The sequence below is a fragment of the Colias croceus genome, chromosome Z, assembly GCF_905220415.1.
Source record: "Colias croceus chromosome Z, ilColCroc2.1".
Taxonomy (NCBI): Eukaryota; Metazoa; Arthropoda; class Insecta; order Lepidoptera; family Pieridae; genus Colias; species Colias croceus.
In genome coordinates, this window is record NC_059568.1 from 8,082,967 (window position 1) to 8,227,145 (window position 144,179).

At 33.9% G+C, this 144,179-nt stretch overlaps 7 protein-coding genes across 9 annotated transcripts; 3 read left to right on the forward strand and 4 right to left on the reverse strand.

The window, feature by feature from the left end:
* Positions 1-3,353: 3,353 nt before the first annotated feature.
* LOC123705266 (protein apterous-like) lies at positions 3,354-59,142 on the reverse strand. 2 transcript variants are annotated; one of them, XM_045653975.1, is made up of 6 exons: positions 59,003-59,142; positions 52,639-52,961; positions 22,143-22,316; positions 20,929-21,185; positions 11,488-11,690; positions 3,354-5,102 (listed from the first exon to the last, which is right to left on the reverse strand). In XM_045653975.1, the coding sequence occupies exons 1-6, from the start codon at positions 59,036-59,038 to the stop codon at positions 4,896-4,898; spliced, it is 1,200 nt and encodes a 399-aa protein (XP_045509931.1). In that variant the 5' UTR covers positions 59,039-59,142; the 3' UTR covers positions 3,354-4,895. The 2 variants fall into 2 exon arrangements, with proteins under 2 accessions (XP_045509931.1, XP_045509932.1); XM_045653976.1 differs by lacking the exon at positions 11,488-11,690.
* Positions 59,143-59,753: 611 nt separating this feature from the next.
* Positions 59,754-63,771, reverse strand: LOC123705366 (probable NADH dehydrogenase [ubiquinone] 1 alpha subcomplex subunit 12). The gene is made up of 4 exons (XM_045654109.1): positions 63,589-63,771; positions 62,614-62,739; positions 60,469-60,661; positions 59,754-59,804 (listed from the first exon to the last, which is right to left on the reverse strand). Exons 1-4 carry the CDS (start codon positions 63,700-63,702, stop codon positions 59,761-59,763), a joined length of 477 nt encoding a protein of 158 aa, XP_045510065.1. The 5' UTR covers positions 63,703-63,771; the 3' UTR covers positions 59,754-59,760.
* Positions 63,772-68,378: 4,607 nt separating this feature from the next.
* LOC123705333 (inositol polyphosphate-4-phosphatase type I A) lies at positions 68,379-82,982 on the reverse strand. The gene is made up of 19 exons (XM_045654072.1): positions 82,597-82,982; positions 82,367-82,522; positions 82,089-82,280; positions 81,124-81,275; positions 80,839-81,000; positions 80,275-80,630; positions 79,994-80,184; positions 79,606-79,762; positions 79,236-79,429; positions 79,044-79,159; positions 78,535-78,972; positions 75,781-75,940; positions 74,765-74,949; positions 73,434-73,645; positions 72,629-72,725; positions 71,537-71,723; positions 71,097-71,219; positions 70,507-70,642; positions 68,379-69,854 (listed from the first exon to the last, which is right to left on the reverse strand). The coding sequence occupies exons 1-19, from the start codon at positions 82,712-82,714 to the stop codon at positions 69,722-69,724; spliced, it is 3,465 nt and encodes a 1,154-aa protein (XP_045510028.1). The 5' UTR covers positions 82,715-82,982; the 3' UTR covers positions 68,379-69,721.
* A 734-nt stretch (positions 82,983-83,716) lies between these two features.
* LOC123705248 (importin-7) lies at positions 83,717-93,792 on the forward strand. Of its 2 annotated transcripts, none has more exons than XM_045653949.1 (14): positions 83,717-83,863; positions 84,753-85,304; positions 85,375-85,559; positions 85,639-85,812; positions 85,891-86,036; positions 86,127-86,930; positions 87,021-87,244; positions 88,902-89,078; positions 89,234-89,370; positions 89,484-89,686; positions 90,083-90,228; positions 90,582-90,693; positions 91,466-91,609; positions 92,168-93,792. In XM_045653949.1, the coding sequence occupies exons 1-14, from the start codon at positions 83,780-83,782 to the stop codon at positions 92,221-92,223; spliced, it is 3,144 nt and encodes a 1,047-aa protein (XP_045509905.1). In that variant the 5' UTR covers positions 83,717-83,779; the 3' UTR covers positions 92,224-93,792. The 2 variants fall into 2 exon arrangements, with proteins under 2 accessions (XP_045509905.1, XP_045509906.1); XM_045653950.1 differs by having other exon boundaries at positions 90,083-90,222.
* Positions 93,793-106,349: 12,557 nt separating this feature from the next.
* Positions 106,350-107,995, reverse strand: LOC123705384. The gene is made up of 2 exons (XM_045654131.1): positions 107,677-107,995; positions 106,350-107,566 (listed from the first exon to the last, which is right to left on the reverse strand). Exon 2 carries the CDS (start codon positions 107,546-107,548, stop codon positions 107,039-107,041), a length of 510 nt encoding a protein of 169 aa, XP_045510087.1. The 5' UTR covers positions 107,549-107,566; positions 107,677-107,995; the 3' UTR covers positions 106,350-107,038.
* A 1,694-nt stretch (positions 107,996-109,689) lies between these two features.
* LOC123705127 (serine/threonine-protein kinase prp4) lies at positions 109,690-122,969 on the forward strand. Its single transcript, XM_045653764.1, has 10 exons — positions 109,690-109,910; positions 112,799-112,833; positions 116,101-117,199; positions 117,460-117,600; positions 117,688-117,957; positions 118,986-119,074; positions 119,165-119,311; positions 119,427-119,695; positions 119,822-120,198; positions 120,441-122,969. The coding sequence occupies exons 2-10, from the start codon at positions 112,823-112,825 to the stop codon at positions 120,645-120,647; spliced, it is 2,610 nt and encodes an 869-aa protein (XP_045509720.1). The 5' UTR covers positions 109,690-109,910; positions 112,799-112,822; the 3' UTR covers positions 120,648-122,969.
* A 9,220-nt stretch (positions 122,970-132,189) lies between these two features.
* LOC123704919 (succinate dehydrogenase assembly factor 3, mitochondrial) lies at positions 132,190-133,303 on the forward strand. Its single transcript, XM_045653411.1, has 2 exons — positions 132,190-132,628; positions 132,701-133,303. Exons 1-2 carry the CDS (start codon positions 132,452-132,454, stop codon positions 132,899-132,901), a joined length of 378 nt encoding a protein of 125 aa, XP_045509367.1. The 5' UTR covers positions 132,190-132,451; the 3' UTR covers positions 132,902-133,303.
* Positions 133,304-144,179: the final 10,876 nt, after the last annotated feature.

The window sequence follows — 144,179 nt, forward strand, 5'->3', positions numbered from 1 at the left end:
ATAATTACGGCCACATAAAAAGGACACCGAAACCCGTCGTTACGGTTTCGTCTCAAAGTAAATCAATGTCTCATCCATTTTGTTCTGTATGACACATCATAATAATAAACATTTTGAATATCGTTATTCAAATGTGATTGAATTGTTTTATAAACGTTATAACGCAATTTAAGAAATGCATTTTTTAATATTTGTATTTTTTTATTTATTTTGCATGTGGTGTCTTTAAGCTGTTTATGTTATGGTATTTTGTGATATTTTTTCTGTACCTATGTTTAGGTTGATGTAAATAACTGTGGGCCTCAATTTAATAATTGTTCTGGGCGGTTTTCAGTATTAAAGTTCAACGTCAATCTTATCGTCAATTAAATATGTATAATAATACATCACTCACAGGTACATAGTATAAAACAAAGTCGCTTTCTCTGTCCCTATGTCCCTTTGTATGCTTAAATCTTTAAATCTACTCAACGGATTTTGATGCGGTTTTTTTTAATAGATAGATGAGTGATACAAGGGGAAGGTTTTAGTATATAATTTATTAGGTTTTAGACAAAGCGGGCGAAGCTGCGAGCGGTAAGCTAGTATTATACCTATATGAAAAAACTATTTCCTACGGCACCCAATACCATGTCATATAATATGTAACCTCATACCTTTTTAAATAAGTAGACTATATATAATTCTGGAAACTTCAAGATGACTCAGTGTACAATTTCTTTTTTATACCTATACGAATGATCGGAAATTGCAATCATCGATGAAATTTGGAATGTCGGAGTGACACTTGAGATGTTCTTTCGAAGAAATTATTATAGTACTTAGGTATTTTAGTTTCTACCAATTACTTTTAAAATTTCAATATGAGCCAAATGATTATTTGTGTAATTTAGTGTAATTTAGTATGTTATTATAAAATAAAGTGATTACTTTATTTTATAATAACATACTAAATTATATCTTTGTATCAAATTTGAAGTAAATCCATGCAGTACCTACCTACTTTTTTCAGTTTATCACGGACATAGATACATGATACCTACAGACAAACAGACAAAAATTCTAAAAACTGTATTAATTGCTTCGGTATCTGTGTAGATCACGCCCCAAGTACCTACCTATTTTGACTTTCCAACAATTTATTATGTATGCATATTATATATTATATGTATAGATATTGCAGTAACTGTATTAAATTGGCACTTAAAAAATGAAATGAGATTGTCACAGTCACAGATAAAGCAAATCCTGATCTCTTCCTGAAATTATAATTGCGTATTTCAGATTAAATATTCCTTTTTACTAATGAATTTAATCCTATCAGAGGCAAAGAAGATATTATGTGTACTAGGAAGTTACAAGTAGATTAATGAACAAACGAAAATTCTTCTGAGGATATAAATTTTCACATGAGATTTTTCAATTTAACTGTTTGTTGGAGGTAGGTACTTCCAAATTTAGGCTTTTAATGAGAGAAGGAGAGGATATTGATCTAGGATTCAATTTCAACTACTCCTAAATGTATTAAATAGATTATTTAAATAATTAATGAATTTAAATGAAATTAAAAAAAAGTCTATTGGTATTTATTTCACAAGTTAGGTAACTACTGAATTATTTTTATAATTTAAATCTTAAATTATTCTTTAATACTCATATTTGCAATGAATCACTATAATAAATACCTCGTACTCAATATGGCCTATTAAAAATTCGATCAAAACCCTTAAATCGATTCCGAGAATTATTTATGTCAATAAAACAAAAGCTCGCAAAACTCGGCAAAGTTGTCGTCCCGTTATGTGACTCGGTGCGTCTATCTCTTTCACTGCCGCAGTGTCTGCAGGATGGCATCTCTTTCATCCTTGAATGGTGAATACCACATTACGAAGAGGTCGATACCAGTTTTGGTACACAACAAAGACTTACCTCTGGATCCGAATTCGCAAAGATGGAGTCACCGCTTAAGGACTTATGTAGTCTGTACATGGATACGGAAAGGTACCTACATATTATTACATAATGACGCATCGTCATCGTATAATGTACATCTGTGAAAAGGATATCTTATTTCCAGCAATTACTTTTCTATTTTTAATCTCAATGTGGCGAAAATATATTTCTAAATAAAAATAGCTCATGATGAGAGTAAAAATAGCCACAACAAATGAAATATAATTATTAACCTCGTGACGTCGATCATACTAATAAGTATTTAGAACGGTATCACAACAGTTCACAGTTGTAGTTGAAAAGAATTTGTGGAAAATTTCAAAAGATCTTCGCAAAAAGTTACTTCTATCTAGGTACATTCTTTTAAACTTTTTACAGCGCAACTTGTACAGTTTTATTTGCACATTTTGGTGTAATTAAAATACATCGAGTTTTTATACCTTTGGAATAGCGTCATTACGTGTTTTCCTATTTTGTGACCGTTTAATTAATGATCATATTAATGGCATATTTTGTAGGTATTTGTATGTGTAACAAGATTCCCCGTACTTGTTAAGTCTATAATAACAGAATACCTTATAGGTTTTTTGACGCCATCGAAGGTTGTGTTTTTAATTTTAGTATCCACATATCTATTCAGAAAAGGTATTTCTTTAGTATCATAAACAGAATCTGTTCCGGGAACTAATTATCCAATTACTTTGATTATGATCCTAATATTGAAAGATTCGTCACGAAAGCAGAATAAATAAATGGGTTCAAATATACGTATTATTAGTGGCAAGAGCTGACCAAAAGGTAAAAATTAGGTATTTACAGTCACGCGAAGGTCAAACGAAACATCGGTAGGTGTAAGGTAATGTTGATCTGCTGTATATCGATAATGTGGGGAATTTTGGTAAATGGAATCCATCGGGACCACCCAAAGAAGCAGCTGCCCCGCTCTTATTTATTGTTTTAATTAAAACAACATAACTCAGGCTGGTCCGCCGTACGCGCCTATGTGACAGCTCGTAATTCTAAAGTTTAGCTTCTGAATCCGATCCTTATTAAATGAGAACTCCATCATGATAGTGATCAAGGTCAGGGAACCTATGTGTCAGCGACGGCCGATTGAGAGCTTTACATTCTTCCGGTCTATACCTACCAGCTACCTGCTATAAGTCACCGTTTATTAATTAAATGTTTGAATGAACAATTCAGTTATAGGATACACGTTGTTTGAATGAACAATTCAGTTATACCTAGGATTCACGTTTTTTGGTAAATCTACTCTGTCTATAGCTTTTCTTTGGATTCATTATTTCATTACATGAAGTATTATGATATGAACAGTTACTGAGGAGACCGTGTAGTGGTTGATAATGTGCTTTAAAGGTTCTATGAAATAAAACATGATAAAAAATGTAATAGTTTTTATTTAACAGATCATTATAATTTTAGTGACATGAGGAAGTTATCCGAAATGGAAACAACTGCGCGCGTCGGTCGACCGCGCCACCTGTCTATGCCTATTCGTTATTTAGTGTAACCGTTATTCTAAATTCTACAGAATGAATGAGAAGTATCGCTTACATATGTGGCTAACACATTTTATTTTTGCAAGTTATTCACTTTAAGATTACATTATAAATTTATACAAAAAAGGAACTACCAGTGCGTGTACTTATCTGGCATAACTTTCTACTTACAAATCTAAAACTATACGATCATTACTCTTTACATCCGTTCTACGTCTTTTTCAATATGTATAATATTACCGACACGCTTGTACGCTATTTGTGAACACTCACACCCGCGCAAACGCAATCATATTGGAATTATTGTCAATAATTTTGCATGTGTGCGGGCGTCAGGTTACATCGTTTACTCTTGCAGATTTCACAGTACGCGGGATCTCATAGAATATCGTTCAATGTTATTGTCGAGACTATACTAATATAGTCGATTTATTGCGTGTAAGTGAGCGGCCATAGCCAATGTAATTTCTTAATACTATGTCATATCACTAAAATATTTATATTATGGAAATTTTTGCATATACCTACATCTTACACTAAATTTACGCTTTCAATTAAATTATAAATTAATTCAATAAATAAATAGTATATATTAAAAACCGCTTCGGTCGTCGAACTTTACATAATATCTTGTTATTAAATCACTGACCACAATCTTAATGTTTCATATAACATTTTTTACCAAGAACAATACACATTCATCTTGCTATATTTTACAATTTGACATACATTATTTTTATTCGCAGTTCAAATAAAGCACAGTGAGGAATATCTAAATTTATAAAATAATAATTTAGATACATAATTATTAAAAAATTGCCAGGGTAATTTGTCGCCATCATCACAAATCAACAAATTAATTAACATCTTCAAATATATTTTTTTTGTCAAAACATTTCTTCCTTAAGGAAATTAAATTTAAGTGATTATAATATCGATTTACGAGATGATCATGTTCTACTCGTTGCCATAATGCTACATGAGTTCAATAAATAAGACAACAGAACATAATATTTACCCAGATACAAAATGGACGGATGTGCGAAACTAATGAGATTTTTGCCGAAACATACATACGGTTGATCTAAGGAACCAAAATAAAACTCTTAATCCAAGAGAGTGCAATCATTGTTTTTCACCAAATTTCAAATATCAAAAGTTCAGATGGCATCATCATTGATATAAATATACAACCTTTTTCACAATCAATGTAATCCACCGCACTACATAACTCACAGGACCTATGCTAATTTAACGACGACGAATTTCAGTCAGTTTCACGTAAACTACAGTCGATGTAAACAGTCTCATAACGTTGCGTTAGAATGTTTCACTAGCTTCTGTACAGTTTGGTAAGAGCGCGTATCTTGGAAACACATTTTCTAACTAGTTTGATGGCGCTCATAAGGCGCAGAACTGGGGCTACGGGCAGTCCATCGAGTTGGGGCTCGGCGGGCCGCCCATGACGCTGTAGGGCGGGCTGTGCGGCGGCAGCGACTGGATGGAGCCCATGGGCCCGTGGTACATGTCCATCTCGAGCGACGCGTCCGGCGAGCACTTGTCCGCCATCTTGTTCTCCTGCTTCGTCACCATGCGCCGCCACTTGGCGCGCGCGTTCTGGAACCAGACCTGCCGACAAAAAAAGGAGCGTTAATACCGGTAAAAACACCGCTATCGAAATTCGCCAGCAGAATGTAAAACCGTGGCACGGTTTTACATTCCCGTGCTACAAAAGGTAAACGTCGCATTGCGAAATGAGAAAAAATTCACTACTGAATTTAATGCGTCCATATAGCGTCTTCCATAATAAGCCGACGATTTCGGCGTAATGGCCTTCCGACTAGCGCGGCCTGGATGCGGAAGCCAGTTTCTTTTTTACGAATCTTAATTCCATTTTGTAAGACACGTTAAAGCGTGCTGGAGATATTCGACAATTGTCGTTTGCATTCCGAATGCAGATTTTATCTCTCATTAGCGAGGTTAATCTGTTGAGCGCTTGAGTGGTCCGCTTGGCGCGAAGGTCGCTGTCGCCACTCGCCTGCGTCGCCTGCTCCTTACCCCAGCTTGTAATAAGGCTCCCGTACATCTTTTTGCTAATTATTTCTTCTTCCATTTCTTGTATCTGCGCAAAGAACATGCGTCATGTATATGTACATATTATATGTATTTTAATTTTAACGAATAATTATGTTTCCAAAATATATTAAAAATAAAATACACATGCTGTTTTTCTTAAAAATTTGCTAATTTTCTTAAATAGGTAATACATTTTTATTCCTTTTGGCGCGTTATTTGAACGTGGAACGCTTCCAGAACGCGCGAATTCATGACCAATGGCGCGCAACTTTATCGATGCCCCGCCTCTCATGTCATGGCCGCTGCGAATGCCTAATGCCAAATTTAGATGATCATTCAATTACTCCTAGAAAATAAAACATGAGTCACACAAATATTTACACTAACAAATTAGCATTATTGTTAGCGGTGTGATCTTAAACAGTATTCATATTTACGCAACATATTATTTTACGTTAATTAGTACAGAAGGTACGGAAAAGCTGTCAGCCGCGTCAAAAAATAATCGTCAAAATGTGAGTCGATAGCAAATGAGAAATGGGCGAAAAGCGCAGGAGACGACGGGCGGGATTGATGATCCTACGTCCACACGTTGTCTCATGTCTGAGATAAGGGTCGCACGGTGGTCTACAAAATATTCGTGTTATGAATGACGTGACTTTATTTTTACTAACTTCCATTCATCGTTACAGTGGAGACTAAAATGCCCGACCTTTCTGAATGAAATTACAACCATAGAATACGTATCTATTAACTCCTCTTGAAGTTGATATTTTTGTACCTACTATCGAGTTAATTCGTTGCGTTTAAAAATAGAAAATTTTATCCTGTTTATAAATATATTCATAACTTTTCAATAGAGAATTACGCATCGGTGCAAATTAGGTAGTTTAAAAAACTCATAAGACTCTTATACTCATGAAATTATTATATTCTAAATGATCCTTGTTAAGTGTACAAAGTTTTAACCTGTCCGTGTAAAGTGGGTCAAAATCGAGTCAAAATGCGCGAGTTAAATACAAACATACCTACATGGAGTCAATAAAAGCGAATTAAAAAAAAAAACAAATTGATAGATACTGATAATATAAAACATTTTACAATTTAGAATATTAACTTCATTTTAGTCAAGTGTCATAAAATAATGAGCGTGCCGCCTACCCCTCGTTATTCTGACAGCGCTATCAATTACACGAATAAATCGAACAATGAGAAAAATCATGTAGGTAACGAAAAATGTTTTCTATTGTAAATTCTGGAGGAATATTGGAGATATCGTTCGCGAACAATAATAGCTGCAAGCGACAAGCGCTCGGCGTGTTGCGATATTTCATCAAATGAGAAGCCGAGCTTTATTATCCTTGCAATACTTTGTTCCATTCTGAAGCTGAGGCTGTAGTTGAATAACGTGACATATCATTTTAATGATATCTTGTAATGAGGCTACATTTTATTGTATTCAATTTTATGAATTCGAAATAACTCTTCCCATGCCATAGTCGATATCGATGTCGACAATTTTAGGATAATATATTATTTATATCGAAAAGTCAGCCAAATAGAAAGTACATATAGCGTTATTGTATTAATTATTCAACAAATAGTTTTCGTAAATATCTTGTAGCCCGATCACTATTCTTGCCAGTCGCTCGCTGGCAGACCCGTCGCGTCCCATCACACGATATCATTTATTATGCCGTGACGTTGTTACAAATGATATTTGAAAATAACTTTTCTTCACAAACTGTACGTCTCAATTTGCTCTAATATTGTAGTTGCTATAAAAAGTAGCGCATGTCAAGAGTACCTAATTTTTCAGACAATTCATGTGATTTGTATCACTTTGTATGGAGAGCCATATTTTATTGAATATTTTATCACACTAACTTTGATTGCTTTATTTCTTATAATCTAATAATAGCGTTGTTACATAATGGTAATGTACATATGCTAATGTCGTATACTCAAAAACGCCTGAGATAAACAATAGAGCAACGAAAATGAAGACTAAAAATCAAGTTAACTTTCAAACAATTCCTTAGTTATTACCTAAGGTTAATTACATTTATATTATGTTGATAACGTACCTAGGTATATGAACAATGGTAAATGTCAATTATTTGAAGGCCAGTGCATCTTTTTAATAACAACTTTTACCCGACCTTCTCAACAATATTTAAATTTACCTTATTTACCTATCTTCATTTTTACTGTAGGTACCCAATAAAATAAACAAGTTTTACGATTTGATGTGTCTAAAGCTAAGCGTCACGTCCCGTAACTAAAAGTAAAAGTCCCATACGTAATAAACTTCAATAAACAACTGAACAAAAACGTGATCAAAGACATTCAAACATTCCATATATGTGTAAATAAAACTGAAGAGATGTGATTAATAGTACCCACGTTTTCCTTATATAAATAATATTTGAATAAATTAGGAGGTAGACGCGCCACGTCCGCTCGGCGCGAGGACGCGCGACTAAATGACAAATGGTCGTCTTTTGAAATCGCGGCGGAAATTATCTGCCCAACCGAGCGTCTCAGGGCGATGCGTTCGTACTAATTACTAGAGCGTTTGATTGTGATCTCAATTCGTCACACTCAGATTTGACTCTTAATTTGTCGTCTTAAGGACACGATTTAATTGACTACACCCGTTTATTATTAACTCAAAATGTACTTAGAAAGTAAAATTATATGCGACCAAATGTCGAGGTGTGACCATCCGCTTCTAATTGCTGGGGTTGTGACGCCTTCTGAATCTTCAAGTTTATTTGTGTCGCCTTTTAAGAATAGTCGGTGTTTAAGCTAAACATATCTTTAAGTATATTTTTTAGACAGATAAGGGAATATTTCTTGTACATTAATTAAAATTCTTCTTTCCTTTTCAATACGAATAACAGAGGCATTGGTCTTTGAAAAAAAAAGTTACTTAAAATACTGAAACGACAACTTTTTTGAAACTTTAGTGTTGAACTTAAGAATAATTTAAAAACTGGTCATTCCTTAATCATTGTTTCAATATATGGAAATGTCAATAAAATTGATAGTTCGATTAAAAAACCCAGTAGCAATTACCGAGTACGCGTGGCTCGATGGCGCGGCGAGGTTGAACAAGAAAAGGCACTTTTTCAATCAACTAATTACGCAGCGCTTCTTGAACCCGGTTCATTTTTCAGTGAGAAAAAAAAAATACAAACGAAGCGAGTGACAAATCACGCAATTGCGAGAGCAACGGGAGAAATATGGCTCGGTTTGTTCTAAATGCGCCCGCGACGATGTTCGCTGACGCCGCGCGTAAGCGGGAGGCGGCGACCCAACATTATTATATTACGCGGACTCTCTGCACCTGTTTCATTGTTATTTATTCACATTATATTTATAATTACATTGACTGTCTGATATGCTGCTCTATGTCTATGGAGTTCTAGATTAGTAGAGCTTTGACGTATAACATAATGCTAAATTAAAAATGCAAAAGTTATTTCCTATCATAAAGTTTATCCATCAGAAAAGAGCAACAAACCTTTATCCTTTAATATCCTAGTACTAAAACAGGCTTAGTGCCGCAGCTTTGGGTACTAAATATTTCTAAGCGCAATTAGTATGCTCATAAATAGCGCTAGGTGAGAGATGTATCATCAGTCTCGTATTTATGCGAAACTCGAGCTTTTAAAATAACGTGCGCAGTTTTATTAACAGAAAATTTAAATAAGAATTTATTACGCTATTCATCTATTGCGAGTCAGTTCGAAATCTGCATTTACACGCGTCATATTTAATTTCCTATAAGAATTCTTATTGGAAATTATTAGTACTAGTTTACACTTTTTCTTCTCGTATTATAATAATTTTAATTGGTATTTATTCTAATTATACACAGTTTATAAAATTTACTTTGTTTTTTTCTCAACTACCCTCTGACAAGATTCCCTTTAAATATAAATAACCGGTATTTTCCGTTTTTAAAGTTAAGTTGACTCTACCAACTAATAAATAAAAAATATATAAGTAATCATTTATATGAAAGCAATAAGTCCAGACTGAGAGGTATCCAAGTTATAATTTCAAAAAGCAATATCTCTTTATATAATCTGAACTTTCGCTATTTGTAAAAAAACTCATCCGACGAGATGTCCTTTACGGGAGCGTTTATCCCAAAGTCAATGCGCGCAAAACGAAAAAATACTTATCTTAGCAGAATGGCGAGCGCAAATCGTGCGCTTTTTTTTCAGAAAAAAAATCTCGATCAATATTCGGAGGTCTTAGGGAGAGGGGTCCTTTGCCTTCGTATAATTGGTTGAGGGAAAATTTATGCGGCGCGCGCTATCTACATTCGGGCCCGCTCGGCTCGGCTCGGCCGACGATAAATACTGAGCCGCAAAGCCTACCGTTCGTGAGCATGTCCCCGGTTGATCCTTGCTCGCTTGGAACACGCGTGACAAAGGCCACCGATACAATTAACAGTTTTTCAGGCAAATCTACAACTTTCCTCGTTATCTCGATTCGTGTCCGAGCAATAAATTAATTAAAACATAAACGTTTGGTCTTCCACGAACATAAATTTTTAATCATAAATACTGAGAATTAACGACTGAACAGCAATTTATTTGAAGTGAGCTTTTAAATAAAACCAGCAGCTGCTAACAAACTTGAATTCTATTAAGCGGAAATTAGATGTGATTTAGTTTATTGGTAAACATAATTTTATTGCACCTGTATTCGATGACTTTACTTGCTTGTTGAAAATTTTAAAGATTTTAGAAAGGACCTTTATCTTGTATGCGTATAACAAGAGAACAGTGTTCCAATATAATTCTTTCGTAATGTACAAAAAAACGTTGTAATTACGAAAACAAAGGAGAACTCTTTGAAGAGGCCGTGCGAGATCCACATTAAAGGGCCGCTGCTTCAAATAAATTAAAAGCAATATAGAGCTCTAAAAGGTAAAGATACACCGAAGTGTGTTCAAGTTATTAGTACCTACGCGCTCCTTCCAACAGCGGGCAGATGTGCCAAGTGAAACCGTTGCCTTTGAAGCCGCTTCAAATGTATGACCCGTGTGTTCATGAGCAAATATTGACGTCATCAATCATTCGTATTCACAGATCTTCTGTTAATCCATCTCGTATACTTACTCTTTTCATCAACGGCAACCCAATCAAAACTTCTTTATTCCGTGTAGGCATACTATTAGGTACCTTTCCTATACCTTATATTTTCATAAATCCTACAATAAATAAACTAGTAGGGCGACATTCGTTAAACATTGATTACTTACCTCTTGCGCACTTGCCTAGAAAATATATGGCTATAAGAAAAAATCTTAATCAGAAAACGAAAAAATTAACACATGGTGCGAGTGACCCAAAGTGTCGGATAGAAGCGCAGATAACGCGGCTGCAGGGCACAGACCACAGTAAGTTGAAAGAGGAATAAGTATAAAAATAATTAAAACTTAACTGTTCGAGCCGATAACCTTGTGAGTACCCCACCTTCGTTTATCAAGATACGTGACACAATTCCACATACCGTCTCGACAATTTTGATGCCAGTAATCCGATCCCATTAACATATTCACCGTACACCATGTTTCTAAAGCTTGAACACAAAAAGTAGAATCTTAGTCTAATAAGATTATGAATTAGTATGGAAGTGGCGTTCGCATTGCATTAAATAATGATAGCGCGGTTCAACAAAGCCGTACAGGGATCGATACATTCAATTCGCAAGACTTATAGATAGCACTAACCAATCATAAATATTAGCAGTTATGTTTTAACACTGTCTTATGTTTTAGCAATATAACCTCTGCACGATATGAACTTGCATTTATTATTGATGTCATAGAGATACACATAGACATAGATTGGTGTGAAGAGATTGCTGATGCTAGAACATACGACAAAATAAATGCAGAAACTCGAATAATTACCTGCAGCACTCTTTTTGGCAGGCCGGTTTTCTGGCTGAGTTGCTTCAAGTCCTTCGCGTCTGGATTGTGGTTGATGGCAAAGTAGGACTTCATCGTTCTCAGTTGGTGGTGCTTGAAGCTGGTGCGCATGCGCTTCGTGCGCGAGGTCGCCCCCAGGGCACCCCCTCCCCGGAAACCCATCTCCAGGTAATCAGCGTTCAGATCTGGTATGAGAAGAGAATAGTCATGCTGCTAAATGATAAACATAACATCACATAAATGAAACATAGAATATACACACTATTTTAGGCACTTAAATCTAGACGTGTTTTATGGCATGTTTTTATAGTTATTATGAGTCATATATTTCTATAAATTATTATTAAAATTTATGCATATAAATAAAGCAATATAAGGTCAAGAAGTTGATATAAATAATGTTGAGATATACGACATAAGTAATTCGCGATGCAAATTCGCAATGATTTACAGTAAGATTATTACACTATTAACATTAATGTAGACATCATTGCAGACCATTGAATAGAATATGTTAATTTTTCTACACTTGTTCTTACCAGTATAAATATAAGAGTTTAAAAAAAGTAAGTTTCAAATTCACATCGATTTCAAAGTGGAACGTTAACAGTGCCGCTACTGCTAATGAGTAAGTTAAATAAAATCTTATTTTTTTGCCTTGAAGTGATTCGTCGTGTTTTTGGGTCGTAAATCGATTGAAACACGCAGCCAATTCATTGTTTTCATTTACAATTTCTCAGCTTCGCCGTGACGTATCCGTGACGGGAAAAGCACGCTGCCACATCGCGTCGCACGTTTAACGACCAATAAAAAGTGTTGCCAATAAATATTCCGAAACCGCGAGCATACCGCACGGGACATAGAAATGCAATGAGTATCATTGCATTGACATCTTTCTAAACCTCCATCGCCATAACGCTGCCCTATAAACGCGAAGCGAAACTGTTTTAATGAACTAAATTTAAACCGGCCGCGATAAGAGCGTATTCCGCAGCACAGTTAGAAAAGATCTAATGAATTCAAATCTCGTAGTGAGATACCAAATAAAACAAATAGAGATGAATGTAGGGTCACGATTACGTTAAAATAAATAGTAAAATTAGCAACGACGCCTCCGGTTCCGAGGTCTGAGCGCGAACAATTAGCGACGTAGGTAATTATGCAGGGATTCGTTGGAGCATTTTACTCAAGAGCTAATGGCGACCGATTCGCGTTAAATGGAACGCTTTAGACGTGCCGCTTGCGGTTACGCATACAATTGTTTTATGTTTACTTTCCGAATCGACGCACAAGGAAGTCGACATTCTCCCTAGGACTTTATATTTGTAATGCTATCGCTAAATGGCATCATATCGCATACAGAGATGATAAAAATGTTATATTTAAAGGATTTGTAAAGGTTAAATAATTATTAATTATAGATACCTTCTCTATCTCAGTAACGTATCTCTATCAAAGTTCACTGTTTACCTGGTAAAACGTACTAAAGAAGACATTAAAGATAAGAATGAGATATATAGAGTAAGATAGCGAAATGAGTACGAAGTTTTATGTACAAATTTACAAGATGATAACGTTCGTGCAAAAAAATGAGTTCAAAGTAATAAAGGTGATCCCACACCGATCGAAGTGCAGATGGGCCGCGCTGACGTAACGTTTGTATTTGCTCGACATGATTTACGCACCCACTGTCAGCGATAAAACCAGCCACCAAATTACCTAGATACATGGCTGCGTATGAAATGACCTTAATCATACGGACTTTAGAAAAGGCCAGGTGACCACAACAGTTCAATTAAAACTGGCCGAGGAAGACTCGCCCCGAGCGCTCGTGCATCGCCGCGGTGATACGGTCTCTCGGTGAGCAGAAAGGATTTGCATACAAGAGAATTTCCATGTTTTACTCGGAATACCTAGAAGTTGCTGAACCGAAAACTTCCCACTCATTATTATTAAAGATATAGCGGTTTGGAATATTTATAACGTGATGCGGCGTTTTTACACTGAAATGTGTGTATATTAATGGATTACCAATGTTAACATTTTTTTAGGGTCACGTCAAGACAGGGACATGGCAGACGTTGGACATCCTTCCTTTTTCTGTCCGAAACGGAATTTTAGCAAAAAAGATAAAAATCAAATCTCAAACGATGCACATTTGGTGATGGTTAAGCTTTTATCAACAAATAGAATCAGTACAGAAACGTTGCTTCCGATAAAAGAAGACATTATTAATAGATTGAGACACAAAACGTACCCTTGTAAAGGTAAGGCGTAAGGAAGGTAAAAAATTAACAAAAAAACAACGTTGGTTGTAAAAGATCACTGTGATCTCATAAATCGTACGCACCATTCATGTTTAAGGCCGGCAAAAAAATGGAGATTTCCTACACGATAGAGCCTCGTCCGGTGGCCACTAAATTCTTTTGGCACATAAAAAATAGGAAAATTAGACTATAATAATTTTAATTACATAATTATAATTCACTATTACATTATTTCTTAGTTTGATTCGTGCATAATGGTATTTTAATAGCGCTACAACGAAAAGTCTTAAAAAATATAGATATCTTTAATAGCTGTATAAGCTTTTGATAACCAAAATTTATAAATGTGAGATTTACGTAAATGGTAGCATATGTCGTTTCAGCAAGCAGCAGGGGGCGCTACCGGGGCGTCTAACTTATACCACGTACTACCTATACGCGGCGAACCAGCCAAGCGCCGCTCATATTTCATTTGTTATTACTACTTAAAACTGTGGAGTTATACTGCGATTGATATCAAAAGGAACATCAAAAACGGTGTATAATATTTTTCCAGTTTAGTGATGCCCATAGTATTCGAATTAATGTAACCGGCTCTCTGGTCGTAGACTTCTCTATTTTATAATCGTCTGATTGATGGCTGTGATTGAAATTGTTTACGACACTGAACCTATATCACTGATAAAATATCCAACATCAAAATAGGTATTTCATATTCCACGAATAGCGGTATAATAAACACATGAGTGATAAAATTAACAAAGGTTTACACAATACTTATGTTAACTATTGAAAGATGAAAGTGAGATTACATTTTATAGCTCATAGCTGTAGCAGCATTAAAAGACGATAAAACATTTAGCAATTTTATCGATAACAAATCACTACATCACTATTTTTATGACACCCCGCGTTTTTACCAGAACCTTTAATAGGCACACTGATATTAATGTACATTTTTATTTGGTGACATAAAATATGTAAGTTATAGTAATTGTTCGCTTAAATATTGTAATTGAATATTTATAAAGCTACTTTTATCATTTCCATAAAAATATGATTTAATTATAACATTAAAATGCGGTGTCGGTCGAGGAAAAGTCCGTTCATAAGGTCGTGTATTCCTATTAATAAAAATAACATCCTGATTTTAATGCCATAAACAAAATGTCGTTATTCTTAATTCGAGAAGGGTTTGAGTAATAAATAAGGCTTCAATATAAAGCTATTGGGTCGGTGTGCCACTGATACAGATGTCTTGTGAGAGATAGCGGCGTTTACTAAACGAAGTAACATGGATATCACATTAGCCGACTGACGGGTAGTGAGACCATAAGTGAAGGTATATTGTGAACCATTTTGTAGCTGTTTTTAAAACCGACGTAATGTTTTTAGGTAGCGGTGTATAACGACGCATCACCAGCGTTCAACATATTCATTTAAAAACTGATATATACTTGTGAAATAAACAACATTTAATTGTGATAAAATGCATCGCAACACGAAAACTTTTTCTGTATCCGCTTTATTAATACAAAATTTTACTCAAACTCTTTATGTATGCCACAGTTATAAATAAACAAAATGCTTCGTTTAACTTTCGTGACATCGTTATCTTTTATCAAGACAAAAACGAAGAGAAAAGATATAAAAGTATCCAAACAGCTTTTTGTTTCAGCAAAAATAAAGTGTTCTTTTTTTAAAACCCACTACCGTCGGCCATGGAACGCGAGCGTCGTATCTGTGTGATCGTTGGACGCTACTCGAAGTGTCCAAAGCCGAAAAGAAATTATAAAAAAATAAACTGGGTACATATTTTGGCAGGGAATAAATCACATTGGCTGTAGATTCGAGACGCAACCGAACTAAATTTATGGCGGTGCCGTAAGCAGGACGACTGGTAGAAAACTACTAAAAACAAAATAAAAACGAAAAGGTGATACCACGTGACCCCCGAAGCAGATGCGACAACTTCATTACGACATATAATTTACTTCGCTCCCGTTATTGAAGTAGGAATTGTTTTTTTTTTCCTTGTCCGCCCGTTATTAGGTAATTTATGGCCATACGCATCGAAATGTTGGGCCACGCTGACGGCTTCTTATTGATAGTGAATGGAAAATATAGGTGTAATCGTGACCGTAGCTTACCATTCATTGAAAATTAATGCTTTTGATTTGATTTGTAAGAAAATGTTTATGATATCAATTATAGCAATTTGAAAAAGCTAGTTAGTGGCAGAAATATGGGTATTTTAATTAAAAAAAATTATGTTGAACATATTTTATATAAATGAAAATCAATTTTATACTTTTTATTTTGAAGTGAAATTAGTAGGTATTGTTTATTTGTTTGTAAAGTTTACTTTTTATTTTTCGTTGAATTCATTAGGTAAGTGTACACTGTACACAATATATGTACTAAAAACACGGTAACACAGCTAATTAATGAAGAATTGATGAAATAATATCATGTTTATACAGATTTTATTATAGAATATATAAAAGAGAGAGATAATAAAGCATACGGAGAAAGACACATACCTAGAGACTAAAAACTGAATGAAATAAACTTCTAAGCTATCCAAAGCACCAACCGCTAGATCTAATCACGCAAATACATCATCAAAAATTGGAGCTTCACGTCAGACATATTCAATAATGTTTAGATAAAATAGATTATTTAGTGGAGTGGGTGCGGCTGGCACGCCCATCTGACGCCCTCGTCACGCGCGTAATGCGTGTGCACAACTTCATTGATCATTGAACAAATTGTATTCTATTACTAGCTGCGCTCCGCGGTTTCACCCGCGTGCCTCCGCTCCTGTTGGTTAGCATAATCTATATCTACTAATATTATAAAGCTGAAGAGTTTGTTTGTTTGTTTGAACGCGCTAATCTCGGGGACTACCTACTGGTCCGATAAGAAAAATTATTTCGATGTTAGATAGCCCATTCATCGAGGAAGGCTTTATTAGGCTATCATCACGCTAAGACCAATAGAACCGGAGTACTGCGGGTAAAACCGCGGAGCACATAGCCTTCCTCGACAAATAGACTACCTAACACGGAATAGTAACCGTAAAGATTTTTTCAAATCGTACTAGGTTCCTGAGATTAGGGCGTACAAACAAACTCTCCATCTTTATAATATTAGTATATAGACTGCGGGTTACACTTGTAGATAAGACTGCGGTCCAATGGAACCGAACTTTTTGACCTATGACTTTAGAACAATTTTAAGTAATTTAGTGTCAAGGGCATAATTAATTTTAGAATTTTAGATTATTAGTAGTTTTTTGGGTAATATTCTTTTTTATACTGTGATTTAACACGTACTAAGGAATTCACTTAAAAATGTTCAAATTCAAATCAATCAAACAGTTTAAAAATGGACGCCGACGACCACTAAAACAATTGATGTTGCGGAAACTATATTTTACTAATCAAAATCTATTAACTCCGTATTACTAAAACTTCCTAAAACAGCAATACTAGTTATATATTTTTGTTTATAAATAGCATTATGATAACTCATAAGTTATCATTATTTTTATACATAACCGAGTTTTAGTGTATACTATCTATCTACACGTGTCTAATGGAAACAAATACAAGATTATTATTCTATCTTATCATATTCAATAATAATTCTATTTGGAATTTCAATTCACGAGCGTTCATGTTTTATTTTTAGCTAGAATAATTTTATATGCGTATACGGTCAAAGACATTACCATATTACATATTGTATGTTGTATAATTATACCACGCTATTATAGACTGTAGGTACTTATAGGTAATATAGGTACATATATATTTAAAATAACAACATACTGGAACAATACAAAAACTCACAAATTTAAAGGCAAATATCGCAAATACTTTGAATTAGCGTAAAGAGGCATATTACAATAAAGAGAAATAATTTTAAGGCGTGCCGAATGGTAAAAAGTACAATTTTAGACTTAATTTAAGTGCTCCTTACTTGGGAAGTTGCGGCCGTGGCGGGGGAGTCCAGAACATTGCGCCTTTCACTGGTTATGCAACCAGACGTTCCCTTATAATTGATATGGCGGCCATGAGGGGACAGAAAAAGCTTTACCGGATTCGCAAAAATGGCCACCCCAGCAAAAACCAACCTGACCAAATTCGTGACTTGCGCCGCTTACGTGAAACATCTCGCCACGACGAGTGTCGCGTAAAATAATTAGTACCTATAGTCAACATAGCGATACGTGTACCTAATACCTTCATTTAAATTATTTCACCTTATCACCTATTAGCATCTGCATGATCATATAGCATTATTGCTACTTCACTACATAGTATAAAACAAAGTCGCTTTCTCTGTCCCTATGTTCCTATTTCCCTTTGTATACTTAAATCTTTAAAACTACGCAACGGATTTTGATGCGGTTTTTTTTAACCCATTGAGCCCCGAGCGGCCCGATCGGGCCACGACACAATAGATTTTCTATTGTGTCTATGATTCCGGGGGCTGGGTTATTAGATAGAAGGATTCAAGAGGAAGGTTTTAGTATATAATTTATTAGGTTTTAGACAAAGCGGGCGAAGCCGCGGGCGGTAAGCTAGTAATCGATAAAATCAAGCACTTACACAATTTAACTATTAGGTAGGTAAGTATGTGACAGTAAACTCGAGATTAGCAAGATAGGTAACTAATGATTAATATTCAAACATTAATCTATATTCGTATTTGGATATTTAAATTCATATTTGGAATTTTATAATTTTATAAATAGGTTTTTTGGTATTTGGGCAAGAGAAATGATGGATCGAAAAATACATTTTCCAATCTTTTTTTTGAAAATCTATCTAATAATGAATGTCTCTATGCTCATTGCTCACCGCATAATACATTAAGATTCAGAAAACATCGTGCATAAATTCTCTTGTAATTCAGTGGGATAATCATCTGTATAGCCGCCACTATCTCATTAATCAGGAAGATAATTGCATCATGTACATGTACCTACTCACTGCAGATTACCTGAGGTGTATTTAATTAAATGACGTGGCATGATCCATTATTCAGTTTTCGGTAGCGATTATTATTATCTTCATATCGTTATGAAATATACCCATAGTTCATTAAAGTCCTCGTTAATTCATCGTCTATACAAGGGCGGACAAAAAATTGTCCCGCCCCATCCGGAGTAAGATTAATGCGTGTTCATGAAACTAGAATCGAACCTCATATTTTGGTTTCGAATTGCTTAGGGTGTAATTCTAGATGGTAACTTACAGTTTTATCAATTTATTTTCAAACGTTTTCTCTATAAGTACCCTTTATAAAGAAGCGCATATATGGTGTTACTTGCAATGCTTACATTATCGTTAGAAAATTAAACTATTTTATAAAGTTTCCTATACCCAAAAATAACATGATAGAGCATAGCATAAATATTTTAGCTTATTTGTAAAATGCTAATATCTATATTATCTGTTAAATAATAAAATAAAAATTGAAAATAGCTACAGAATTAGGTACTCAAGAAAATATTCTATTCCGATTTGTGCTCCTTGCCGTTAAACAATGTTACGTATGAATTTAATCGTTAAAAACAAAACAATTCCTAAATAAATCATCGTATATTCCTGCAAATCACAAAAAACAATGATGTTTTGTGCAAATTAAATTAGAATAACTACCAATAGGTATGTGGCTAATTTAGTAAACATTTAGGCATTCCAATAAAAACAGGTAGCATATTACACTAGTAAGAATAATTAATGCTTCAGTGTCTACACTAAAGACTCTGTTTGTATAAAATACAGTTCATAAAAATACAGCTTTTATTTTTTTCATAGATATCAAGTAGCAGACAGTATAGCAGTAGTTAATTGCGCAAGTGTCGGCCCCTTTATACCTCTCGATGCATGTGTTAAAATTAATTATGTACTTTTTAATTCCAGTATGTTCTAGATAATGTCAGGCTCTAATACAACATGTTATTAAAATTTAATTATAAACATACACGATTGATAGCTCTAATTGAGCTTACTTTTATCAATGTAGAGCTTTAGCATGGTTGTAGAAAATATAACATCGGACAATTGAAGGATTTTTTAGAAAATTTAAGATTTTTTGTTTTTATATTAAAGTATTAAAAGTTCGTTTCGTGTAATATTTAGCACGTGGCTCTGAGGAGCAAATACGTCCGCTAGGCCAAGACGTTCGGTTCATTGAAATGTACAGAGTATGATGAACTTTGGATTGCGTCCGACACGCGAATGCTTCAGGCAACACGTGAAACAACCTGTTCGGGCTATTTCAAATATCCAGAATGGTGCTCTTACTGTAACTACAAATAGACCTACCTGTACTTTTTATTTAAAAAAAACACTCGATACAAGCCAACCGTGCATAAAATTCTCGCAAGACAATCACTTGGAAAATAAATGCGTCAAGAAGTATGTTCGCAACTCATTCAACCATTAACAGAAAAAATAAATGTTTCTGTAATTTTTATTAGACTTTGTGTCTACTCAGATACTTTATTAGATGCGATCGACATATTGGAGTAACATGCGGCATGAATTATATCGATAGCTGGTTTTCCGCTGACCGCTATTTTATTTCTATTTGGCGTTTGGTCGGAATATTATGTTTGCAAGCACATGGATACCTTAAATAATCTTAGTTTTTTATCGGTCACCGTCGACACGCAACGCACTAATTTCAAAATTAAGAAAGAATTCTCGTCAAGGCACACGGTGCACGAAGTCGCCCGCACCAGTCCAGATAAACGGACTGGTTTCGATATCTCGAAAAAAAGCGAAATGTTCTCCTTTTATAAAATACTCACACGGGATGTTGCCTCCGATAATCTTCCGAGGTAAGTGCAGTTTTGACTTTAATGTGTTAATAAAATTGTAACCGTTTTGTCGGAGAGAAGGGCCTGCGTTCGTATTAATAACAATTTAGAAGTACGCAATTGCAGATCGCTCTGTCGCGTTCCAATATCGAGCGACGTCCTGCCCTCGTGCGGCTTTAACAAGGTGTCAAATGTTCCTTTTAGTGCGTAATAAAGACAAATAAGGAGCTAAATGATTGTTTAATGTGAAGTAACAAAATAAGATCAAACGATTAACATTTCGCTTCTGCGTAATCGCACATAATATTAACTCACCGAGATTCGCCGTCATTAAGTCTTGGTCTTTCGGTTTCTTTTTTCTAGGTCGTCCTTTCTGTCGAGGAGGTGGTGCCGCCGCTCCGTTGAAGAAGGATCCTTTAGGAACATCGGGTTCGACCCGCGCGAAGTCGGGCGAGGGGTAAGGGGGGTAGTGCGGCCCCGGCGGGGGCCCGGCGTAGGGCCCCGGACACATTTGCGGCGGCCCTGGCATGGGCATGTGAGGCCCATAGTCCGGCATGGTTTCATAATGTAGCCTGTAAAATATCGTTCTTATTTTTACCCTTAATTCTTTTATCACGGCGCTCGTGACGTACTCGCTACAACGAAACGTTATTGCGTCACGCTAGATAAATTTAAATGATTATGATAAGGTGCTTTAATCCAGTTAGATACTCATTAAATTAAATAAAATAAAACTTGATGAATTTATTTTAATCAATTTGATATAAATAGACAAATTTTATTATATGTAATAAAAGTATTCTATTTTGATAAAATATATCACTGTAGTAATAAAAAGAAAAGAATAAAAAGAAGATTGTAATAAACTGCTCTCGGAGTTTCTCATCTTTTAAAAGTAATAGCCAACATTCATTGTGACATGATCGTGCCGGGAACATACAGAAAACGAACTACAGTCTACAACGGTACAATAGCATTAAAATTAAACTGAGGTTGTAATTAGTTTACCTTGTAATTTTGATTTACTTAAAAAAAGGTAAACCCTTGATTTTTACATAGGTATATACGATGTATATACGATATAGGTATATACGATATACGATGCGATCCAACTAAAAAATAGGACCGATTCAGCTACATTTTGTGACGTAAAGGTCTTTGTCGTTTCTATTTTTCGATCGGTTAGTATATTCATTCAATCCTGCCCGGGTCACTCACTTCCGTGCAGACATTTCTATACTGTACGTTTACAGTGAATAGAATATTTGCACTCTTAAAAGGCAAAGAACATTCGAAAAAGCCTCTTGTGGGTTAACTTAGTCGCACGAATATGAGTGACCTGCATAATATTATAGGCCCTCTACACAACGGGCAGTGTTGGCCCAATATAATATGATCGTCGATATTTGCCGCCATTACGGCGATTATGAATAAACTCCAATTCCGGCCAATCAAAATTTAGGTCACTATCGTGATTGCTTCAATGCTGCCCATTGTGAAGTGCCCATTACAATCATAACATTGCTTACCTGCAGTATACATTAGAATCCCTGATGCCGAACGTGTCGCCCTTCGTCAGCCTTGTACTGCAAAGAGCACAAGAGAAGCAGTGGACGTGGAAGACGAGGTCCCGCGCTCGCATCACTAGCTCCGAAGCGGATATTGGCGTGTTGCATCGCGCACACCGTTTTGAACCATATAGCCTAGGGAATAAGAGTTTATTTTGAATCTTCCATGTTATCATAGCATTTTGAGGGGATATTGCATGGATATTGGCATCGCGCACACAGTGTTGAAGCTTATATCGTACAGAATAAGATTTTGTTCTAAATCTTGTATGTTCGCATAGCTTTTGGGTCACAGCTTTACTAGTATGATCCCATTATTAATGTCTAATGTCTATGCTATTTCCTAGAATATTCTATCGCTGTGCTAAGTTTCTTCCACATCCAATCAGTTGTTCTGGCCTAAGTGAGAAACAAACAACTAGGTATCTAAACTTTACAATATTCCTATAATAATTTTATGTTATGTTCATATTCTTTGATAATTTCTAATATATCTACTTCAAATTTTTGAAACAGAAGACTGAAAATTCATGTTGTGGGAGTGATATTAAGTAATTTTAATAATTATTATTTTTATTGTCTATCATCATCACTACATAATATTAAACAAAGTCGCTTTCTCTGTCCTCTCTGTATGTCTTTGTAGTTTGTACCTATGCTTAAATCTTTAAAACTACGCAACGGATTTTGATGCGGTTTTTTTAATAGATAGCGTGATTAAAGAGGAAGGTTTTAGTATGTAATTTATTAGGTTTTAGACAAAACGGGCGAAGGGGTAAGCTAGTCTATTTATAAAATGTAATATTTATTCCAAAGGGGCCGTCGACCGGGCTCAGTGGCGTGCATTGGAAGAGGCCTAGTCCAGCAGTGGACGAACAAAGGCTGGTACCTACTGGTGATGATGAATATTATCCAGTGAAGCTGAAATACCACTTTCAAATAAGTTCAATAATTGTCCTTTCCGTCCTTTCGATAAAAAGCCAAAATGTCAAAGCTTTCCAATTAAACATATAATTCAAAAATAAATAAATGCACCTACTTAAATTTATCAAAGTAACATTCGTCATTTCGCGTGTGGAAAATCTAATTTAAAATTTAAAAAATATACCGTTGAAATAATTTCACACCTGCCGTACTAATAAGACGTTGTATTAAGTAACAAATATGCACCTCTAGAAAGGCACTCAACAAATTCTATTTAGATAATTAAAACCGGTATGTGACCGAGATTGAAGATAGGGCGTTCGACTCCCGAGTGAGACATCCCGGTGTGGTCCCATTTCCACGACTCGCCCGTATCGCGATCAAGCAACGCTGAATTATTCTCTAAATTATAAATAAAATGGTACCATCGGTATGTCTCCTATACGGAACCTTACAGAATTACTTTTAATTACCGAGAGATCGACTCCTCAACACAATTCCAATGCCGTTAACTATTGACAATCTAAACATTGCCACTGATAATACAAAAACAATCAGCTAATTACAGAACTCGTACGGACCACGTTTCCAGTTTAAAATTCGAATAACGGCATTTTCATATCATACAAGCAACATACAAGTAAATGTTTTTGTTTAAAATGAAACAATTGTTTATTTTATCATTAATACGACAGTTCTCACACCTAATATATTTTTTTAATTAATATTATAAAGCACCTGGCTATATTTTCTACGTAGCGTGACGGGAAAGTTCACCGAAATGCTAAAATATGTGCTAACATGCAATTGTTCATACTATTTATTGTTTTATATGTCGTGGACATTAAATTTTTAAAAGATAACTGTTAGCTGCAATTCTTTATCATTTCCAATATATTTATAGGTCTTTCAATAGACAATTATTTACTAAAACAGAAAACATTATTACAATGATAAAAATGGAATCAAAATAGGTACAGTTAATTCATGGTTACCATAAATAATGTGTTATTATAGTTTAATGAACTATTTTTTAATTTAAAGTGAAGAATCCAAGGTAACATTTTATCTTCCAATATATTATTTTAATTATAATTTTTCTTTTTAATGTACTGCATTCCATATATTTTTCAAAATATTATCCTTGTCTGCAGAAATTTATAAAAAGCCATATGTGTGCCCAACGAGAGATCTTGGGTTCGATTTTTGGTGCAGATTGGAATAAGTTTGAAAGTTTTCTGAACGCAGATAATGAAATATCCCCACATTTTAACACCGGATCTATCGTGAATGATATATGTAATTAAAAATACCTGTTTGAAAGACATAATACGCTTAAAAGGATTCATTGATTTGGCGAAATGCAGTCACGAGCGATTTTATCTCTGGCCACACACCCTCTAGTCTCCATAGGTTCTTACTTCGCACTAAACACAGTTTGAGGTAGTTCAGTTTCTAAACGAAAATACTAATAAAAAATTACCCAATACAATTTTAATTAAAGATTTTTTTTTTTAATTTAATTAAAGATGAAACATAGTTTGTAAAAATAAAATCTCTGAGGAAAAATACTTCACATTCCATTAAGTGTTATTTTGCGTAATGTTTCAATTATTTAAGGAAATAAAATGAGGAGTTTATCAATAAACTAACAAAACTAAAATTGAAAATAATTTCCTCATTCGTCGGCGTTTACATATTTTCCTTTGTGCGTTGATTAATAATTATTTATTGTGCCATTCTCAGGAAACGATAAGGGTTCAACCGATAGTGTTTAATGAAATAAGTTGAGCGAGTTAACTCGTCGACGCTACGTTTAATTATTACTGTAAGCGTTTAAATGAAAAGCGATATTTACATTTAAAAGGGAATGCAGGAGAAGCAAATAACATTTTAACAGACCGAACGAGTTAACATAACGAGCATCAAATTAAATATTTGGTATCCGAAACCGATGCCCTCTAAACCCTATATAACTAATTCGTAAACCTGTGCCTTTCACGCAAGAAACGAGCGGATTCGACACGGCTTCACAAACAATAGCGAGCGGCAAGCTTTATTTGTTAATAATGTGTCACGCCACACGAATGTAACACGCCTATTCTGCGCCAATAACGTCGATTCCTAAATTGCTATTCGATAAAAACTACGTGAAAACTGGCACGCTTTTAAGTTCTGAATATTTAACCGCTCTGGCTGGTAACGGAAATCCAACGTTTAGATTCCCAACGATTGTTGATTGCTTACCAATCTATGAATACACAATCCTTTTAGGTTTGTATAACTGTAGTTTAAAGTTAAGTGACATGAATAACGATAAAAAAAAGACGGGTTGCACCCCGGGAGTGCCGGCAGAAGTGAAAACTTGATTATTTATTAACGTGGCCACGTGTCCTGACGCGAGTTTAAGATTTTATACCCAACGACGCTAAAGAAGTTTTCACTTTAAAATCGTCATCCATCATAATTTATAATACTTATACGTATATCTCAATGTTATCAAGTACTTACATACAAGCTATATACCTACCGCTACATGGTTTCATAACAAAAAAAATCAACGATAAAAATATACCATTCAGGTGTCGAGAGATACTCCTACCAGTTATGACACGAAATTAAATACATATCAATAATTTTCGCGATCTTCGTTGTATTTTTTAGCAATTCATTTATACAGCCGACCAATACATATCATTCTCCACAGCAACTTGACGTTGCCACAAAAAGTTGCCATACGTGTTCGCAATTACCAATCACAACTCTGTCGCCTTACACGAAAAGAATATATAAAGAAAACGACCAGTATCTTAGTACATAATAACACCTGTAACCCTTATCTGGTCGGCTTAAGGCGCAAAGATCCGATTCGAGATCGATTATGATGTACTCGGAGACCGGCAATACTAATCAGTATTAATTTTTAAGCGGTGAATTAATTTTTATGTCGTACATGGCGAGTCGAGGCTTTCCAGGCCTCTGCAATAAAAATTTCTCGACAATAACCGGGGCCGTGAGCTCTCATCCGCAGCACCTAATTATTGCTACGGCATATCTTCTCCTTGTTCACAAGCCAATAATATTTTTAATGACTATATGAAATTAATATTAAATTGCTGTAAGATAGCTAGAAAAACTGTCGAACCGCATTAAAAAAACTCAGACGTCAGAGTGGAAAACGGCCGCACAAAAACCAGTTCGCATACTGTAAAAGGAAAGCCGTCGTTACCGCTTCGAAACATCTTTTTAGTGGAATTCTTCACCCCAAATGTGCTATTTTAGGTTTTACGCGACAAATGAGTAGGTACCGTTCCGACGCTGCAAGATTGATAGGGCGTCACCGATAGATGGCGATGTTGCCATTAATTAACACCAAACGTTTGAGGTTGAACCCTCAGTCGACACGGTGTCGCTTCGCAATCGGCCGAAACGCACCGCGACGCCCTTACTAACGGTACACTGAATTCTATTTCACAATATGCCCTACCTCGTCCTCGACTTTTGAGAGGGATGCATGGAAATTATACACTCCCTAAAAATAGACGCCAACCTTTTACGCTTTCTGATATTATGACCTGCATTATTATACCGGCTATTAGACAATACCTACCTACGTTTATTTTCGTTTTAGTATCAATGATGCCAATTATTTATAAGTAGTTATGTACAATAGAATCCTGTTTGAATGAAAAAGCGAGATTGCATGTTACTGAGCCGGCTTAACTAGATTCCGCCTGAAGACTACTAGGTACAAAAAATGCGAAATTTTTCCGATCTTTGAATCAAGTTTTTCCTCGTGGAAGAATGAAATTTAACAGGTATTGAAAGATTTATACTCGTAGAAGAAAATGTGTCTTTTACGTTATTAAATACAATTAAACGGGAGTCCACTGCTTTAGTTAATGAAAGCTAATCCGAAGCTTTTTTATAATGATTAATAAACTAGCACATAGACTCGATTCTGCGTCATTTCTTTGAAGAATTCGAGGAATAACGAATTTCCGGTAAATTCAGAGCGAGTATCATGTCATCAATTTTCAATTATTATTGATATTTACACAACTACACAACACCAATAAAATAATTCGAAATAAAATGTACCTTATACTTTAAATTAACCAGAGATATTATTAGTTATATCATAACTCAGAAGTATGTTTTTAAACCGCACAGAACACGTGTTAGGGGAAATTGAGAAGAGATTTATTCTTAGGATCACAAAATTAGACACCGCAGAGCTAAATTAGAATGAATTGATGACACAAAATTTACCTGATGTGTGCGATTCAAATTTATAGCCACCACTTATTTTCAGAATGTCAAACTGTATATTTTATACTAGCTTTCCGTTCACGGATTCGCCCGCGTTTTCAAAGAAAAACCCGCATAGTGCCCATTCTCGTGGGATTTCCGGGATAAAATCTATACTACGTGTTAATCTAAGTTTCCCTCTATATGTGTGCTAAATTTCATTGTAATTGGTTCAGTAGTTTTTGCGTGAAAGAGTAAACACACACACACACACACACATCCAATCCTCACAAACATTCGCATTTATAATATTAGTAGGATTTTATAATATTATGCCGAATCAGTGGCACGCAAGGTAACATTATGACAACGGATCGGAATGATGAAGGATCCATTTTAATCGCAGTTACGTTGAAAAATACTAATCATTGTTCAATTAACCCAAGGTAACATGCTCTTTTCACAAACCGCTGCATCTATACGAATATGTGTATAAGTGATCCGACATACTCAGCTAATTTGTGATTGATTAAATGTTACCGATTTTAAAATAACTAAATTATATCTCCTTCGAAAGTATAAAAGAAAAAATCTACAGTAAATTTTTCATACTTAAGTACTTCATTTTAGGTAAGTACATGTTTTAGGTATAAGTTTTTCTTTTATAATAAAAATTTTAGGCGGGAATTTCCCATGGATGCTAGATTGTTAGACTTAAAGGTTTTCTCACTGGACCGAATTAAATTTAAAAAGTCCATACGGGAAAAACTAGCTTCAATTAAATACAGAATTATCAAAATCGATTCTTAAAGACGAAAGTACTGAAGCAGCAAACATAAAAAAGCTGTATTAATAAAATCGAAAACCTCCTCCTTTTTTAAATCAGTTACAGAGAACTTACATTTGTATTAACTAAAATAAAACAAAAAAAATTAAAGACATAATGACATACTAGATGACGTGGGTCAAGTACATCATTTACCTTACGATATGCATACAAAATGTCTACTATGAGAGCAATTCTTACATCCATTGTGCAAAAGAGAGTCTTATCGCAACACGTACATAGGAGCACGTTGATGCGATCAGTCGCCCACAACCAGCCAATTTGGGAGACCGTACGTTCCGTAAACATAAAGACAAATGTACGTACTCCAGACGTGTTAGAAAGTTACATCTCAGATCAAGTCGATAAGCAACATTTACATGTACTCAGAATTTTAATTCCTCAAATTCTCAAATTATATTTACTTTTTGACATTTAACATTTGTGAACGGTGCGTACTCGTTTCAAATTAGAATATTTATTGTTGTTTTATTATCTATTTAATACAGGATGAATTAGTGTTTTGTAAACATTGCTTTTGAAACAGTTTCTAAATATTCTGTACTATAATGTCGTTAGTTTAAAACTATGTTATTGAAATATTGCCTGTAGTAAACATGAAACGGGAAATTACGTGTCCAGTGAGTAGAGATAATTTGCAAATTATTACGCGTCAACGTCATACATAACACACTTCGAATCTATGAAACGGCACTATATACACTAAATTGTATATTAACCACGTATCGCCATTTACACACTTGGTCAGTCTGCTTAATAGTGGATGAAATGCGTAGTTTTTGCGTGCACGTGGCAGGGTTTTTCTATCAACAAATGGCCTGGAAAATAGTGCATGAGAAAATTGATATTATATCAGGAATTCTAATTGTCATTCGAGATAGGTCCCAAGCTTTTGTGATACTCGTATGCAATGAAAGCGTGATGCGGAAAACAATAGCATTCAATACGAACGCTTTGTATAATTTACGGCAATCGGTTATTAATTGCAAATACCTGTTTAACTGATACATTTATCAATGACCCAATATAGTTATTAAAATTTGGTGTTATCTATGCATGTAACGCCCTCGCTGATATCTACGTTTCTCACGAAATGATCGAACGCTCGTCTCTTCGCCATTACTACGATATGCTTTATCTTGTCCAAAAATTATCTCACTCTGTCAGCTAGTCATGAGTAGTTGTTTCCTCGACCGAATGCAAGAACAACCCAAAGATATTACGCAAACACTTGAATTTTACCTAATAATGATAATTAAACCGCATATTACATACGGTTTAGTTAATTATTAAAAGTAAGTCATGTGCGTTTAACCTGTTATAGAAAAAATGCTGACATGTAAATATCAACTCATATCTTATTCTGAGTTTATGCAAATGTATGTTAAAATATCTAATAATTTTACATACATTTATTGCATACCGTATAATATAAAACGATAAATGTGCTAATCAAATAGAAAAGTTACCCAGTATACCTATTTACTATAATGTACTATAATACATATAATATTAATTTTATATGTGATTATTATTTTTCTTAGAATGATATTTTTATTTTATACCATGTTGTTTGACGTCGCAGCCGATATAAAGTTTAAAAGCCATGGAGGCTAACATCGGAAAGTCACACATTAATAAAGGACTCATCATACACTTCCCACTGCTTTGGTATTTATAGCAGGCTATATATTTATAAGGTTTGTTTGTTTATATTGACAATAATATAGAGTTATAAACCAAAATGAATTAAATATCTTATAGATCAAACCGAGAAGATTTGTCAATCCGACTTTACAACGTCTATTAAATTTATCTAAATGTACTTTTTACTTCTCCATTTGTTTCCTACCGTTTTTACAATTTTATGGGTGTGTAATGTTGATAAAATTGAAAGCCTTCCACGCTATGATATGTCCAATTTTAGAAGGTAGCTAATGGAACTATCAACTAGTAAAGAATGTAAGTATTTAGGTACCTACCAATCTGAATTATAAAGAAGGCAGTAATAAGGCACACACAGATAATTTTTATTTTAATTAAGGTACGTACCTATATATTTTTCGACACAAGCATCTTACCGTCGAGTCAGTCTCATTTCACTAAGCAACCCGCACAAGAAACCCGATCCCAGTTTTCTATTTGTAAGCCGTACAAATCTCACCAGTTCCCGCTCCACCCCCGGGACTGACAATGTAACGAAACCAGGAATACAGCGGAGCCACCCGCGTATCGTGTTACCAAAATTTGTAACAAATTGCGATATCGAGCCACCGAGGGTACCGAGCCCGGCGGGGGGCCGCGCGCCGTGTTTGCAAATAAACAGTCGACAGTATCCCGGGGTATACAATGCAGCTCCTACCTCGGGGTTGTACAATTGTGACCAGCGTGACGCCGCCGGCCCGCGGAGACTCGCCCCGCGATACTCGTTCTCACGCGAAATAGGAAATACACTATGGGAATTCCTCTCACTCAGTTTTATAGTCAAAATTATTATTCATAAATACCACCGATCACCCGCTGATCAGCTCCCGTTGATTCTTGTCTATACTCGTACTGCGCGCTACCAAAAATGAGAACGATTGAATTCATAATTTTACGACAAACATTTACTGTACCTAACGGTGAATACGGTTGTATGTTTTTGTAATGTCGCCTCATACTTTTAGACACGTAATAATAGTGTTTGATACTACTTTGAATAATTAAAAATTACAAATAAACAACAAACCTTTCATCGAAATATATATATATTCATAAATCCAATTTCAATTCCAAATAAAAAAAGCCATGAATGACTTTTTGATTTTGAATTAAAAATATATAATAAGAGGTCGTATCTACACGTTTGATTGTTTAATAGAAGCAGTGATAAGAGGAGGGCTTTCGATCAAGTGCACTCACATACTTGACGAATCATAATACACAAAAACTAAACAACACTCAAAAACAATGTTTTTATTTGACTAACACAAACACGTAAGTATTTGAATGGGCCTTGATTTTTTAAAACTATTCTTTGAAATACAATGGATACAATTATTCCGGATTAAACACAAACATTCTACTAATTTTATGCGAAAGTTTCGAGGACTTCAAAACAAGGTATTGTTCGATTCAACAGGGATATAATATTATATGAAACTCTTTGATACGACAAACTAATTTATTCGAAAATATAGAGTGATATCGGAAATACAATTTTTTCAACTGAATTTTTATGTATGTATTTTTTTTTTCAATTTGTGTAACCCATACGTTAACATAGATTCACAACAAAAAAATCAAACAACAGCAAAAAACTAACATTAAATTTGAAAGCACACAGCGTGAATTTGCCACAATGATTTTACAAGGGAGGTTCATTTAAAATAAGTGAACCGATAAATCGCATTATTTAGCCGACCACGGTGGTTTTATAATTTGTTATCACATTATTATGATACAATCTAGTGTCCATAAAAACAACCACATCAATGATATCAATTGTAACATCAGCGTCCATAATTAAATATTGTTTTATTTAATGTAGGTCTTGCTTGCACAATTTTATTCCAGTCATAAGCTTTATTCTGACATACTAAACATTTAGGAAGTAAGCTTGGAAGTAAGCAATAACCGACCACAACCACAAGCGTAGGGGACAACAATATTGAGACGTCATTTACACAATAGAAGCAACCACACAATAAAATTGTCATCATTCATTTGTCAACAAATCCTTACAGTGCACACAAAGCTCCCGATGACCCTTATTACAAGCACATAGGGGCTTGACTTGCAATAACAATAAAAATTCCGTTTCCGCTAAGACCATCTGCGCCGACAAAACATAAATAGGTCAAATGTTTTTGTAAACAAGTATTGTGTTGCGATTTTAAATTTTCTGGGATGTTAATGCGAACAAACGATTATAGAAACGCATCGCCACGTAACGTCAAAAAAAATTCCTTGACATCTTGACCTACTGTGGAATACATTCGATGTACTTTCTATACTCGCATGTCCAGTTAATACACTAGATGTGCACAGGAAAGTGGATATTATATTACACGTAGATGGGAATAAACATTTTGTTGGGATTTCACCGTGAAGGGATTGGTATTTCGCTTACGCGACCGTTTACGAGATATGTACATAAATATTTAGATTTATAGCAGATAAAATGAATAGCGATACAGTGCCGCATTATTATACATGGATCGAGTTCAAAAGTTTATCAATCAAGGTGAGTAACACGAATGCGAACTTCTTTGTTGATAGCGAGTGGAACTTAAGGTTTCAAAACTAAGTGGACACGCCAATGACACGACCGTGCCCTTGCTTATTGCTCCACAATAAAATCGATTCGCAACACAATACTTTACTTATATTCAGATTGTATCAAATTGCCACACCATTGACTTTTCATTATACACCGTAAACGTCGTCACTTGATAACATTCTTAACAAATGCATTGCGAATGGGAGTATTAACCCTGAAAGGCATTATTAATCACTTGTGACGGCCACATGCATAAATCAATGTATTCTATCTTTATTCAGTACCTATACGTTCGCTATCGCTGGAATCTATGATAATTAAATTACATTTTAGCACACAAATAACAAGTTATGAAAATCATTTCTGATGGAATAATAGAATTATATCGTAATCTATGTTAAAAATACTTAAACAAAGCTTCAAATCAGATTGACTCATTATGGTAAAGGTTATCCAACATACCAGTCATAGTCATAATTACAATTATTACGCATTTAATAACTACGACTCATTTATTAAACTATTACTTTCTTTCACTAATTGATGTAACCATAACACTTTTTTACAACGTATAACATAATTCGCACTTATGAAAATTCATACCATATACGGAGTACGTCACGAGGACAGAGACAGGTGCTAAAACTAGTTAATTAAGAGAAGGTCGCGATCGTTGGTAAAAACTTGGCGGAGTATTTACAAATGTGCAGCATGATGTCACCGCGCACCGCGCACGGCGCGGCGCCGCAGCGTCGCATGCAAGTGGGGGCAATATTAAAATATGTATATTAGGTATTCCTCTGGCCCATATCGGACTAGGCCCGGCTGACCCGGACGCGATATCGATAACTCCGTCTGTCGGACGCGTGACAACACTGTTTTGTTTACACTGAGACTCGTGCGACTTTTCGATCGTATACCTACAGTTCAAAGTTCTAATACGATGTTTATGCTTTGATAGTAATTACGCTATTTAAGATCGGCCATTTCTGTCAGGTTCACGACGTGAACTTCTTTAACACACTTGCGTGTTACGATTACAATGCTAATCAAATTATGCATTATTTAGGTACATCGCCTCTGTCCTCGATACGAACAGGAATCGTATCAACGTTGACGTTACTAATTCTTATTGATGCCAACCAGCGTATAGTGACTTATGAAATTGAATTGTTTGATTTTTTGAAAAGACAGATAGACTACAAGCCCGCATAGGAAAAAAATATGGGTCAATTGAACCACCAGGGGACATATCTAGAACGATAGAAGAGCATAAAATATGTAATAAGATTCATCACTATGCCGTCACTTGTAAGCTGTCCAACTGAGTGCAGATGAGAATTCAAAAGTACAGGTAGACATATATTTTTGTACGGCATTCTTAACCAGTGATAGATCCATTAAAAATAATAAGAAACCGCTCAGTGCCGTACAAAAATGGTGGTTCACAAAGTCGGAATTTTTATTTAATTTCCGAGAGTTACCGGGGGTAAATTTGGTCATTTGACCATGTACGGCATTTGTGTCATACTATTTCAATACTGCTTTTAATCCATTATTCCGCAACGCCGTACAAAAAACATGGGGACAAGGGGAAAAAATCGAGAGTTGCAATCCCCTCTCTTTCACCACTCCAGGGGGTCATTTGACACAACACGAAATAAATTTATTTTTAAAGTATTTTATGCATAGATAATATTTTTTCATGTGCCGTACATTTTCGTTGGTTCAAAGGGGAAAAATCTGAAAAAGAAATAAATCCATATAACGAAATGTTTGCTTTATATTTTGATAATAAAATATAAATATACATTAATATTAAGAAGCTCGAGGTGGTTAATTATCACCTTGGAAAGTCGGAGTCAGGTGGAATGGACTCCGTTAAATTGATGAAGAAGCAATTGAAATAGTATGACATAGATGCCGTACATGGTCAAATGACCAAATTTACCCCCGTTAACTCTCGGAAATTAAATAAAAATTCCGACTTTGTGGACCACCATTTTTGTACGGCACTGAGCGGTTTCTTATTATTTTTAATGGATCTATCGATGGTTAAGAATGCCGTACAAAAATATATGAACAAAATTTACCGAGTCTACCTGTACTTTTGAATTCTCATCTGCACTCAGTTGGACAGCTTACAAGTGACGGCATAGTGATGAATCTTATTATTTTATGCTCTTCTATCGTTCTAGATATGTCCCCTGGTGGTTCAAATTGACCCATATTTTTTTCCTATGCGGGCTTGTAGGTTGATAAGACTAATCTGTTATCTACTATCAATGCCAAATCAATTTTATAAATATGTACAACTTATTATACTCTAGGAAGGAGGCGTAGCTCTATAAATAAAAAATAAACAGAGAGTTACATAGAAATAATAAAATAAGAATTGTTTTATGTATAAACCTCGCATTCAAAAAATGAACTGCAAATTCTATATGATACGGTAAATCTCTACAAATACCTATATGAGTTCTACACGAGTAACAACAAATAATATAAAAATAGCGAGCTAATTCATAATTACTTCAAGCACTTTTATTTATATCATAATTACATTATATGTAGCGAAACGATTAATTTATAACGACATATATATAACAAAATTCAACTCCCACAAGTTAATTCCGTTCTTTTATTAAATAATATGGAATTTTAAACTTAATTTTTTGCAAGTGAGAAACTGTTATTGTTTCGGAGTTTGGGAGATAGAGTGAGTTTATCTACCTATACTAATATTACAAAGCTGAAGAGTTTGTTTGTTTGAAGGCGCTAATCTCAGAAACAACTGGTCCGATTTGAAAAATTATTTCGGTGTTAGATAGCCCATTTATCAAAGAAGGCTAAAAAGGCGCTATCATCACGAAGACTAACAGGTTTGGTTAACTGCGGGTGAAACCGCAGGGCACAGCTAGTTTTTTAATAACTACAAGAACCGTAATGTGTCGACAGATTAAAATGTGGATAGTGGGTAGTGTACACAGTTGGGTATTTCGGCGTCTGGTCATCGCCCCAGTGAGAAACTGGGATACAATGCAGCGACTCACATACGATAGCAATCACAATGCTTATGAATGGACCCGTGGTGGAACGAACGATTGCACACTAGATATAACTACTTAAGCAATGGATTATCTACGGCTATGGCTAGCACTTATTTATTTAAGGTGTTTATTAAGGCGGTAAATCTATACATGAGAAAACATAAAAATCAAACACTTTTCAAGTATAGAGGCGGTGGTACTTCACACCGAGTCGTCTATATCAAATCGAGATCGGAGTTTTCTATGTTTCAATTCTATAATATTATAACTAATGTTTATTACAAATGCAAATTTTGTGCTAAAAATAACTTTTAAAAAATTTATTCCATATTAGATGAAGTTTTATCGTTCACTATTACAAATAATAAAAATAAAATTATAAAAATTTGTCTTCTCATCCATACAGTTAATACAATAAATGCGAAAGTAACTCTGTCTGTCTGTCTGTTACTCAATCACGCCTAAACTACTAAACCGATTTGCATGAAATTTGGTATGGAGATATTTTGATACCCGAGAAAGGACATAGGCTACCTTTTATTGCGAAATATGTACCTACCACGGACGAAGCCGGGGCGGACCACTAGTATTCTTATAGGTATGTAAGAGTTACTAAGAGCTTACTATTGTAATTATTAACAGGCCATTATTACTGTAACAATCTACATTTTTAGTTTATAGTATAATATTATTCAATTAATTATTATACATACATTCCCGACATGATTATAATTATAATGATTCATAATAATATTTTTTGTATGTAAATAGGAAAGCAAAAGTACAGACGATTAAGTGCACTATAGAGTCTTATACTCCTCACAAAACGATACGAATCGCGTAAACATCTATCTTATTTGTTACAAGTTATACCTAACTACACATAATAATAATTAGTGTACCCACTTAAATTTATTTTTAAACGCCACTATAAAAATCAATGACTCACGTCATTATAATAATTAACTATAAATAATATAGATAATTTTTATTATACAAATTAAAGATAAAATTGTTACTTAAGTAGATATATCTAGTCGCGAAGAAAACGTTTAAATTTGAAACATTTTTAATGAATCTTCATCGTGTAAAAAGTGATTATTTATGTTAATGAAGGTTCATGTCTAACAAACGAAGAACAAAACATAGACGACGATCATAACATGACAAAACTTTGAAATGTAAAAAATGGTTCGCGTGATCGGCGAGAGTTTGATCGTACTAATCCGTCAAGCTATGCGCAAGAGCATGGGCCGTGACATCACGCGAACTTCCGACGGGAATACATTTTTTCTGCGATGAAATTGTTTCCACGACCGAAAATACACAGAACATGCAATTTTATACTCTTGAGCCGCGGCAGAAGGCTATTAGAAAATGCCGGCCGCAAGTTTATTGACGATACGGTCTGATACAGTGACTGATCTCGGCCTCGTACTGAGGAATTATGTTCGGCTAATGCGTTCCTGTGTTTTATTCATATCATGGGTGTCCTCGAAAGAGTGCAATTACCAGCTGATGAACTAATTGTTTATCGTGAAATTAATCGATTCGTACGTGAACACAAAATTTACGCACGCATGTTAATTTACATGGATGATAAAGTTTCGTGAACACAAAAATATTTTTTATAAAATAAATGGATGGATAAAGATGACGGTGATAAGGCGCCGAAGCCGCAGGAGTGAGTAATAAAATACGACACGAGTAATTAAGCTCTACCTATACATATTAATATTATCTTCAAACTATACGCATTTCCTGTATTTCTACATTACATTCAACTGTGAGTTTTATACTCATATTTAGTATATTTACAACTGAGCTGTAATTTTTGAACGAAAATAAAAAGCTAAAGTTTATTATTTGATCTAACTTTTCACATACAATATGTACAGTGTACTTTTATTTTGGAAATCATTATGAACAAAAAAAATATTTAATATTTATTCTATTCTTTTTGATTGAATTGATCGTACGATTATTATTAGACCAAAGTAATAAACTGTGTAAAAAATTATGATCATACAAGTATCTAAGTATTAATATTCCGTATATTCCGTAAATATATCTATAATTTGATTTTTTCTTGATATTGAAATGAGCTCATTTTCTTTATGACAAAAAAATATTCTTTAAAAAGTACGACTAAGAAATTATTTCTTAAAGCAAGATTCGAGTCAACATCTGAATATTATAATTTATAACACGAGTTTTATTTTTTATAGAGTGTTATAATGTTAGAGTTCATTCCTTCCATAACAGCATACAATAGAAAATATTTCGTGAAAAAACTTTATCCTCCATTGTCATAGATTTTTTCACAGTTATAAGTGGACAGCATTGAGATTACCTTTTATCTAAATTATGCATACTGCGTAAGACTTTTAAGCGGCTGACGATCGCTATTTCTCACCTTTAAAACAAAGGTATATTTAAGAGCGTGACACCCACACAATTATAACTTATTCAAAAATATGGTATTTCGCATACATAAACAGGTATACAATGGGAACTATAAAAGTTTCTCTCGATGCGGGTTGAGTGATTGTTTACAATGTTCCCAGTGTTGAGAACTCAAACAAAAAACATAGATACAGTCCCAAAATATAATTTTGTGGTAAGTGTTGATAAAATGTAACAAACTCATCTGTATTAATATGCAGTATTATGAAGAGATAGTTTGTGAGATTGTAGTATTCTCTGCATCATCTGAATTAATTTAAAAATTATTTTCCCCAAAGAGAGGCAAATTATTTTTGAGTGTCATAGGTATAGGCTTGTTTTTACCCGAAGCCTTAAACGATTTTTGGGGAAATACCCATATGCATATGCATAATCAAGAAAAAGCACCCCACGATTATAAAATACAATATCGCATAAAACCAAATACACTTAAAATGAATGTGAAATCAAGTTTAATATTGCAACCTTTATTTAGAACACCTATTCGGATTGCGAAGATATTATAGACTGTAAATAAATTGAAATCTTGTAAAAGTAAATAAAACAAACATTTATCACACTCAATGAAATGAGTATTGCAAAACCAATAAAAATTATAGGATTTTTTTACATCTATACATATAATAAAATCGTAGGAAAGTCAAAACTGTACATTGAATATTTTTTTAAAAGAATACCTGGGCCGTGATCTATAATCGATATAGAAGCCAAAAACATAGTTTTTAGAATTTTTGTCTGTTTGTCTGTTTGTCTGTTTGTCTGTTTGTCTGTTTGTCTGTATGTTTGTCCGAGCTAATCTCGAAAAGTACTGCATAGATTTACTTCAAATTTTGCATGAATATTACTAACACGACGGGTGAGGCTATAGGCTACATATTATTAAGCTATCACCTACGGGGGAGGAGCTGTGAACCTTTATTTTTCTTACGTATTCCGTGTATTACGACAGCGTACAATCTAAAGACTCATGTTTAAATGTTGGTTTCGAGTAAGCCATGCTATTATCTAGCTTTAAAAAATAAAAACTATGTCATTTACGTAATTTGGGCAGAGAAACAGTTTAATGAATTTAGTAGTATAAAGACAAATTAGAAACAGCGCCATCTATTAAATGTTATAAAAATCAAATCAATTTACACGTTAACTATTGGAAATTAATAATCAAATGACGCATATATAAATGTTGTTTGACAATATCTAGATTGACACTATAAAAAATTATGCCATTTAAGTAACTTGGGAAGAGAAACATAGCATATAGAATGTAAGTTGTATAATGTTAATTTTGTAACAGCGCCATCTATGAGATTTCGTAAAAATCAAATCAATTTACATGTTAACACTACTGAACACAGTGTTAAAAATTAATAATTTAAGTATAATTATGTTATTTATTTATTTAACTCTTTAACCCATATCTTCCGTTCCCTATAAGATATATTTCGTGTAAATAATAAACTACATTTTTTTTAAAGTGAGGGTAGATGTTTATTATTTTAAGTAAAAATAGACACCATTATCTACAGTTAATCTAATGATTGTGTTCCAAAGAGTATAATAATATATTGTTGTGTTCATTAGTTACAATTTTAAAAATCTTCGTGTTTTATAAATTTACTAGCTTACCGCCCGCGGCTTCGTCCGCTTTGTCTAAAACCTAATAAATTATGTACTAAAACCTTCCTCTTGAATTAGTCTATCTATTAAAAAAACCGCATCAAAATCTGTTGCGAAGTTTTAAAGATTTAAGCATACAAAGGGATATAGGGACATAGGGACACAGAAAGCGACTTTTTTATACTATGTAGTGATATTTATAAAGCAATTGAATGCCATAAAACAAAAAATATCAAATGCAATCTTCGTGTTTTGTGAATTTTCACCATCATGCGTTCCCACAAAAGGTAAGTTGTTGTTGTTTGTTGGTAAGTTGTTAAATGAAATGAAATGAATGATTCTTTTATTATTTTGAGGTGCATTGGGAACAGAAGTTTTTGATAAAATTTTATTTGTAAGTAGCTTTTTTTATAGATTTACAGTTAACTTTTGATTTTTTTATTTACAGATTCAATGCTAATAAAATTATATCGCCTTTGGAAGACGATTTCTGCTGATATTTTTACTACACCACTTGAAAATTGATGATTTGATGATAAAGACAGTAGCAGCGAGGATTAAGTGGAAATTAGTAATCATCCGCTTCGTCAATTTTTGACTGAAGTTAATGTCCAACGTCCAATGGTTCAATCATTGGAAGTATCTCGGGAAATTTTGGAGGATATTTTTCAGGAAGGAGAGGAGGGGCAGCCAACCACATATCAAACTACTACGTTTTAGTACCGAAAAAAATGTTATTGCCAAATGAAACGTAAATTTTGCACTCACAACTTTACAAGTAATGTTTTAAGTTATCAGATAACCGCAAAGTCAAAATTTTATTTTTATTTTGACTTTGCGGTTATCTGATTATAATATTTATCGTTATGGCTATCGACGTACCGACCGTACTGGGATCAGAGTAGGTACATGATATACATCAGTAGTTCATCATCCAGGATTGCTTAGAGCATTTTCACACTGAAAAAGATGTTTTCTTTGAATTGTAGTTGCTTCATTTATTTATTTTTAATCATTTTACATAATATGTTTTATATTTTATAAATATATCATTTTCATTATTTAAGTAGATAAAATAAATTATGTAACGGTTTTATAAGAAAACACATTATATTTGTTAGGCGACGGTGATTTCTTCCAGGCAAAAGATATTCATCAGCTCAATAAAATTGAACAGTATGTTGTTATTTATTCTTTAGATTCACAATTGTAATGAGCATTTCCGCATGCAAGTTGTATCGTAGTTTAGATATATCATAGTTTTTACATATTAAAGTTCCAATAAAACCCTCAAATTTTTTAGTAGATTTGAGCAAGATAATTTGAAAAATGTGCCGTGTTAAGTATTATAGAAAAGGTTAGTACGTTGGTAATTATTATTTCTTCTTCATTTACATGTTGTTAGTAAAAATAAACTTTAACTTACAGTCAAAGTAGTCAAAGTATATTTTAACTAATACTACTTAATATCTATTATACTTATGTTCAGTATTTATCTGTATTATTATTGCTTGACAATTAATATATTTTCATGTCGTATACCAAATTATAAACATAAGTTTAATGTGTAATTAGCTGGATTTATTTTTACACACTCACAGACTTATATTTTATGTTAAATGATAAAAGAGTGTTAATATGTAGTGTAAATCATAATACATTTTTTCACAATTAAAAACTTTACTTACTCAATATGAAGACCGTTTGACAAATGATAGGGTGCATCATAATAAGATGAACATGAGCATAAGCAATGACTAGAGTAGGGACGCGAATATTACAATTATATGAGACAAGAACGATTAATAAGTTTGTTTAATGAAAGATTAAGAATTGAAACTATTCGGTCTCTGGAAACGTACGAATAGCGAGAGGCCCGTCTTACTGCAGACAGATTTCGTCATAGTCTTAACCCCTTACCGCATACAAAGCCATATACGGACGACGAAGTTTATGAATTTTTTATAGGCTAACTATAAACAATATCTAAAAAAACTACCTTACATCTTAAACAGCATTTCATCGAGAATTGGAATGTAATTAATTTATACAGTGTAAATATTATCCATCAGATATATTATAGATTTAGTCTAGCGCGTGCGACGGTTTGGGTGCGCGGAAAAAACTGTGATTTTCAAATTAAGATTTCTATATCAAAAAGGTGAGTAAAGCCATGAAAAAAAATATTACTTCATTCTTTAGTCATTCTAAAATAAGGTAAAACATTTGGTTAGGTTGATTTTTTTCTTTTAATCATGTTTTTTGTACTTTTCCAAAACTGTCATATTTGGCTTCGTATGCATTCCGTCCAAAATATATTATGTCATAATATGTGGCTTGGTATGCATTCAAGGATACTTTAACTGATTGTTCCAGTATCGATCCTGGACACTTTTATCTCACTGCTAAGCATGTAAATATCATATCATCTTCAATAAATACAGACTCATGCTATATGCCACTGTATGATTTTTAATTGGCCGTTTCAGAGCAAATACGAAAGTCAGGGAAAGCTCTTATTACCATAAGACGTAGTCGTCTCTCAAAAACTTAGAAACATCGGCTTCTCTGGAGTCTCCTCAGTATTCCTGACTCGCCAATTGCCGCAAAAAAGCTACGAAAAACTCCTGCAAGACATCTAAATTTTTACTTTGATTCTGTACGATCTGATGGGATTAGTCATTACCGAATTTGGAAGAAGAACGCCCGACAGCTACGCCTATATTGTTCCAATTTCGTTCCTTCACGTTATGTGAAAAATATAACGTGTTTTTATGTTATAATGACAAACGTAATATTGTTTCAAGCAATTTCACGAAGTATAAGTTGGCTGTGATTTTGGGTGTTATTTAGGTATCCACATAAAGTACTAACATTTCGCCCGCAGCCTCGCCCGCGTTTTCATAGAAAACCCCGCATAGTTCCCGTTCCCGTGGAATTTCCGGGATAAAACCTATCCTATGTGTTTAGTCCAAGTTACCCTCTATATTATGTGTGCTAAATTTCATAGAAGTCGGTTCAGTAGTATTTGCGTGAAGGAGTAACAAACAAACACATACACATAAGTCCACCCTCACAAACTTTCGCATTTATAATATTAGTAGGATAGGATTTATGTAAAGTATATGTAGTATATCAGTTGCCTTAGCATTCAGGATACAAGTCTAAGTTTAGTTTCGGGCTTAGCAACCGTGTGTGTGAAATTAGTCCGGAATATGTTTTTATTTTATTACTTAGTTACTTTTTTCTAATTGCATACGAAGCCATATATGACAGAAAAAATACAACAAACACTGCATACGAGTCCATATATGGCGCCGTTTCATATTTTCTATAATATAAGTAAATAATTTTTTTTCTCAATTTGATCTCATAATGTAAGGTCTAATAAACACTTTTTTGCAAAAAAATAATTTTTATTTCATCTCCTTAATAATTCATGCATTAAGGGGTTAATGTCTTGAGGTAAACAATCTACGAATTCGGTGGTGTGGTCTGACAAATATAAAAGTGGGTTTGCTTATAACCTCACAATTGATTACAGATCATCTTCTGTATAGGCGATATTAACGTAGTATGTTCTTTTTGTAATGCTTTAAAGTGTAGTAAGGCGAGTCGGCTTTCGTTTGAAGATACACCGGAACCTTTGAAATCACTACTTTTAGAGGAACATACTGTGCAATTAGCGTTTAGCTACTATTATGTATTCTGTGGTGCAATGTAAACTGTTATTAGACAATATTCGCTCTTATAGTAGTGCGTTTCAAATGATCCTTTGGTGCTCAATAATTATCAGAAGATCCGTTCATGCTTACTTTTAAGATACAAGGTCAAGTTTACCATTTGATAGGATCCCTTTTGCCTGAAGGCCAACCTAAGTTTGTTTAAATATATTTTGTATTCGACTACAACGAATAGTGGAATACAAGAAATCAATATTTCTCAAATTTAAAACTGAACTCATTTCACAATTTTAGAACAAGTTAATTCGTATGTATGCAGTTTTAAATCGACATTAGAAGCTTTTCCTCAAGATGGTGATATCGGCACTCAGGAACTCCCTGGACGTGTTATAACGCCCAGGCCACAGTATTACAATTTTTCCTACAGTAGGGCGACGAATGTATTTTCGCATAGCAACGGAGGGGAACTCGCGGGGGGTCAAGTGACGCGGGCCACGTACCACAAACATGCTTAGTTTGTGGTATCGAGCGCGAAAGATAGTCATCGTGTTTTTAGTAAAGTTACTATGTAAACTAACGTAATTTAATACTTAGGTACATATTCTATAATGGTGTGCTCAAACTGTTAATCTACATTTAATTTAGATTATTATTTGATACTAAGTAATGTAGAATTTAAACCACATTCATGTTTTCTTCAGATTTTAAGATTTTCTTATCAGAGTGTTCAATTTTAATGTAGTTAAATTTTATAAGAGACAATAGGTAATTAAGAAAATTTTAAAATAAAGTGTCACGTATTTTTTTTAAACGACGAATGACGAAAAACGACCTAATCGCGGACGAAGTCGCGGGCAACAGCTAGTTTTAAAATAAATGAGCTTTTCATTTTCTTTTATCGTAAAATGTAAAACATTTAAAATTGTATATTTTGTTTGTAAATTTATTATTCATCGACCTTAGAGTGCAACAGAATAATATACAGGGAATAATAGAAAGGTGCCTTATCTATACTAATATTATAAAGCTGAAGAGTTTGTTTTTTAGTTTGACTGTTTGTTTGTTTGAACGCGCTAATCTCGGGAACTACATATCATATTATATACTGGTCCGATTTGAAAAATTCTTTCGGTGTTAGATAGCCCATTTATCCTGGAAGGCTATAGGCTATAATATATCATCACTCTAAAACTAACAGGAGCGGAGCAATGCGGGTGAAACCGTGGGGAACAGCTAGTAAGTTATAAAATATAATAATACCAAATACTTGAATTATTATTATTTATTATTCAACTTTCTCTACATAAAACTCTACTACCTAATTTTATCAATATCATGGAGTTAATTGTAAAATATATTTTTCGTCATAGATTTTATAAGCCTATCCTATAAAGTACAGAAAATTTTCGGGATGATTTCTTAAAGCTTATTACCTAAATTGGTTTCCACTGAAAACATCGCAAAACATGCTAAATAAAACCACTAAAAACAAATCTTCAATCGACTGACCAAATTGATATTGATCGAATGACATTCGATATTGAAGTCACCTGTCACAGAATACTTCTGAAATGAATGATTTGGTTTTGATAGTAAACGTGTTCAAGTTCGTAGACGACGCCGGCGCAGTCGATGGCCGGCGGACCAATCAAATGCGGTATTGCATCAGTCCACCGATCCCATAAAGCGGCTCTAATATACGCATAGCCGTTGCCGTTGAAGACTTTTATGAGCAATTTAACAAGTATCTCGTTGCCATGGCCAGATTTGATTTATACTCGCATAACTGACGTTTACGAGACGCGTTTGTCTCTGGTATTTCACCCGCTGTAGGAGCTGAAAATGTTATCTGAGAATAGATGTTACGATAAAAGTCGATCCGTTTTAAGTAAACCGTTCATGATTTATACAAAACTAGCTTATCGCCCGCGGCTTCGCCCGCGGCTTCGCCCGCTTTGTCTAAAACCTAATAAATTATAATATACTAAAACCTTCCTCTTGAATCACTCTATCTATTAAAAAAACCGCATCAAAATCCGTTGCATAGTTTTAAAAATTTAAGCATACAAAGGGACATAGGGACAGAGAAAGCGACTTTGCTTTATACTACTAATCGATAAGAAATCCATTTTTAATTTCAATTGAAAAAATAAGCTTTGATTAATATCATAACATTATAAGCAATGATATTTAACATTTAGCTCTTTAGTCACCATAGCGTCAAACCCGATCTATCGAGACATGCGCCTCGTGTCACAATTTGTTAATGAATCGATGCACATTTTGTATATCTGTAGATATTGATTTACAAAGTGACAGGGAAATATGAAACAAAAAAATTAATGTGTTTATTTTCTTTCTTGTTGTATTAAAAATAATTTAAAAAATAATTTTAATAAGTTTAATAGTTTTGTTAGTTAATTCAGAAATAAATAATTCTACTAGATTTACAAGTATTTTAACTTCATTGTTAATTATGATAATTGTACATTGAAACAGATCTTGAAAAACAATAGATTAGGTACCTATGCTCAATGAATTTAACAGTGGAATTAAAACTCTGCTTTCTGAGATACAGGCACGATACAGGTAATTACCTAGTTCAGAAGGCAGAGCAATATTGTAATGTTAGGTATATTTGAAGTTGCTAATAAATTTTATTTTAATTATTTTTTTTAAAATAATATTTAATATAAAATTTTATGACTTCATCTCACATTTAATACTATACACAGAACAAATTGTCGCAAGGGAAATAAAAGAAACAGAAAATCAATTACGTTCATAATCATAGAAGAAAGCGCCTTCCTATCAATGAGCACCGTTAAAAACTATCGCATTCTGTAAAACACGAGAGTAAGTTCGCGTTATCTATTCACAGTTGTACCCTCTTGCAGATTATAATTATTGGTAAGGAAAAACTTTTTCACACAAGTTGCCGCTGCGTGTTAAATCATGCTCTAGATGTGCATGTTTTTGATGAGTTTGTATATAGATACCGATCAGATTTAATCAGTTTCTCACCTCATTATAGGCTGTATTGAAGTTTAACATACCCCTGCATGACACATAAAAGGAGTAAACCGAAAGATATGAGAACTTTGCTTTTTGCTGCACGGCTTTGAATTTAATCGTTGTTAAACTGTTTTATAACTACTATTTATTGTTTTATTTACTTTATTTTCAAATCATAATGTATATCAGGGTTATTGAGTATTGACATAGTTATATGCACTCAACATTCAAATTATTTCAATGTTATTCCCTCTTTAAAAAATTAAAATGGGATATATTAAAAATCGTGTATAATATTATGTAATAATTATTGCGTCATTACTATGATAGATTTATCGTTTATCACCCAATAACATAAAAAGCGAATGCCTTCGCAGCTGGACGTAGTCAGCTGTAACTCTATATCCATACAAACTTATTGAACGATATTGTCACTTATTTTTACAAATAGAGCTGAATAATAAACTTCTTTATTAATAAATGTGATTTTTTTCTTAAACTCATCCTATAATATCCCACAATCTACATTTTTGGTACACTTTTATGGTACCTATAAGGAATATTATCTGTCACTTTTCAAATTTAAGTTGAGGCTTTTTTTACATAGGTAGTTTTTATTGATATCTAGATGTTTTAACAAACAAAATAGTGTCTAGAAAAATAGAAAGTTCGGCAATAAGGTTAGAAAACTTCGAGAACGCTCCTAAAGTTTTTTGGTGCTTTTTGCTAGTAACATTGAATAATTATAATCACAGTACACGTAATCACATTTTCTCCAATCATCTATTCCCCACGCATCCTGCAGAGATGTGCCATAGAGATGTAAGCGTGACTGATACGAGCGCAGTGATAATGCCAGCTGACTTGTGACCAGGGTGGGCTGTAAAACGTACATCAGATAGCCCAGATGGGTGACGGCCCACATCATGAGCTCGGCGCCGAAATGTAGCCGTGTACGCACGAATATCACGCTTCGAACACGTACCAAAAACCGTTTAAGATACGCAGATATAACCTCGCCAGTCCGCTCCTCTATCCATAAAAAAGCTAGTCCACACAATTAGACATAATCAATTCCTGAATGTTTTCAAAAACTTTTTATTCAATACGAATACCACAATACTTCATGTAGATATGGAACTGCGTTATTTTGTTGTGAGACATGATATTCAGTTTCTGTAAATAACGAGCGAAATAACACAAAATCGCGTCGGGATATTTCCACTCTAAATAGAGTTTTTTAACTTTGCTGAATGCAGAATATTAAAAATTCATTGAATAAATGGACGTGTTTATTTTTTATTAAATCCTCTCCAATGCCTACGTAATAATCTAGCAAAAATTGATTTACAATAATATTTAAACCGCTACTTGAAAGGAAATTATACTAAACAATACATAAAAAAATAAAATATAAATAAACGCTTATTATTGCCTTCAACAACCAATCAGCGACAAAACATATACAGCAGACAGATTTATCCAATTTATAAACCAATGAATATAGCAAACGACTGTACAATTTTTCGAAAAATAGCCAACGGTTGCAATAAGGTTTGTTCAAGAATCAGTAGACACTAGACATGCATTAAACAATGATATAAACCGACATCATTTGAAACGAAAATTTTGTATAAAAATATATACCGTAAAATAATATGAGAGTTATGAGAGAAAAGTCCTATCAATAATAATTACATCTTATAACATATTATTGTCAGTAATTAACGAGCATTACAACAAAATTTGCGAATGAAAAATAAAGAATATGTTACATGCAAAACTTAACGGCGATAATATAAAATAAAGAGTATTCTTTATCTCAATAATTAGCTGTAAAAAATAATGCACACGTGTTCTTGTCGAGAACAGTGTGAAATATTAAATTATTTAAATTAATTACTCCACATAAAGAACGGATAATATTTAACAAACAATCATAATACTTTTCCGTGGAAACGTGCTAATAAAAGGTTTTATTGGCGGATTAAAAAGTTTATCTGCAATGTTAATTTACTAAAAATGGTCCAGAATTGTTTTTTGAACATTGTAACATTAATCGGGTTTATTGGTGTTACACTGAAAGTGTTATTTTATATTTTGCTTTTTAACATTTGGAAACGATATTTATGGGATACTAATAAGATAATATGATTCATTTTCACATGTTCCTACCGATAAGTTTCGAGCTCTACATCACAACGCACCTATAGGAGTGCGACTAGCTGTGCCCCGCGGTTTTACCCGCATTGCTCCGCTGCTGTTGGTCTTAGCGTGATGATATAATATATCATATAGCCTTACTTTTATAAATGTCAAAAATTATTATTAAAAAATCTTCAGCTTTATAATATTATATACCATAGATTGTATTTACTTTCATAGGGTTTCACGTCAATAATATTCCATAGAAGCGAATAGCAATACTACGTTTTACATTGTTATCAACATCGCTATGTTAAACGTTGCTTGACTATCTCAAAGTCCGTAGTTCTCTGTGTAATGTAGACAACTGCTTTGTCCGGCGAGTTTCACAAAGCTTACCTCGTTCAAATATTTAGGGAATTGTTTCAATGCTATGACCCGAAATATGACAGTATTTAATACAAATTTGGCGAGAAATGTACAGTTTCCTGTTGGCCTATACGTTTTATATATTGAACAAACATTAAAAAAATTATATTTAAAACTAGCTTTTCGCCCGCGGCTTCACCCGCGTTTTCAAAGAAAAACCCGCATAGTTCCCGTTCCCGTGGGATTTCCGGGATAACACCTATCCTATGTGTTGATCCAAGTTACCCACTATATGTGTGCTAAATTTCATTGTAATCGGTTCAGTAGTATTTGCGTGAAAGAGTAAAAACACACACACATCTTCACAAATATTCGCATTTATAATATTAAGTAAGATAGGATAGGATGAACCGACAAATTAAATTTGCTCTTATTATCGACTATCATAATATGCAGTAGTTTGGCTTTAATTAGATAATGATTATTTTGTAACTAACGACGGATAGGTATCAAATACAATTTTTATCGTATAATTCATTTGAATGGTAATTCTTTTTCAAAAATTGTTTCCTTAACTTTTTGTACCTATTATTTATCTTATTAACCATATCATAAACATTTATTGTAAATAACACTAATTCCCAATCTGTAATTATGTTCATGAATCTGCTTAATTATGATGATCCTTTTTAAATACAGTCGACAGCATTACTCGATTCGATGGCGCTTTTTACGTTATCTTTGTAAAGTGCTTAGAAATAACAATAAAAGCTTCCTACGCTAAAAGCTGTGATTACATTCTGCGATATATATGTCGTGGTCATATCGTATATTTGATCATTTCATGATATGAGTGGCCATTTCACGAAATGGTCGCATATCGTGAAATGGCCAACATAGTTTGATCAGATCGTTAAATCGTCAACGTTTCACGATTTGGTCATCCACATTTGGCCAGATCGTATAAAATATAAAGAGTCCATAAAATATTAAAAAAATTCAGAATAACTATATTCTAAAAACTTGTTTAATGTCACTTAAGTTAGTGCCGCGGCAGCGGCCGGCGAATGCCAGAAGCGAATCGTTTTTGCAATAAAAAACAGTTAGGTTAGGTTAGGTTAGACTTCGATAAACAACGCACGAGCCGAGCGAGCAAAGCGAGCGTGCCGCGGCAGCGGCCGGCGAGTGCCAGAAGCGGATCGCTTTTTAAAAAACAAACAATTATAATAATATAGTAGTAGTTTCTTAAATTATTGTATTTAAGTCGCATTTTTTCTTAAATACATATAAGATATCCACATTTTCCATAGTACTCGTACCTCTTCGTCGTAAATTCTTTGCTATGACTTTCTTCATAATATTGTTATTAAACGAATTATGAAGTTTTTAACTGCGAATAATTTAGTTTTCGCCAGCGGCCGCCATCTTATCACATAAACACAGAGCTTGCAGCGCCTCTACCAACGATTAATGTAACTATTTTACGATATGATCAAATAATTTTGATCATTTCATGAAAAAACCGTGCGTTAATTGGCCATATCGTGAAACGATTTCTTATCATTGATCTGCCCAAACCACATCATGATGTGGCCAAACTAAATTGGCCATTTCACGATATGCGACCATTTCGTGAAATGGCCACTCATATCATGAAATGATCAAATCTACGATATGACCACGACATATACAAACAGCTCGCTTACATCATTGCATCAAACGAAGTCAATTTCGGTAGTAAATAGGACTCAAGCGCGATTAAATATTCTCTAAACCCGATATTCGATAAACATTCATTAGAACATTACCAACAGATGCAAATCACGAATTTAATAAGCGCTCGATACAGTGTGAAGACGCAATTAATGCTTACAAATTCATTGGAAATAAACTAATCGTTCTATCGATAGATTCTTAATAGAATGAGCATTTATTCCGATATATTTTTATTCGGTTTTTTTACTCACTTACTTTCATAATAATAACAAGTTATATGCCCATTTCTGTACATAATTATTATTGAATAAACGAAAGAGATTTAACGCACCATTGGTGGTATCAATCAAGGGCAATTTACTCACTTGTGTTGTTTATCGAATTATATATAATTTCATTTTAATTGATGTAATAACTTTAATATTTGTAGTTAAAAAATTGTTCATAATGCCGGCACTACACATAGGCCAACGCGTTGGCGAGCGCGTTGGCACATGCACTTGTCCAATGTGTAGAACGGGCGTTCGCGCGCTGGTGGTAGGTATTTGAACGTTGGCCAGCGCGCTTGCGAGCTTGCCGCGCGGTGTCGGAAACATCAAAGGACACTTGTCGCAAGCTTGGCGCACCATCCACACATTGGCCGCGCGATCAGTTTGACTGTAGCAGCGATCAGGAGTGCACGTTTTTTTCTTGCGGCGAATTAACACCTAACTTGACAAAATGGCGAACAATATGAGTAACGAGGAAACATTTAAATTTATTGAGCTCTATCAGAGTTAAAACTGCCTCTGGAACCCAAAAAATAAGTACCATAAAAATAAAAATGTTGTATGTATTAAAAGTGCCCAATAAATAAGGTTCTTGGACATGCCGTTTTCCTCACAATGTTTTACTTCACAAAGAGCATCCTACTTTAATATTATTAACCGACTTCAAAAAAAAGGAGGAGGTTATCAATTCGGCCGGTATATTTTTTTTTTTTTTTTTTTTTTTATGTATGTACACCGATTACTCCGAGGTTTCTGAACCGATTTACGTGATTCTTTTTTTGTTCGATGCGGGATGGTGTCGAATTGGTCCCATAAAAATTTTATTCGGCTAGGCCCAGTAGTTTTTATTTTATGAGCATTTTTGTCTGTACTCGATGACTTAATTGGAATGTAGCAAGTAACTTTGATTCACTTCCCGGTAACCGATTGAGCTGAAATTTTGTATACGTATGTAAATTGGATAGCGATGAAACATTATCATGACATAGAGCTGATTTGATGATGGAATCGGAAGGTGGCCATAGGAACTCAGTAATATATTGACTCAACTTTATCGAGTTTGAGCTCGTTTGATTCGTGTTGAAAATTACACTAAAAAGTATTAAATAAAATTAACTGCGTTAAAAACAACCGACTTCAAAAACGGAAAAGTAAAAAATAAAAAAGATTTGATATTATTAATTACTACATATTATTTAGATGTGCTATTTATTAAATAGGTTTGAAGTCGGTGCCAAACACTAAGCACTTAGTATTAAGCCCGTGCACCGACATCAAACCTATTTAATAAATAGCACATCTAAATAATATGTAGTAATTAATAATATCAAATCTTTTTTATTTTTTACTTTTCCGTTTTTGAAGTCGGTTGTTTTTAACGCAGTTAATTTTATTTTAATATTATAAATGTGAAAGTGTGTTTATTTCTTTGTTTGTTACATCCATTTTGAATCCGTCCGCACATTGGCTCGAACCAAACCATACTGAACGACCTTCCAATGTGTGGATTACTCACAAGCGCGTTTGCAAGCGCACCGCCAGCGCGCTGGCGAATGCGCTGGCCTATGTGTAGAGGCGACATAAAAAATGTATCGTTTTTACCATTACATTGTTTCACGAATCTTCCCCCTTTGAAGTAATCGAGTGAGGAATATCAGCTCTATCAGGCTGCGTAGGTATTTACTACTAGATTCAAAACATGTGTGTAAAAATTAGAAGGATCTAACCACCTAACCGAAGGAACACTTGAAACTTCTGTTATATTACGTTATAATCGCCAATAAAAGATTGGATAAACGTTCACGTTTAGAGTCGCGTCTAAAGAAACTGCTGTAGCTCACCTGAAATAGTCGTTCTTGCAGAATATATTGCTGTCCCTAGCGTAGCAGCGCTGTTCGGAGTCGAGCGGCATCTTGCACTCGCAGCATCTGAGGCAGGGGGTGTGCCAGCGGCGCTCCAGCGCGAGCAGGTAGTAGCGGTCGGTGATGCGGGCCCCGCAGCCGGCGCACGCGTCGTCGGCCGGCGGCGGCGGCGGCTCGTCCGGCGGCTCGCGCTTGTGGCACGAGGTGCAGTCGCGCGGCGAGCCCGGCGACGCGGCCGGCGCGACAGGTGACAACTCGGCGCCCGTGTCGTAGGCCGAAGTTAGGTACCGCTCACTCTGTTGCTGCAAACATTCCCGCCTTTACATATATGCTTGGTGTGACTGGTGACAGCGTTTCGTAATCCTGTTCGCGCTACGCAAACCGTAACCGACTGTACTGTGCTCGTGTATAATTTAAGGTAAATATTTATCACACAAAAATTAATGTATTCGTTATAATTTTCATTAACCACTTTATTAACAATACACATGTTTATATTACACGCCCTAATTGAAAAAACACAATTATATAACAAACGGAGAATAATTTGGATCAAAATAAACAGTTCTTAATAGCGAAGAGGAAATAAAGCATTATGCATAATATGTAGTTGGGCAAATCCCATAAATATAAATAGGAAATATAAATAAATAACCGGGAAGCGTTGGATAGGGACAATACGAGTTACATTCCAACAGTTTGTGGTTTGTAACCGCAATGTGATCGACATTTTTGAGTTTATCCAAGCTGTCCATAATTAAATACTGATGAATTTTTCTTAGCGATGTTTTAAAAATAATTTCACTAATAAATATGGTGATAATAAAATCCTATCTTTAATCAGCTATCCTTTCTTATTCTACCTATCTTATATTAAGTATTTTATGGGCTTATGGCTCTTTCACCAAAAAGATTTGATAAGCGTACGCAATATACCTAGGTAGGCTTCCGTCGGCATAGGCCATAGGTACAGTAGAAAATATACCTGTATATAAGCTGACAGAAAACATGGTTTTCATCTTATCCTATTTATGTAGGTATATAATTTATTATACAATTATCCAAACAATATTTAGAATACAGATTATCTCGTAATTTGTTCGATATGGATTTCTAAACCGTGAACCGGATTTGCACTCTGTACCTATGCAGATTGGGTCAACTTGATTTTCTTGAAAGAAGTTTCGGGCGGAACTAGGGCCAATGGCTAATCTAGTATCTAATCATAACTATATAATAATCCAATATACCTAGAAAAACAAGTATTTAGGATCTAATATAAAATACCTATAACTTTTTACTTCCTTACCTAGGTATAGGACCAAAAATATTCTGCGGAAAAGAGAACAAAATAGTGTACTACTAATTGATTATTATTATACTAAAAATAATCCAGCCCAAAAATAAAAGGTTTATTTCCGTTTAGAGCCCCGAGCATACCTACCTCGGTCAATTGAACAATACTCATCGATTGAATTTAAACGACTATCAGAGTTTCGTAAAATAACACGTTTTTGAAATTGCGTGTCTAAAAGTTAAACTAGAAATATGTACCTAGGTATATATCACTCTCACTTCCCACGACTGGATAGAACATTAAGTGCCAGTAAATTAATGTAGGTATAACTTTATGCACAGGTATTTCACTAAATACGCCTTATGTCATAGAAATTTAGGTATATGTAGTATCATAATATTGCAAGAATTTCATAACGAACGAACATTAAAGGGCTTAAACTTCAATGAAAACTAAATTAAAATCTGAGTACCTATCTGCTTTTCAAACAAAGCCCCACAAAATTTGCTAGAATATATTTTACAATAGGAACACTATATTATTAAAGTTGCACTGCTAAACATAAAACGAGGATGTTTTAAAATTGAATACGAAAATATTGTTTCGATTTGAGGTTTTACTGTTTCCATAATATTCGTTCGTCTTAATGTGACCATTTCAATTTTACCAAGTCGATCCAAAACTAATTTCATATTCGATTGAAGTACCAAACTTAAAGTTAATCATTACGCTATACAAATATAAAATTTTCAGACAGGATAACGACCGCGACTGTCTATTTACTATCAAAGTGATTTTCGCGCATGTCGGATGCATTCAAAGGATAAAGTTAATTGCATACGCCCAGAAATACTTTCACCGTATTATATATTTTATCCGAGCTACAAGCCAATGCTGTTTGAATACTGAATTTCAATGGGAACGCCTTACTAGGAAGCGGTTTTCCTTTGCAGTCCTGCACTCTATATCAAGTACAGAGAATCAACACAGATATCAATGAGCGGCATCCTTAGCGGTGGACCGCTCTTACGTATGAATACCTCCACAATATTAATATTATCGCCGAGTTATATCCCATTCATACGTACGAAATACCTTATTTATCGTTTATTTATTTAGCAGTTTATTTAGTGAGCGTTCCAAGGATGAAAATTATATTTTTGCAAGAGCCGTGGGCGCTAATTCTATCCTATTATTTTAATAAGTGGCTTAAGCCCATTCTAATATTAATTTATTATTTTCATCGTTCCTTTATATTATAGTCAGGCTATTTTTATGCATGGAGGCGTATCTTAAAAATATGATAAACATTTTGAGCCATAAGTTTTAATATTTTCACATTTGTTAAAGCAAACAGCCGAAATTTATATTTTAAAATATAAAAAAGTGATACAAATCTAATTAAAACGTTAATTGGCCTCATGTAACCTTGTACTCGCTAAAATATTAACAATAAAACATTTTTGTTTTGTCTTTGTAAAAACTCTAACTTTTTACTGTAATACTACTTACCTACATCAAAAATACTTTAAAAAATAGGTGCATATTTTATGAAAAGACTTGGCATTTAATTAAATATGGCATATATTTATAACAAAAAGTTAATCGCAAATATTTATTAAAATGAATTAAAACGAAAAACCTACCACTGTACCACACTTTCAAGTGCAGAATGCATATGAAATAGGAATTTAATTTCTAGATGATGCTAATAACTGAAAACTATTTTGTACTATGTAAGTAATAATAAATGATATACCTACACATCATATTTACATCAATAACTCATAGAGGTCTCTTTAATTTTGTAGAATGAAAAAACCACACCCGTATGTACCTATATTATGTACCTAGATATAGAAATTAAAGGTAACATAGTAAATTAAAAAAACATACTTTTAGCTTTTAGTTCTAGCATCTTATGAAAACCAAATATTTGTTAATAATTATGAAATAAATAAATGAAAGAACAATTAATCCAGCACTTTACAACAAATTAAAAACCCACCTACGCAAGACATCAGTGATCAGATAGATAATAAAAAATAAACAGATTCCATTAAAATAACAAATTTGTTTTACTTTGTGGTTTAACTCATTTATATACTCAGTGAGCAATTTGAGCAATTTTTATTTATTACTAGCGGTCCGCCCCGGCTTCGCCCGTGGTACATATTCACGTTTTCTCTACATAAGAATTAAGAACCATCCTCGTACTTCAAGGAATATAATAAAAAAAAGAATTAAAGAAATCGGTTCAGTTCAGCTGTTCTAAAGTTATGCGCTTACCAACACATTTTGGGATTCATTTTTATATTATAGATAGATTGAAATTATTGAGATGCAGCCTTTTTCTTTGAAAGCCTATGGACTATGGAGGGTTGTCGCAGTAAGAATCACAGGGCTATTCTTTGGCATTTCATGATATTATAAACAGTTACATATTCCATAAGATTAAATTGTAATGTGTTGTAATACTGACATGATTTTGAAAGAACAACTATGAAGCTCCTTGCCGGTTCTTCTCCATAATATACTGCTTTCCGAATCGGTGGTAATTTTTTTTAAATATGCTTCGTATGACGATTCAAAAGTACTTCTAGAAGAAGTCTATTTGAATAAATAAATGTTTGAGTTTGAGTGTGAGTTTTGTAAGATTATTTTTAAAACCTTTTAACCAACTGCAACTGTAATGCAATGTAAGCTTAGAATGTAAATAGTAAGTACTGTGTATGTGTAATGTAACTTAGCAATAAATGATTTATTTTATTTATTATAAATATAAAATTAATAAGTGGCTCTCATCGTGATAAACAGATATTTATAACAATGATAGACCCACTTAAGTAGGTACTTAAACTATTGTAAGCAAATAAATAAATTCCATTACGTAGGTAGGTTTTCATATAATTTTCTTCAATATGGAATGAATGTGAAGAACCAAATAGATTTAATTCACTGCATACCTAAATACCTAGTAGAGTAAAACTTTTTACCCCGCTTTTGTTTATACAATATATTAATATACCTAATTATTATTTTAAAATAAATATAAACGAATGATGTATTTGTATTAATACTATAGTATTAATATAAAGAGAACCTCTAAAAGCTTTGTATACAAAGCTTTTAGAGGTTCTCTTTATACTATACATATTATATACATAGATATCTGTACGTACCAACTTATTAATTTAATAAAATAACTACCGTATTGCTTAAATTTTAATACGAAAAAGTGCAATAAAATACGGTAAAATATTATATTTACTTATTGTTAAAACGTATAATTGTTTTTAATTAATCTTCTCAAATGAAACTGCACATTATTTCATATAGAGATAAGTATAAAAGGAACTAAAAATAACTTTAAACTATTATATTTTTTTAATATATTATCTTTTTAATTCTAGAAATGGAAAAACCACGTTTAAGTACTGTTATAAATTTAATTGAAATTTTTAAACAACGTAGGCATGTACGGTGAATTGAGTCAGCTTCAAAACGTAGCTAGGTAGGTACCTACGTAGTTTGTAAAATATAGTCACGATATTGTCTAATATTATGAAGTAATTAGTTGTAGGTATACCACCTTCAAGTCCAATAAGATGCAATTTATATATTTGATTTGTTATGTATATTTATATAGGTATATAATAAGTAGCCATAAATCTTTAAAATGGTGTCCGGTAAACACCGTAGCTAGCAGCGCGCCGACGGCGACTGATTATCTACCACAGCGATAAAAACTAAGGGCTAAATTGAATTCTTATGTCAAAGGTTTTCAAAATTTATTATACCTACTCCTGATATTGATATAAACTTTATTGAGACCACTTGCGTTAATGGGAATTCACAACTATTAATCAAAATATACATTTCGAATGTCACTTTGGCGGGTCCCGAAATTTATGGAATTCTTAAGTGCGACTTCATATTTGTATCTGCCGCTTTATTTTTGGAGATTAAAGTGTTAAAGTAAACTGTACGTGGAATAAGATATAATTAGTCAAATTGTAAATTCCTTCTTCAAATTTATATCGATTTCATTGTGTTGTTTTCTACAATTCTTAGAGTAATATAATTTTGTTTTCTCTTCAAACTAAAATTTTATACCTAGCTAATTAACAAACGAACGATGACCATGCCCTTTAAAAGATTTCAACGATAACCTATTTCCTATATTCTATCTTTTTATTACCTATTATCAAAAGCTAAAACATAGGTAACAACATCACATATTATTATGTAGGTATTTGCAAAAAAAAAATCCACATTCATTAAAACCTATCCACGTTGAATTTAACAAAATTAATTTATTTTAAATATAATTTTAATTGAAAGATGTGAAGTAACAATAAATAAACTATGTAAATATAATAACACATGTGTTGTATTAATTATATCTATAAAGAATATTTATTATTTATAACAAATTCCTAACGGTCATTATGAATAAACGTTGTCATTACTCGTTACTGAATTGTAGAGCGCGCGTTTTTATAAAAAAAAACATCTGATTCGACTTAATATTATCAAAACGAATTCATTAATTTATAAATACAGTACTTAGTACATTCATTATCAAGTAATTCAATAAAATCTAATAAAGCACATTTATTATATTAAGGAATGTTATCAAACTACTTGCTGAGTTCAAAATATTCCCATATTGAACCTTAACAAACATTAATTCACTAAAACCTTAATGAAACTAAATTATAAAGAGTAGGTACCTATTGTAAATGCTTATTACCTACTTTATTTTTTCTGACAACTTAATTTGCTATTTATCATTACAATATTTTTTTATTTATATTAAACCAACACCAAGCTAATAAATAATACCTACTACATAATGTCTTTTATAGGTAAATGTATAACAAATTTTATACCTCTATGAAAAATTAATAAAAGCAGAACCTATGATAAATTGTGTTGCTTTAGGTACTTTCATGAAAAATCATAAAGCATGAAACTTACAGTTACTTTAAAAGTAATTTCGACAATTTCGCGCGTAAACGTAAACATAAACAAAATACGTACCCAGTGCATCGCTCCCCTCTCTTCGTACACTCCCATCTGGGGGTCAATTTTTCCGTTTTGTATTTTCGAACGTATGGGCCTCTGCCCCACTACACTGCGGCACTCACACGCGGTGCATACTCGTGCGCTACGCGTCGCGTTCGACGGGCGACTGTCGCGGCGTCAGCTTCGAGCCGACGCGGTGGGAAGGAAGGCCGAGCCCCGCCCAGCCCCGCCCCCGACACCGCGGGCACGCGAACGAAAAAAAGAATTTTTCTTTTTTATGAAACTTGCTATTGAATTTTTTGTCGCGACTTTTTTCATTTGCAATATTGCAACGAATTGCGCTCGAGTGGCTCTCTGAAAATGTTTTCGACAAGTGATATGTTGAATGCTGTTTTGTAATGTATCGATCGCGACGTGTAAGCTTATTTAAATACCTACGTAGAGAAATGGAGGCAAAAGTCTCAATTTAAAACAATAAAAAATATTTCATAAAAATATTTTACGTTCGTATTTGTATTAAAAAGGAATCATTTCGAACATTATGTAATGAAGTTATAATGTACCTATTGTTTTTCATTTTTCACAGCTGGGGTGAAATTTAACAAGATGTAGAATTTTTATTCACTAGACTTGAATTTCTATCATACTTATATAATCAAAGGTATAATTGTATGCTAATTATCAATAAAACACAATTATAATACCTATTGATTGACTTTTATTTTTAAAAATAAAACCTTTATTAACCATTAGCCAAACAATTATTTATTAATTCACGGAGAAATAGTTTTACAACCGCGTCTTGCAGCTGTGCAACCTGAAAATAAAACATCATCATCAATTATCAAGACATTTAAATAAAATAATGTAAAATTAGTGTTACTTTTGATTTCGCATATTATTACAACTAGCGCCATCTAGTTGTCGCGGTAGAAACTACGATTCCGATAGCTCTATCGCTCTACCAAACTTTACTAAGGCCGTTCAGGCACGGGCGACTGAATGTGAACATATTTATTTTCATACTAAAATTTAGTGTTAATTTTAATATATAAAAAATATATAATTTACTAGATTTCCGCCCGCGGCTTCGCCCGCGCAGTCAAAGAAAAACCCGCATAGTTCACGTTCCCGTGGGATTTCCGGGATTGCGTCATTTTCCCGGGACAAAAAAGTAGCCTTCCTAGTAGTAGTCCTTTCTCGGGTATCAAAATATCTCCATACCAAATTTCATGAAAATTGGTACCGATGAGACCGGGATATGACTTTGGGTACCTACATATATGTACTTGCTATTTACATATTATTTTTTATCGTTGCCCCACCTAGAGCCCATGGCTAGCTACGACCATGCCTGTTTACGAGTCAGATTCTCAAAGGCTCACACTCAGCTCATAATCGATTGATAAGAGGATCTAAAAGTCGGTAGGTACTTACTTCAAGCGAGCGAATTATATGAGTAAGAAATACATAGGTATTACCATCCCAAACATAGATATGCGCTCTTGTAGTACTATACGGGTAGAATGCCTTCTCTGTGCCCGTCATGTTCTCCTCGTGAGGCAGCAACCAGCATCGAGTCCAGGGGCAGCTCATGAGGCAGTATTTAGCGCAGTCCTCGTTAGGCAGCCGGTCTGTTTTGTAGTGCAACCATCCGAACCATTCCGCAGTCACCTATAATATTTTAGATATATCTAAAACCAAAAATTCATAATCTCATAAAACCTTTATAATCTAATAAGAACTTATAAGATCATCAATTCCGTATTCTAATAGTTCTCTTTAACATCAATGAACATCATCAGCTAGTTAATCCATACTAATATTATAAATGCGAAAGTAACTCTGTCTGTCTGTTACTCAATCACGCCTAAACTACTGAACCAATTTTCATGAAATTTGGTATGGAGATATTTTGATACCCGAGAAAGGACATAGGCTACTTTTTATCCCGGGAAAATGACGCAATCCCGGAAATCCCACGGGAACGGGAGCAATGCGGGTTATTCTTTGACTGCGCGGGCGAAGCCGCGGGCAGAAATCTAGTTAATTATATAGGAACATCACTATACCCTATAGTAAGGCCGACTGATTTGTAAAACGAAGTGTTGCTAAGTAATTCCTAACTTTTGTACCTGTACTACGAAACAGATAGGTACCTACATACGCAACGACAGGATCACAGAAGTAAACTACGCACACAACGATACGACGCACGACACAGACGAATGACACTTGGCAGTAATATTACAGAATATTCGCTCACTATTGCACACCTTCTTTATTGATAACGATCAGATTAAAAAACATAACCTACATATCTTCTACGCGACCTAAACGATACAATATAGATTTAGATCTGTAGATCATCTAATAAAAACTTACCTATTACATTATTAGGTACCATGAGTTTATTGGGTCCATGCTAGAACATAGGTACTAAAATATTCTACCGACGATCGCTATATCTGCTTAATAGGTATTAAGTCTATCTACAGTCTATCATCAGCCTATCATCCAAATATAGATAATACTAGGTTTACGCCCGCGGTTTCCCCCGCGAAGTCAAAGAAAAACCCGCATAGCTGTTGAACTATGCGGGGCCCACGGGAACGGGAACTATGATAGTTCCCGTTCCCGTGGGATTTCTGGGATTGCGTCATTTTCCCGGGACAAAAAAGTATCCTTCCTAGTAGTAGTCCTTTCTCGGGTATCAAAAATATCTCCATACCAAATTTCATGAAAATTGGTACAGTAGTTTAGGCGTGATTGAGTAACTGACAGACAGACAGAGTTACTTTCGCATTTATAATATTAGTAGGGATTTAACCCACGTAAAAATGATAGTAGAAAGGTAATAAGACAAGTGATAATTCTGCGTTAAAAACAACCGACTTCAAACTTGCACTTGCAACATTTACAAATACAGACAAAATGCTCATAAAATAAAAACTACTGGGCCTATCCGAATAAAATTTTTATGGGACCAATTCGACACCATCCCGCATCGAACAAAAAAAGAATCACGTAAATCGGTTCAGAAACCTCGGAGTAATCGGTGTACATACCTACATAAAAAAAAAACATACCGGCCGAATTGATAACCTCCTCCTTTTTTTTGAAGTCGATTAATAAAAACGCTTGACTTCAATTTACGATAGTTGCTAAAAAAATCTAGATATACTTTTTAATTTTATCTTCATATTAAAAGTCGAATGCACGTGGGCATATACGATACCCACGTGCATTCCTTGCATACAGACCTTGATATATATTATCGATACACTGTTGGTAGTAGACGTTTTCCTTTCAAGTTTGAAACTTTACATACAATGCTAACAACCTCAATGTAAGGCCACCCTCCAGGTAGGTACTTAGGTACTATAAGGATCAAAAAAAGGCTCTAACTATGTCCAGTTTGGTTTATTTATAAATAAGGTTTACTTATAAATATTTCAAACTAGCTTTCCACGCGCTTTTCCGTTCCTTTGGGATTTCCCGGATAAACCTATGCTACGTCGTTTCGATGTAGGTTTAAGGGACATACACTTCTCTGGCAAAAAAAACAATTTTGAAATAATGGTTGTCAGCAAGCCGCTCTTTTACAGTCATATAATTTTTTATACCTGACTAGCATCATAGTTCCACTTGACCATAGGATTATATTCCACCCATCGGCTTCTGCCGATCATGTAATACGTATTCTCGAAATATTTATTTCCAAAAGCATCTGTCCCCACCAGCTTGCCTTCCTATAAATACATTAAAATTAATAAGACCGGTCAAGTGCTCGAATGGAATCGTGCTTTTTGAATAATACATTTTTCTCGTAACTAAGTAGGTATGTCCTTACCCCACAACAGAAAAGGGATTCGTAATTCATGTAAATACTTGAATTAACATTGTTTTTTTTACATTTATTAACTCAAAATGCATGATTAAACCAATTTAATTAATCAAACACTAAAAGTTAATTGCAATACTATAGGATTTATTTCTGTTCGTCGCTTTCTTTCTGTCTCTTTTTAAAATTTATACCTAATGTTAAAAAAATGAAAATAGTCGGTTAGTGTTTAAGTTTAAAAATGTTTAGTTCAATTTTTATATTTCAATTAATAAAATATATCAAACTATAGAAACTCCTGAAATCGAAATTCCAGTTTCTCAATCTTACCTCATAACTAAATTAAAAAAAAGTCGTCACTCTTATAGCAAGCCTATACCATATAGGATCTAGGGGACCTTGAGATTTATGTGTCCTAATTTTGCAGAAAGAGAGTGATTTATTGTCTCAAGTTGTCAAAGGTCTTGGCGATAAAAATATCAGGAAAAGTTGATGCAAATAATAGAGGAAAGAAAAGAGAAGGATAAGAAAAAGGATGTGGGAGTTTTCCCGCTCATCGAATGAAACACGGAAGCATTCACATGCTACTATTCCATTCGAATGTATTTTGTGCTGCGGTACCTACCTCTCCTGCCCCGGTGAGTGCTGACCCATTTCTTGCCAAAGCATGGACTCCCAAATGCAGAAATTTCCTATATGATAATTTCTTTAGTCTAATACTATAATATACATAATACAATGAGTTATTGATACTTACTTTCAGTGTATCGTGCCTCCATAGTTTCCCTAAAGACTTAATAGGGCCCCCATTCTTGACTATTATTTTAACGAACCGAGCCCATTTGTCTAAAGCTAAATAGTTTAATACCATTTTGTATAATTAGTTTGGTTTCTTACGTTATTATGTACTTGATTGTGTGTTTACAGACATGAGTTACAATTTTAGACATATTAGGTACATACAAATTTTGATTGATTTTAACATATTTTTTTCGATGTCAAATTAAAAGAGCTAATTTGTAAGTTTGTAAAACCTCCACCGGTATAGAAGTAGGTAGGTATATTCTCTATACCTCTGACCAAACAAACAAACTTGAATAGTTGCATTTCTAGACTTTTAAGAGCTTTTATTTTATATTGTCCAATGATTATATCTACGACTAAACTAGATATCATAAAACATACAAAATAAATTTCTTTACTCATGCATACATTTTTAATTGAAGAATTGATTGAGATGTCGACGTTAATTCTGGGGAGTTTAAACTTTAAATGTACAAATAAATAAAACAAATTTTAAATAAAAGCAACGTTTTATTTTACCGGTCACTTAAAATGTCACAGCCAAATGGTAGAACAGAAATTTATAATTTTACATATTATAATGTACTAATGTGTAGTTACCGGAATGAATGAGTACAAGGTGAGTACAATTAATTTGATATCTGTCGATTCATATTATAATTCTGTAATTCGAAATAAATTTTGGAATATATTCAAAAGACCAGCACATTTTATCAATTTTAATTATTCGTTGGGAATCAAGTCGTTATTTCGTTTAAAATTCCATACATTATACACTTATAAGATTATATACAGGAATAACAACAACCCATAGTATACCATACTTTTACTTTTAAGTAAAAAGGGTGTGTCCTTACAGAATTAAATGACGTCACTGCTACTAAATACAAACGGATAAAATCCCGTGTACATATGTTACTATTTTTAACAGTTACCGCGAAAGTACATATCACAAAAATAAAGTACTACTCAATCTACTAACAATACTAATATTGTGGCTTTATCGTGGAGTGCATCTTACATACGGCTACTGACACTGCCACTGACTGACACTAATTTAAATACGACAATCCATTTATAAAAATCTTTACCATATTCCATTTCGATTAATGTACGAAGTTGTATGAAGTTTTTTTGGTAGTTGTGCTTCGTTACTAGATTGTTCTATTACATTCAATTCTATACAGTGCAATTCAACGGATTCACAATACGTATATCTGTAGTACACTATATGGAACCACCAAAGAACGATGTTCACACCTAAACCTTAAATGTGTATTCTGACCTTTCATTTGACCCACTACAAACTTCAAACGATGATGCAGAGTGCTTCTTTAGCCATATAAAAAGCTACATCAATAGGGGGGCTATTTTTCAATCCTTGGTTAAAATTTATTTGTCGAAAAACATTGTAAACAACCATTTCGAAGTGTTATCCATCGCAAATTGACAAAGAGAATATTTTTAGATTGTTGCATAGTATTTTATTGGTCGGATAAGGTATAGATAACAAAAGATTGAAAAATCGCCCCTAAATCAAACAAATTCTCAATTCACTTTAAAGCCGTATAAATGTTATAAGTAATTGAATCACTGATTTAGAAAATGCATGACTATCATATAGGTATAAACACCATACCTTACAAAAACCTCGAATGAGTAGGTCCTAGTAACTTCTGCTTAATCAGACAATAGATAACTTTCAGTAACCGAGTGTACCTATTATATCTAAATAACAACTTCGTAATTGAACTGCTACTGTTTTTCGAAGGAAATGAACACCATTTAGGTCCTAACGCTGACCCTTTTAACCTAGCATACTACTTATGTAATAACTAATGATACTACGGGATACATCGTCTAGAAGCATTCATATTCCGTACATATTACAGATGAAATGACATTTGTTTTCAGTATCGAAGACTGTATTTATCCCGCAATTCTTAGTGTACTATAAACAACTAGACTCACCAATCGCCTGTTAGAGCTAGCGCGCAAGAGCAACTTTTGTCTCCTCAACTATTTTGTCTCTCCCATTAACTCTATAGGGAGTTGCGTCGCTACGTGCGCGCACTTTCTTTCTAGCCCATAGAGTTGATGGGAGAGACAAAATAGTTGCGGAGACAAAAGTTGCTCTTGCGCGCTAGCTCTTAAACAATTGTCAAAAAATGTCCGACCAGCGATGTTTAAAACAACGGTGAAATAAACACGGTATTTCGTGGCAGTATTGTTCAGTCTCTTGTATCGCTCATCAGAAAACTCTGCCTAATACGCGCAAAAGCAGAGTTTTTCTTCGGACAATTTTTTGTCAAAATTGTGAGTGTACTCGTTTATTGTATGTCTATGCTCGTTATATGTAAATTCAATAGAGAACGGGTAGACTATCATCCAAAGACCAAAATTCAGCGAAAAGTTTAGAATTTTTAACTATTGCTATTTTGTTACCTTTTTAAACAACATACATAATATATTATACTTATTTCTTAAAGGATTTGTACAGGAATAATTAAGTATTTGAAGTAAATTAAGTACATTTGTCTATATAAGAGCGATAGATTGCACCTTTACTTATTGAAGACATCAAAGGTATTTTGTTTTCGACTTTCGTTGTCGTTTTTCGTTCATTTCAATATTAATCCCTAATTTCACACGTGCGCTCACTATAAAACATCGAATTACTTTGAAAACATAAATATTTTTAAATAATTAAGAGTAAAATATAACGGATATGAAGCTTTCGTCGCTTATTTTTAAACACAAAATATAATATTTTAATAGAGAAAATAGTAAAGCACACAACACTATGGCATACGAATATATCGTCGAATTATCGAATTTTTATGATAATATTATATATTTTTTATAATTGTGATATATTATTACTATGTGACTTAAAATCTAACTTATATTGTACAATCAATAATTATAAAATAATATGTAATAACGTAACATATGATACAAAGAGTATCTTCATTAAACATAACATGTTTCTTATATGTACAGGCGAACATAGCAAATTCTTTGAAAATCTAAATAATACACATTCATCAAATATTGTATTAAATTATTACAAAAAAATAATAATATACATTAAAGTACTTCATCTACGTAAATTATAATTGATTTCTTGATATTTTTAAAAGAAACGCCCATCATAAGCTTTAATTCCCTTTCTGATATAGATTTGTATATGGCAATGTGTATTTTCAATAGTTCAGTAATAAATTACAACAAGCCAAACCAAAAACATTTTAAACTATTGGAAGTCAAATGTACTTCAAAAAATAAAGCTCAGCTATTAATCAGATCTAGAACTAAGAACAAAAATTTCATATCACAAACAAGAATTCTTATAAATAAATATTATCTACAAAAAACCCCTTATAAAGGTAAACTATATGAAAATAATATGGAAATATTGTTTGTATCTATGAATAAAATATGGCTGTATAACCTAACTATGTATTGTCATAGTATAAAGAGAACAAGTAGACCGTATCCCGACGTTTAGGAGCGCACGGTTCGCGAGGCGCAGGGCTGTCACTTGTTATAGTTTAAATCACTACATAGTTTAAAACAAAGTCGCTTTCTCTGTCTCTATATCCCTTTGTATGCTTAAATCTTGAAAACTATACGCAACAGATTTTGATGCGGATTTTTAAATAGTGATTCAAGAGGAAGAGTTTAGTATATAATTTATTAGGTTTTAGACAAAGCGGGCGAAGCCGCGGGCGGAAAGCTAGTAATTGTATAAACAAACACCGACCGCTTACTGCAATGGCATGGTCCTCACGAGACCGGTCCATGAGAAGGAACCGAGCGGCGTTGTGCGCGTGCATCAAGCTTGCGTATGTACATATACGGGGGGCGTTTGTTCGAAGATAACTTACTTCTTCTCTTTATACTATGCTATTACTTATATAGAAAGGAAAAGAAACATTATAAAAATATTCACATAAATACATGGCTATGGGAAGACCATACGGATCATATTGCTATGTCAATTGCTTTCATGTTAGGAATTCCGGAGTAAATTTTCAACACCCAAGTAAATTTAATGTTTATAAATTTTTTTGTGCTAAATGAAATATTTTCTGTATTAACTTGAACGTTGAAAAATCAGCCCTTGTTATTTGTATACTTGTATAATGTTTGGCACAGTATTTATAAACTACTTTAGAATATATGAAAATAAGGTACATAGGTTAGATATCAAAACATATATTTAGTACATAGTATACTTGGCATCTAATATGGAAGAATCGTCTAGTTATGCATGTTTCATGAAATATAAGTAGGTATTATAATATTTTAAGTACATAAACTACTAAGTAAATTGTGCCCATAAAGTGAAGTTGTCAAGTAAATTATAATATCAATAGTAAACTATGAGTACTACTAAAGGGTATTAATATAAGACAAGAAATACAATAATAACAGTTAGTTTTTAGCAATACAATAATCATAACCATCTCTAATCATATTTCTTAATGCAAAGCTTATGAAAATTATTCAAGTATGATGCTACTACAGTTTCATATTATCATAACATATTATATTATTGAAGTGAAACTTCTTTATCGGGGTTGGAAAAAAATTTAGTGTAACATTTTTTGAAAGAAAGAAAAGAAATTAATTTTCGTTACGCGTGACATTTTTCCGTTACGCGCCATCTTTTTCCTATCCCTACCACGCGTGATTCGACGTATTTCTGTTAAGTTGCATATTATAGTAATTTTTTTTTTTAAAAATAAGATCTTAAAGAAGTTTCACTTCTTACGTGTATACACTAGTACACGCACACATTTTTTTGTAATTAATCAAAACAATAAGTTTTTGGTATCGTTTGATTTTAAAGTTGTTTTTAAAAGTGCGTATGCGTAAACTTAAATGTATTTTAAGTACAAATAAGTACGTTACAATTAAATATATTATATAAGCTCTCTAAATTAACAAGAACACAACATTAAGAGTACCATTTAAGTACCTACTTTATTTCTATTGTAACATACATACATATACCACGTATATTCAACAGCGAACCAGCACAATTATTAAACGAAGTTAAGAATAAATTAATAACTAAAAATATAGTAAGACGTTACGAAAATAATTTTATAAAATTAAATAAAGATTACGACAATTATAATTATTGTTACCGGTTTAAATAATAGAATTACTTAATTAAATTAAGTTACGGTACATCATTATTAAGTATTGTAACAATGAACACTGTTCCAGAACCACCAACCAGAAACCTTTAAAATAATAAAATTACACGCAAATTTTGTAAAAATTAAAATCAATTAATCAAACAATTCTTAATCAGATCAAAATCAACAAAATCACCTTTTTTGGTACCCGTAATGTTTATGTAACATTAAGCAAATGTCACACTCAGAATAAAATTTAACAAAAAATATTTTTTATCCGTTTTCATGCGGGAGAAATTGTAAAAAAATCGCGATGGCCGTAAAATTTGTAACCTTAGCAACTGTAACCATAGCAACGACGATACTCTTCACAAAATATTCGTGCCATCTTGAATCTGGTTTTTATTTCAGGAAACTGATAGAGAAAAATTGCGATAGATAGTTCGAGAAAGCATAAGTGAAGGCTGTGGGCTGAATGCCTTTATATCGGGAAACCTTGTGATGATAAACCTCTTCTTTTCGATTTATGCTATGAATGGCCCTTTACCTTAAGCAAAACATGAAAATTCCTAATATAACACCTTTTCTAATGACACTTTGAGATACTAATATAATAATATGAAATTGGCATATTATTATTGTGCAGAGCGAGAAACAGAATACAAAACATTTTTGTGTGACAAGTACAATCCTTGCTATCCGACTTTTCGATGCATGTTATCTCACTCGCACTGGTAGAAACAAATAGTTTTGTCTCCATCGTTCTACGTGTACGTTCTACGTATACGTCTTCATTTATAAATTTTAAGAGTGGTACATTACGTAGATGGTATCAAAGCCGGAACTATAAAATCAAAAATAAGATACCAATAAAATAAAAAGGGGAATTAGTTAACGTCGTCATGGAATGCTGGAAGAAAAGGATATATATTATTATGTTTGCGATGATCCGTAAGTACCAGGCGGTGGTCTATACTCTTCAGGCAACGCCATAACTTGCTTCTTTGTGAATGCGTACTTTTTTACGCCTATGTTCTTATATGTGTTCTCGCGACGGCAACCCTCGCTGAAATATAATTTATATTTGTATTAAAACTAAAGTAGGGTATATAATAAATTAAAATACGAGATCGTATGGGTATGAGATCCCTTAAATTCCAATTATGAACAATTTAGGTGCAAACTTTTTAGTACCCACTATCAGGAAATTGAAACTTAACGTCTCGTTTATAATGCACAATTAAAATACACACTATATTGCGCAACCCACTAAGATTACTTACAAACAAGAAAATTTTGGAAGAACGTAGGGATGAATATTTGTTACTATGCAAAAACTGATCGGATCTGTATGAAATTTGATATTTAAGTCTGGTTAAACATATAGGCTACTTTCTGACCGGACACTACAAGAGTGACTCCACGGGCTCCAAATATATAAATGAAACCAATTTCGCGTTGTCACGGCATCACGTTCGAACGGCTGAACCGATTTCGATAATTCTTTTTTTATTATATTCCTTGAAGTACGAGGATGGTTCTTACGAAGAGAAAACGTAAATATGTACCACGAGCGAAGCTGGTCCGCCACAGCTTCGCTCGTAGTATATATAACTTTAAAACAACTGTGAATAAAGAATCCGACTAATATTATAAACGCGAAAGTTTGTATGTTTGTTTATGGCTTTATGCAATAGCGAATATAAAATATAGCATACCTCCTCATAATATTAATAGCTTTCTTCATCTCATGTTCCGCGAGATGATATTCGGCAGACAGTATGGAACATTGCTCCAGTGTAACGGACATTCCGGTCCTGTCTTTGGCACTTTTGCACGATGTAAACCTTATACCTGAAACATTGGGATTATTCAAATTTATAGATTAGGCTATGTTTAGGCCTCGGTTTCACGAAAATTGGGACAACTGTTTAGGCGTGAACGCGTAAAAGACAGACAGTAATTAATATCGCATCAAGGTTTTTGAAGTGGAACTTCTTTAGGCGTGTTGAGAATAAAATTTCAAGGTCGTGTCATGGCAATACAGTCATCATGGGGTATGGCGACGAATTTGGAATATAATATGAATCTTGCCAAAGAAGTTTCACTTCTGACAAGAGCGTGTGTGAGCACACACGCTCTTTTTTTCTAATATTTGTGTCTAATGTAAAATTTTTTGTTGTAATGTTTGTTCGCGTTCACACCTAACTGGACCGATTTTAATAAAATTAATTTATCCAGCTGAAAACAAGTTTTTTAGAATTATAACGCTATCGAAGTCACAGAAAAGCTAGTTTAAATATATTACCGTTCATGTGACGTGTAGCGAGTGCTGCTAAATGCAACACTTCTATATTCTTTGGCACTTTCTTATGCACGGCTATCTTGAGAGTCTCCATTACTTCTTCCAGCGGTTTCAGTCGGGATGAAGCTGTGTTAAAATAAATAGATAGATAGATAATGTAAATGATTATCGCCATTTATTTCAACAACATTCAAGTTAACTTCTGGGAATTTTAATACATTAAGGGCTGATTTTTCAATCGTTGGTTAAAACTTATTCGTCGAATAACGTATTAAACTACCATTTCAAAAATGTATTCTAATTGTCCGTATTTGACAGTTTACAGGTGACATTTTAAAATGTTCGTGTAATACTTTATTGGACGGATAAATTTTAACCAAGGATTCAAAAATCGGCCCTTAATATCACTTAACCAAAGTAACAGTATTAATAAAAAAACTTACCTCTGTTAGCAGCCAGATAATCAGCAGGGAATATTTTACAATACTTATGATAGTATTTGTTCAGCCGATCCAAATTATCGTTATTAGAGTGATACTGGGGCGTTGTCTCGCCGAGAGCTTCGGCCAACGTCGCTTTGTCGTTTATACCGATGTTGAAGAACACCGCCGTTATTGTGAAACTTAAGTGCTGTGAAATAAATTTTAATATATATATAAATCTCGTGTCACAATGTTTGTCCTCAATGGACTCCTAAACCACTTAACCGATTATAATAAAATTCGCACACCATGTGCAGTTCGATCCAACTTGAGAGATAGTTTAAATCTCAAATCATTTTAGAGAAAGCGGGCGAAGCCGCGAGCGGTAAGCTAGCTAAGCTAGGATTTTAAACGAATTGCGTTTTGAAGTGAAACTAATAGGTGTATTGAGAGTAAAATTTCAAAGTCGCGTCATGGCAATACCGTCACGTTATGGAATAAGGCGACGATTTTGGTACCTTTGAATATTGCTAAAGAAGTTTCACTTCTGACAGGTGTGCTCAGCACACACGCTCTTTTTTATTATGATCTACTACCCGACGTGGTTCCAGGTGAACACGCGGGGAAAAGTAAATGTTTCAATAAAGTGCATTGGAGTAATTCCCTATACGGGGCAAAAACAATTCTTATTATGAAATTAATACGTTACTAGTGATTTATTAAGCAAAAATGTATGCTAATATTATCAAACCTATTTAATATCTTCCTGAAATAACTTCACGATACTTGCAATAAAGCAATACTTTAGAGTGGTATTCACAATTTTCCGGAATTACCCCACATCCAAAATACCCCCAATGCACTATACTCATAAACCACACACGGTCTTACTAATAAAATGTTACCCATTCGCTATTCAATGGATTAGTTATTGCAATAACCTGTCTTATTTTATGATTGACGTTTCATGTAAGCAAGAGCAGGATACAGCTATGGTAGAAAATGGTTGAAATTTATCCATTGTTTAACTTTTTATTAGTAAGGCCGTAAGAGTTTGAATAGACTCCGAATAAAAAAAATTATATGATATTGAAATTGGTAACTCGGACTTACCTCTTTTTTGGTAAATTTGGAGTAAAGCGCGTCAGATACTGGAATATTAACCTTCAGACTTCCTCTCGCTCCAGACACTTGCGGTGTTGCAGTATTGCTATGAATAATTATTATTACATAAAAAATTATATCATTACAAGTGAATTGACAATTGACAAGGTTATTTTTAATGAAAATTACTCAATTGTTTTCATTTTCATAATATAAATATTATGTCACAAACATAGTAAGGTTGTCCTTGACAAAGTTCTAAATCAACAGACGATTGAACAAATAAATAATACATTCACAAGTGTTTTTCAAATGCGTACAAACTCCACGAAATGAATTTTACAATAAGGTATTTTGTTTAAAATTCCGAACTAAATATGCAATTATATAACACTGAAGAATAACTAAAATCATTTGAGAATAAAGAAGAGAATTGGGAAGAGTAAGGGTAAAGGGAGCCGGAGGCTCCCTTTACACACTGGACGAAATATAGCAGCATTCGCTTGCTATTGTTTCAGTACTATTTCACACAAATTTTCTATGAGGGTGTTGTACTGTGGAGGAAGCGAGGAGGAATTCCTTCTTGAAAAAGGGATCCTCCCTTTTTCCTTCGACCAGTCTGCTCAACTGGCCGGCCGTTAAGGTCCCGATGAATGATCTCAAAAACATTTCACTTGCGATTCAAAGCGAGGTATTACTACAGTACCTTCCACGGTGCAAGCTATACCAATTCGTGCCGAAGCAACTCTCACAACTAATGTGTGTGTGTGTGTGTGTGTGTGTGTTTGTGTGTGCATGTGTATTTATTTTTTACCTGTGTCCAACTTTAGTGAGCGTGAAGAGAACAGTCTGCAGATCCTCCACCGCAACCACCATATCGCCCCACATCGCTTTCTCAGTGGAATACAAACTCAAGAGGCCCTCGAATCCGCACAAGGGCCCTAGATCCGAACTGAGCAGTTTCACGGCTATGTCATGTGGTATCGAGTTGAACCAGCATAGCAAGCCGGATGTCGCAGTTGCCAGCTAAAATAAAACTTTAATTAACTAACCGCTTGCCTTCTCTGGGTTAGTTGAAAAAAAGATAGGGAATAATGTAGTCTGCCTGCTAGAGAATTGTCAAGTGAATATTAAAATTTAGTCCAATAATTAACCGACTTCAAAAAAAAGGAGGAGGTTATCAATTCGGTCGGTATATTTTTTTTTTTTTTTTTTATGTATGTACACCGATTACTCCGAGGTTTCTGAACCGATTTACGTGATTCTTTTTTTGTTCGATGCGGGATGGTGTCGAATTGGTCCCATAAAAATTTTATTCGGCTAGGCCCAGTAGTTTTTATTTTATGAGCATTTTTGTCTGCACTCGATGACTTAATTGGAATGTAGCAAGTAACTTTGATTCACTTCCCGGTAACCGATTGAGCTGAAATTTTGTATACGTATGTAAATTGTATAGCGATGAAACATTATCATGACATAGAGCTGATTTGATGATGGAATCGGAAGGTGGCCATAGGAACTCAGTAATATATTGACTCAACTTTATCGAGTTTGAGCTCGTTTGATTCGTGTTGAAAATAACACTAAAAAGTATTAAATAAAATTAACTGCGTTAAAAACAACCGACTTCAAAAACGGAAAAGTAAAAAATAAAAAAGATTTGATATTATTAATTACTACATATTATTTAGATGTGCTATTTATTAAATAGGTTTGAAGTCGGTGCCAAACACTAAGCACTTAGTATTAAGCCCGTGCACCGACATCAAACCTATTTAATAAATAGCACATCTAAATAATATGTAGTAATTAATAATATCAAATCTTTTTTATTTTTTACTTTTCCGTTTTTGAAGTCGGTTGTTTTTAACGCAGTTAATTTTATTTAAGTTCGTTTGTAACCTTCAAAATATATAAGTTTCCTTTTTATAAATTATTTGGTAGTAATAGCTAGAGATAAACTGGAATCCAATGAAATAGATTTAGCGACCGAAGCAGTTGTCAAAAGCTGATGCTGATAGCTGACCAAATAAAAATCCATATAAGCACAAGAAACATAAGTGGAATATTGCCCTTAATTATCTTGCTCTGTTATATTACAAGTAGTGTCGAAAATAAAATCCACACTAAAAACAAGAAACACACCGCTTGTGAGAAACACGTGTCCCTGCGCGTCTGCAGTGCGGCATGGTCCCGTGCCCAAGCGGGCGACTCGCAGCGCAGACGCAGCGCCGCGTGAGATATACGCGCCCAGTGTATGAGGCACTCAGCTTTACGACGGAACTCGTCTGTGAGCGCCCTTAGCGGATCTAATTGTTCCTCCAATCCATCTGCAAGCGAGAATACTTTTTTTTTTATTCTAGATAGGGAAGCGCTTGACAACAATCTAGCCTAATGGAAAGATAAGATCTAAGATGGTACACCCTTCCCTAGTAGGTACAGGTTCACTTTTCGCTTGAACTCGACGAACATCTTAACACACTTTTTTTATTGAAGTGAAACTTCTTTAGGAGTGTTGAGAGTAAAATTTCAAGGGTGCATCAAGGCAATACCGTCACATCATGGAATAAGGCGACGATTTTGGTATCCTTGAAACTTACCAAAGAAGTTTCACTTCTGACATATTGTGTGCTCAGTACAGACGCTCTTTTTAACCCGAATTTATATTAAAATAAAATTAATTTTTATTGACTGACTACTTGACTGCTAATTTATGTAGCCTACGTCACTACCACCACTACCATAATAATTCAGATTGCACTGACAACTCAAAATCGGTCCAACGGTTTATACTGCAGGGCGTGTCAAAGAAATATTATACATACATACACTCGAAAAACATAACCCTCTTTCTTCCGTAGTTGGGGAAAAATTTGGGAATTTTTTCAATATCTAGTAACATAACCACAGACATACATAACACACACACATAAGCACCGTGTACATACAGTGCAGCGGCGAAATGACAGCACACATAGCTTTATAGAAATGACGATAAATCATTCGGTTTAGTTCGGCAACGCTCCATCTGCCTTTTATTTTGTTATCAAAGATTGGCACTTTGTATTATAATATACTTAAAAAAATATATTATGACCACCTTTATCAATTCTTATATCAATTCAATGTATGACATTGAATATTGTATTAACAAAATTTACCTTTATTTGACTCGATTATTTTGATAACAGATTCAACCACGTTTGCTAAACTAGCTTCGACATCCACAGCGAAATTCTTCAAATAGGCCAGATTAGTTTCTCTTGTACTCGAATCGATCTGACCAATACTCGGTAGAGGTGACTCTTTAGGATCGGAACTCTGCAAATAAACGTCTTATTACAATGTATTGCTATTTGTATGTACAACATACCTATATTAATGGTAGGGCAGTTAGAGCGGCCGTACACAGGCGGCTCGAGCAGTTAACGGCTGAGCGACGTACTCGGACTGCTCGAGCGGTTGGTCGTTGACTGCTCGAGCTGTCACAACTGCGCAGTTGACGGCTTGAAACGGTCGCGACGACTCGAGCAGTACGTGTACGGCAGTGAACGAATAACCATATAATAACCATAGTTCAATAGTTCACGACGCGGTCGCGGCTTCAAGCCGTCGGTCTCAACTGCTTGAAGCGGTCCATGTACGGCCGCCCTTAAATGTTTTCATACAAATAATCTTACGTCTGATTTTATAATCATGAAATCACTTCGCTCGCATAAAATTGTGTCACACTTGAACCTTTCCTTATACAAAGTTTGACCTTGTTTTGTTTTCCTCCTTCTTTATGATGAAATAGGAAAACAGAGGTAACATCAAATTCTAATTTTAGTATAGATTCGCCTGACACATGTTTTTAATGAAAGATTATGATAGTATTTTAATATTAAATTCTCTAGTCATAGTGTTGGTTACCATACTATTCAGAAACAGCTTGACCGATTTTAATGAGATTTTATATTTATAGATACTCCTAACTGCGAAGCAAAACACTATTTGCCGGATCGATGGGTGTTTATATTAAGTACATTATTTAATTGAGATTTGGAAACAGGCAGTAAATATATTATATAGACATCGCAAGGCTTGTAGTGAAAACAATATCAACCAACAATGTTACTAAGGGATTATTTAGCCTTCTTATAAGAAAAGTTAAAATAAATTGATCAAGTAGTTTTTGAGTTCAGTCATAACACACAAAAAAGAAATCAATGGTTTTTTATTTATCATACCTATAATTTTAAGTACATAATAATAAATCTAAATAAATGATAATAGCATTGCATAAATACTTATTGTTTGTAGGCATGATTTAGTACATAAAACTAGGATCTCGTTGCAGTCTGTTAAATATCTTATATTTTATAAAATCGCATTTTATTGCAGCCATAGTATTTAATAACATCTATTAAAGGTGCGTCTAAACGGGCAACATTTTTCTGCAATTTGTAGCTGCACTATTGGCAACTTATTGCCCGGCCATCACAAAAATATTTTATTGCCACGATGGCCGAGCAATCTATGGCCGAGCCATGTGTTGCAATATGTCTGCAATATGTCTGCAATAGTATAGCGCATGATGCAGACTCCTAAACGGGCCGCACAAACCGGCAACAATGGCTGACGAAATCACACTCGTCGCAGCAGCCTATATTGTTTTACGAGAAAAATCAAACAGGAAAAAGCAGAGAATGTGGATTCGACCTTACTTCAATAGGCGTGATTATTTTTTTGACGATTTTTTTGTGACGATTTTTTTTAAATCAAGCCGATGTATCGAAATATCGATTTTTTTTTTCGATATATCGAACTCCGATATTGATATATTTTAAAATATCGATATATCGAAAATCCGATAATTTAAAAAATATCAACAGTCCAAAACAACGAGATATCTGCACAGAATATAGCAATTAGTCACGGCACGGCACAGCCGCACGAGAGCGATTGAAACAACAATAAAACTGGCTGGGCAACATTGCAGTTAAATCGACAGCTCAGCGATCGTCCAGCAACCTATCAAAACAATATCGGCCATTCGCTGCAATGCCTGCAATATCAAACATGTGTCCGGGACATTGCTGCAATATTGCGCAGTGTGGCTGGAATTGCTCGCAATGTTTCCGGCCACTGTGTTGCAGCCACATATTGCAGGAAAATATAGCAAGTACAAATAAGTTATTATAACTTAAAATAGGCTAAGTGGATTTTAATCATTTATGGTTAGTTGGACAGTGGACTGGACACTGGGATTAGGATAATAATATTATATAATTACAACGATACTACAAGTACTATAACAGGATAAATATATCAGAAGGAAAATACGCTTGTAAATATATTACACGAATAGTTTCATATATACTTTATATTAACACATTCACAGTGTACCAGATCATATTGAAAATTACAAGAAATTAATATGTGTTACTTATTATATATAAATATGTATTTGATATTTCATATATACCTAACTTATAAATTTTGATATGGTCGGTCTATAAGATGTGGTCAAAGTCATAAAACGATGTTTAACGAAAAGTTATTTATGAACTGCACTGCACTAACCAAAACAACCTAAATAATCGCATATTTCAAATTAATATTCGCATTGCTTTAAAATAATAAAATATGTTTAAATATTCCAAAATGCACTCCTAACACTCCACCCAAAAAACAAACCATACAATCGCTCCATTGCGACGTAAAATAAAAATAACAAATACATTCGCATTTATAGAAATATCAAATAAACATATTCGCATAATCTTTAAAATAAACTTACGCTTTGAATATTAATACAGTTTTACGCAAATACATCTATAGGTACTGAATAACAAATTTATATTATAAGTATACAAGAGGTATCATCGAGTAAATCTCAAAATAATTCACAAAACAATAAAAGAAACATTTACCTTTCGCTTCATGCTTCCGCTCAAGCTTTCCATGAGACACCGATACGACACTTGTTCTAGTGACGAGGAATTTTTGAAATCATGCCTTAAACTGCCATGTCTCGGTCTATTGCCGTCGAACTTGGACGAATCCTCCTTGCTTTTAACAGGCGACCTTACTGATCTGAACGAGAGGTTGAGCTTGTTCCTTTCTGTGCTATTGAAGTAATCGTGGTTGAACTGTAGGTCTGATGGTTCTATGATACTTTTTATGGAGTCTTGGGGTTTGGAACACCTATTGTGACACATGTTGGGCACACTGGACGATAAGGAAGGTCCTTCTACCGTCGGAGTTGTTTCCTTGGAGCTGGAACTCGACGACGCATCCATTGTATCACAATCCGAACCGGTATCGAAGACGCTCAACTGTTCCGTAAGTTGCATTATTGTTGATATTGTCTGCAATCAATTGAACCTTAAGTACAATAAATACTACTTGTACTATACTAACATCAATTCCAATTAATTACCGGCTTGTCACCATCCTCGCTGCAACCGTGTTTAGGCCAACCGATGATGGCTAACGACTCTTCTATTACTTTAGGTTCCCATAACGCTAACATCCCTTTCGTTTTAGTCTTAATCACTGAAAAGAAATACCCTATTAGTTAATCTCTTTCCAAACTCGATCAACCAAAGAAATAGACACAAAATATACAAACCTTCCGTAATATGTCGCACCTCGATACATTGGTTCGCTTGTATGAGAACGACAATTCTGTCCATGTCAGTAACGATTTCATCCCGGAGCGTCCTCAAAGCCATCACGTTATCATATTCAGTCTGTATTTTATTCGCCGCCGCTGAATTCAGCGCTGCTTTAGTACTGTTTATGTCCTTAACTTGTTGTACTAATCTGAATGTGGAATATTTATTTTAGAAAATTAACTTTCCTTTTCCAATTTAAGAACTTCGATTTTTTTTCTTATATAAGAACTTCTATTTTAACCAGTTGTTTAAATCTAAAAACTAGTTGATATTCATATCATGACAAAAAAAATAAACTAACAAAAAGACTTGAAAAAATCGAACCTAATAAGGCCCCCAGTTCTTTCTGCTTTATGCGTATGCGCAGCGAACGCACCAGCCGTGATAATGTCATGAAATCCAGTTTTATTCAGCGTGTCATTGTGTACCCACATCCTTTGAAGGTGTAAGTTAACGGGTGCAAATTCTAAACTCGAATCATCTGTATTGGAGTGAAATAAAAATTGTGGAAAAATGGTCAAAAACAATAAAATTTTATTGGTGGAGTTCCAACTTATTGGAACCATTAATTAAAAGAAGAAGAAGAAAATAAAATTTTCTATGTTTCAATTTGGTAGACCGTAGAACCAAATATGGAGGAATCTTCTATAAATTGTTGCAACATAAATGTAACGTATGGTCTTGTCTAATTGTGTGATATATCTATACCAACCTTTTTTACAACTTGCTTTGAAGTACGCATGTTCAGCTTGTTGCAAACATTTCTTGGAGTGTGAATAGTGCTTCAGCAACGAAACGTGTATACTGGAGAGATCTAGCTGTTTATTTTGCCAATTACTACAAATATCACCCACAGATAACAATTCGTCCAACAATTCCTTTTCTCTTTGAATGTAAATATCCCTAAAAATATAAAGATATGAATTCCGCTTTCGTGTCTCAAAAAACATTTACTTATAACTTTAATATTTCATTTAAATTGAATAAACTTACAACAATTGCATCGGCAGTTGATAACAAAGTTTCGGTTCCGCCATTATTTCGTGAACATTAATATCGCCACCCAGTCCCGAATGAAACTTGTATGTCATGTGGTGACTATTCACAAAATTTTGCTTCAACATACTCCCGTACGAAGGGAATTTCAATTTCAATCCCAATCTCGGTGGCAACGATTGAGATCTTCGATGGCACTGTATTTTTTGTGGGTTGTCTAAGCAATTTCGATCGTTGGTGTGACACGGGCTATTCCCAGTACATGACGGTTCGAGACTCCAGCCGTTCACAGTTACAAAACCGACTGTTTTATTATCACGTGTTTTTAAAGCTACTCGAAGTCTTTGTGATTCCTAAAATAACACGTTAATTTAATGCATTAACATGTACCACAATAATGAGTTGTTGAGGCCAAGGTTAAATGGCATCTAACTATGTTAATGCACAGCAACAACTGTTGTTTTGTCCCATAGTTATCATTTATCACATAACAGTTTATTATAGTCTACCTACAAATGACTGTAAATAGTTACAATAAAAATCCAATTCTATTTCGCTTACCTGTATTGTACTCAATTGTAGAGTTGTATATCCCATTGGAACAACAGTTTCCGAAACTCGTTCCTTAACATCATACACCACTATTCGGACCATAGCTTTCCCCGTGAGACCATCACTGGCCCGAAATAATACTGTCTTTGAAAAGCAAGGATTACTGCAAGTCTAAAAAATTTTTTTTTCTATACAACTCAATAGTAGATTGCACAAAATATTGTGAAACATTTACCATACACATTATGTAATATTATGTTATTGAGGTACATAATAATCAAAGTATATCCTTACTTCAACTATTTCTGTTGATCCATATTTAATACACAGCTCTTTAGAATATCGTACATATATAACAATAACTGGAGATGGAGGTCGTCCATAAGTATCACATAATAAATTATCACATGACAAAGCCAACTCACATAATGGCACTTCATTCATATCTGGAATTAAGAGTTATTTAATTTTTTTACCATATAGTCTTTTTGTATGTTTTCTTTTCATACTTAAGCCTATAACCAGTAAAGAAAATAAACAGAGCCAAAGATTCATACAACCGCTTCGTTGAAAGTACCAACGTGCGAGCATTTGGGGATGAATTTGATTAACGACGACACGACGCGACATAGGTTAATGTTCTTTCTATGGAACTGTATGAGGTATAACAGACTACGCGACACAGAAACTACGCGCCACGAACATTCGGCAAATTTGACCATTCGGCAAATGTGTCGCGCCTTGTCGTGTCGTGTAGTTACGCCTAGTGCGATTTACTGGTGCCTAGTATCTCACTAGCGCGCGAATGAAGTCGCGGAAAGATTCGCGACGAATTCGCTTCTTCTGGACAAGATCTAAATACTGGTTTACAGATGCTTGGCCCGCACAACGGACGCGTCTTATTTACGAACTCTTTGAAGTGTCATATATGTACTATAACTTGTTATTCATATAAGTGTATATGTCGCAGTCATCTTGTTGAACCTTCTATTTAATTGAATGACTAGACTATACTTCAAAGAGTAATAGGCCCATACTTCTAGTCATTTATTGTTAAGGATTTAGAATCATAGCCTGGCTTTGAGTGTCTGAAAAATAAGTGTATTGTGCTTATCATGCAATAGCAAAAAAAAAAACAATCAATAAATTTCTTTTTCATTTATAAAAAACTGGCTGTGAAGAAAAGGGCTTTATCAGTACAAATATTATATTGTAAATACATATATATAAAAAAATATATAAAACATTTGTACACTTACCCAAAACTATGCCTTTCTGAGATCTATAGACAGACACATCAACAATCGGCCTTATCCTATTCAGTTTTTCTCGTAGTGCTACAATTTGCGAACTAATTATATCATATGGTGCCATTTGCAAAGATTTTACCCAGAGGGTTCTTTCAGATTCTTGAAATGTTGCTAGCCTATAGCACACACCATTATCCCAAACTGTATTAAGAACAAAAAATATATAATTTAATTTATTGAGCACAATCAACAATATACAATTAGTATTACAATTAAGCAATATTTACCAATGTGAAAAGGCCAATAGCCATTCTCATCACATGCCTGAAGTTTTATAACATGTTTTCCAAGCACAATTACACCAATTGGCTCATACCATGGTTCAGAACCTTTTAAATAAAATAGAAGATTTCCTCTTAAACGAAACCACCTTACAGAACATCCTAAAAAATATAAATTTATTTTATGAATGGCCAGTGTAAATTAATTAACATAAAAAGTTAAAAACGTTACTGACCTTCGGAGCGACGAAAGAAACCGTCTTGTTTTTCTTTCATCACCATCACACCTTCACGATCGAAGTTCGGTGAAGTCTGAGATGCTATAGAAGCTAACTCCTGCTTATTGTATCTCATGATTGTCACATAGTTTTGAAAATCAAAAAATAGACAATGCAACAAAGTTTAAGAAAAATAATCTCAGAGATTGGGTGTGTACTTGTTTATTCGAACATAATATTGTTCGAGACATACTAAACAAACATAAGAAAAACATGAAACGAAAAGATGGTGATGTTTCTAGAAGCAATTATAATTATTTTAATGTAGTCACGCATTGGTTTGTTTTAATTTCTAATCACTATTCACCTCACGCTATGGTCAAAATAAACTACATAAATCTTTATGACAATCACTCTGTATTCCCCGAACTAAGCAGATGACATTTCAGCATATGAGTATGACATTTGACTTCCACAGAGAAGATAAACCCCCTACCATTCGTTATTCAGAGCCCCTACCACAGAGTACCTTTTTATATACGGAAACCCCCTACTTTATGAGTAAATCAAAATAGGTAGGTACTTCTTGGTAACAATAAAAAAAAAAATAATGCTAATAAATGTGTCTTTAATGTGTAGGCAAGAGTTAGATATAAAAATTACAGAAAAAAGATACGGATCTCGTATCATTTAACTGGCATTGACTGTTTTTATAATGTTTTTATTCTAAAAACATTCTAAAACATTTCACAGTGATTTATTTGATAAGTTGTTCATCTGCTAACGTTTTGTTTTCGCAGCTAGCGTATTCTTTTTTAAGAGTTAGGACATAATGTGGGACAGTACAAACAGCAATAATGATTAAATAAAACAAGAATAAAACATTGTTCAATAAACTCACATTTCGTTTTAAAACATGGCTAGCGGAATAAATTAGCGTGTAAAAAATATATTATGTGTGTATAATTCATATATTTACATAAAGTGTTTTGCTTGGTGCTTTTAAAACATGGTTTCTGAGTGGTTTCTGACATGTGTTTCTGACCGACTATGTACACAAGGCTCAATAATCTATTTTTAGTCACGTGACCTGTCTCCAAACCCAACCACAGACAATTTGTCTCTTTCTATCCACGCCCGGTGGTGGCGGCGCATGCCTTCATTTAGAATTTTATAAATTTAGAAGGATAAATAGCAAAAAATGGATACCCGTAAACTAACCGAAATTTTGAGTGCTACAATCGACCCCAATCAGAGGCAGCAAGCTGAAGAACAACTAGCTCAGGTAACTTAGATCTATCACCCACATGTTCTACAAATTACAACACTGCAAATTTGTAATGCTCCGGATCACCCATATTTTACAATTGATATAAGTACTTTCGTACTGTTCCAATTGATTCATCCTCTCGGGATTGATCAAATTTAAATGCATTGAACGGATGAATTGTTAGCAATTATTATAACCTAGAAATTTCTAGACTTCTCAACTTCTATAGACGATCGCTAAAAATTTGTACTACCCACTAATCTTATATAAGAAATGTGCCTGATTTTGTAATATTGATTAGCTTAACGGTCATTGTGCCTTGAATAACAACATCTTACAATAACAACACAATGCTGGGGAACTATTTGGATGATAATCAATACTAATTTACAATTTTTGAGGCAACAGAATTAAAACAAATTTAAACTATTCAAACTTTCTGTGAACTCTGTTTCTTTATCAAATCATTTTATCTTTTATTATTCAAACACACTTCCTTATTGATGTATAAAATTATAAATACATAGTAATTAAATGGAAGTTGTTAAGTTAATGAAACTGTATGCTCTAATCTCACTAAAAATCAAATAACATGTTGATATCTACAAAAATGTTACTTTACCTATATTTCTATCAGTAACATTATAAAATTTTAAAGGTTCTGTAGAGAATCTTAATTTTATCTCTAATTCATGCAAATAAGTTAATTTTATTTAAATGGTGTTTCTGATTCAATTCAAATATGAGAGTTATACAATACATGCACTTTTTTAGTGTTATGTAGTTATACAAAACAGTGTATGTAGAATAGGGGTACTAATTATTATATATACTATTTAGTAGTTATAGTTCACCAAAAAAAGGAATACATTACATTCACATTTTATTTTATTTCTTGTTACAGATACACAAAATAATTGGTTTTGCACCATCTCTGTTACAAGTTGTTATGTTAAATGAAGTTTCAAAGCCTATTCGACAATCTGGGGTAGTCTATTTGAAGAACATGATCACATCAGGATGGCAAGAAAAAGAGGCAGAAGAAGGGGAGCCAGTACCTTTCAGTATACATGAACAGGATCGTGCTATGATAAGGGACATAATTGTAGATGCAATTGTCCAAGCACCAGACCTAATAAGGGTCCAGCTCTGCGTTTGTCTCAAAACTATAATCAAACATGACTTCCCAGCTAGATGGACACAAATTGTTGACAAAATACACATATACCTACAAAATCCTGAACCCAACAATTGGATGGGTGCATTGTTGTGCCTCTATCAGTTAATAAAGAACTTTGAATACCATGTAACTGACAAGAGAGCACCACTCAATGAAGCGATGAACCTGTTGCTGCCAATGATGTACAACATCATTGTGAATCTCCAGCCCGACCAGTCCATGGAATCTGTGCTCATTCAGAAGCAAATACTCAAGTGCTTCCATTGCCTCGTAAAGGTGATTATAATCTTATTATTGTTTTATATCATGTGAATGTAAAATCTAAAAGAAAAATTTATTTCCGTAGTACATTTTACCATTGGATTTAATAACAAGGGAAATCTTCACAAAATGGATGGAAGTCCTCAGATCTGTAATGGAAAGGCCTGTCCCAGATCACACATTGCAAGTGGATGAAGATGAAAGGATGGAACTACCGTGGTGGAAGTGTAAGAAGTGGGCAGTGCATACACTATACCGATTATTTGAAAGGTATTCAAAATTATTATAAACTTTCATATTTTACCTTTGTATTTTCTACATGCAACCTAAAATGAGCTTTATTGTTTAGGTATGGAAGCCCAGTAAATGCCAGAGAAGAATATGTTGAGTTTGCTGATTGGTACTTGACAACATTTACTGGCGGTATTTTGGAGGTTCTATTGAGGGTGCTGGACAACTATAGGAACAAAATATATGTCTCGCCTCGAGTGCTGCAACAAACTATTAGTTATATTGATCAGTGGTAAGTTTAGAAGTAATTTCTATGACACATGATGTACAGAAGCTTAGAGATAATTAATCATGTTCATTTTGTTTTTAGCGTTAGTCATGCTTATGCCTGGAAGTTATTGAAACCACACATGTTTGCTATCATTCAAGATGTGCTGTTCCAACTTATGTCATATTCAGAGGCAGATGAAGAATTGTGGTTTAATGATCCATATGAATATATCAGAATTAAGTTTGGTAAGTTGAAAATAATTACATAAATAAAGCTTAATAATGTGTATTTCTATAAAAAAAAAATTGTATTATATATTTTTTTTTCTATTTCAGATATATTTGAAGATTTCATATCTCCAGTAACTGCTGCACAAACATTATTGATATCATGTTGCAAAAAACGGAAAGACATGCTGGAAAGAACAATGCATTTCTGTATGCAAGTCCTCACTGGTCAAGGAGCGGAATATGGCCCTAGACAGCGGGATGGTGCTTTACACATGGTGGGAACTCTAAATGATATTCTCATTAAGAAGAAATTCTATAAAGAAGAGATTGACTCTCTTTTGAGCCAATATGTTTTTCCTGAGTTTCACAGTCAATTTGGATACATGAGAGCACGAGCCTGCTGGGTCCTTCATTCCTTTGCCAGTGTTCACTTCAAGAATGAGGCCCTTCTTGCAGAGGCAGTACGACTTTCTGTCCATGCTCTTTTAAATGACACAGATCTACCTGTTAAAGTTGAAGCTGCGATTGCCATACAAATGCTTCTGACATCACAAGAAAAGGTCCACAAAATGTTGGAGCCTCAAGTTAAACCAGTGACTTCGGAACTATTGAAAGTCATCCGTGAGACAGAAAATGACAATATAGCCAATGTACTGCAAAAGATTGTACCAGTATACACTGAGCAATTGATGCCAATGGCATTTGAAATTACAGACCATTTGGCTACAACTTTCAGCAAAGTGATAGAGACTGACTGTGGAACAGACGAAAAAGCAATCACCGCTATGGGTCTGCTTAACACCATGGAGACTGTTCTCAACGTAATGGAGGACAATCCCGAAATTTTGGCACAACTTGAAAAAACGGTTTTACGGGTAGTGGGCCACATTTTACATCACAACATTATTGGTTAGTATAATTTGTTTATTGTTACTTTCACTTCATTTACTTTTTATAATGTTTAAAGAGGTGTTATTGTAAAAAATTATATAATTTTAGAATACTATGAGGAAGCAATGACTTTGCTTTGTACTCTGACGTCAAAGACCATATCAGAAGACATGTGGAAGGTACTGGAGATGCTATACCAGGTGTTTGAAAAAGAGGGCTTTGATTATTTCACTGACATGATGCCTGTTCTCCATAACTACATCACTGTTGACACAAATGCTTTCCTATCAAATGAGAATCACATTTTGGCTATGTTTAATATGGTGAAAGCTGTAAGTATATTTCTTATTACCAATAAATATAATCTTTCTGTTGCAATGCAATTTCATTATTTATTGTGTTTTCTTTATTACAATCAATTATGACTATGTTTTATTGTTCACTCTTTCTTTGAATTATATATTGTTCAATAAATTCTTAGTACCTATATTTGTCTTTGTACATGTCGTGGCCATATCGTAGATTTGCTCATTTCATGATATGATCGATCATTTCGTGAAATGGTCGCATTTCATGAAATGGTCGAATGTCTATTGGCCACATCATGATGTGGTTTGAGCAGATCAATGATAAGAAATCGTTTCTCGATATGGCCAACTAAACGCGCGGTTTTTTCATGAAATGATCAAAATTATTTGATCATATCGTAAAATAGTTACATTAATTATTGTTAGAGGCGCTGCAAGCGCTGTGTTTATGTGATAAGATGGCGGCCGCTGGCGAAAATTTAATTATTCGCAGTTTAAAACTTCATAGTTCGTTTTATTAAAATATGAAGAAAGTCATAGCAAATAATTTACGACGAAGAGTTTCGAGTACCTACTATGGAAAATGCGGATATCTTATTTTGAGGAAAAAATGCGTCTAAAATCCTTTACATATATATTCTATGTTATTATAATTGGGGGGGCAAGTATCTCGCCTCGCGGCGGTGTTTTAAACAACTCCGGCTGAGTGGCCAGACGGCCGGAGCCTAGGGCGATTGAGTGAGAAACCTGCGGACTATCCGAGCGTTGTCCAGCAGGACTGCCCGCTGTATCCCCACTGTCATATTATTATTGTTCCTTTTTAAAAAGCGATTCGCTTCTGGCACTCACCGGCCGCTACCGCGGCACGCTCGGTTTGCTCGCTCGGCTCGTGCGTTCTTTATTAAAGTCTAACCTAACCTAAATGTTTTCTATTGCAAAAACCATTCGCTTCTGGCATTCGCCGGCCACTGCCGCGGCCGTGGCACTAACTTAAATGACAATAAACAAGTTCTAAAAATACATATTCAGAATTTTTTAATGTTTTACAGACTTTTTATATTATTTTATACGATCTGGCCAAATGTGGATGACCATATCGTGAAACGTTGACGATTTAACGATCTGATCAAACCATGTTTGCCATTTCATGAAATGCGACCATATCATGAAATGAGCAAATCTACGATATGGCCACGACATACATACAAAATAAAGATTATATTTTGTTCATAAACTTTACCGTACAACTATTTATAGTATTAATAGTCTCTATTGAGCAATAGACAATAGAGTGCCTTCTCTATTTGCTTTGTAATGGCCACTTGCGATCTAAGAACACAAATTTTGCTATATCTAACTTTATATGTACATATTTGCTAAATATTTTAAATGTGCCACATGCATTTGCAATGGTATGCAGCGAATTGACAATTAATTATAAATGTAGAAATTGAGCAAAATCCCTTTACATATTTAAGAAGTTGATAATTATGTATAAATTATATATAACTTAATCGATAAATGTTGTGCAATGCCATGGTATTTCTATATTTTGTTTTGCTTATGTTTATTTTTTTGAAAAACTATCTAAGTTAAGCACAAACTGCTAATGTTTTAGAAAAATTACAAAAAATTTTTTTAATATGAGAACTAGATATTTAATTAACTTTATTTTATCCAGGTATTGAACTCAGATGCAGAAGATGAGTCTGAGGTGTATGCTGCAAAGCTACTAGAGGTGATGGTGCTCCAGTGTTCTGGAAAAATTGACAACTGTCTACCCTCATTTGTGGAACTTGTACTGAACAGACTTACAAGGAAAGTCAAGACTTCAGAATTGAGAACTATGTTATTACAGGTTAATATTTTTCTTCCCTTTCATTTAGAAACCTACATATTTATTTTGGTACATATTGTGTATAAGGTTTCCAGTTATTTAGCTATTTAGATTTACTAAAGGAAAATATAGACGTAAATGTAACCATTACTTATAAAATAATATTTTTATTGCAGGTTCTAATAGCCATACTTTATTGTAATCCTCACTTGCTGTTCAACATATTAATGAAATTACAAGAATCAGTACCCAATGCATCCATTACACAACACTTCATCAAGCAGTGGATTCATGACACTGATTGCTTTATGGGGTAAATATGCACATCATTTATTTTATATAAATCTGTATTTTAGCTTGTTAGTTTTTTTTATTCAAGGTTTTTGATGATATGTTTTAAAAATTGTTTTTATTTTTTTATTTTAGATTACATGACAGGAAACTGTCAGTACTAGGCATTTGCACACTGCTGGAAATGGGACCTCAGAGACCAGCCTTAGATGAGGTTCTTCCAAAGATATTACCATCATGCTTGGTGCTCTTTGATGGATTGAAGCGGGCTTACGAAGCAAGGGCTGAAGCTGATGATGACTCCTCATCAGACGAGGATGATGATGACGATGATGAAGGTTAGTGAGAGATTTAAAAAGATGTGGCAATGTCTTGAAATTGTAGCATTATCATGTTTGTATAATTTATATTAATATTTATTACTAACTAGCTGCTCCGCGCGGTTTCACCCCCGTGGCTCCACTCCTGTTGGTCGTAGCGTGATGATATATAGCTTATAGCCTTCCTTGATAAATGACCTATCTAACACCGAAAGAATTTTTCAAATCGGACCAGTAGTTCCCGAGATTAGCGCGTTCAAACAAACAAACAAACTCTTTAGCTTTATAATATTAGTATAGATAAATACCTAATATAATTTACAAATCAAATTTAGTCTGTTTGTTTATTTTTATTAAAATTTACAATTTAATATAGTCTGTTTATTAATTACATAATAATTATATAATTTACAGAAGTACTTTCGACTGACGATGATGACTTCGATCAAATGAATAATGAATATTTAGAAAACTTGGCACGCATCACAGCTCAGAAGAGTGCCGCCCAAGACATTACAATAACCACCAAGATTGAGTTTGAGAGTGATGATGAAGTGAGTGTTAGTATCTCATGCTAACAATTCATTAACATTAGTCTGCTAAAGCTTTATCAGTTCCCGCTTTTAGATTTTGTCATCTGTTGAATATGTTGTTGTTGAATCATAGATAGAATTGCAGTTGTTCATTTCCGCTAAAAGTTTATGAATAATATTCGTACCTGTAATCAAAAATTATATATATCAGTTCCAAAATAACCGTATAACATCATTAATTGTGTGTGTCAGTAGGTTAGAGAAACTTAATCCTAATATGCAAAATCGAAGCCTTTGCTCAAATATTGCTCAATGTTTTTATTCAAAGATTAATTTTTAATTATTTAATTAATACAATAAATATATTCTAATTTATACAGGATGATGATGATTATGAACAAGATGAAACTGCAATTGAATGCTACACCACAGTCCTTGACGACAAGGACTGCCCAGTTGATGAATACATCAAATTCAAGAATGCACTGTCTGGTAAGTTGTATATTAACAAATATACATACAATAATTGTAGGATCAAGTACTTCAATTATAATTCATATATTTAAATCATACATTAAATAATTTTGCATCAGACTGGTAATTGGTAGTGAAACAGTAAACATTGTAATCTATACTAATATTATAAAGAGGAATCTATACTAATATTATAAAGAGGAAAGGTTTGTATGTATGGTTTTCACGAATAAAGTACTGAACCGATTATAATGAAATTTAGCACACATACAGAGGGTAACTTGGTTTAACACATAGGATAGGTTTTATCCCGGAAATCCCACGGGAACTATGCGGGTATTCCTTTTAAAACGCGGGCGAAAAGCTAGTAGATCATATAGCCATGTATGGCAAATTTTAATCTTAAATGCCTCTAAATGGTAATCTTAAACATAATTAATTATTGTGACTAAACATGAAACTCACCATAGAGCCACAAAGAGAAGCTACATCCAATTTTACTACATTAATACTTTCCCAATACACTTTACAATATACACAATTGGTAAAATTACTGTCTTTTTATATGACGTGTGTTTTGTGTGTTGTTTGTGTTCCATATATAAATAAACTAGATTTCCGACCGAACTAGATATCCAAGTTACCCTCTATATGTGTGCTAAATTTCATTGTAATCGGTTCAGTAGTTTTTACGTGAAAGAGTAACAAACATCCATACATCCATACTTACAAACTTTCGCCTTTATAATATAATATTAAGATATTAAGATAATGCGAAACGAATGTGTAGGCCTGTCAACGAGCGAGCCAGCGCTGTACCACGCGCTCACGAGCGTGCTCGACGAGGAGCAACAGAAGCAGCTCAACGCTGTGTTCGTGCTGGCCGACCAGCGCAAGGCGCAGCAGGACAGCAAACGCATTGAACAGAGCGGAGGTCAGTGTCGCCCGCATGAGTAGTTAAATAGTACATACAGATTGTAAACTAGCCGTCTGGCTGCGCTAGAGATACATCACTACATAGTATAAAATAAAGTCGCTTTCTCTGTCCCTTTGTATGCTTAAATCTTTAAAACTACGCAATGGATTTTGATGCATTTAATAGATAGAGTGATTCAAGAGGAAGGTTTTAGTATATAATTTATTAGGTTTTAGACAAAGCGAGCGAAGCCGCGGGCGGTAAGCTAGTAATATATAGTCAACAGCTGTGTATGCTATTTTGTGCAGACTTAATTACACCTTAGGTAAACTATTTGTTTTTATGCATAAACTATAAGTTGCAAGCTGAATTATGTATTATTTGAACTAAGTTTTCCTAGGATTTAAGTAGCAAACTAAATCAATATATATTATATACATATAATACCTAGCTTTTATCACTAATAAAAACAGTATGATGTATGATCTATAATCAGTAAGATATAATTTTAAACTGTCAAAATGTTGTATCAAATTATCCGAAATATTTCTAACGTTTGTATTTTTATTGTTACAGGCTACTCTTTCACGGTACCAGCACAAGTACCTACAACTTTCAAATTCGGATCATAAATGGTTAGATAAAAGACTAAATTGACTAATTTTTATCACATTACATTTACATTTCTTTATATACGTTCTTTCAGCTCGAATTGCGAAACATTATAAATGTTGTTACTCTGTGCGAACTATTTATTTTACTATTTATTTGATGTGTTTAGTAGTGATGTAACGAATATTCGCATTCGCATTCGCATTCGCATTCGCCAATATTCGCATATTTTTCGATATTCGCATTCGCATTCGTATCCGCAAAAAACGATGCGAATATTAAGCGAATGTATTTACCAAACAAAAAGGAAATTATTATAATATGGTTGCATATGAAATGATAACACAACTGATAAGATTTATAATTTATATATTTTTATTTAACCATTATACTTGAATTTAAAAAAATATTATGGAACAGTCTTGGTAAGCAACTAAATTAGAAACACTTTCTCTTTTGTTCTTGTTAGTCTAATTAAAATATTAACAAAATCACAACTTAACTCCACCACAGAAAAAATAATGAATGTCCATGCCTTACATACATTTTGAAAAAAATCTAATTCTAAATTCAAGTATCTTTTGTGAAAACAGAACTTCAGAGATCCAATCAAATCTAAGTATAATATTAATTTATAACCTTTTTGGCTTTAATTATATATTTTTCCATCCCACTATAATCTATATATTTTCTAAGAATTAAATATGATAATGAAATATAAACTTAAAAAACCAAATAATGAATACTTGACTATTTGTAAATAAACTTTTCACAAAAAAAAAAAAATTATTTCTATTTAAAACAAAAGTAAAGTTCTAATATTCATAATGTTAACATTTGGTTTCAATTGCACATTTTTTCACTAATTTTCTTTTTCTATGAATTAAAAATAATGAAATATAAACTACTCTTTACTCATGTTTTTATAACATGGCTGACACGAAGTGTCAAACATTTTGCGCGCGCTTTATTTGAAATATAACATTCGCATTCGCATTCGCATTCGCGAATGTGAAAAATCCAACATTCGTTACATCACTAGTGTTTAGTTCCTGAATTAATATGATGTATAATTTTTACCCAAACAACCGTGGTCGCTGATAACAATAAGGGCAAGGAACTTAAGATGCTTGGATTGCGACGCCTATCATTTTCGCTGATAACAATTAAGTCGAGTCCGTCCCCCCCCCCCCCCGACACACACACACACATCACCCTGTGACATTCTCTCCCCCCTGATCATTGCTTTAATAGCGGATATTGAATTATAACAGAGGAATAATGAGTAGTCTAATACCTCAGGTATTGCAGAAGAATATTTTCATTCATGTTACTAGTTATTTATAATTAACGATCATTGTAATATTACATTACATACGCCGACAAAAGAAGATTTTGAATTTATATCGTCTATGATCTGATGGCAGAAATTGAGAATACCGTGTCAGTGGCGACTACAAGTGTAATTATATCAGCGTGTATTTGCAATGATTCCAATGTATCAATATTACCATTATCGATAAAATGTAAAACATGTCATCAGAAATGCATGCAAACAAATTGACTATCTTCGTTATCAATGTTTAGTATTACTTGCACATTGAATTTTTATTTCATCTGCAATTTTATCTATAAATTTGTCTTTATTAGATTTACATTCCATCCTTGAATGTCGTCAATTAAATATTTAATTTGCATTGCAGGATGATGAAATTGATATATATATATATGTTACAGTCAAAACCCTGAACCAGTCAATAACGTTATTGACCGGTAAAATCAGTTAATAAGGATATTGACTAAGGGCGTCGGTTAATATCCTTATTAACCGATTTTATCTGATTAAACCAGTTAATAACGTTATTGACTAAGGGCATCGGTCAATATCCTTATTAACTGATTTTAAGTCGAGACATCTAGTCAATATAGGTTTTAACCGACGTGCCCAGTCAAAACTCATAAAAAGTTAAGGACGTTAGTGAAATTATGCTAGAAAATCATTTAAAAAGGTTCATAAAACTTTTTAAAGTGCAATATTTAAGACTTTCATATTTTATTAATTAATTCGGGGTATTGTTTGTAAATTGCAACCGCGCGAGAATACGTGCCCCAAAATATTTTTGAAGATGGCAATTGTGTTTTAATAACAACTAGGTTTCCGCCCGCAGCTTCGCCCGCGCAGTCAAAGAAAAACAGCATAGTTCCCGTTCCCGTGGGATTTCCGGGATTGCGTTAGTTTCTGATTTGATGGAGTGACCTGCAGGTTTACTTCGAAGACTGCTACTGGATCTAATAGACGAGTAGAGCTAGGTGTGCCGAGTTTGGGCTCCTTTTGTTAGTTATGTTGAGACCTTATCTTACCTTCAGACTTGATGGAGTGACCTGCAGGTGTACTTCGAAGACTGCTACTGGAACTAATAGACGAGTAGAGCTAGGTGTGCCGAGTTTGGGCTCGTTTTGTTAGTTATGTCGAGACCTTACCTCCGGACTTGATGGAATGACCTGCAGGTGTACTTCGAAGACTGCTACTGGAACTATTATACGAGTAGAGCTAGGTGTGCCGAGTTTGGGCTCGTTTTGTTAGTTATGTTGAGATCTTACCTCCGGACTTGATGGAGTGACCTGCAGGTGTACTTCGAAGACTACTACTGGAACTAATAGACGAGTAGAGCTAGGTGTGCCGAGTTTGGGCTTGTTTTGTTAGTTACGTTGATACCTTACCTCCTGACTTGATGGAATGACCTGCAGGTGTACTTCGAAGACTGCTACTGGAACTAATAGACGAGTAGAGCTATGTGTGCCGAGTTTGGGCTCGTTTTGTTAGTTACACCTGCAGGTCACTCCATCAAGTCCGGAGGTAAGATCTCAACATAACTAACAAAACGAGCCCAAACTCGGCACACCTAGCTCTACTCGTATAATAGTTCTAGTAGCAGTCTTCGAAGTACACCTGCAGGTCATTCCATCAAGTCCGGAGGTAAGGTCTCGACATAACTAACAAAACGAGCCCAAACTCGGCACACCTAGCTCTACTCGTCTATTAGTTCCAGTAGCAGTCTTCGAAGTACACCTGCAGGTCACTCCATCAAGTCTGAAGGTAAGATAAGGTCTCAACATAACTAACAAAAGGAGCCCAAACTCGGCACACCTAGCTCTACTCGTCTATTAGATCCAGTAGCAGTCTTCGAAGTAAACCTGCAGGTCACTCCATCAAATCAGAAACTAACGCAATCCCGGAAATCCCACGGGAACGGGAACTATGCTGTTTTTCTTTGACTGCGCGGGCGAAGCTGCGGGCGGAAACCTAGTTGTTAATTGTTATTAAAACACAATTGCCATCTTCAAAAATATTTTGGGGCACGTATTCTCGCGCGGTTGCAATTTACAAACAATACCCCGAAGTAATTAATAAAATATAAAACTCTTAAATATTGCACTTTAAAAAGTTTTATGAACCTTTTTAAATGATTTTCTAGTATAATTTCACTAACGTCTTTAACTTTTTATGAGTTTTGAATGGGGACGTCGGTTAAAACCTATATTGACTAGATGTCTCGACTTAAAATCAGTTAATAAGGATATTGACCGATGCCCTTAGTCAATAACGTTATTAACTGGTTTAATCAGATAAAATCAGTTAATAAGGATATTAACCGACGCCCTTAGTCAATATCCTTATTAACTGATTTTACCGGTCAATAACGTTATTGACTGGTTCAGGGTTTTGACTGTAACATATATATATATATATATATTGTGTATATTTGGTGATACTGAATGACATTTTTCCATGTTAATAAGTCACACTAATCATGTTTTTTAAAGATGCATGCAATCTACGTGATTCGTATTTTTATAGTTAATTGTAATTAAATGTTAATTGTTGATGGTAGAATTATACTGATGCAAGTTAATTATTCAAATGAATATAATATTATATATTATATAGATATTTTTTGTACAGGTGTTGAAAAATATGAAATATTTTACACCTGAATATGCACTTTAAAAATATTAACATTGTTAGTTAGTTCATTCCATATCCCTGTGACTCTTCGTCGTGACGTACTTTACAATAAGTATAAATTCGTAACTTCTGAAAGACAAAACTTGACTCTGCATGTTTCTACCATCTTGTTCTAGGAATTGTTGTATTGATAAGATTCCCATTCTTAAATTTATTTTATTATCATGAAATCACAAAAAAAGAAGGCCTGATTTGCATTTATTTATTATAAAACACATTTAACTCATGATATTGTTTACTTTGGATGTTATTTCTCTTTAATTATTAAAACAGTGTCTTCATAAATCCCAATGTTAATGTGTTAAGATGTTTTTTTGTCCAGAGATTGGGCTCTAGAGTTATATGTAAAAATTGATGTTAATAATCTTAGATAAAAACAAAAAAGGAAGATACGGCACTCGCTATAGCCGCCCGTGGTCGGTCCAACGCGACGGACCGGCCTTGTGACGTTAAAACATCAAGTTGTTTGCATGTGCTGCGTGTCATTGTAAAACGATTTTATTAGATAAAAAATGCCTTCCTGTGCATTTAATAAGTGCACAAATTACTCAAGACGTAAAACAAGACATGGAATCACTTTTAATGCGTAAGAGACACTAAAAAAGACTAAAAGTATATTTTTAAAGAAAATTCTTGTGAATTTTATATACGTTCCGACATAATGGTGTGATTGGGAAAAAATGTTTTTTTCCCAACGACAAAATGTGAAAGTCTAAATAGCTTGTGGTTGTTCGAAATGGATGTGATCTTGACTATCCAGTCATATGTATCCACATACAGTACATAGTAGAGTATGTTCAATCAATTTTAAACCTGACGATTTGTATATCTAAGAAGAAACGATTAACGTGAATAAAAAAGAAGCTGTATCTTATTTTCGGGTATTTACAAAGTTAAAATAAAATTCAATATTTTTAAATTACTAGCTGTGGTACCCGGCTTCGCTCAGGGTGTTGATATGAGATAATACTTTTTTATAAGTAAATCACATTTTTTATTTTGTCATTGTGGGGTATTATATTATATAATATGCAATCAATCAATACAAATATAAAATGTCTAAATAATAAAATGGCATAATAGTCCCTTGACGGCCTTTTAGGAAAATAATTTAAATATAAGAAGTTTTCGTAACCCATACGATGATTATGGTTATTAAATAATGAAAATCTTGTACTGTGTAATAAACACAGTCCAAGATTTCGGTTTTGCGGTTCTCTCACTTGCACTGTTGCGGGTCATCATCGTTCTGTCTTTGTCGTTACGTGTGTGAATTCGTATGTACCTTCCTATGAAGTGGGCGCGGACACGCGCTGGCCCATCTTTTAGTTGACAATTGAAAGAACGTACCGTATCTTCCTCTTTTTGTTTTAATCTAAGTTTATAATTAAGTAAAATTCTATCATTAGTACATAATCGTAACTAAATTGATATATATGTGTACATCTTGGTAGATATACGATGTTTGTTAAGGGGTTTCAGATATTAATGAAACCCATTTGCAGGCTTTTAATGTTGTTGTAAAATAAATTATCAAATTAAAAGTAACTACACTCAATATATGTACTAGCATTAACCAATGGCTACTTTTATTAGCCATTGTATTAAAAAAAATTGATTGTATTATTTTATTTATCTTCATTACGAAAGAGCTAAAATTAATGGATGTTATTAGTTTGATAACGATTTGTAATTAAACTGAATGGTACTTTATTACTTTATGCCTTTTTTTTTTATTTTTTTAAAGGTGTTTCTCAATGTTAGCCAGAAGGGCTTCTACATTTTAACGCGGACGCGGGGGTGAACTGAAGGTTCACCCTGGTAGCGACATGCACAAGGGCGTCCCCCCTTGACGGGGACCACGAACCTCGGCTTGAGCTGTCGCTTGAGTGGAGGAGGCCAGAAGGGCCCTAATCGGACGGCTTTATGCCTATTTTAACATTTTTTCAAATCAAAGGGTCAACTCACACCAAAAGAGCGGCGAAGCGCGGCGAAGCGGAGCGCAGTTTCCGTGTCATATGAATTTTAACTTTATTTTCATTACTATAATACTTATTATCGCATGAGAAGCTCGAACGAGTCGCGCGGATGCCCGCGGCGCCGCTGGAATTCCGTGGAATTCCATTAACGGAGCCGTGCGACTGCGCGAGAAGTCGCGGGAATTCCCGAGAATGTTCGAGCATTCGCGAGTGGCCGCTGGCAATATCACGCCCCTCGCGCCCCCTCCCTGCACGCGTCTGTGCGCGCGAGCATTCGAACTGCGCAAAGAGCGACCCGTGAACTCGATGCGATGAATCGAACATTCTCGGGAATTCCCGCGACTTCTCGCGCAGTCGCACGGCTCCGTTTAATGGAATTCCAGCGGCGCCGCGGGCATCCGCGCGACTCGTTCGAGCTTCTCATGCGATAATAAGTATTATAGTAATGAAAATAAAGTTAAAATTCATATGACACGGAAACTGCGCTCCGCTTCGCCGCGCTTCGCCGCTCTTTTGGTGTGAGTTGACCCTAAAACAACTCATTTTGTACACCATGACGATTTTCTATATTGTTTTCTTTGAGCGTTAGTAACATTTGAGCGTTAGTACATTTTCATCAAAGCAACCGATAGACTCTACGGTGCAGTATGTAAATCAACCATTACCGATCATGACATTGTCATAGGTCAAGTAGTAAATACAAAGCAACCACAAAAACTACCTCGATGGCGTACGAAAACCGACACAGACGCTCTCATCACATCACTAAAAAATACCGATTGGAAGGAAACTACACAAGTTAATAATGCATCTTCCTCATTTTACAAAATATTAACGAACACCATAGAAAAACACTCGGTTAAAATAAAAGTTAGTCGCAGACGCACAAATTTAAAGCCGTGGATCACCCCGGGATTAATTCGATGTATAACCCATCGTGACAAACTACATAAAGACACAAAACTACACCCTAATGACCTTACACGCCAACTTATATACAAGAGATATAGAAACTTCTGCAATAAAATACTTCGAAATGTCAAAATACAATACAATAGCACACTAATAGAACAAAACAAATCTAACCCTAAATTATTATGGAAAACCATTAAAAATATAAGTCAAACCAGTACTCACTCCAACCCTCCGGTGGAATTACTTCAAATTAATAATGATATAAATAGATCTCTCTACAACTGTAATAAATATTTTACTTCGGTTGGAAAAACTTTATCTGATCAGATCCTAAATAAACTTAATACATCTCATGAAGATTTAATAAATTCCTACAAATCAGATAACTCAGCACCGCAATCCCTTTTTCTCTCCCCCACCGATGAATCAGAGGTACACAAAGTAATAATGAGCTTGAATAACGATAACTCCCCCGGATTAGATAATCTCACAGTCCGAACGATAAAAGCCATTCTTCCTGAAATTATAAAACCTCTCACACACATAATCAATCTCAGTATAGAATCCGGTGAGTTTCCTGACTGCTGGAAAATAGCAGTTGTAATACCGATATACAAAAATGGAACAAAAAGCCTCCCAGAAAACTACAGACCCATAGCTCTTTTAAACATTCTTGGAAAAGCCCTCGAAAAAATTGTGAACTACAGACTGACATCTTACTTAGAGAAATATCAACTCATTTCAGACAAACAATTCGGTTTCAGAAGTAACAAATCTACTGAGCATGCAATTACACTACTTACCAATCTCATATCTTCACATTTAGAAAACGGACACTGTTGTCTAAGCGTCTTTTTAGATCTGGCAAAAGCCTTCGACACTATATCTCTTGGCCTACTCGCAAAGAAACTGGAGGCAATTGGAGTCAGAGGCACTTCACTAAATTGGTTTAGGAGCTATCTTACAGACCGCAGGCAATGCACAAAAATCGACAACAAACTTAGCTCCGAACTAAAAATTGAATTTGGCGTACCACAGGGAAGTGTTCTCGGTCCAACTCTTTTCATCATTTACATTAATGACATACTTAAAATGAGTTTGAAAAACTCCCACATAATTGCATACGCCGACGACACTGCTCTGGTATTTCATGGCGCAGATTGGGACCAAACACACAGACTTGCAGAATCAGGTCTATTAAAAATAACAGAAGCACTTAACCAAAACCTATTAACTTTAAATCTCAACAAAACCAAGTACTTAACATTTTCAAAATCTGCAAACCCCAAACTTTACCCCAAACAGTCTCTCCAACTTCACTCCTGTACCAACCCCGGCAACACTCAATCGTCATGTAATTGCCATCACATTGAATCCACTCCCTCACTAAAATACTTAGGTGTTACCCTAGACAACAACCTAAACTTTCATCAACACATTAGTGAAGTTTCATCAAAAGTAAGGAAACTCATCTTCATAATGAAGAAACTGCGCAATTGCACCCCACTAAAAATTCTCAGACAAGTATACACGTCCTTATGCCAATCTATTATAAATTATAGCATCTCTGTCTGGGGCTGCGCTGCCAAAACTCACCTCCTACAACTGGAGAGAGCTCAACGTGCACTGATTAAAGTGACACTTAAAAAGCCTTTCCGATTTCCTACGAATGAACTTTATCGTGAGTTTAACGTACTTCGCGTTCGTCAATTATACATACTTTCAGCAGTAAACCTAACCCATAAATCAATCGTTTCGCGGCCCGATTACAAAAATCTCCTAAAGAAAAGAACATTCCGTATCCCACTTCCTGATTTCAACTCAAAAATAGCTAGACGTAGCCCAGCTTACTCACTCATTCATACGTACAATAATGTTTGTAAATCAAAACATCTGAAAAACTGCAATATGCATAAATGCAATAAAATAATGAAATCTTGGCTGCATGAACTTTCATACAGCGATACCGAAGATCTGGTCTAAATATAAGAATAAACTTTAACTTTAATAGAAATCTGTTGGTGAGAAATAAAACTTGAACAATTTACTTATGCTAAAAAGCTACTTTAATTAATATTATTGGATCCCTGAACGCATTCACACATGAACACAAACACACACATATTTACACTATCACCTTCATCCACACTCACCTTCCCACAACACACACTTACACAGACACTCACACACACACACAATCACACTATTAAGTACACTCATTATTATTAATTATAAATTATTTAAACATAATTATTGATGTACTGTATAATTCGTCAAAATAAAGTAACCTGTACTCCGTTTCTGATATCCAAGATACAGGCAATAGCCTAGTTTGGATATCACTGTACTAGCAACCCTGTAAAATAATCCTACTGTTATCACATTTAACAATGTAATGTTTGAATATTTTGGTTAATAAAGATTTTTATTATTATTATTATTATATATAATATAATAGTATGGCGGCTTAGATGTTTACACATATAAAGATGTATTTTCAAGTAATGTTGTTTTATTTCTTACCCCGATCATACCAACCAAACCAACTCATTCATTTTGTTTTAATACGTTAAATAGCCAGACATTTGACTGCATGAAATGAAAAAGTATGCCTGCCTAGATAGACTATTCGCTCTTTATCGTCCTGGATAAATTTAAATTGTAATCCTCTGGGAAGGCGGATATTCCTTTGCTACATGCTGTTAGATTGAACAAAGATGTTTGATGTCGATCTGCGACACGTAATAAATAATATTATGTTCTACGACATGATGGCTAACCAAGCGTTAGCCACCCCTAAAGACATTTCTTTTTTCACAAAAATGTAATTAGCAAACCCGAAACAACCGCTTCCCCTTAGTACGCTTATCTCTTTAAAAGTATGCAATAGGTTTTGAGGTGGGATTTTTAAATCGAGAGGCAGCTTTTTATGTAGGAACTAGCTTCCGCCCGCGACTCCGTCCGCGCGGATGTCGGTCTTCGCGTGGATGGTTTATTTCTCCATTTTGAGTAACTCTGACAATTACATCTTATAAATATATATTGGACCCAAATACGGCTAGGCCTATAATAATACGCAACGTGTGTTCGCGGTTCTACAGAACAACGTCTATGGATAAAACTGAAAAATTAAGATTAATTTTTTTCTGCGTATTTTTCCAGGATAAAAAGTATCCTATTTTACGCACAGGATAATAAGGTATAATTAAACAAAGTTTCATCGAAATCGAACCGTTAGTTTTCACGTGATGCCTGAACATACAGACAGACAGACAAAAATTTTTTTAATTACATATTTGGGTTTGGTATCGATCCAGTAACACCCCCTGCTATTTATTTTTTCAATATTTTCAATGTACAGAATTGACCCTTCTACAGATTTATTATATGTATAGTTAGATCAATACATATAATAAAATTCTAGAAAAGCGGTGTCTGTACAATGAAAATATGGAAAAAAAAATTAGCAGGTGTTATTACTAAATCGATCACAAACCCAAAACTGTAGTTAAAAAAATTTTTGTCTGTTTGTCTGTTTGTCTGTATGTTCGTGCACGCTAATCTCAGAAACGGCTTATCCGATTTAGATGCGGTTTTCACTAATATATTGGAGTAATCTTCATTTAACATTTAGTGTTTATTTCATGTCAATCGGTTCGTAAACAAAAAAGTTATGACCATTTAAGTATTCACGGCGAACATTTGCTAAGGCATTCTATTTATTGTACACTGTACAGTGTACGATATAAGTTATCTGTTACAGTTATTCCTATAAATGTCCAGGTGATCATATCGAAAGTCCCCAAGGGTGGGGGGGAGAGGGGTAAGCTGAAGTAGTAGGGGGGAAGGGGTCAAATTAGAATTATGTTTTTTCTAGGTAAATTTTATACATAAAATGTCCTTTAAATTATGTCGATTGTCGTATTATATTTTTAACTCCCGACGCAAAAAGATGGGTGATGAGTGTTTGACAACTATATGTGTATAATACATGTTTGTGCTACCGTAGCTCGCTAACAGGTAATCCGAATTTGATGCGGTTTTTTTTGTTAGGCAGCATATTTTCAGACGCTGGTTCTTAGATAAAGTGTACTTATAAAAATAGGTTCATCCATTTATTATATCTAGGTATATAGGGGTAAAAGTGAAATGAAAGTGAACGACCAAATGAAAGTAACAATAAGTCAAATTTTATCAAAATCGGTTCATCCATTTATTTGATATAGGAATAAAAGTGGTAATAAAAAAATGAATTTTGTCAAATATACTCAAGTGACATATCAAATGAAAGTGCATGACGTGTAAAGTATAATTAGACATATTTAATCAAAATCGGTTCATCCATTTATTATACCTAACTCAACTCAAACTCAAACTCAAACATTCATTTATTCAATTAGACTACTATTTAGTAGCACTTTCGAATCGTCATTACATAATTATTTTAACATTTACCACCGATTCGGAAAGCAGTGATCTAATATAATGGGTAAAAGTTACCTATATATGGGTAAAAGTGGGAATGAAAAAAACGAATATTGTCAAATATGAAAGTGCATAACGGGTGAAGTACAGTTAGTTATATTTTTATCCAATTCGGTTAATCCATTTATTAGATTACAGCGGTAAAAGTGGAAATGAACAATAATCGAATGTGGTCAAATAATATACTCAAGCGGGGCATATGAAAGGGCAAAGTGTGAATTACAATTAGTCATATTTTATCGAAATCGGTTCATCCGTTTATTACATTTAGGGGCGACAGTTGGTATAAATAAACCAAATGGAGCATCAAACGACAGGATATGACGTGTACAATGTACATATGGGTACAATTATTACGTATAGATATGGTTTACATCAAAATCGGTTCTGCCATTTACTAGGGGTGGAAAGGAAAGGGTTAAAAATCTGTGAAAGAAGAGAAGATATGGGAGCGAGAGGATAGCCACACCCTGGAAATTTTGAACTCTACTCAAAGCCACATAGGCCTGGCCCTTGGAATTTTTTTTCCTAAATATACCACTTCTTTTGCCACTGTGGTCCATTACAATTTGGGCACGGTTACGGCCCAAATCAATATGATGTAGGAATGTAATATGGAGGTACATTTGATAGTTCGGTCTCGCTCACTTGAAAATATTACATGAAAATAAGAAACAGAAGTTTAAAAATTTAAAAATTAAAAAAAAAAATCCCAAAGCAACGAAGATAAAGGAATAAATCATTTTTCAAACTTCCCGACGATCTTAAAAATTAAGTACCATTCTAAAAAAAAATATTTATAGAGGTATATAAGTATGATATTATATTATGATAATGTTGGCATGGCAGCCCCGACGACTTTGTTTTTTTTATAAATATTTAAAATGGTATTTATTTTTAAAGATCGTCGGGAAGTTTGTGAAATTATTTATTGCGTGCAGTGCGTTGGGTTTTTTTTTATTTAATTTTTATTGCACGGTCTAAACGGTTTAGTTACTACAGGCGTGAGACAGGAAAGATCTGATTTGGATTTGGTGCTGGATTTGATAAGAACTGAGTATCGATTAAGCTGATCAGTTGCTGCACGATACATTGTTAATAACATCCATACAAGGAAGGAAGAAATTTGCTCGCCTCCCCCCTGGAGCTTAAAAATAATATGACATAATGTAAAAGAAATACATAAAAAATTAATAAGGCATTTATTTTTTTTATTTTTTAGCACAGTTCTGTAATAAATTTTACTATCAGTTCTTTTAATTATTTATGGTAGTACGTGTTTACTCAATAATTAAGTTAATTAGTAACTAGTTACTATGCAGTCACTATTCCACGCGGACGAAGTCGCGGGCACAGCTAGTGTATAATATTATAACATTATTGCATCCACGCGAAGCTTAAAATGAATTTTAAGTTTTTGTCCCTATGCTAAAAAAATATTAATACATATTTTTTCGCATAATTCTTTGATGATAGTATTTATTGGTTATTTAACGTGGTTTTCTTAACGGGCACGATTAAGAAGCCTTTTATTTCCTGTAAGCTGTAACACCTACAGGAAAGATTTTATTTGTACACTAAGATTTCAGGACAGAAAATGAAATTATGTAACGCAAGGTTTTTGATAAAAACCGGCCAAGTGCGAGTCGGCCTCGCGCACGAAGGGTTCCGTCCTGTGGGGGATCCTTACAATTTTTTTTTAATTTTTGTATTTGTTGTTATAGCGGCAACGGAAATACATCATTTGTGAAAATTAAAGCTTTATATCCATCACGGTTTATGAGATACAGCCTGGAGACAGACAGACAACGAAGTCTCAGTATTAGGGTCCCGTTTTACCCTTTCAGTACGGAACCCTAAAAAATAAACAATTAAATTCTTTAAATCGCATGCGCTCCGAAGTGTATTAATGTTTTATTGGCTATAAATATATAAACGTATGTAGTGATAATTAGGTGAAACAATATCAAGACCTACATAGGATACCTAAGTGTCCAACTTTTTAGACACTGTAAAATGTGACCGCGACTTAGTTATTCCGCGTTGAAGCCGATATCAGATTCGCGTAAATCTTCATCCCTTTGGAATTACAGACTACAGTATAGGTAACTTGCGTGCTGCCTTATAATCTCCTCCAAGCTTGTGAAAGTCCTATTAAAATAAGCTCAGCCATTATAGCGTAATGATTGAACAAGAAAAGGCCGAAAATATCAGAGATATCGACATCGTAGAGAGAAATGCAATCTAATATCAGATAAATCAGTCTATAAATTGGACACTGCATTCAAAAGATACATCAATGGCCTTCAATGGCTTACATTTAAATACTTACCATACTAGTGCACCATAGATGAGCAAGGCGATGAAAAAACCTGGCAACTTACATTTTTTTTACTATTTTACCCTGGGATTACCTGAAGTGACATGTCAACAATGGGTATAATTTTTTCATTATTCTTTATGGTAGTGAGTACCTAGTTACACTTTGAATAATTATGTACCTACCTGCTCTTGAAGTTTAATATAAATGAATTTGCACTATATTAGAGTACATAACTGAACTTATGACTAGCAACAAATTCAATTTATAATGCCATTATGAAGTTTATATAGAATTAACTTTTTAAAGAGACTACAACTTAAGTTTATAATAGTTAAGATAGTAATCATTTAAGTATTTTCAAATTTTGAAAAGGATCTAGGATGATCTTCGACTTCATGGTGCAATGAAACAAAGAAATTCACATGATTTTTTAATAAATGTAACAAAATTATAATAAAGATATAAAACAATGCAAAATTCCCTGCACCAAACAACCAACACCCTGACAACCATAGTATAATAATGCATAAAAAATATTTTCACAAAATATATTCTTTCAAATATAACAAAATAACTTTTCATAAAGTCTTATTTGGAACATGGAACTAATCATATTAATTAACATTAGAGAGCAAAGCAATTCAAAACAAATCAGGAGTAGTTAAATTTATTTGAGATTCCCTTCCCAAAATATACTTCCTACTACTAATTTATTAGTCTTAAATATTTTGTCACTTTTCAATAAAATTATAAATATTTTATTCAGTAGAAGTAGAAGAACAGTAAAGAGATAAAAAAGTAGAAAAACTTTGTTTAGAGTGACTCACACAAACAGACACATCAACTATTACTTATGATCAACAAGACAAGGAGGAAGCAAGGAGGTGAAGAATTGTTGATGCATATGTTTGCGTCAGTGAGCCATTTCAAATGATTTTTATGCAGTTTTGCTTCTGTTAAAATCTGTTTTTACATAACACTTGTGACAAAGGCCAATGAAGGTAAAATATTGAGTTTTAAAATCTTATATATTGTGTCATAAAACAAATGTCTAAATTAAGATACCATCACATTTTTTAACAACTTATTTTAAACTAATTTGAAATTTATAGCGCATGAAGGGAGCCTTTAAAATAATCATAGCGATAACGTCTTTTATCTTGCAATGCTGTTATTTTACTTGCTGTATCACAATCACGACAAACTCCACAAAATATGCTGGTAACAACATGAAAAGGACTTCGGTAGTATAGATTTGGATTTTTAAGTATCTTGTTCTTTTTGTGACAGCGAACATGGAGAAATAGTTCTAGTAACATAAGTAACACACAAACAAGGCTGGGGAATATCATGAGAGTAGGTATTATGAGTAGCAGCCTGTGACTTATAGTATTTGATCCGGCCAAAATGTTTGCTTTCAAAGTTTGGAATTTTTTGGTTTTACTCATATGTCCACGTGGAAAACGAACGGGCTTCCGTTTTTTTCTCGACTCTTGAATCGAATAAATTGGTGCATCTTTAAAAACCATAGTCGGTTCTCCAGTTTCTTCATTGACAAAATAGGTGATTATTTCCCCAGTTTCCTCATCGCAACGAAATCTTTTAGATGCTGACATTGTAACGGGTTGTCTGATCTAAATGGCAAAACAATTATTATAAAATATGTAGTATTGACATTTTTGTTTATTCTAAAACTCTAAATTACCAATATAAATAAAATAAAACAATAATTCCAACAACCTACCTGGCGGGGGCAATGATTCTTAAGCGTGTAGTGGTGACAACTTTTAAAAGGCGAGAAACAATTCAAATTTTTGTAAGATTTTGTTTATACGCATCTTAACGATACGTATAAAAATAATTGAAAAAAGCAAGGAATCTTTAAAAATGATTGTACAAGTTCAGAGCAGAATACAGTGATTTCGTAAATCGTACCTAACAGATTACAGATCTTGTATATTTGTGCTTAGCTGTGGTGCTTACTGCTTATTAAAAATCACAGAGCAAATTTGACATACGTCAGGTGGAGTCTGGAGAGGCCAGAGCACAGAGTACCTACATGAATATACGGGTCACAGAGTCTCTCACGCGTCCTACTATAAAATACAGATTTAGTTACGCGCGAATAACGTGCGTAGGACGTGCGAAGGTTCTGCTGGGAGCAGCAAAGACGCCATAGACTGTGCCAAAGACCTTGCCAGAGACGAATGACGATTGACGATAGACTATTACCACAACTATAAAGGTGAGTATCGACTTCGCGCTCCAAGAGATCGAACATTGGCGCGCGCTCCAGCCGCGTGAAATGGATACCAGTTTGGAACGCGCGCCAAAATGTTCGTTGGAGCGGTCGAACGCGGAGCGGTCCGTTCCGTCGGGTGTCGGTTTTTTACCGCGCATCAATCGTGGCGCGCGCGCCAATGGAGACGGGTTTGTCGTATTTTTTGTGTTTGTTGCGCTCCGAGTAATAATTATAGATAACCAAAGTGAAGTGAAGTTTTTTATTGTGTCTTCTATCACTTCGAACTGCATATCTCTTATAAGTGTCACTCCATACTGCATTCTTTTTCGGTACAGCTCTTTTATCCACCAACGCACTTTTCGTTTCTGTTTTTTCTTTCTTATTATGCTGTGTATAATTACAAAAGCTGCTGCTGCTTGTACCGGACTAGCTTCCATGATGAACGGTCAAACACTGGAACGTTTGCCACGCGCGCCAGGCGCGCTTAGTTGATATACTTCAATTATTTGGAACGCGTTCCGCGGAACGCACTCTCGGCGCGGTCATTCATGGCGCGCGCGCCAGGAGCGCGAAGTCGATACCCAGCTTTACGGTGCGTAAAAAGAACGCTGGATGAAAGTGATGGGGTGTGTTTGCGCTTGGATCGAGTTTTGCATGTAAGCTATGTGCCGATTATTTTATTTTTGAACTAGGCTCGCGAATCGTGGCTTCGCAACTACCTATTTGTTATTCTTATACCACCTCATAACACCAAATAGACCGATAAATCGCCAATGCGCAGCTTAACCGTCAGCGTTCTTTTTACTTGACGAGACCTGTAGGTATATGGACTTTTTCAAATTTTCAGCTTTTTGGCTTTATCTAATGTAGGCACTACACAATATAGGCCAACGCATTCGCCACCGCGCTGTGGGTGGCTGTGGGTGGGCGCGGTGGGTGGCTGGCGGTACGCTTGTCAACGCGCTTGTGAGTTCATCCCTTCTACATCTCAATAAATTTAAATGTTTCCTCGTTACTGATATTATACGCCATTTCGTTAGTTTATGTGTTAATTTGCCGCAAGAAAAAATGTACACTCTTGATCGCGTGGTCAATGTGTGGATAGTTCGCCAAGCTTGCGACAAGTTTCTTTGATGTACCGACTCCGCGCGGCAAGATCGCAAGCGCTTGGCCTGTGGCCTGTGGTCTGCGGCCTGCGCACTTGCACGCATTGGCCTATGTGTGGCGGTGGCATTACTTACCTAGCTATAGATTGTGCAAAAACCCAACCTGTTAAAATAGATCAAATTTTATCAAAACAAAATATAATATAAATTATAATATACTAGATTGTAAATAGGTTACTTTTTGATAACTTATAGTACCTGTGACCTCCGTACATTCTGGCAAAGCTAGCTTCACACATATTATTCTTTGTGAGTCTGTGGCAATCATTATCTATGGTGGCAATATTGTGGCCATGTTCCGTCTGTGGTTAGTAAATTTATCACAAATTTTTAATAGGTAGTCAAATACAGAAATACTGTGGTAACTGGTACCTACGTAGAATTACTTATTACCTACATACAGCTAGAAGAGAAGCGAGGTGTACCAATAATTCAATTGTTTGATACTTATGTTGTGTCTTGAAACCTACATAGGTACTTCATAAATTTTAATATATTTATCTACTTTATTTAGTTTTATCACTATTTATGGTACCAGGGTGGCAGCAGTTAGCAGTACCTACAGATCAAGTATGTATTCTTTTTGATAAATAATGTAAAAAGAAACTATAATCTTTAAGGTGTATTTTAAGAAGATGTTTAGATAAATATGTTTGAAAACCGCATGACGATGATTTCGCGACTCAGCAACCCACCTAAATCTGCAGTAGGTAGGTAGGTATATAATATTTCCGATTACATGCATTTTTTCCTACCTCATGTAGAATTGGATATTCATGAAACATATAACAAATTTGTTTTATTTGTTTCGTTAGCCTTACAAAATAATATCGTATAAGTCCTAAACTTATATCTAAAACGGCCATAAAATTATTGGGTTTCATTATTAAAAAATATAATTTTTTTTATGAGGGTACTTATTAAAAGAACCATTACTTAGTCTGAAACAATTCAGTCTTCCTTTCCCATAAATTACATACTGTAGATGGTGACAGAATTTACAAAGAAGTATTAGGTATGTGTTTGAAATTTAAATTGTAGGTTATACTATTATGGAATCATGTTTATTGTGTTTATCACTACATACCTAGTATAAAACAAAGTTGCTTTCTCTGTCCCTATGTCCCTTTGTATGCTTAAATCTTTAAAACTACGCAACAGATTGTGATGCAGTTTTTTTAAAATAGAAAAAGTGATTCAAGAGGAAGGTTTACATATATAATTTATTATGTTTTAGACAAAGCGGGCAAAGCTGTGGGTGGTAGCTAGTTAATTATTTTATAATAATGCACCTATATATATTATATAATATGTATGTAACTATTCAGATTCGCATCCAGTAATCAATGTCAATGGTCATTTTGTGTGAATATAAGGAAGGAAATATAGTTAAGAATTGAAATACTCCCATCCTATCTATGAAGTTTAACAATTTGTGAGAGCTCCCAAATACTTTATGGTGGGACCAAGGAGAAATCAAGTGCCTTGTCTTGCATTCTGCAACCACTGAATGTTGCTTGTGATTATTATACATGTTTTGGACCCATCTGTGAAGAGTAATAAGTTTTCACTGTAGACACCTTCTTGGTACAGTGGTCAACGTAAAAGCACAGAACTATATCTTGCGGTTTTCATCTTAATATTCCTGTGGGAATATCAGTATATAAATAGCCTTTATCTCCTTGTTACATAAGTTATCTGTCAGTAAAAGTTCAGTTAAAATAAGACCAGCTATTTTGCACATTGGTCAGAATACACAAAGGAGACTATTTTTTGTGGGCCCACCAAGACTCGTTAACATATACCTATTATGAATTTTGAAGCATTGTTGTTTTACAAACGAAACTGGAATCATGAAATTGAATTAAAAAGCTTTATTTCGATATCATTCCTGCTGTAGTGCTGTCTAGAAATCAAGAACAATGGCCAACATTTAAAAAAAAACTGGAACAAAACGTTTTTATCAATAGAATGAAAATAAAACCAAAAAGCAAAAAAAACTGCCTTAAACAAATCACATTAGAATCTGTTTTTATTCCTATTTATATGGAAGAATGTGATTGATAATGATTTTAAATCCTGTAATTAATCAAATAAAACAATTCGTTTCTACTAAGCTAAAAAATCCGTGTAATGAAACGTTACATCTATTGGCTGCTTTGATAGATGTCAGTTCCTGTCGTAGTTGTAATGTTTTTATCATAAACAATGTTTTTATTTCCTGTTTTAAAATGTTATTGGTACAACTTAAGAGCATTTAATATTACAATAGAACATGAATAATAGCATAGCTGTGCAAATGTCTACCTGTATCATATTATGTATGTACTCCTAGTCATAAATCACGTACCTACCTACCTACTTAACTAACAATTTCTTATTTATAACAGTATTCCCATTCGCTAAAATCGCATAAGGTCCAGAAACTTGAGGTACACACACTTATATCACTTATTTTCTATACTATTTATAACCAAATCGGGTCTCTGTGTTTGTGGTAACTTCGCTGTTTCCGATTTCCGAGCTTGGAATCGTGACAATGTATGTGATGTTTTCTAATATTTATTTATTCATTCATTTAAATATATTGTACCCAATGATTCGAATGGGTCACACAAGACAAATCGCTCATTATCAGTTAGTTTTTATGTAGAAATGAGGTGAATGTTTGCACATCGTGATTCTAAAATCAATACCAAATCAATTAGGGTCAATGTGGGTAATTGTGAACAGGGGTGATTGGATATGACTCCGCTTATACTTTTATAACCTAAATAAATCTACTTTTAGAACGTAAATAATATTTTATTTCATAGATCTGATTCCGGTTTGTCAAATGTTTGGAAATTTATCTAACTGATAGAAAAAATCAGAAGTTAATAGAAAAAAATCTTGTTACTTGTTTACAATCACCCCTGTTGACAGTTATCCATCCTGACTGTGAATAAATAGTTGGTTAGCATGGAATGGAGGTCAGTTATTCAAAATGGTACACATTTTATTAGTAACACACTATTTGTAATATACTGAATCATAAACTTAATAAATATGTTTTTTAAATTCTGCTTTTGGGTGAATTACATTTCCTTCCGCCGGAGGCCCCAAAAGAAAACCAGATTTACTTAGGAAACTACATTTAATAATTAAAATGAAACTTTTACAACTTTTTAATGTAACTTTTACATACCTACATTTATGTAAAACGTGTACGGAGTTAAGGAATCTTTATACATTTTAATAATTATTCTAAAGATGTCTTAAAAGCTAACACAGCAAAAGCTCGCTCGCATTCCGTTCCCATGCGAACGGCGTAGTCAGCAGTTTGCTGTTAAGGGCGGGACGTAACAGGTGGATTGTTGTATCCCGTGGTTGTATCTATTTTTTTTTCTAATCAGACAGATACAATTTCAATAACATCTCAGACTGAAATGTTTTTAAAGATTTTTTATTTCTTACAGGTATAATTTGCTTCACCAAGAATTATGGACAAAGAGTAAGTTTTTCATTATCATTATTTACTACTAACTATAGTCCTTTTCACCTATGATGATTCTGTGGCACTTCATTGTGTTCCGAATTACGTATTTTATGTTTAAAAAGCAAAAATAATTTTAATGCATTATTTTTTTTTAAAGCGACATTATTACCAAAAATATAAAAATGAAACATCTTAAGCTACCAAAACAAAAACAGTATTTTTTAGTTTAATATAAGTAAAAATAAAATAAAATAACACATAAAAAATTATTTTGCGTAGGTATTAACCTACGCAATTCGTGTACATGAAATGGGACGTTGAAAAATTATAGAGTTGGAAAATCATATAATCGACGCCCATCTTGTGATCGTTTGTCAATCGCGTCAATCGTCTTACTCCAGTCAGTCAAGACAATCAATTCACAATAATATTATATCGAAAACTTTCCCAAGTTTTGGAATTTTTTTCACGATCATACAGCAAAAAAATAATTTAATTGCAATTTTAACAATGTTCCGGACTGCGGACAAGGTTGCAAAATGAGATTTATTGTCGTCCTAATGTACTATTCACTTGACCGTAGTTTGAAAACTTTTGAAATAATTGTTAAATTTTCGATTTCGGATGTCGATTCTGACTGATGTATCTGTACGAGTCCGTCAGCCTTGTATACAAGTTGCATTTTTGTATTGATACGTGGTATTATGTTATTATATTACTAATTATTGTTATTGTTCACTTTTTGTCGCTGTTGTTTGCTAAGATTCCTTGGTTAATTGTTGGCGAAATGCCGAAATAACTAATTTTGGTCCTTTATTCAAATCGATTTCATTTCCATATAAAATATTATCGATTATCGAAAACAATTGATACGATTTCAGTAAAGGCAATCTCTACACGTGTCAACAATCGATGTGTCACAGGAATCATCTTATAGTCCTTTCCACCTAAGATGATTTCTGTGACACATCGATTTTTGACACGTGTAGAGATGTCTTTACTGAAATCATATCAATTGTTTCCGATAATCGATAATATTTTATATGGAAAGGAAATCGATTTGAATAAAGTACCAAAATTAGTTTTTTCGGCATTTCGCCAACAATTAACTAAGGAAACTTAGCAAACAACAGCAACAAAAAGTCAACAATAATAATTAGTAACAATAACAGAATACCACGTAAAGTATCAATATAAAAATGCAACTTGTATACAAGGCTGATGCACTCGTACAGACGATTGACTCGATTGACAAACGATCACAAGATGGGCGCCGATTATATGATTTTCCAACTCTATGATTTTTCAACGATCCATTTCATGTACCCGAATTGCGTAGGTATTATATTTTTGTGTTCTTTTATTTTATTTTTCATTATATTAAACTAAACAATACTGTTTTTGATTTATAAGCTTAAGATATTTCAATTTCATATTTTTGGTAATAATGCCGCCATAAAATAAAAATATTATGCACTAAAATTATTTTGGCGTTTTAAACATAAAATACGTAATTCGGAACACGATGAAGTGTCACAGGAATCATCCTAGCTGAAAAGGACTATAGTTGTGCCCTGTGGTTTTACCCAGTGTTCAACTCCTTTTTTTTGTGTGGTGATTCTCAATGTTAGCCAGAAGGGCTACTACATTTTAACGCGGACGCGTGGGTGAACTGAAGGTTCACCCTGGTAGCGACAATGCGCAAGGGCGTCCCCCCTTGACGGGGATCTCGAACCTCGGCTTGGGCCGCTTGAGTGGAGGAGGCCGGAAGGGCCCTAGTCGGACGGGGCTCCACTCCTGTTGGTGATGATATATCTGGCCTCTGGCCTCTGGCCTCTGGCCTCTGGCCTACCTCGATAAATGGGCTATCTAACACTGACATCATTTTTCAATACGGACCATTAGTTCCTGAGATTAGCGCGTTCAAATAAACAAACTCTTCAGCTTTATAATATTAGTATAGATATGAGCGACATGAAATATAATAATACATGTAAGAGTACGAGTAAGAGTTTATGTCTTGTTCATGAGATTGAAGCTTACTTTGGTCTCTTTAATGGAGAAAGAATGTAGTGCATCAAAATATTGAGTATGTAAAAACACCAAATATTATATTATTAACCGAATATATCAGTTTTTATTTACTTACTAGTATTATGATGATATGTTGTTTTTCAAAATATCTTTAACTATAATTTTGGTATGATCAAAGTGATTTCAGTTTCATCCCGAAAAACATTCATTCTGAAATAAAGGAGTGAGTCTGTATTTCTTCAAATGTAAGGCTTTGATAACTTTTATATGAAGAAATATCATAGTTGCAAAGTTGTTTTTTAGTTCTTTAGATTCCTCAGATTAGTGGAAATGAGAAAGAAACTGCTGGTAATAGATGTGAAATTGTCACAAATTAAGCTTCAATCTCTAAGTTGTGTTATGGTTGTTTAATATTTAAACATTTTTAACCTGAATTTTAAATATATTTGCAAGTCGTATGATCTCTTTATGATCTATATTATTATGCTCAGGGTGCTTTTTCACCAGAAATATTCTATGAAGTTATGCAGTATGCTGCGAAAATGTAATATAGCTATGATGTAAAACTATGTGACTGTTTCCACTGATGCTATGCTATGTAGTGGTTCAAGTAAGATGCGCAGCTCGAGCTATGCGGTGTATTGACATTAGGCTCCGCGCTGGACATAATAAAAAAAAACATAATATTGAATCCATTTCCACCAGTGCTAATTTTCTACCTTTGCTTTTAAGCAAAGGTTGAAGTATGGATATCAAACGCTTCTACAGTAACGTAGCATAGCATATCTTTGGTGGATAAGCACCCTAATGCTAAAGTTTCATGATTTTTGTGATGTGAGCTACAAATGCATCCCACAACATTAGTTGATAACTTTCTTCTAACCTACATATTACTCGAGAATATACTTGTTACAATGTAACCTCTTTTTAATATATTTCTAATGGTTGCACTTGGTACTGACATTGTCAATTAATTGTTATGATTGCAAACTTGATTGCAAAGCATGTCCTAAGACAACAAAATGAGTAAACTCTATATTAATATATGTATTAAGCTCAACGCGGGAGTCACTAAAAACCACAGGCAAATAACCTTAATAATGTGTAAATGGTTAAAATTATAATATTAAGCATTAATATATTTGAATGGTTCCAGAATAGTAGAATATTCTGTGAATGGAACACCTGGAGAAAAGCTTGCGTCTTATTGTTCCGTAAGTACATACAATATTATCTTATTTGTTTCAGAACAAAGAGTGAAGTTGAAAATTCCAAGAACGGAAGCACAAATGAAGAGTGCGCCAAAAAGAAGAAAAAGAGTAAAAAACACAAGAAGCACAAGAAAGAAGTTAACGACGTTGCTAAGAAGAGACATAAAAAGAAAAAAAAGTCGAAGAAGGATAAGCGAGCGAACTCTGAGAGTGAAACTTCTCTATCTGATGTTGAAGACCTGATTAGAAAATCACGGCAATGTAAATCACAAGCAAAAGAGCCTCCAATTGAGATAATAAAATTAAGCTCTCCAAATCCTAATAATGGTACTATTAGTGCCTATACTGTAAAGTCGGGAATTAGCAGCAGAAGTACACTAAAGTTGTTTAATAAAGGCAGTAGTAGTATAGAAATAATTTCTTCCACTTCAGAGACTGAAAACTACCAAGAAGATTGTGTTAGTCCAGAGCTCACGATGATAGAAGATGATCTTAATTTAGAAGAGTTAATGCAACAAAAAGAACTTCTACAAGCGCGATTAGTAGCATATTCTTCAGATACAAGTGACGAAGAAGCGAAAAAGAAGAGGAAAAAAATCGACTATATACATATTAATGATGACGAGGTCGGGTCTACACGTCATAAACGAAGTCATAAAGAGTACGAAACAGAAAAGCGACGGAGCAGCAAACATAAATCATGCAGAGAAGAACGAGAAAAGCATAAACATAGATTGCATCGCGATCAAAGTAGCGAACACCGGAAGGATTTGGAAAGAAGGCTAGAAGATAGAGCAAATCGTGAACGCAAGGATAGAGAAAGACGTAAAATAGAAGAACGTGAACGTGAGAGAGACAGAGAAAGAGAACGAGAGAAAGAACGAGAAAGGGATAGGGAGAGGCGAAAAGAGCGTGAACGAGAAAGGGATCGCGATAGAATAAACGACAGGAAAAGGTCATCAGAACGACGGCGAAGAGACAGGGAAATCGGCCGCAGCCGTCGATCCCAGGATCGCTCGCTGTCCGTGCGCCGTGATCGCCGTTACATGGACCGGGACAGACGATCTCGAGATAGAAGTCGTGATCGCCATAGAGGACATTCACGTGATAGAGGATCAAATGGCAGAGAGAAACGAGTAAGTTAAATGTGTTGTTAATTCCCATACTAAACGACTTGAATTAAAAATCATCCACTCGGTTCGGCAGTAAATGCATCTGCGTTACATCAACGAGAAATCATGGATTTAGAGGTTAAACTCTGGTCACTATTTCAAAGACATTATTAGTGATAGCTTATTAGTGAAACTGACACATGCCAAAGCACCAACATTAAAGAACTAAGAACTGTTCTCCATCATTGCATATTAATGTTTATGATAATTTTTTTTTTTTGTAGGGCTCACCTACGGCTGTTTCCCACATCGTCCCAAGTTCAAGTGACGAAGAGCTTGATATATCTATTAATACAGATGAGGAAGAAGAAACTGAAGAACAAATAATTGAAAAGAGAAGAAAGCAACGAGAACTTCTATTACAGGTTCCCTACATTTATTTATGTTGTGATATCTTAATTTTAAATAAGCTTTGAATGTGTGCTTATGACTAAATTTAACGTGTTTTTTAGCGTTTGGGTACAAACAACAACAATGACGGGAAAAAAGAAGAAAAAATTGAGACAAATACAAAGAAGACATCAACATCTGATAGTAAACAAATTAAAGAAGGTTACTCTGTACCTATTCATAAGGAGGACTCTAACATTAATAACTCGACTGATGTCAATAAAGAAACAAAAGATCAAGGGGCGGATAATGATACATTTAAATTAGAGAAATCAACAAAAAAAAGCGATTGGGATATGTTTGCAGTTCAAGATAACTTTGATAATGTTGACGTGAGTTTTATGGTGTATCCTAATTTTCTTTTTTATAATTATATAATACATAATTTCCCCCAATATACACTATAATGAATAAATTTTTGGTATATATAATATTATAATGGTATAAAAAAATTAAATTATTAGGCCTGAGGGCCTTGTTTTTTAGTCATAGTCTTTTTGAACCTATATAAAATTTTACTAAATGACTAGGTCAATAAATACAAGATATTATATGCTACTAGCTTACCACCTGCGGCTGCGCCCGCTTTGCCTAGAACTTAATAAATTATATACCTATAATATTAAAACCTTCCTCTTGAATCACTTTATCTATTAAAAAAAACCGCATCAAAATCCGTTGCGTAGTTTTAAAGATTTAAGCATACAAAGGGACATAGGGACAGAGAAAGCGACTTTGTTTTATACTATTAGTTCAGGATACATCGCCCATTTTTGCAAGTGACTATTATCAAGCTAATTTTCCGTTTGTAGCTTTATTTTGATGAGACGCCCAATAATTTCGTGTACGAAAGTCTCGATTGTGGTAGCTAACAGAGATAACAAGGATAAACATTTTTGATTTGATGGTTCTCAAATATTTATTACTAACTGAATTTCTTTTTGTTCAATCTCAAGATAATTACCTAAATTATTCGAAAAAATATTTGTCCTACAAAATCTATGGTTTGTTCAAAGAGTCCCCCTTTTAAAAGTGTATCGATAACGAGGTCATCATAAATGATTACTAACAAGCTGATTTTTTTGTTTTCACTTAGTTAATGTTTATATAATTCAACAGACATATTGTCCTACAAATTGCGTAATAAATATTTGAGAACCATGAAATCAAAAAATTTTATCCTTGTTATCTCTGTTAGCTACCACAATCGAGAGTTTCGTACACGAAATTATTCGGTGTCTCATCAAAATAAAGTTACAAACGGAAAATCAGCTTGATAGTAGTCACTTGCAAAAATGGGCGATGTATCCTGAACTATATGTAGTGATTATGTGTAACATTTTTCGAATTTTCCTTTTAGACACCAACTGCTGGAAAACCTAGGAGTAAATTGGCTCAAGAGAATCCTTCCCTGACAGACAACTGGGATGATGCAGAGGGTTACTATAGGTAAGATAATTCTTGAAGGTTATTCTTAAGGCTCAAATATCTATCTAATCTTGTATCCCTTTATTACAATATTTTAAATCAAATTTTCAGAGTTCGAATCGGCGAAATTCTAGACAATAGGTATTCAGTTTATGGTTACACCGGCCAAGGGGTGTTCTCGAATGTGGTTCGGGCCAGAGATCAAGCACGCGGTAACACTGACGTGGCTGTAAAAATAATCAGAAACAATGAAATAATGTAAGTTTTAATTATTTACGATTTATTTACCTTTACGATCTTTAAAGAATGTTTAAATCTTTGAAAATACTTTTAATATTAAATTATACGACTCTAAGTGTATTTTTTCTTACAGGCACAAAACAGGTCTCAGAGAATTGGAAATTCTTAAGAAGTTAAATGACGCGGATCCAGATGACAAATTCCACTGCCTTCGTCTTTTCCGACACTTCTTCCATAAACGCCATTTATGTATGGTGATGGAACCACTGTCAATGAATTTAAGAGAGGTTCTTAAGAAGTACGGAAAGAATAGTGGAATACACATAAAAGCTGTCAGAAGCTATACTCAACAAATGCTATTAGCGTTAAAATTATTAAAGAAAACACGAATTTTACATGCAGGTAAATATTTAAGAAGTTTAAATTTTTTTATAATTTTTCACCAAGGGACATTTACTAAACAAAAAAATCATTTTTTTGAGCTGCTACTACGTGATTTTGTAACATCCTTTTTCATATTGTTCGCAGACATAAAACCTGACAATATCTTGGTCAACGAAAGTAAACTTTTGTTAAAGTTGTGTGACTTTGGTGCAGCTTCGCAAGTATCGGATAATGACATTACACCCTACTTGGTATCAAGATTCTACAGAGCGCCCGAAATTATATTAGGAGTACCCTATGACCATGGTATAGACATGTGGTCAACGGCTTGTACAATTTATGAGCTGTCTACGGGAAAGATTATGTTTAGCGGTAAATCAAATAATGAGATGTTGAAATACTTTATGGACCTGAAAGGCAAGATACCTAATAGAATTATTAAGAAGGGTCACTTCAAAGAACAGCATTTTGATGCCAACTTTAATTTCATGTATCATGAGTTGGATAAAATTACTGAAAGGGTAAGTTGATATAAACTCAAACATTTATTTATTCAATTAGACTTCTTCTAGAAGCACTTTTGAAACGATATGTTTTTGTAAAGATATGTTTTAAAAAAACCGCATCAAAATCTGTTGCGTAATTTGAAAGATTTAAGCATACAAAGGGACAGAGAATAGGGACTTTGTTTTATACTATGACGTAGTGATGTGCTGCTTTATTCACTTTTCGTAGATAAATAAACCAATTGCTTGCATTGCAGGAGAAAGTGGTAATAATGTCAAGTATAAAGCCAACACGAGATTTGCTCTCTGAATTGGCACCACCATTGCATCGGTTGCCGCCTGCAGAAGCTAAGAAGGTGACCCAACTGAAGGATCTCCTCGAGAGGATGCTCATGATTGACCCGACGAAGAGGGCATCTGTTAATCATTGCCTTGCTCATCCCTTTATCCAGGAAAAAATTTAAGTTTAACAAACCTCATTCACAGACAATAATTTTTATTTAATACATGTACTTTTAGTTCAGATAAATAGGTTAGTTGGGGAAGCCCGTCCGTGTCTTTAGTAAAATATGCATAAACATTTTTATAAGTGTGTTAAAATGGTAAATAAATGTTCATTGCATTGTGGTCTAAGATCCAAATATAGGTCGACCTACACCGGCGTGATAATAGAATGAGACCAATTTTATAATAAATTTAGTGTATTAAAAAATGTATTAAAAATGGGTTTACTGGGAAAATCCTAGACAGGATATTTTTTAATTAATTATTAAAAAATCTTTTATTTTCATTTTTTATTTATTGCAGTTTCGAGATAATAAAACAGCGCTGACACATTTTTTTTTTCATCATTCTATCAAGTGAAAGTAACTGATACCGACATACCTGTTTATACCTGCCAACCTAGCCGTTTGTCCTGGTAAATATTAGAAAACATTCTGTAGTCATACTTTAAGTCTATTATAATTTTTTTTATTATCTTGATACTGCAATTAATTAATTTTTTTTAATACATTTTTTAATAGACTAAATTTATTATAAAATTGGTCTCATTCTATAATCACGCCGGTGAAGGTCCACTTATTCGGATCTTCTACTATTACCAGACACGAGATAGTGTGAAATAGTTATTTATTTTTTGGTTATTCGGTTATTTAGCATAGTTTTGGGCTAAACTATACATTATAGGGCGTGGAGTTGAGAGTCGTAATTTTTTTATGGTTAGCTATTGTCCTATGGAACCTAAATCTGAAATTTCACACCGAGGAAACTTTCAGTTTTTGAGTTACGAATTTTTGAAAATTGGAAGATTACTAGGTATAGAAAGTTACTAAATCTTGTTTTTGTTACGCATATATTTTATTGTTTTGACAATGTCAACCTGACACACAGTACCTGCTTGATCATTTCAAGTACAACATTTCTAACCATTATGTAGAGTAATTTATTTTGTTTAACTTTTTACGAAAAAAAAAAACGCTCCGAACTCGAAACAAGTTAGGTTAGGTTATGATAGATTTTTTTTAAACAATCGAGCGCAGCGAGCGGACCGTCTTGAATTGTTTTAAGCCAAATTTGATACTGACAAAATAATAAATATGCGTAACAAAAACAAGATGAAGTAACTTTCTATTTCCGATTTTCAAGAATTCGTAACTCAAAGACTAAAAGTTTCCTCGGTGTGAAATTTCAGATTTAGGTTCCATAGGACAATAGCTAACCACAAAAAAATTGACGACTCTCAACTCCACGCCCTATAGTGTACAGTTTTACCTAGTTTTGTTTTTTTATTTTTATTTTTCATTGCAAGAGTGATAAATTACAAATGAATGTCACCTTGCCTTAAAAGTTAAAATTTTCTGTTTCAAGCATTTTTTCTATTACTTATTAGTTATTACTTTGTTATATTTACGTGAATATCAAATTTGATTAAGAATACTAAATAAGATGTGTAGATCAATCACATTCCTAAAGCGGTGTTTACACGGGTGACTAAAGCCGCACGATTTCCGCCGCACGGCGAAATTCGACCGTCTAAATGGTAATTCGGCTAGGCCGCAAGTGACTAAAATCGGAAGCCCCAAAGTAGACTAGCATCCGACTTTTGCCGCGCGGCGACCGGCCGCATGCGGCTGGTGACTAAAATCGATCGTGGAAATGCTCATTCGCAGGCGACCGCTTGGTCAGACTGGTTGTCTCCGTTCGCTCGCTGATCGACATTTTGATGCCAAATGAACTAGTCACCCGCGATTTTCATCGACTCGTGTAAATCGGGTAGCGATTCGGCTAGGACAGGCGCGGGCGATGCGACTGGTGACTTGCCGCACGGCTAAAATCGACCCGTGTAAACACCCCATAATCCATTGAATTACCTGCTTAGGTATTCTAACAAATGGCAGAATTCGTTATATTATAAGCAATGTTAATCCATATTTGTCAATGGTAAGTCACGTAGTGGACATAAAGCTCTTGCAAAGCCAAAAAAGGGTAGTTGTTTCAGTTACATATTGATAATATTTTTAGTAACAATTAACAAAATTGTAAAGATTAACACTGACAAGTACAGATCAACCCTAATGGTATCCTATTGATTATTATCTACTTATAAGAGTTAGATATGAATCGCAAAATTTTTGGAAGATTTAAACACTGTGCAATAATAATTACTTGTAGGTAATTATTATATTTCATTTTGTATGTTTAGCATAAAATTAAGGTAATTATAGAAGCCTCGAATGAGGAATACACCTTTGTCAAACTCTTTAAAAAATGGATATATCTAACGACAAAGTAGTTTTATTTCTATTCCATATGTATGTACCTGTTTAAGATCTCTTCAAAAGAAAGTTAAAAGAAAATGTGTAAGTACCTCACCGGCACGGAATCTTGGCCACTTACAAATTTGGCGATAAAAAAAGTTTGAAGTGTTTCCCACGAATTTTTTGAATGCAGATATGTTAACACATAATTACTTAAAGTTTATGTTAGTAAATAATTAAGTTTGAAAATAAGCTTTTAATGCTTTTTGTGAGTTAGTCGAAATTTGTGATTTGTACGGTTAAGCCGAAGTTGCGTTTTGTTTGTTTTAAACTTTTAACATTTTTGTTTACGCAATTTTAAGATACTGGTATTGTTGTGGTGTAGTTAATGAACCTTAATAACGATAAAAAATGCCGTTAACATCTGAACAAGTTGCACAGGCCATCACAATGATCGACCAGGGACTGACACAACGTGAAGTAGCTAATGCACTGAATGTACCACGTTCTTCGATGCAATATGCATTGAGAAGATACCGGGAGACTGGCAGCTACACACGAAGACCAGGAAGTGGAGGTGTGAGGTGCACATCAGCTCGAGACGATCGATTTATTGTCCTAGAGATACTGAGAAATCGCTTCCTGACGGCTATTGAAATACGCCAGCGGCTCCAAAACGTCCGGAGCATAAATGTGAGTGAGCGTACGGTGAGGAGAAGAATGGAGGAAGTTTATTTGAAGGCTAGCAGACCAGCACGCGGTCCAGAACTCCTCAGACAGCACAGGGTAGCCCGTCTACGTTTTGCGCGAGAACATGAAAACTGGAGTCACGACCAGTGGGCTCGTGTGCTCTTCACAGATGAGTGTCGAATCGCTCTACGAGCTCCCGATGGCCGAGAGCGAGTATGGAGGAGACCAGGAGAGCGGTTTTTACCCATCACCACAACCCAAACAGCGAGTTTTCACGGCGGGTCAATTATGGTATGGGGAGGTATAAGTTCCGATGCTCGTACGGAGTTGGTTTTCGTAGATAACCGGTTAAATGCGATCAGGTATATTGAGGAAATTCTCCAGGAACATGTTCAGCCTTATTCCGGGTTTATTAGTGAGGAACATTTCCTATTAATGCACGATAATGCACGTCCACACATCGCAGGATGCGTACAAGAGTACCTTCAAGAGGTTGGTATTACAAAATTGGAGTGGCCAGCTCGTAGTCCGGATCATAATCCAATAGAACACATCTGGGACATGATTAAAAGGAAGATTAAGTTCGGTTCCAACCCACCACAAACGCTGGATGAGCTTAGAAGTGCAGCAAGGGCCGCTTGGGACAGTATAGCTCAAGTGGACATCAAAAATGTCATCCAGAGCATGCCAGATAGGATGCTAGCAGTAATTAAGGCAAGAGGTGGAAACACCAAATACTAAAAGGTCAATTTTTTTTATGTAAACCATTTTTTCAAATTTTTGTGAATTTTTAAAAAACTTGTTGAATTTTCCACAAAAAGTGTACTTTTTTGTTTAGTTCATATTTTTGAGGTTGAACGTCCTATTATCATTAAATTTTTATTAAAAGTTTCGAAAAACATTACGTGTACTAGTTTTAATTACATTTTTATAAATTTTTGTAACAGAAAAGAAATAATGTAATTTTTCGCAAAAATTGATAGTGGCCAAGTTTCCGTGCCGGTGAGTGTATATACATATTTTTCTGTTCGGAATAATCTCAAGAACAGTTGAACCAATTTTTATTCTAGATTCAGATGGAACTGGTCTCCTCAAAGGTAAATAAACTAGCTTTATCTGACAAAACATGTAAGTATTTTGTACTTATAACAATTGAGTGGACTGTGGTATACCGTGTGATAGATGTGGTTATAAATTTTCTCTATTTACTTTCTTTCCTTTTTTACATCTAATCAGTCAAACTACCCATGTAAATGCATAATTACGCAATCAACATTAAAAAAAAATTGATTCTTAAACAATAGAAGAGCAACGCCTCTTTTTGTTTTCTGAAACAAAAGAAATTTTTGCGATCAAGATTGATACCTACTAGATAGGGAGGCGAGGTAGCTAAATGACGTAATTCAACGGCGTCGTCGAGACTTATCAAAATCGAAAGAGAAAATAATTTCGAAAAGAAAAGCTTCTATGGTAAAAACCATTTTAGCGGTGGGTTTGGCGTGTACGGATTTTCAAAAATGTAAAAAAAAACAGTTACTTGGGCATTCTCGAGCGCGTCAGATATTCATACTACGTATGCCCCAAGTCCCTCTGATAACAACGGTATACTAATCTGCCGGTTTGCGTGGTGGGACTAGGCATATAAATTCGTCAAAAATGTACAAAAAAAAAAAATTACTCGAGCGCGTCAGATTTTCGGAAGGGGTGTTAAGTAGGCCCCAAGGAAGCTCCCCTTAAAAAAACTGACGATTACGACATGACGATAAGTTATGATGAATTTTTGAAAATGCAGAAAAAAAGAGTCCTTTTGAAATACTCGAGCGCGTCAGATTTTCATAGGGGAGGTTTATCTCGGTATCCTGAAAGCATATTTTCTTAATCTGACAAAAATGTTGGTGGGTTCTCTTAATCTGACCGAAAAAGGTTTGTGGGTTTCTTTTTTTAATCATCGTTATTTCATATCAATTTTTCTTAACTCCCTCAGTTTTCGAGATATAGGGTGTATTCAGAAAGAAAGCTTGAAACTTATAAGCGCTTATCGGTGCTTGTCAATGCTGGTTTTGACAAGCTTGTCAATGCTGGTTTTGACAAGCTGGTTTGAGCATTGACAAGCGCCGATAAGCGCTTATAAGTTTCAAGCTTTCTTTCTGAATACGCCCATACACAAAAAACCGGGAGTTTGACTTTTTACGATGCTTCAAGTAAAAAAAGTTTTAACTTTGGACAAAAATGAAAAGAGACCTTTTTTTGTAAAATAAAATTACCTTTTTTGTTTATTTAGGGCCGATTTTTCAATGCCCAGATAAACAGTCTAATAACTACCCCTCGAATAGATTTATTCAATTGCTTATCTAACTCATAACGGCTCGCCTATTTTTCAATCGTGATTTATTTGATGAATAACTATCTGACCAAATATTTCCATATTGGCAGCTCTGCTCTTGGAGTGGCGAAATAAACATATTAAATTAGTCAGGTTAGAGCGGGACAGAGTCAACTTGCAATATGTCAACAACCGTCATTATGACTCACGTCAGGAGTGCATTTTAAGTTTATCTTGTGTTCTATGATTGTTGATTATTGTTTTGATTCGAGTAAAGAGTTTTGATTAAATTTGTGTTAAAATTTATATATTTTACGATGGAAACGACATAAAGGCAGCGTCCGGCAAATTTTCAATGGCATGATCATCAGTAGGTACTATCAAAAACATCAATTTCAATATGATTTTAATTGATAATTATTTTATAGAAAGAGGCTTTATTGTAAAAATTCTACGCTCTATGTTATTACATACGAAAATATCCCAAATTTGACGCGTCAGTTGTCAACTCAAACGTCTAATCGTCGAATAGCCAATGATATTTTATGTATAGATCAAGAAGCTTATATCTTATGCACTGGAGATTTCGGTATGAACATTTGACATGTAACAAGAAAATTGTTGTGTTTTATCACTTTCACACCTAACTTGGTATTGCCACTGTTAATACGAAGTTTTCCCAAGGCTACTATGTATGCCGTAATATTCTGTGCAAAAGGTTAGTTTTTGTACATGAGTTTGTTGATAAATTGCCAACAACGTCATTCAGAAGCATTGTTGGATGAGACAATTATTATTTATGCTAAATAAAATAAGTATCTGGACCAATTATTAAAAAGCGATACTCCCTGATTATGGGTAGTTACCATAATAAAATTGTAGCAACTCTCACTTTGACAATATGGCATAAGTGTCAAAAAAATTGCGTCGCTTCGAATATTTAAGTTAATATTGTTGCGTATTTAATAAATATTTTCCGAATATAAATAATGTATTGCATTGTGAAAAATTGCAGAAGTGTTTGGACACCAAATTCTGGCATAGAATTTCACAGGCAAGTGTATATTTACGTTATTTACAATATTCCTCAATACTCCTGCATTTACTTACCTGTTTAGAATCATTTCAATGGCAAAAATTGTAAAATTTTGCATCATTTTAGAAAGCAGTCATGTAAAATTTGTTATTTTCCTAATACTTTATCATTTTTCAACAAGTTTTCAATAAACAAATTTAACAAGTAAGGTAACCATGATGACGAGTTTTTATGGATAGTGAAGAGAATATATTGTAATAACAATATTATGATGAAATTTAGAACACCATTTTCAAGATTTTTACTAGTAATGAAACAACACTCGACATCGGTGTTGCACTCACATGTAGTTATAAGATTGTTCGTTTTTACATTGAAATTTATACTTTTTTAACTTACCTCATATTTTTTGTTTTAGGTATTTCAGCTTTCCAAAAAGTAAAATAAAAAGAAATATATGTGCCCATCAAGGGTAAAATTACTGAGGATTACGACCCAGAAAAAAATACCTTTTGAAAAATAAACTTTGTAAAGTTAGCTGAAATTTGTGCAAGGCGTTTATTATAAACAGTTTTTCTTTAATGATTTTGGCTTGAAATTGACCCGTCGAAGCAACGCGTTTAAAAAGAAGATCTGAGTAGCTTACAATTTGGTAAACAGCATCTGATGCAAAACACAACTTTCCTTTATTTACAAAGGATGTTAATGCTATATATCGGTTCATATCCAGGCTTTGTAGCCAAGAGTTTTTTAAAATTATCATTCTATACCAATTAAAATTGTATGTACCTATAAAGTATGGCCAGTAATATTATAATATAATTAATACTGTTAAAAATATATGTCGTTATTATTTATAGACCATGATTTTTAGTTTTTTCTATTTCGAAAAATCCTGAATATACAAACCAGTGTGGTCACCCACAGAAAGAGACAAAAAACAACACTGACGTCATTCAAGGTTATATTTTCTTGTGACAAGTCAATGGTCATAGTGCAATCTCCAGTGTATTAGATATAAGCTTCTTGGTATAGATACGTTATATACTCACAATATATCCAAAAAAAATGCTTCATATGCAGTGTCAGGCACACACAAATACAAGTTTCATTTTACTTAATTTATTACATTGACAGACTGTATAAGAGAGATGGCTATAATAAAATGATATAAACAAAAAAGACAAAGATAGTTTGTCACTTCCGCGCAGGTGTAAGCAAAAGTCATAAGAATTCACCAATTAAATATAAATAAACAAATAGTTGCCATGGCAATTGGCATAGACTAACGACACAGAAGGTTCAATGTTATAGATGTTTCGTTTCCTGCACACGTAAACAAATGTGACAATTTCATTTACTATTTAATTATTATTATGAAGTTTTATTAAAATGAAAAAAACTTTTTTGGAGATATAACTGTATTAAGCATTTATTACTAGCTGTGGTGTTCGTTTTCGGTCATCATCATTTCACCCGATAAACACCAACTGCTGAGCATAGTCCTCCTTATAGAACTCCATACGGACCGATCTTACGCTATTCGTTTCAAGGCAGTTCCCGGAACCCGTACAAGGTCATCACTCCAACTTGTAGGATATAATAATAGTGGTGCCTAGATGAAAAAAAGTATGAAATAAAAGAAAGGATGAAGTATAAGCCTTTTTTATCTGAAACACAAATAAAATTTATGTTCAATAGCTATTTACAGAAAAGCAAATAGCATTTTTCGTCAGTAGCGATAATCTTTTCTTTTATGTATACGTATATTCAACATCATTTTTGCAAACAAACATTTTTGCCATCACGATTTCATTGTATATAATAAATAGATATATTTGTTAATTACATGCACTGTGTGGATTTAAATATAAAAATTATCAAGTATTTACCCACATCGAAATTAATAAAAAATCTATTTTCAATAATCGTATCTACATGATAATCTTTGAACACAGTGTGCGCTAGCTTTGTCACACTAGTGATTGAAGCAATGTTTTATCCCTTTCATTATTTCAATACAAGTGTCAAGCAAGTGTCATTCATTAATAATTGCAAATTGTTATTTTTGCTCTAAAATTATAATATTTTAATACATTTACCTGTGATATGATATCCCTCTATCTTTCTTTATTTTACTATCGTAATTTGTGCACTTTCTGAACACACAAGAAGGCATTATTGATAATTTTAACGTTTATATCAGCATGTGCGTTCGCTGTCACAAGTCACAATCTGACTGATTCCACTGGTCCCAATTAGGACCAATTCACGGTTTACGTTTTGGTGCGTTGGTAACGTATCTACCTCTTGTTTCTATATATAATATCATTGCGAATAGCACGCTATCTGGCCGTTGGAGCAGCAGATAGATTTATTCCTCAAATAACGTAGTTATTCGATAGATAAGTCCTATTCGTCTATTGAAAAATTGAATATTTTGTTAACTGAAGAATAAAGTCTATCTAGCTGTTTATCTGGGCATTGAAAAATCGGCCCTTAAACTTTTTTTTTTGGAAAAAGTAAAGTTCGCGACTTATATGCTGCAACGCGTTTTTCGGAAGATGAAATGGCTCCTCCAGACTTCCGGTCATGCGGAAACCGGCAGATTTTGTATTTTTAGTAAGTTTTAGATTATATTCTTCAAAATAAAAATAAAAACAATCGCGCTCGAGAATGCCGGATTAACGTTTTTTTTTTACAAGTTCGCGACCCTATAACTCGGCGGCGTCAAGGACTTATGGTCAGATTAGTTAAATTTAGTCTTAAAACACTAAAATCAACCCCCAATATCTTAATCTGACGCGCTCGAGTATTTCAGACTATCGATTTTTTTTTACTAATCTGATCGTATATCCTAGGCGCGCGTCACTACATATAGAGCTAAATAGTTAACAAGGTTGTTCTCTTAGGTCTAAGGTATCTCTCATATCTTAAACTGCCACGCTCGAGTATTACAGAAAATTCCCCTCTTCGCCTCCCTATCTATACCTATTTATTTTCATAGATGACTATATTTTCACGGAAGACTGGAAACCACAGAGCAAGTAATATAGTAGTTGAAACAAGTAAAGCATTTGCCTTGTTGATACCAATTTACTTATAGGTAACTATTCTTGCGAGTTGCGTTGCCCTAAACCGATACACAAAATAACAATAACCACAAGTATGTAAGTAATGTCTGGCAGGTAATCGTCTCCTTTTTTTTAATTCTGCCCTGAAATGTTTGTCCTTATTGCTCTGAGTGTTTGTCCATATCACCGGCCACCGCGTGGCCACCGCTGGCTACCTAACGAAAGATGAGATTTGAAAAAGGCGGCAAATGCAAAAAATCATCATATTATGGCAACTTAGGTTAGGAATAGTTGGGTGGTTGGAAATATAGTTTTGATACTTGTATTTATTATTTTCTCAAAGGAGCAAAAAAAAAAAAAACAACAAACTCTTCATCTATTACAATATATAATATTATGTTTTAAGTAGTACAGATAAAAAAGAACACAGAGTGAAAGCAAGAAAAAACAATAATATCTACAATCAAATTTTGTTTAATTGTGTTAATCAATATAATTATATTAAATATATAAATTTAGCAGTGTATGAAGAGTAAGAATCACTATCATTATCTCGCTCTTCAACATGATTATTTAACAAGGTCCGGTCACAGAATAAATAAAAGTAGCTAAACGCTACAGAACGGACACTCTCCGCTTCCCGCCAAAATTAAACACTTACCTCACCCCGCACGATCACGCTATAGATGGCCCGCATTTTTCCGTAAGGACGATACGCAACGAAGATTGACAACATTAATCAAATTGACTTAGGGCCGATTTTTCAATGCCCAGATAAAGAGCTAGATAGACTTTATTCTTCAGTTAACAAAATATTCGATTTTTCAATAGACGAATAGGACTTATCTATCGAACAACTACGTTATTTGATGAATAAATCTATTTGTCGCTCCAACGGCCAGATAGCGCGCTATTCGACGAATAGGCGTTTGATTTGACAACTGACGCGTCAAATTTGGGATATTTTCGTATGTAATAACATAGAGCATAGAATTATTAACAATTAAGCCTCTTTCCATATAATTATTATCAATTGAAATCATATTGAAATTGATGTTTTTGGTAGTATTGATGACCATGCCATTGAAAATTTGCCGAACGCTGCCTTTATGTCGTTTCCATCGTAAAATATATAAATTTAAACACAAATTTAATCAAAACTCTTTACTCGAATCAAAACAATGATCAACAATCATAGAACACAAGATAAACTTAAAATGCACTCCTGACGTGAGTCAATATGACGGTTGTTGACAAATTGCAAGAGTTGACTCTATCCCGCTCTAACCTGACTAATTTAATATGTTTGTTTCGCCACTCCGAGAGCAGAGCTGCCAATATGGAAATATTTGGTCAGATAGTTATTCATCAAATAAATCACTATTGAAAAATAGGCGAGCCGTTATGAGTTAGATAAACAATTGAATAAATCTATTCGAGGGGTAGTTATTAGACTGTTTATCTCGGGATTGAAAAATCGGCCCTTAGAGTAATTTTAGAATTTTGGATTTGTGATTTTCGTTTTTCGTAGAAAATGGTTAGATATTGTGCTGTAACTTACGGATGTATGTTCATCAGAAAAACACGAATTTCTTTACGCTAGTCACAAATGTGCCAACCCTAAAGCATTAAAACACACATTTGCACTCTCTACAGTGTGACTAATAATAATGTAAGCCCACAGTGTAAGCCAAATGTTTTATTGCCAGGGCTACCACATCCTTTATTTACTTTTAAATCCTGATTTGTTGTAATCACAGAACAGTAAGAACTGTACCCATAAACTATATGAAATATCAAAAGTATCATTTTTTTTCCTAACTAAGCCAATGTTACCAGGTCTATGTTTTTAAATTTGCCGCCTTTCACTGGGTTCAGCTTTGGCTGGCAGGCTGGCCAGACTCTATAAGTGCTGCTCAAGAAGCTTTTTCTTGGTGCTGCTGTATAAATTTTCGGATTAAAAAGCCAGTCTCATCTTTCGTTAGTCAGACATAATATTCACAGGACATAATATTATTCGTTCAAATGAGAGATTATGTCTATAGTATCTATGATTTCGATTTGCTACTTAAAAATGCCACTTGTCACCTCAGAGCTTGTCACTCTTATCAGTTGTCACTTGTCACTTGTCAGTAGTTCAGTACTGCCTTCCGAGACTCTTTCCGAGATCACGTCTTGGTTGTTGTCTTTTTGTATGCAATAGAAGATTTTAGAAAATGATAAGAGATAAAGATAAGATAATGTTATACATAAATTAAGTAATCAATTCTCAAACACTATTTAATCAAAATAGATATCATGAGAAATTTCTCTATGTAGGATAAATGTTAACATACAATAAGAGCAATTCCAGAATCTGGTTTAGAATTACGCGTGATTATATAAAATGTTTAATTTAGAGCATGTATCCCGCGTGAGAAAATTATATAAGCTAATATTTCGGGTACACCGCGCATTGCCGCCGGAGCTACGGGTTTTAGGTGATAATTACGCGAGAGAAGAATTTAAAAGGCATAAAAATTGTAATCCTCAGGAGGCGAGAATTTTTCTCAGCGAGTGGACGGTAATACATTTTTTCTATATTATTAAATTAATTGAAGTTTATCTCGGAATTCTTACGTGATTTGTTTTACAGGATTATGCAATAAATGTAGCTAAACAGACAAAACCATTAAATCAAGCAAAAACCAAGGTTGTCGGAAAGTATCTACAACCAGAAATGTTAGATCATATGACTGATGATCAGCTTGTGCAACTATATGAATTGCACAAAGCAGCAGCTCATAAGACAAATGAGGACTCAGGTGCAATAGATGTATCTAAGGATGTTAAATAACAACTACTTGTAAACCATTTTTAATAGTAAGTAAAAGTAAAAGTCAATAAGCAAATAATTGAAATCTTCAGAACATGTAGTCTTTTAAACACATGTTGTTAACATCATCTTAAAAATATGGTCAATTGTTGGAGTTTCTGTTTTTGACCTTTAGGTACTTGTATCTTTAGTTGTATTTGATGGAGTTGATTTGCACATCATCTTAAAAAATATTTTATTCACCGTTATTTATTTGTCAATTCAATTTATTTATTTCTTATTTATTGTCAATAATATGCCGTTATAAAATAGTCTAGTAAAAAAAAATTAACAACAGAAATAATTTACATAACTACTGCATTTTTGTTTGATCATTTTTTTATAATGGATTGCTTTTAAATTTTTATTGAACTATATAATTTTCTTGCCACAATTTATTTTTTGTAAAATATTGAATAATCAAGTTTATAAATACAATTATTAAATAAATGCAATGTTTACCAATTCTATAATATTTTTATGTAAATGTGGATTTTAAATAATAAATATTATGATGAAATTATTTGACTTTTGTATTTTTTATTCGTATAGGAGGTAGGAACGTTGACAAGAGAGCATTTTAGTATAGTTGGTTCTTTGATATACTGTTCCTCTTGCTATTTCGGTTAGAGTCCGGGCTGTCTGGCTGGCCGCAGTGGTTGCGTTTATTAGTGCGCATCTTATCTGCACAGGAAAATATCCTTAATTTAAAGTCATTTTTTAATGCGTAATTTTTAATCTTTTGCCTTTAGATAGATCCATCAGACATAATTTTTTTATTGCAAGACGTTTTTTTCGTTGTTAAATAGGTGCCAGACGCAATTTTTTATTTAAAATAATTAAAATGTCATCGAAATAAGTGAAATTCTATCAAGATGAGTCCCCGTGAAGGATTAGTAATCACTGTGTTACATATACTATATATATAATATTCATTTTACTATTTACAATTTTTTGTAACAATCTACCATGGTGCCTTCTTTTCCCAACGAACCTCAAATAGGACGTTAATGTAAACTTGATAAAAACCAAATATCATCAAGAAATTAAAGACTTTTTAGCGGATTTTAAACGCGATTTATTCATTGTATTATTTTCCCGAGTCTTTAATTTCTAAATGTATAATACTCGCGTAAAATCAAACACTACAAAATACAAATATCATCAAATTCATATGTATACCCAAAAGTGTAATAAATATGAAACCATCTATTAAAAATATTAGTTTACTAATTATTCAATATAAGTATTAAAAAAGGATAATATAATATAAATAATAAAGTTATTACTTACCTTTTAAGCGGACTCATGTTGATGTAATTTCACTTATTTCGATGACATTTTAGTTATTTTGAAATAAAAATTGCGTATGGCACCTATTTTACAACGAAAAAAACGTCTTGCAATAAAAAAATTATGTCTGATGGATCTATCTAAAGGCAAAAGATTAAAAATTACGCGTTAAAAAATGACTTTAAATTAAGGATATTTTCCTGTGCAGATAAGATGCGCAACCACTGCGGCCAGCCAGACAGCCCGGACTCTAACCGAAATAGCAAGAGAAACAGTATATCAAAAACCCAACTATACTAATATGACTTTTTTTAAAACGTTGCTAGCTCCCGTACTATATGGGGAGGGATTTTAATTTAATTTCATCTTTTAGTTTTAGTGTTCTTTATTCAAAAATATTATATGACAGAGATCTTATAGATTTCTTGTAGGTATTTAATAAGTCTGCTTCATGCAATAGAATTAGAATATATTGGATGGCAGAAAACTATGTAGTTACAAAATGTTTGTATATTCAAGGCTTTACAGGTTTGCTTTTGATAAAACTAAGTACCTACTGCCTTGTTTGATGAAAGCAATATCACAATTTGTATTGGCTGACTTATTGCTGCCATTTTATTATGGATGGGGCAAGATAAAATTGAGTGAGTGAAGTCGCGTAGGGGAGTCGCGTCTGCCCCTTACCCCACTAGGGGATTAGTGGGGTAAGGGGCAGATGCATTATAAATATTCGTAGGGATTTTAAATTCAACCTAGAAAGTTTATACCTAGAAGTTTTATTCCTTACAAAACGATTTTATATTTCAATTTTATCCTTCAACAATAAAATAATAATCGACTAAAAATAATAATTAACATGACTAAACACAACCAAAACTATCGTTACGTCCGAGAGCCAAAAGCAAACTGTCAAATCCGCTGTTCAACTCATTTATATAACCACCCTGAACCACCCCCTCGGTTTGGGTTGCCAGTTGGGGATTTGGTTATGTTTCACTGATCGATTTTCTTTAGGGACAAGTAAGTGATCAGCCTTCTATTTCCTGCCAGACCGAGACATTTTGTCTCCACCAGTTCTACGCTCACTCTTCAACCACTGAACCGAGGAGGCGGATTTGTCAATAAGAAATCCCACATTTCTCTCCCTTTAATTCTCCGACAGGCGTAACAGGTAGACAGACATATTGAACAAAAGAAATTAAAGAAAAATTTAAATGAAAGTCAATCTAACTAGTTAACCATACCATACCCAGAGTGGTCTGCGAGTATCATTGTGATGATTAAAACACGTTAAATAAAAGTAATCAGGTTTATTTGCTTTTCAAAAATTTTATTTATTCACATTCAAATAAAGAAAAAAAAGGATGGATACCTACTACATATTTATACATTTTACATTTATATATTATACTCTTAGAATGCTAGGTATTTTTATAAATGCAACCTTAATTTTTATTTGAGTTTAATCTTTTTTTTAATAAGTAATTATGTTATTTTACAGTAGCAGGTATTATAATCTAAAATATATATATATAGATATCTCCACGGGCACTATGTTGATCAAACGTGCCATATAGTTAGTAATTATTTGATCCGTTTTCACTTGTTGATCCGGTTGGTTTTTGTGGATCCATTGCCACACCACCGTCCGTATGTGGATCCGAACGGAGCCACAAGTGTCACGATCAGTAATAATAATAATTACGTGCTTTTTATACAAATCCACCTTTTTTGCGTTTGAGCTCTTGTTGATCCGATTCAAATGAGCCAATCAGAGCCCACCGAGCTCAGCCATTGGTCGCTTGCGGCCTTAGCCATTTGAAGGTTTAAAGACATTTATTCCCGTTATAGAAACGTATGTTGCCGTTCGCCTAACATAATTTGTTCGGATCTTCAGGAGGGCAAGATAGCTAGCTCGTCCATTAAGATAGTGGCGATTTGATGTTGAGATTTTAATATTAATTGTATTTATGTTTTTATGTAGCGCTTTGCGGATGAACATACACGTATTATAAAAGTATAATTGTTTTAAATTCATTATTTTAGTGTCGTCGTAGATTTTATTTGTAGAAGTTAAAAAAGGATAGTTAAAGATAGTTTTAATGATTTTATTTTGTAAAATTTGGGGTGGCGCTAATTTATTTTTGTAAGCACTCCCCCATACCTACTTCTATTAAATACATTAGGTGCGGCTTTACTAAGGTGTTGTAGATGGTGTGGCGTAATTTATGAGGAATGCAAGAAGTAATATTACGCAGAGATCTAAGAAGTGCTGATAATTTATTTTTAAGGTGGTCGATGTGATAATTCCATTTCAGGGAGCTGCCGATTCGCAGATCTAGGTTATAATTTTGTTATGAGCTTTGAATTTAGATATATTTATTTTTAGTAGATTGCATTGAAACCATTTATTTAATTCATTTTGTGCTTGCGCTATCATGTCATGTATAGAGGGACCAAAATAAAACAGACAAGTGTCATCCGCGTAAAGTGTTAGGTGACCTTTAGCTTTAAATCTTGTAAATTATTAATATAAATTTAAAAAAAGCAATGGGCCTAGAATCGAACCTTGTGGTATGCCATATGTAATTGGTAAGGGAATGCTATCGTGGTTATCTATTTTAACTATTTGTGATCGATTTTTTAAATATGATTTCTGCTTTACCATTAATGTTAATTTCTTCATTAAAAGTTCGTGAGAAACGGTATCGAAGGCCTTTTGTAGGTCAATAAACACTCCCAAAACTATATTGTTTGCGTCAATGTTCTGTTTTATTTTAATAGTTAGGTCCATAGTCGCTGACAGAGTGTTACTTTTTGGCTTAAATTCGTATTGACGCACTGAAATAAAATTAAATAAGTCTAAATATTTTTCTAATCTCGTGTGTAAAATCTTCTCCAATATTTTTGACAATACTGGCAAAACCGAAATTGGCCTATAGTTACCAGGTTCAAATTTTGAGCCACTCTTATAGATAGGAGTTACCTTCGCTATTTCTAATGAGTCCGGAAAACGTCTTTGACTTATGGCTTGGTTAAAACAGTCGCTTAAGCTATGATTTAATTTTTCGTTGATGCATTTAATTGCTTTTGTAGTATTACCATCAAAACCTGTACTACAGTTTGAATTAAGGTTATTTATAATTATATATTTTTACTAGCTTCGGTAGGTCTGAACTTATTAGTGAGGTAATTTTTTTAAATTTCGTAGTTTTCTTTAGATTTCCTCTCCTCTGAGTTATAAGATGTCGATTCTGGGAAACCAGCAAAAATTACATTTTTTTCGCGGCTCTTTCTGTCCCGTAGTTCCTTGATTAAGTTTTAATTCATATGAAGTTGATTTTTAGACGTAAAACCCGATGGGTTGGCTGACTGATTTATTGATTGAAGATTTAATTCCAGTGATTTTATTTTACTCTCACCCTGGTTTATCTAGGATTCTAATTGAGAAATTAAGTAGCAGTAATTATCATACATGCTGATGACTAATTAATTTCATTGATTTGATTCGTATTTTGGCGAATTAAATTCAAGGATTGTTCGTTGGACGATTTAATTTCGGTAATTTGTGTTTTTACCTCAGAAATGTTTTCATGAATTTTGTTTACTATTTGTTCATTTGAGCATACATATTTTTCAAGTAATGTACTAATACGGCTCAACTCCGACCGAATATCCTTCATATCATCACTACATCTGCAATCTTGTTCTAGCGGTTGTTTCCGTTTTCTGTAAGTAATTTGAGTATCAGTTGGCATAGAACTCGTAGAAAACGAACTTAGCTTCGATAGGTCGGGATGCGATCCACCAGCAGTACCCACTGCACCACTGCTGATTAAACGTGTTGGCGATCTGCGTACACTCATATTTACTCCGCAATGGATAATTTGTGCAGGAATATGAGTCGTCATTTGTTTGACCTAAATCTAACATTTTAATTATTTTATCAGATTGATATCAGCATCAGGGCAAAGGCGAACGCTATACGTCAATAAATATTATGATAATAATCTTGATATTTACTGATGATTCAAGAGGTAGGTTGTTATTTGTAGGATGCATACTACTTGAGAATTATCACCGTCACTGTATGACGAAAGGTTCGTCCAAATATCTATCTTTTTAGGATTCCGTATTTTTAGTTTCACAACGTTTTCTATAAGTTTCAATTGAATTACGGTCGACTTCTTCAACTTCCATAAAACTCAGGAGATTTTTGCTAGCCCTAATTTCATATCTCCATGTCAATGTCATGCAAGTGCATATAAATGGAACAGATCAACATACGACTTATGATTTGGTATATAAAACGGAGTCAAGAAGTGTTTGAGCATTTCAAAATTTGAACCGTTACGAAGTCGAGTTTGTCTAGTCTAGGCGGATTTAGCAATGTATGGAAGGTTAACTAACTATAATATGTTTGTGTACGGAGCCAACAAATACTGTAGTGTTTACGAAAAATTAATCTACGTTACTTAATATACAGTTTCGTTTTGTCGGATCAAATAAAGCTGTAATTTTGATAATATAAATGGATCTGATCAACATACGACTTTGGATTTGGTATATAAAACGGACCCAACAAGTGTTTATGGGTTTCTGAATTTCGGCCGTTACGGAGTCGATTCAGTTCGAGATCTTAGCAATAAAAATGTTGAGTATATCAGTTTCTCTATGAATACGTTTGGCAACATCGCTCAAATATTTGCGCCGTTGCCACTCCGGGCAAGATCTATGCAACCGAAGTCGAGTAATATCGGGGAAAAGGTGGAGTCAGGAATGCACGGCAGTCGGGCTGGATCAACTTAGTGCCCAAGTTGGTATTTATATATATATATATATATATATATATAAATACCAACTTGGGCACTAAGTTGATCCAGCCCGACTGCCGTGCATTGCCGACTCCACCTTTTCCCCCTTATTACTCGACTCCGGTTGCATAGATCTTGCCCGGAGTGGCAACGGCGCAAATATTTGAGCGATGTTGCCAAACGTATTCATAGAGAAACTGATATACTCAACATTTTTATTGCTAAGATCTCGAACTGAATCGACTCCGTAACGGCCGAAATTCAGAAACCCATAAACACTTGTTGGCTCCGTTTTATATACCAAATCCAAAGTCGTATGTTGATCAGATCCATTTATATTATCAAAATTACAGCTTTATTTGATCCGAAAAAACGAAACTGTATATTAAGTAACGTAGATTAATTTTTCGTAATCACTACAGTATTTGTTGGCTCCGTACACAAACATATTATAGTTAGGTATAATGTTCCATACATTGCTAAATCCGCCTAGACTAGACGAACTCGATTCAGTAACGGTTCAAATTTTGAAATGCTCAAACACTTCTTGACTCCGTTTTATATACCAAATCATAAGTCGTATGTTGATCTGTTCCATTTATATGCACTTGCATGATAGTACGGGAGCTAGCAACGTTTAAAAAAAAGTCATTTTAGTATAGTTGGGTTTTTGATATACTGTTTCTCTTGCTATTTCCGTTAGAGTCCGGGCTGTCTGGCTGGCCGCAGTGGTTGCGTTTATTAGTGCGCATCTTATCTGCACAGGAAAATATCCTTAATTTAAAGTCATTTTTTAACGCGTAATTTTTAATCTTTTGCCTTTAGATAGATCCATCAGACATAATTTTTTTATTGCAAGACGTTTTTTTCGTTGTAAAATAGGTGCCATACGCAATTTTTATTTCAAAATAACTAAAATGTCATCGAAATAAGTGAAATTACATCAACATGAGTCCGCTTAAAAGGTAAGTAATAACTTTATTATTTATATTATATTATCCTTTTTTAATACTTATATTGAATAATTAGTAAACTAATATTTTTAATAGATGGTTTCATATTTATTACACTTTTGGGTATAAATATGAATTTGATGATATTTGTATTTTCTAGTGTTTGATTTTACGCGAGTATTATACATTTTGAAATTAAAGACTTGGGAAAATAATACAATGAATAAATCGCGTTTAAAATCCGTTAAAAAGTCTTTAATTTCTTGATGATATTTGGTTTTTATCAAGTTTACATTAACGTCCTATTTGAGGTTCGTTGGGAAAAAGGAGGCGATATGGTAGATTGTTGCAAAAAAACTGTAAATAGTAAAATGAATATTTTATATAGTATAAGTAACACAGTGATTACTTATCCTTCACTGGGACTCATGTTGATGGAATTTCACTTATTTCGATGATATTTTAATTATTTTGAAATAAAAATTGCGTCTGGCACCTATTTAACAACGAAAAAAACGTCTTGCAATAAAAAATGTATGTCTAATGGATCTATCTAAAGGCAAACGATTAAAAATTACGCGTTAAAAAATGACTTTAAATTAAGGATATTTTCCTGTGCAGATAAGATGCGCACTAATAAACGCAACCACTGCGGCCAGCCAGACAGCCCGGACTGTAACCGAAATAGCAAGAGGAACAGCATATCAAAGAACCAACTATACTAAAATGCTCACTTGTCAACGTTGCTACCTCCTAGAATATGATATTGACATGGGGATATGAAATTAGGGCTAACAAAAAATCTCCTGAGTTTTATGCAATTTGAAGAAGTTGACCGTAATTCAATTGAAACTTATAGAAAATGTTGTGAAACTAAAAATACGGAACCCTAAAAAGATAGACATTTACGAACCTTTCGTCATACAGTGACGGTGATAATTCTCAAGTAGTATGCAATATGCATCCTATAAATAACAACCTACCTCTTGAATCATCAGTAAATATCAAGATAATTATCATAATATTTATTGACATACAGTAGCGTTCGCCTTTGCCCTGATTCTGATATCAATCTGATAAAATAATTAAAATGTTAGAATTAGGTCAAACAAATGACGACTCATATTCCTGCACAAATTATCCATTGCGGAGTAAATATGAGTGTACGCAGATCGCCAACACGTTTAACCAGCAGTGGTGCAGTGGGTACTACCGGTGGATCGCATCCCGATCTATCGAAGCTAAGTTCGTTTTCTACGAGTTCTACGCCAACTGATACTCAAATTACTTACAGAAAACGGAAACAACCGCTAGAACAAGATTGCAGATTTAGTGATGATATGAAGGATATTCGGTCGGAGTTGAGCCGTATTAGTAAATTACTTGAAAAATATGTATGCTCAAATGAACAAAATAGTAAACAAAATTCATGAAAACATTTCTGAGGTAAAAACACAAATTACCGAAATTAAATCGTCCAACGAACAATCTTTGAATTTAATTCGCCAAAATACGAATCAAATCAATGAAATTAAGTCATGAGCATGTATGATAATTACTGAACAAAACACATTACTGAAGAGTACTATTTCTCAATTAGAATCCCAGATAAACCAGGGTGACAGTAAAATAAAATTACTGAAATTAAATCTTCAATCAATAAATCAGTCAGTCATGAGCCAACTCATCGGGTTTTACGTCTAAAAATCAACTTCATATAAATAAAAACTTAATCAAGGAACTACGGGACAGAAAGAGCCGCGAAAAAAATGTAATTTTTGCTGGTTTCCCAGAATTGACATTTTATAACTCAGAGGAGAGGAAATCTAAAGACAACTACGAAATTTTAAAAATTACCTCACTAATAAGTTCAGACCTACCGAAGCCAGTAAAAATATATAATTATAAATAAGCTTAAAAACTTACTTCAAACTGTAGTACAGGTCTTGATGGTATTACTACAAAAGCAATTAAATGCATCAAAGAAAAATTAAATCATACCATATGCGACTGTTTTAACCAAGCCATAATTCAAAGACGTTTTCCGGACTCGTTAAAAATAGCGAAGGTAACTCCTATCTATAAGAGTGGCTCAAAATTTGAACCTGGTGACTATAGGCCAATTTCGGTTTTGCCAGTATTGTCAAAAATATTGGAGAAGATTTTACACACGAGATTAGAAAAATATTTAGACTCATTTAATTTTATTTCAGTGCGTCAATACGGATTTAAGCCAAAAAGTAACACTCTGTCAGCGACTATGGACCTAACTATTTAAATGAAACAGAACATTGACACAAACAATATAGTTTTGGGAGTGTTTATTGACCTACAAAAGGCCTTCGATACCGTTTCTCACGAACTTTTAATAAAGAAATTAACATCCATTAACATTAATGGTAAAGCACTAGATATGCTGAAATCATAATATTTAAAAAATCGATAAATATTTCACAAAAAGTTAAAATAGATAACCACGATAGTATTCCCTTACCAATTACATGTGGCATACATGGTTCGATTCTAGGCCCATTGCTTTTTTTAATTTATATTAATAATTTACAAGATTTAAAGCTAAAGGGTCACCTAACACTTTATGCGGATGACACTTGTCTGTTTTATTTTGTTCCCTCTATACATGACATGATAGCGCAAGCACAAAATGAATTAAATAAATGGTTTCAATGCAATCTCCTAAAAATAAATATATCTAAATTCAAAGCTCATAACAAAATTATTCCGCCATACGCTCCATTTGAAATTAACGGTGTTGTATAAGAACATAAAACCCACGAGAAATAACCTAGATTTGCGAATCGGCAGCTCTCTGAAATGGAATTATCACATCGACCATCTAAAAAATAAATTATCAGCACTTCTTAGATCTCTGCGTAATATTACTTCTTGCATACCCCATAATTACGCCACACCATCTACAACACGTTAGCAAAGCCGCACCTAATGTATTTAATAGAAGTATCGGGGAGTGCTTACAAAAATAAATTAGCGCCACTCCAAATTTTACAAAATAAAATCATTAAAACTATCTTTAACTATCCTTTTTTAACTTCTACAAATAAAATCTACGACGACACTAAAGTAATGAATTTAAAACAATTATACTTTTATAATACATAAATACAAATATTATAATCTCAACATCAAATCGCCACTATCCTAATAGACGAGCTAGCTATCTTGCCCTCCTGAAGATCCGAACAAATTATGGAAGGCGAACGGCAACATACGTTTCTATAACGGAAATAAATGTCTTTAAACCTTCAAATGGCTAAGGCCGCAAGCGACCAATGGCTGAGCTCGGTGGGCTCTGATTGGCTCATTTGAATCGGATCAACAAGAGCTTAAACGCAAAAAAGGTGGATTTGTATAAAAAGCACGTAATTATTATTATTACTGATGGTGACACTTGTGGCTCCGTTCGGATCCACATACGGACGGTGGTGTGGCAATGGATCCACAAATACCAACCGGATCAACAAGTGAAAACGGATCAAATAATTACTAACTATATGGCACGTTTGATCAACATAGTGCCCATGGAGATATCTATATATATATATATATATATATATATATATATGGGTCATTATACAAAAATGGGGTAACTCAATGTCACCAGCCAATTTATAAAAAGTCTTATTATATTTTAATCAAATAACCATCTATTTTAAAACAATAAAGCGTCCTTTACTTGGTCACTCACTTTCACCTCTTTATTTAAAATACAAATTGATAAAAAAACAAAATTAATACTTAAATAATCAGTACTTTGGCATGTCACAACTCCGAAAACCAACAATCAAGTGACTATTTTATAAACATTATCATTGATTAGAGAAAACTTACTAATTCAGGACAATCTTTGATATACATAGTATTATATAGTATAACTTTCATAACGAAATGTTTAACATTTTATTTAAAAAATAAAAATAAACTTTGTCATCGTTTTTATTGGTCAGTCCGTTGTGTCTTTTTTAAATTTGAAATTCTCGCTAAATATCTCCAAGTCGATGTCAAATCCCTGTCTAAATATTAATGTTGGTAATGAAGTTACTTGTGCATCCTATATTTTGACGGCCGTCATAACTGTACCAGCGCTAGGGTTGTGTTTGTCCTCTAAATTCGTGCTGCGCCAGTCAACATTTCAGTCCTATGGTGATTCATTATTTTATTGTT

Coding starts and splice junctions, on each gene's coding strand:
- LOC123705266 (XM_045653975.1), bottom strand. CDS start 59,038: ATGGGAGTGTACGAAGAGAGGGGAGCGATGCACTGG. Junction 22,317..52,638: donor TGCAAGAACGACTATTTCAG/GTGAGCTACAGC, acceptor CTTATTCCCTAG/GCTATATGGTTCAAAACGGT. Junction 5,103..11,487: donor TGCCAAAAAGAGTGCTGCAG/GTAATTATTCGA, acceptor TTTTGTCGGCAG/GTCTGGTTCCAGAACGCGCG.
- LOC123705366 (XM_045654109.1), bottom strand. CDS start 63,702: ATGGTATTAAACTATTTAGCTTTAGACAAATGGGCTCGGTTCGTTAAA. Junction 62,740..63,588: donor GGAGGCACGATACACTGAAA/GTAAGTATCAAT, acceptor ATGTATTTATAG/GAAGGCAAGCTGGTGGGGAC. Junction 59,805..60,468: donor GCATATCTATGTTTGGGATG/GTAATACCTATG, acceptor TTTTATTTTCAG/GTTGCACAGCTGCAAGACGC.
- LOC123705333 (XM_045654072.1), bottom strand. CDS start 82,714: ATGAGATACAATAAGCAGGAGTTAGCTTCTATAGCATCTCAGACTTCA. Junction 80,185..80,274: donor CAACTGCCGATGCAATTGTT/GTAAGTTTATTC, acceptor TTATATTTTTAG/GGATATTTACATTCAAAGAG. Junction 70,643..71,096: donor CGCTACACGTCACATGAACG/GTAATATATTTA, acceptor CCAATGTTTCAG/GTATAAGGTTTACATCGTGC.
- LOC123705248 (XM_045653949.1), top strand. CDS start 83,780: ATGGATACCCGTAAACTAACCGAAATTTTGAGTGCTACAATCGACCCC. Junction 89,371..89,483: donor GACACTGATTGCTTTATGGG/GTAAATATGCAC, acceptor TTTTTATTTTAG/ATTACATGACAGGAAACTGT. Junction 90,229..90,581: donor AGAGTGATGATGAAGTGAGT/GTTAGTATCTCA, acceptor TAATTTATACAG/GATGATGATGATTATGAACA.
- LOC123705384 (XM_045654131.1), bottom strand. CDS start 107,548: ATGTCAGCATCTAAAAGATTTCGTTGCGATGAGGAAACTGGGGAAATA.
- LOC123705127 (XM_045653764.1), top strand. Junction 119,312..119,426: donor ATCAGAAACAATGAAATAAT/GTAAGTTTTAAT, acceptor TTTTTCTTACAG/GCACAAAACAGGTCTCAGAG. Junction 119,696..119,821: donor AACACGAATTTTACATGCAG/GTAAATATTTAA, acceptor TATTGTTCGCAG/ACATAAAACCTGACAATATC.
- LOC123704919 (XM_045653411.1), top strand. CDS start 132,452: ATGTTTAATTTAGAGCATGTATCCCGCGTGAGAAAATTATATAAGCTA. Junction 132,629..132,700: donor TTTTTCTCAGCGAGTGGACG/GTAATACATTTT, acceptor TTTGTTTTACAG/GATTATGCAATAAATGTAGC.